The sequence below is a fragment of the Bubalus bubalis genome, chromosome 17 (assembly GCF_019923935.1).
Source record: "Bubalus bubalis isolate 160015118507 breed Murrah chromosome 17, NDDB_SH_1, whole genome shotgun sequence".
Lineage (NCBI taxonomy): Eukaryota > Metazoa > Chordata > Mammalia > Artiodactyla > Bovidae > Bubalus > Bubalus bubalis.
This window is the reverse complement of record NC_059173.1, coordinates 9305570-9446914: the sequence shown is the minus strand read 5'-3', so window position 1 is coordinate 9446914 and position 141345 is coordinate 9305570. Positions and strand designations below refer to the sequence as shown.

The following is a 141345-nucleotide window of genomic DNA, read 5'->3' as shown; positions in this document are numbered from 1 at the left end:
CACCACACTGATCGGTTGAGGAGCTCCCTGTTCAGCTTGAGAAGGTCAGGAGGACAGGACATTTAACCATACCAGGGACGCTTTCCACAAAGAATGCAACATGACCTGTCCCTCCCAGAGTCGTGAATATGGTGGCCCTGCAGGCACGTACGGCCCCCTCTTTGGGGCCTGGGAAGGACTGGGTATCCATTCCCTGGGACATGTAGTCAGTTCACCCTTCACTCACTGGCACTGATGGGAACCATCACTCATCTCCCCTGCACAGCCACATGCCGTGGTGGCCAACCCAGGGCGCTCCTCTGGTTTGGGGGTTTTCCTGAAGTGCACTTATTCGCCTTCTGCACATCTTCCTACCCTCTCTAACACTCACATTTCCTCTTCTTGCTCTTTTTCATCTCCTTTTACTTTCTTGATTCATTCTCTTGAATCCAGGACAGGAGGATTTCTGGAATTAGATTCCTGATGGAATAACCTTTTTCTAAAAAAAAATTGTGTAATCTTGACAGCTGAAAGGCAGAAAACAGCTGTGCATGACCAGAACCATCCAGTGCAGGAGAACCCCCATAGGAGGGGTACCCAGTTTTTCTGATGCCCAGCCCACCTCTATGCTGGCCGCTCAGGATTGCTCAGCACAACTCAATTGCGCAGACTGGGTGTCAGGTGTCAGGATGACGATGGGAAAGCCAGGGAGGGAGGAGGGCTGGAGAGAAATTTTTCTAGACATGGAAGATCTCTGGACCTCAAGTGTCTGGACAAGACCAAGTTCTTTAGGATAAAAATCACAAGAAGGAACGGAGAAGAGCAATGAAGAGGCGTCTACCGGTAGAATATAAACAGAATTAAAAAAGAGGGACATAAGTAGGAAATTAATTACAGGCAGATTGCTGGTCTCCGTAACTCAGTCCTCAGAATCTGTAACACAGGCTTCTGTGTGCACAAGGGCAGTAATGGTGATGGAATGGCCTTGGGGAAAGAAAGCACAGAGTTAGGGTGGGGGTGATTCCTTAAACCCCTGCTGCTGCCTCTAACATTTCCACCCCTGGGAGTGCCCTTAAACCAGGGTTAAACCTGAGGCTTCCCAGGTGGCTCAGAGGTTAAGAATCTGCCTATCAATACAAGAGACTCGGGATTGATCCCTGGTTTGGGAAGATCCTCTGAAGGAGGGCATGGCAACCCACTCCAGTATTCTTGCCTGGAGAATCCCACGGACAGAGGAGCCTTGCTATATAGTCCAGTTCAGTTCAGTTGCTCAGCCATGTCCAATTCTTTGCGACCCCATGGATTGCAGCATGCTATATAGTCCATGAGGTCACAAAAGAGTTGGACACCACTGAGCAACAGAGCACATGATCAGCACATGTAAACCTGAGGACAGGGCATGGAGGCGCTGCCACGAGACCTGAACATGCAGAGGGAGTGTCTGCTAGCGTCTGGAGTACACATGAGGGACTCTCTCCAGGTTCAAGTGTTTGTGAGGGAGTCGTGTCTCACCAGACGGCCTGTCTTGTAAATCAACACCAAAACCCAACCCAGAATGCTAGCACTCAATTCCCAAGAGATGCCAACCAAAGGTTTTGGGGTTTGGCACTGGCAGAATCAGGAAACATCAGGTCTTGGTGGGGGCGCGGGGGAAGACAAGCTTGCAATACCAAAGCGAAAAAACAAGGTTCCCAAAGCAAGAGACAGAGAGCTCTTATTCTTTTATTTAAAAAATTTTCTTTTATTATTTTCTTGGCTGTGCAGCATGGCATGTGGGCTGTTAGTTCTCTGACCAGGGATTGAACCTGTACCCCTCGCACTGGAAGTCAGAGTCTTAACCACTGGACTGTAGGGAAGTCCTAGTGAGCTCTTAAGTCATGAAATCATAAAAAGGACACACATTTCCTTTTTCTCTCCCATTTTACACCCTTCCTCTTCTGTCTCTAAAGCAACAGGTATAGCCCAACTGCTCCCAGGATCCTCTTCCCCTTGAATCCTACCTGAGCGGTTCCCTACCTGGGGAGTCTTCGTCCTCGCTACTTGAGTCATATCTTCGATCAACAATCCAATCTTTAGAGACACAAACATGAGCAACAGACTTAATAGAGTAGCTCACTCCTTTCTTCTACTCCAGCTGGGGCCATCACTCTTTACTCTGAGGTCCCAGAACTTCCTAGGGCTCCCTGGAGCCAGAGCCCTCCACCCAGACATTGATCACAGTTGCAAATCCTCAGATGAGAGAGGGGATCCCTCTTTAATATCTCACTTCCCCATTTCCACCAGATCTTTCTGGCTCTAGCCTCCAAAGGGATAAGCCTTAAATTCCAACTCTTAAGGACACATTCAGACGCGGTCTGTTCACTCGTCCTCTCTCAGATTCTTCCAGAACTGAGAGGGACATGTGGGATCCCCCGGGGCTCCTGCAAAATAAAGGAACTCTGCCCCCAAGCCCCAGAGATGAGGGAGGTTTAATGCTGAGACCTCCTGTAATCCAACGGTTTGAGGAAGAAGGGAAGGAGCAGGAATGAAGCATCCTTGGAGGAAATATCCATTTAGTACTAAAATATCTGATGGAGCAAGGGCTGGGGTTGCTGCATCTTAGGCCCTGCAAGCATCCTACACAGAGAGGCCCCGGAACATAACTGATGCCAAACGCATGGAAGCTGAGCTTCTCCCAGGCAGTAGGGGTGTGGGAGAAAGTGCATAGGCTCTGGATGAAAGAGTCTGGATGGCCTCCCTCAGTTCCACACCCACAGTCTGTGTGGCTCTCCAGAATTCATCCACCTTCCCCAGTCTCTGCTTTCTCTCATGAGAAATTAGGACAGGGATGATTTCTTTTCATTTATCATCTTGTCAAACTGAATATGAAAGGTTGGATGGAGGAGAAAATTACTAACAGAAGTTGTCATTGACCCAATCACAGTGCTTCTTGGAACCTTGTGGACGTTTGCCAGGCTGGTGATGAGATTTTTCCACTGAGCTTACTGAGGTCTACCTGCCATACAATGAACTGCACACATTTTAAGTGTATCGTTTGAGACATTTAAAATGCATTTAATCATATGAAACGGTAGCAGTGGGATCTTTTGCATTTAGAACTTGACACTAGGGATTTCCCTGGTGGTCCAGTGGCTAAGCCTCCAAGCTCCGAGTGTAGGGGTCTGGGGTTTGATCCCTAGTCAGGGAACTAGATCCCATGTGCTGCAACTAAGACCTGGTGCAGTCAAATAAATAAATAAAATATTAAAAAAAAAGAAGTTGACGCTGGCAGTTGTGTTGTTGGAAGTACACACACACAGACACACGTACGGGGTCACCACCTGAAGGCAATCTAAATTTAAAAAATTAAAGAAATTGAACACCCAATGCAGCCAAAAATAAATAAATTTAAAGGCAATGAAACTGCTAGTTGAAAAATAGCCATGGGGGCATCCCTGGTGACTCCGTGATAAAGGATCCACCTGCCCGCCCAGGAGACACGGGTTGGATCCCTGATCCAGGAAGATGCCACCTGCCTCAGAGCAACTGAGCCCTCGAGCCGCAACTGCTGAGCCTGTGCTCTAGAGCCCGGGAGCCGAAACTTACTGAATCCACGTGCCACAACTACTGAAGCCCAAGAGCCCTACAGCCCGTGCTCCACAACGAGAAGCCACCGCCATGAGAAGCCTGCGCACGGCGACCAGAGAGTAGCCCCTGCTCGGTGCAACTAGAGAAAGCCCAGGTGCAGCAATGAAGACCCAGTGAGCCATAAGTAAACAAGCATTTAGAAAGAAAAACGGCCATGGTTCTTTGCCTGGGAAATCAGCTTCTCTCACCCCATTCTCAGCCCCAGTTCCCAGCAGAAATTCAGAATTGGGGAGGCTCGAAGACGGTAGGTGTTGCAAGAGGGCATCAGAGGGCAAACACACTGAAACCATACTCACAAAAAACTAGTCAATCTAATCACACTAGGACCACAACCTTGTCTAATTCAATGAAACTAAGCCATGCCCGTGGGACAACCCAAGATGGGTGGGTCATGGTGGAGAGATTTGACAGAATGTGGTCCACTGGAGAATAGAATGGCAAACCACTTCAGTATTCTTGCCTTGAGAACCCCATGAACAGTATGAAAAGGCAAAATGATAGGATACTGAAAGAGAAACTCCCCAGGTCAGTAGGTGCCCAATATGCTACTGGAGATCAGTGGAGAAATAACTCCAGAAAGAATGAAGGGATGGAGCCAAAGCAAAAACAATACCCAGCTGTGGATGTGACTGGTGATAGAAGCAAGGTCCGATGCTGTAAAGAGCAATATTGCATAGGAACCTGGAATGTCAGGTCCATGAATCAAGGCAAATTGGAAGTGGTCAAACAAGAGATGGCAAGAGTGAATGTCGACATTCTAGGAATCAGCAAACTGAAATGGACTGGAATGGGTGAATTTAACTCAGATGACCATTATATCTACTACTGCGGGCAGGAATCCCTCAGAAGAAATGGAGTGGCCATCATGATCAACAAAAGAGTCTGAAATGCAGTACTTGGATGCAATCTCAAAAACGACAGAATGATCTCTGTTCGTTTCCAAGGCAAACCATTCAATATCACAGTAATCCAAGTCTACGCCCCAACCAGTAACGCTGAAGAAGCTGAAGTTGAACAGGTCTATGAAGACCTACAAGACCTTTTAGAACTAACACCCAAAAAGATGTCCTTTTCATTATAGGGGACTGGAATGCAAAAGTAGGAAGTCAAGAAACACCTGGAGTAACAGGCAAATTTGGCCTTGGAATATGGAATGAAGCAGGGCAAAGATTAATAGAGTTTTGCCAAGAAAATGCACTGGTCATAACAAACACCCTCTTCCAACAACACAAGAGAAGACTCTATACATGGACATCACCAGATGGTCAACACCAAAATCAGATTGATTATATTCTTTGCAGCCAAAGATGGAGAAGCTCTATACAGTCAGCAAAAACAAGACCAGGAGCTGACTGTGGCTCAGACCATGAACTCCTTATTGCCAAATTCAGACTTAAATTGAAGAAAGTAGGGAAAACCACTAGACCATTCAGGTATGACCTAAATCAAATCCCTTATGATTATACAGTGGAAGTGAGAAATAGATTTAAGGGACTAGATCTGATAGATAGAGTGCCTGATGAACTACAGAATGAGGTTCGTGACATTGTACAGAAGACAGGGATCAAGACCATTCCCATGGAAAAGAAATGCAAAAAAGCAAAATGGCTGTCTGGGGAGGCCTTACAAATAGCTGTGAAAAGAAGAGAAGCAAAAAGAAAACGAGAAAAGGAAAGATATAAACATCTGAATGCAGAGTTCCAAAGAATAGCAAGAAGGGATAAGAAAGCCTTCCTCAGCGATCAATGCAAAGAAATAGAGGAAAACAACAGAATGGGAAAGACTAGAGATCTCTTCAAGAAAATCAGAGCTACCAAAGGAACATTTCATGCAAAGATGAGCTCGATAAAGGACAGAAATGGTATGGACCTAACGGAAGCAGAAGATATTAAGAAGAGATGTCAAGAATACACAGAAGAACTGTACAAAAAAGATCTTCATGACCCAGATAATCACGATGGTGTGATCACTGACCTAGAGCCAGACATCCTGGAATGTGAAGTCAAGTGGGCCTTAGAAAGCATTACTATGAACAAAGCTAGTGGAGGTAATGGAATTCCAGTTGAGCTATTCCAAATCCTGAAAGATGATGCTGTGAAAGTGCTGCACTCAACATGCCAGCAAATTTGGAAAACTCAGCAGTGGCCACAGGACTGGAAAAGGTCAGTTTTCATTCCAATCCCAAAGAAAGGCAATGCCAAAGAATGCTCAAACTACCGCACAATTGCACTCATCTCACACGCTAGTAAAGTAATGCTCAAAATTCTCCAAGCCAGGCTTCAGCAATATGTGAACCGTGAACTTCCTGATGTTCAAGCTGGTCTTAGAAAAGGCAGAGGAACCAGAGATCAAATTGCCAACATCCGATGGATCATCGAAAAAGCAAGAGAGTTCCAGAAAAACATCTATTTCTGCTTTATTGACTATGCCAAAGCCTTTGACTGTGTGGATCACAATAAACTGTGGAAAATTCTGAAAGAGATGGGAATACCAGACCACCTGATCTGTCTCTTGAGAAACCTATATGCAGGTCAGGAGGCAACAGTTAGAAGTGGACATGGAACAACAGACTGGTTCCAAATAGGAAAAGGAGTACGTCAAGGCTGTATATTGTCACCCTGTTTATTTAACTTATATGCAGAGTACATCATGAGAAACGCTGGACTGGAAGAAACACAAGCTGGAATCAAGATTGCCGGGAGAAATATCAATAACCTCAGATATGCAGATGACACCACCCTTATGGCAGAAAGTGAAGAGGAACTAAAAAGCCTGTTGATGAAGGTGAAAGTGGAGAGTGAAAAAGTTGGCTTAAAGCTCAACATTCAGAAAACGAAGATCATGGCATCCGGTCCCACCACTTCATGGGAAATAGGTGGGGAAACAGTGGAAACAGCGTCAGACTTTAATTTTCTGGGCTCCAAAATCACTACAGATGGTGACTGCAGCCATGAAATTAAAAGACGCTTACTCCTTGGAAGGAAAGTTATGACCAACCTAGATAGCATATTCAAAAGCAGAGACATTACTTTGCCAACAAAGGTTCGTCTAGTCAAGGCTATGGTTTTTCCAGTGGTCATGTATGGATGTGAGAGTTGGACTGTGAAGAAGGCTGAGCGCTGAAGAATTGATGCTTTTGAACTGTGGTATTGGAGAAGACTCTTGAGAGTCCCTTGGACTGCAAGGAGATCCAACCAGTCCATTGTGAAGGAGATCAGCCCTGGGATTTCTTTGGAAGGAATGATGCTAAAGCTGAAACTCCAGTACTTTGGCCACCTCCTGCGAAGAGTTGACTCATTGGAAAAGACTCTGATGCTGGGAGGGATTGGGGGCAGGAGGAGAAGGGGACGACAGAGGATGAGATGGCTGGATGGCATCACTGACTCGATGGATGTGAGTCTGAGTGAACTCCGGGAGTTGGTGATGGACAGGGAGGCCTGGCATGCTGTAATTCATGGGGTCGCAAAGAGTCGGACACGACTGAGCGACTGATCTGATCTGATCTGATCCAGATGAAAGCCTGCCAACACAGCCCGTCTTTCTCATTATCCACATTCTCCGCACCCCCCGCCCCCGGCCCCCGCCACGAAGCAAATGAGTAATTCCAGGGTACGTACCATTTTCGGTTAATCCTGAGGTCACCTGCCATGACAGAAGAGAAAACAGCTATGGGTATCAGATCATGCTGTGCACTGTCGATGTGGGTCTTTGATCCTATAGGGGACTTTAGAAAAACAGGTGGGAAACTGTCCAGTCAAAGGTCCCAAAAGATAGTGTGGAAGACAACACTGGTGAAAAAGGGACAAGCTTTTCCTGCACCGTGGATCTTTCAAGTCCATACTGGTCCGCCCATCGCAAAATTCTTACTCCACTGAGGAAACATTTCTAATGAGGAAAGGTCCCTGCATGATCTCTAAACCCATGCTGCCTGTGTGAATGGCCTAGGGCACCCTGGTGGCTCAGACAGTAAAGAATCTGCCCACAGTGCAGGAGACCCAGCCTCCATCCCTGAGTTGGGAAGATCCCCTGTAGAAGAGAATGGCCAACCACTCCAGTATTCTTGCCTGGAGAATTCCACGGACAGAGGAGCCTGGTGGGCTAAAGTCCATGGGGTCGCAAAAGAGTCAGACACAACTGACCGACTAACACCTTCCCTTTCTTTTCTGGAATCGTGGGTCATAGGTGAGAGACTCAATGCTCCCTGTTAAGGAAATTGTAAACGCCACCTCTAATGCACACGCTCGGATTTTCCTACGTGAATTCAAATGAATTAGAAACGAAAGAAAGAAACCAAAAAAGCAGCACTCTTATCTCAGACAAAGATGGGTGAACTTGGACTTCCCTGGTGGGAAGTGGTAAAGAATCCACCTGCCAATACAGGGGATGCGGATTTGCTCCCCAATCTGGGAAGATCCCACATGTCCAGGAGCAACTAAGCCCGTGCGCCATAGCTACTGAACCTGTGCGCCCTAGAGCCTGTGTTCTGCAACAAGAGGAGCCACTGCCGTGGAAAGCCTGCACACTGCAGTGAAGGGTAGCCCCTGCTTGCCACAACTAGAGAGAGCCCGTGCGCAGCAACCAAGACCTGGTGCAGCCAAATTTTAAGTTTATTAATGAATTAAAAGATGGTCGCGCTTACCTTGGTGTTAGACGGGCTCTCTTCCTCTGCCCTGTGCATGGGCAGCTCCTCCACCAGGCCCTCGGGGGAGCTGGAAGGACACAGAGCAACTGTCAGGCTTTGGTGACGCTGCTCAGGAATCACTCAGAGAGGTCTGCTCGATGTGGACCGCGGGCGAGAGTCTGTGGCCGCGATCGGTTAACAAGCAAGCACTGAGAATTTGGGGCCACCCTCCCTGGTGGGCGAAGAAAGGCAAAGGAGAGAAACAGGAAAGAAATGAGAAGCAGGGCGTTCAGGCTAACAACAAAGCCAGATCCTGGGTTCTTATCTATCACTATTCTGGGGGATGAAGCTCACATGAGTTATAGAGCTTGTGGTCATAAGACTATTAAATACACTAAAATATCTCCCTGATTTTTTTCCTAAAAAACAAGTCTTAACAATTTTTAAAAATTTTATGTATCTTTTGGCTGCAATGGGTCTTTATTACTGCACAAGGGCTTTCTCTCTAGCTGTGGCAAGCAGGGGTTACTCTCTGATTTTGGTGTGAGGGCTTTTCATTGCAGTGGCTTCTCTTGTTGCAGAGCATAGACTGAGACACACGGGCTCAGCGGTTGCGGCTTGAGGGCTCTAGAGCTCAGGCTCAGTAGTTGTGGAGAACAGGCTTAGTTGCTGCATGGTGTGTGGGACCTTCCCAGATCAGGGATGGAACCCGTGTCCCCTGCATTGACAGGTGGATTCTTTACCACTAAGTCACCAGGGAAGCTCTCTCCCTGATTTTTATATGGTTAGGGCCAGAGGCTGAGGAGCGACCCTAGCACTGGTAGATATCAACCTGCATTGTCTACACAGAGTCTCAGACTCTGTGGACTGACCAGGAGCATGTGGCTTCTGATGGGCATTCGCACTCACATCGATGCCAAAGTTGGCTTTAAATGCACCTATAGCTGCCCTGGCATCCCTGGTGGCTCAGACGGTAAAGAATCTGCCCACAGTGTGGGAGACTCGGGTTCATTCGATCCCTGGGTTGGGAAGATCCCTGGAGAAGGGAATGGCAAAACACTCCAGTATTCTTGCCTGAAGAATTCCATGGACAGAGGAGCCTGGCAGGCTACAGTCTGTGGGGTCGCAAAGAGTCAGACACAACTCAACTTTCACTTTCACAGTTGCTCTGGGTTCTGGGACCACTGAGGCCCCTTCTGATGATGGGCAGTGTCTGTGGTCTCTGTACACTGATGCCCAGACTGTCTTGCCCTAAGACAAATGACCCCATGGTTGAGTGATAAGTGAAAGTCAGCGGTTCAGCTTCTTGGCCACACACTTGGATTCACATGTTGGCTCTTCCACATAGGAGCTCCTGAGCATGGGTCAATCATCTCTGCGCCTCTGCTTCTCTCTCTGAGAAGTGGGGATAGTGGGTCATTGCCTAGGCACAGTGGGGAGGGTTGAACGAGATAATGTACATAAAGTATTCAGGGCTGATGGCACTTTTTGGGAAATGTGACGCTGGCAATTGTGATGTGTAAGTGAGACGTATCTATGGGGGAAACGTATTTTTAAAAAATTTATTTATTTGGCTGCTCTGGGTCTTAGTTGCGGCATGCCAGGGATCAAACCTGGGTTCACTGCATTGGGCGCACGGAGTCTTAGTCACTGGATTACCAGGGAAGTCCTGGGAAACACGTATTTTTAACTGTACATATTGTCCACACATTCACAATCACTTCACACAGATCCTCCCCACACACACACTTCTAAAGCCCCATGTATGCAGACCCACACCCCCTCAACAGAACATAGCTATTCCCAGGGGGTGTAGAGCTAGGCCATAGTTCTTTACTTGGGGATTCGGTCCTTACCCCACGCCCCCAGTCCTCATCCCTAGCAGGAAACTGGAAACAGGGTAACTTTCCAGACCTAAGACCAGCAAGAAAGCCCCACCTCCCTTTTCCTCACTGAGTGAGTAATTCTAAAACACATACCCTTTTCATTGGTTCTTGAGACCACCTGCAGATACAAATAGAAAAGAAGATACTATGAGGGTAAGATCAGGCTTTTTTTTTTTTTAGGAGTTTGAATTTCCTTTCCTCACCTGCACACGTCTTTTGTTCTCTTGGTGAATCTAGAAAACCAAATGGGAAACAGCAGTTGACTCAAGGGCACCCAAAAGCAAAAGAGGCCAAACCTACTCACGCCAAAAGGTACTGACTGGCTTTTCCTAGAGAACGTGTCCCTAAAGTCCGTTTTGGTTGGCAATCCCTGAATCCTTGTCCAAGGAGGAGAAATGCCTGCTGGTGGAAATGCTTGTCCAGTAGGACAGATGCTGCCATTTTTGAAGCCCTCTTTTTATTTTATTTTATTGATATGTATTTGACTGCATCGGGTCTTAGTTGGAGCACTCGGGATCTTTTGTCACAGTGCACTGGACTTTCCAGTTGTGGCACAAAAGGGACTGAACCTGCAGCCCCTGCATTGAAAGGCAGCTTCTTAACCACTGGACCACCAGGGAAGTCCCTTGAATACCCCTTTGTATCAGCTGTCAGTTGGTTAGAGATCTGTGAGGGGCACTCTCCCCATCACGGAAACTGTGTAAACCATCAATAATCCAGATTTTCACTGATGAATGCAATTGAACATGAAATAAATGAACAAAGCAACATATCCATCTCAGACAAAGACAAGGGACCTTACCTTGGCATTAGATAGGGTTTCTTCCTCTGCTCTGTCATGAGGGAGCTCCTCCAAAAGGTCCTCAGGGGAGTCTGGCAGGCGGGGGTGGGGGGACACAGAGTGACTGTCAGTCACTGGTGGTGTTGCTCAGGAATTGCTCGGTGAGGTTTTGTTGCCTTGGGCAAGGAGATAGGCTGCATGGGTGTGGTGGGTAAAACAAGCATGACTCAGCTGCTGCTGGGCCATCTGCCTTGGTGGACAAGGGAAGGCAAAGGAGAGGAGCAGAAAAGAAGTGAGACAGAGCCCTTGGCTTTTCAGCTGAAGGCAACCTATATCATTGTGAAATATTCAATCTACAAATGGTACTAAACTCCATGTTATGATTCAATGACAGAGTCCCATCACTCATCCTGCCCATTTTGAAGTCCAGCTAAATTGCTATATATATTTTTTTAATGTGGACTGATTTTAAAGTCAGTTTGAAGCCTATTGAATTTGTTACAATATTGCTTTTGTTTTACATTTTGTTTTTATTTGGCTGCCAGGCATGCGGGATCTTAGCTCCTAGAGCAGGGATGGAACTCACACCTCCTGGACTGGAAGGCGAAGTCTCAACCTCTGGACTCCCAGACAAGTGCCCGCTGCTCTATTTTTAACATCTGTCAAAACCACCCCGGCTTCCGTGAATTCACATAGGCTGCTACCACATTGATCATCTGTTGTTTAGAATTTTGTAGGTGATTACAAGCACACTTTTATTGGGGGACTGGATTGAATTCGAGACAAAATAATCTATTTTATTCATTCGACTAACATTTCATCATAAATATAATCAATTATAGAGGTTTTGAAAATTCTGATATCCTACTGTTTAACCACGACTGGACTTCCCTGGTGGTCCAGTGGATAAGACTCCATGCTCCCAATGCAGGGGATCCAGGTTCGATCCCTGGTCAGGGAACTAGATCCCACATGCTGCAACTAAGAGCTGGCACAGCCAAATGAAAAATAAAACAACCCTTTCTCAAAAAAACCTGTTCTAAATACTAACATCCATTAATTAAAAAAAAAAATAACCTGACTGCACTGTTTCACGGAGAGGCCTACTTCTGCTAATATTCAGCCATCAGCTAACATTCAAACATTAATATCCAGACATTGTTGACTATTACATGTAAACAAACCTGAGTTGTAAATACACCTTTACTTTTCTGGTCATGGCACAAATAACTTGGTAAATTTAAATTTTCATACATGGAAAAAAAGGAATATGGCTTAATATTTTTAGTTTTCTCTTACACACAGTATACTAAATAAACTTCTATCATTATTCTGCAGTCTATTTAAAGACTGAATTCCCAAAGTACCTTCAATTGACTGGTTTGTAGGGTGCACCCTGGGGTGTGGCAGGATGCCCACTTTTCTGACCCACTGCTGGGGGTGAGGTGTGTATCTTCTTAACTGAGGAGCAAGTTTCCTTTTTGTCTCCATCAGGCCAGATCCTAGGAAGTGCATTCATAACAAAGAGAGCTGTTGGCATCTTGCTGGCAGAAGAGCACAGGAAAGTCAGTGATAACTTATTCACAGTTTAAACCTTTGATCCCCTTATCCGACCAGCTGCCTAGCAGAGCCTCCTGAATCAAAGTTAGGCTTTAAGAAGATCTTACAGTTTGGGGTGCACTTAAAACACTCAAGGGAGAGATTATGTGGGTAAATACCTTTAATTTTTTCTTTTGGCCTCACCATGTGGCATGTGGGATCTTAGTTCCCTGACCAGGGATCGAACCCATGCCCCTGCATTGAAAGCACAGAGTCTTAACCACTGGACCACCATGGAAGTCCACCAGATACGTTTATGTAGATGAGGCAATATAGGAAGGCAGCACAATATAAACTGAGAACATGGGCACTGGTTCAAATCCCTCTAGAAGCAGCATGAACCTAGGAAGATGATGGACTGACCTCTCCCCACAGTTCTCTGCACTGTTCTTAAATAGAACCTATAGTATCGTGGTATGAGGCTTAAAATGGTTAAATACAAGGAAAAATTAAGAATGGGTACTTCAGAAGTCCTCTTTAAGTGCTTGCTCAATAACTGTGCCGAAGAAAAAGCTAGAAACTGGGTAGGCTTGCCTCCAGAAAGAGGACTTGGATGGCTATAGGACAGGGAAGGGTGGATGTTTTCTTTTCATCCTGTACATGGGAAGGGTGCTTTTGCGGCTCGTGGAGAATGTATCTCAATCTTTCCCATGACTCCCTATGTCAGCCCTGTGGATGGCACAGTGCAGCGGCTGCAGCCCACATCGTGTTGTTGTTATTTAGTCGTTGTGTCTGACTCTTGGTGACCCCGTGGGCTGTAGCCCGCCAGTTCTGTCTATGGGATTTCCCAGGCAAGAGTACTGGTGTGGGTTGCTAGTTCACAGCATTGAAATTTAGCGATTCTAAGTGCCTCGTCCAGAGTCACACAATGCATGATGGAACTGAGACAGGAATGTAGTTGGTTCCTTGAAGACAGAGATCCCTGAATCCCTAAGACTTCCCGATGATGCTATTCATGAACCAAGGGCTCCTCTCCCCCTCTTTTTCAAAATATCCTGCCCCAGGCTTTCTGCGAGGAGAGAGTTGATACCCCGGAGGAAGTATTGAGCCAAAAGAATGGCTCAAACCCTGACCCAGCCCCCCACCTCTAGGACTTAATCCCTGACCCCAGACATGACAGATTTCTCCGAAGGAAGCCCCTCTGAAGCACCAGGGGAAGTACAACCATGTGTTCATCCTCCCCCAGCGTCTTCACACTGTCAGCTGTCTCACGCTGAGCTTTCCCGATGACCAGGTGACCACCCCACGTAACCAGCAGTCTGTTTGACCCCTAAGCTGGCTCAGAACTTAGGACATTCCAAACCAACTGTCACATGATGGCTCTGCCAAGATTTAACTTCCCTTCAATGGACCAGCCTTGGATGAGCAAGGAGTTCATACAAATTTAATTGGGAAAGTAGCCATCTAGGCTGGTACCCTGGGAATTTAATTAAGTTTGTGACCCTCAATGTCTTACTGACTTAAACATTTTTTTTAAATTTGTTCATTTATTTTTGGCCGTGCTGGGTCTGCATTGCTGCATGGGCTTTTCTCTAGTTGTGGTGAGGGGCTCCTCCTTGCTGTGGCTTCTCTTGTTGTGGAGCAGGCTCTAGGGCAGGCGGGCTTCAGTAGTTGTGACATGTGGGCTCTAGAGCACAGGCCCCGTATTTGTGGTGAGTGGGCTTAGTTGCTCCAAGGCATGTAGTATACTCCCAGATCAGGGATCGAACCCCTGCCTCCTGCACTGGCAGGTGGATTCTTTGCTATTGAGCCACCAGGGAAGCCTCTCACTGACTACTGATGTGAGCCACTGTCTGAGCGGCCTGGGCTGAGGACGGGCCCTGGCCTGCCCTGGCTCTGATGGCTCACCCTCCCTGTTCATCCTTTCTCACCAGAATCCGGGCCCTGCAGGTTTCTCCTCCATCCCTAGACCCTGTAGAAGCAGAGGACAGACTCCCATCTCCTCCTCTGAGAGGGACCCCTCCATAGCCCCACCCTAGAGGCCTCACCCCAGGACTATCCCTGAGGATGACCCAGGCCCTTCTAACTTCTGTCACCAAATGTTTATTTCACTAACCCCAATGGCTTTGTCCCTTCTCTCCAATCATCAAGTAAGTAAGCGTAAGCATGCATGTTCAGTTGTACCTGACTCTGCAACCCCATGGACTGTAGCCCAACAGGCTCCTCTGTCCATGGGACTCTCCAGGCAAGAATACTGGAGTGGGTTGCCATTTCCTTCTCCAGGGGATCTTCCCGACACATAGATCAAACCAGTGTCTCCTGCGTGTCCTGAATTGGAAGGTGGATTCTTTACCACTGCACCACCACTCCCCAAGGCATCCTCCAAACAGCCAGTGATCCTGATGGAAATCCTGCCATTAAATCCCAATTTCTTTCTAAAAATCTCTGAATATGGGACTCCCCTGGCCATCCACTGGTTAAAACTCTGTGCTCTCAGTTTCAGGGGGCACAGGTTCAATCCATGGTGAGGCCACATTTGGCAGCCAAAAAATGAAAAACAAACAACTCAAACTCTGAATCTAGATTGCCAATGATTAGTATTGGGTTTTGGCATCACTATCCAGAAGAGTTTGGCCTGTGATTGCCCTTTTCCTATAATGTCTATTGTGAAGATGGTATCAAAACTGATAAAAACAGGGTGGGGGTAGTCCCCCTAAATCTGTTCTCTTGAGGAATGTGTTGGAGATTGGCATTATTTGTCTTAAATATTTGTAAGTATTCAGGGGGGAAACACCAGGGCCAGAAGTTTGCTTTGTGAGAAAAATATTCTTGGCATTTGTTTTTCATCTGATGATTGCTTTACATATTATAGAGTACATAGATATTAAGTATACGGCTTGATGACTTCTTGTATACATAAATGTGTATATGAAAAGTGAAAGTGAACGTCTCTCAGTCATGTCTGACTCTTTGTGATCCCATGGTCTATATCGTCCATGGAATTCCCTAGGCTAGAATACTGGAGTGGGTAGCCTATCCCTTCTCCAGTGCATCTTCCTGACCCAGGAATTGAACCAGGGTCTCCTGCATTGCAGGCAGATTTTTTACCAACTGAGCTATCACGGAAGCCCCAATGTGTGTATGGCCAACATCCAAATCAATATACAGAACTTCTGAAAGACGTAGACAGGATGGTTTTCACCATTTTCCAGTCAGTAACCCCCCAATAGGAACCCAGCATTCTGACTATGATCACTGTATTTTAGATTTGATCACCATATTTTAGATTTCTCTGCTTTTGACATCAAATAAATGGAAACACAAGTCTGAACTCCTTTGCGTTTGGCTGACTATTACGTCTGAATAGTATTTGAATTCACTGAGGTTGTTATGAGAAGCAAGAGTTTATTTTGAATTGCTGGCTCAGTATAAAACATGGTACAAATAAGCAAATTAAGTTTACGTCCTCTGAGTCTTGCGTACTATAATCCATGTCGTCTCCCACGGTGGTTACTCAGAATGATTCTGGAATGAATGATTTTGTACAGGCCTCCAGGTGAACATAAGCATGTCTCCTTTATGTATCTAAGGGAGAGAAGTTAGTCCAAAGATAAATAAATAAAAACATATTGTATGAGTCCACTTACATGAAATGCCCAGATTAGGCAAGTCTGTAGACGCAGAACATAGTGTGTTTCGTGGTGTACTGGAGATAGGGGGAGAGGAGATTAGTGTTGTACTGGAGGTAGGGGAAGAGGAGAAGGTTTGTTTCCTGTTGACTGAAAGTAAGTGTTTAGTGACAGGTTCCAAATGGTTTACTAGTTATAGGAGTTAGTTCCTGAGTCTTAACACAAACTTTTAAAGATCACTAATCCCATAGACAGAGGAGCCTGGTGGGCTGCAGTCCATGGGGTTGCTAAGAGTCAGACACGACTGAGCAACTTCACTTCCACTTTTCACTTTCTTGCATTGGAGAAGGAAATGGCAACCCACTCCAGTGTTCTTGCCTGGAGGATCCCAGGGACGGGGGAGCCTGGTGGGCTGCCGTCTCTGGGGTCGCACAGAGTCGGACACGACTGAAGCGACTTAGCAGCAGCATGCAAAAGAGAAGGTTCTTTTATACAGACCACCCCCAACCCACCAGGGACATTCTTCTGTGAAGTAGAATTGTGACTAGAGTCATCAAACAAACAAAAAAAAAGAGGTGATTTTCAAAGTGCTTGAAGTAGATGTACTCAAACTGATGGACAGTAAAATTTGTCAAGTTGATGGTTTTAAAATTAGAATGTCAATGAAGCTAAATTTCACCCTGTCCCAGGACACAGGAGCATAAACATGTTTCTGTTTGAGAAAAATGAAAAATGGAAACTTGATTAACAACAAAAAGGGACAGATGGTACAGAAGACAGCTGCTTCCCGGCAGTAAATGTGGGTGAAAATATACATTTGCAGCTGTACTTTAGATATAACTTTCTTGGAAGCCAGTCTCATCATTATTTGGCACTCCACCTTTTTTTTTAACGTCATTGAGTGGCATGTGGGATCTTAGTTCCCTGGCCAGGGATTGCACCTGGGCCCCCTACATTGGGAGCACAGAGTCTTAACCACTGGATCACCAGGAAAGTCCCTTGACATTCAACTTCTGCTGGGGTTTTTTGAAAATATAATCCCAAGTGCCCAAGTAAGAAAAAAAAAAGGTCTAAAAGAACATGAAGGTCATGTGTGGATTTCCTGTTTCAGGTCAACATGTGCTGAAATGAATTAAGGACAGGAGAGGGCCGAGGTGAGAGTAAAGCTGGCTGGGTCCCACTTCAGCTGAAAGGACAGGTCAACAACTGAAACAGACATGCCCTTTGCTAAAAATAGTTGGATAAGATATTTCTTATTCAACTCAGGTTTTTGAAGGTCTACCACATAGGGATCCTTTGGGGTGAAAATCACAGCCACCTGACTCGACAAATAAACGAAAGGAAAAAATTAAAGAAAGAAGACTTCCTTGCTAGTCCAGTGATTAAAATTGTGTTTCCAAAGCAGGGAGTGTGGGTTCGATCCCTGGTCATGGAAGTAAGATTCCATGGTGCAACCATAAAATAAAAATTTTTTTTTAAAAGAAAGAAATTTATCAGCTTAAGTGACTGCAAAGTCTAGCCTAGTTGTCTGGAGCTAGATGCTAATGTCATCCGACTTCATTTTCATCTCTACAGTCATTGCAGACCTCCTTTCTTCTGTGTTGGTTTTGTCAACTGAAAAAAAAAATATATCCACAACCTAAAAGTTGAGAGTTATGCTTCATTTAGTGGGAATATTTAGGACTTCAAGCCCCGGAGACAGCATCTCAAGTAATCCTGAGAGAACTGCTCTGAGGAGGTGAGGGAAGGAGTCAGGTTATATAGAATTTTTACAACAAAGGGCAGGTAGTCCAAACATAAAGACATTATTATTAATTAAAGAAAACCAGATATCCCAAGTTAAGGAATTCTGTGTTTTTCTATGTATGGAAAGATGGGAGAGTCTGGGATCATGGAAATCATTCCTTTCATTTGCATGTCAGCTATCCTGGGCCAGTATACTGTGTTTCTCACATCCCTGGCTCCCTGGGGGTTTACCATAGGGAATGGCTGCAGCCCAATAGCTGTCAGAGCTCAGGTATTCTTCTCCCTCCCCCAGTGCCCTTAGGGCTCATGAACTCATGCTGGAGGGCTGCAGTCAATCATGACTGTGACACCCTTGTTTACTTATATGCCAGGAAATATTCCATTTCTCAGTATCATCTTCTCAGCAAATAGTAAAAGATTCCAAACTATACCTGAGTCAAGGTGTAGCTCTGCCATTTACTCTGTGCAGCACTGGGCCAAACACTTAACTAAGCTGTTTCCTCATTTATTCAGCCAACATTCCTAGAACATAATATGCTACCCTTCCAGACTCTGGGACAACAGCGAGCAATGACAAATCTCCGCCCCTACAGACCTTACATCCTAGGAGGGTGGCAGGTACTCAAAGCCAATTACAAATTGTCACTTGCCTTCTGTGTTTACATGGGTGAATTCATGAGTCACTGCAGTCAGCGACTTTCAACACACCCTGAAAGGAGTTCAGGGCAGAGATCAGGAATGCGGCACTTTGTGCTCTGGGAAAAACTGGTCTTCAGATAGTTAAATATTTTTTAGGATACTTTATAAGCCCAAATCCTTGAATCTTCTTAAATCTAGAAAAGCACTAACATCATTAATAGAGACACCAGCTCTTTCTGACTAGCAGTAAACCTCTGCCAAAATGTGTGCTTGACCGCACAGATCCCTCTTCATTAAAGACTTATAACCGAGCTGGACCCTGTGGGGCCTTCCCAGGACAGGCCTTGCCCATATCCTCTGCTTTAGCTCCTAAGGCTTTGACTGTGTGGATCACAATAAACTGTGGAAAATTCTGAAAGAGATGGGAATACCAGACCACCTGACCTGCCTCTTGAGAAACCTATATGCAGGTCAGGAAGCAACAGCTAGAACTGGACATGGAACAACAGACTGGTTCCAAATAGGAAAAGGAGTACGTCAAGGCTGTATATTGTCACCCTGCTTATTTAATTTATATGCAGAGTACATCATGAGAAATGCTGGGCTGGAAGAAGCACAAGCTGGAATCAAGATTGCCAGGAGAAATATCAATAACCTCAGATATGCAGATGACACCATCCTTATGGCAGAAAGTGAAGAAGAACTAAAGCACCCTTGATGAAAGTGAAAGAGGAGAGTGAAAAAGTTGGCTTAAAGCTCAACATTCAGAAAACGAAGATCATGGCATCTGGTTCCATCACTTCATGAGAAATAGATGGGGAATCAGTGGAAACAGTGGCTGACTTTATTTTGGGGAGCTCCAAAATCACTGCAGATGGTGATTGCAGCCATGAAATTAAAAGATGCTTACTCCTTAGAAGGAAAGTTACGACCAACTTAGACAGCATATTAAAAAGCAGAGACATTACTTTGTCAACAAAGGTCCATCTAGTCAAGGCTATTGTTTTTCCAGTAGTCATGTATGGATGTGAGAGTTGGACTATAAAGAAAGCTGAGTGCAGAAGAATTGATGCTTTTGAATCGTGGTGCTGGAGAATACTCTTGGGAGTCCCTTGGACTGCAAGGAGATCCAACCAGTTCATCCTAAAGGAAATCAGTCCTGGGTGTTCATTGGAAGGATTGATGTTGAAGCTGAAACTCCAATATTTTGGCCACCTGATGCGAAGAGCTGACTCGTTGGAAAAGGCCCTGATGTTAGGAAAGATTGAAGGCAGGAGGAGAAGGGGATGACAGAGGATGAGATGGTTGAATGGCATCACTGACTCAATGGACATGAGTTTGGGTAAACCCCGGGAGTTGCCCATGGACAGGGAGGCCTGGCGTGCTGCGGTTCATGGGGTCGCAAAGAGTCAGACACGACTGAGCAACTGAAGTGAACTGAAAGTGCTTAGATAATAGCATTTGATGCACACTTCCAGAATTGCACACATTTGTTTTACAGATGTGAAAACCCCCCACCAAATGGGAAATGTTAACTTCTTGATGACTGTGAGCACATAGCCCCAGACCTCCTGGAGACTAAGGACTGATCAAATTAACCCCTGTAACACTACCCTGTTCCCTCACTATCAGCCAGTCAGAGAACTGTGCATGAGCTGATCACATACCCTGCCACCCCCCTGTCCCCTGCTCCACCTCAAGCTGGCTTTTAAAAATGCTTTGCTGAACCCCTTGGGGGTAGTGAGGGGCTTTTTAGGGTATAAGACATGTGTCTCCTTAAATAGCCCTGCAGTGGTTTATAACCACTGCAGGGCTATCTAAATAAATAAACTAAATTAATAAAATAAAATTAATAAATAAATTAATTTATTTAAATTAAATTTAAATAAATAAACTAAATAAACCTTTCTCTGCTCCAAACTCTGAAGTTTTGGTTTGTTTGGCCTCATTGTGCCCTCGGGCACACGATCTTGCACTAACAATCACATTTACACTGACTTTCCCACTACCACTTCAGAGTAGTTCTTCAGAGTTATCTAAGAGGCTGTCTCCTGGGCTATAGTCCTTACTTTGCCCCCAAATAAAACTTAACTCACAACTGTAACATTGTGCACTTTTTTAGTCAAAATAACAAAATGTAGGTTAAATGGATAGGGTAAATGGGAAGGGGTTATGAGGGGATGAGAGAGGTTAAAGAGTAGGGAGTATATATACAGAAGGAGTGGGAAGGTTAGCGTTTTAGAAAACCATGTCCAGGTAAAAACTCCCAGAGAAGGTGGCATTTGTAAAATAGGAATAGTGTCTTTTCTTTTTCAGGCCTATGGTGAAGATTTAATAAGAAAATACAGGGATTCGTAAAACACCTCCCAGAGATCCAAAATGGACCTAAGAAACCTGTATGCAAGGGGGCCCACCTGGAACTCAAAGGAAGGGGGAACGTTGGTCAGGACGGAACTGTGATGGAGGTGTACATTGCCTTGACGGAACGGTGATCCCCTGAAAATTGGGCCGGGTGGAAACGTTGGTCTGGGAGGAACGTGGATCCCCGAGGAACATCACTGAGGGCTGAAATCTGGCGGGGAAGTACAGTTACCCTGGCAACGACGCTCTCCCGGTGCGATAGAAGGTGGTAGGAGGGAGGAGACGGGACGGGGCTTCCGGCGGAAGTGGCTAGCCTTCCACCGACTGTCAGGGGAGATGCTGCGTTCAGTGTGGCAGTGGCTTTGCCTCGGACTGTGCAGCCTCCTGCTGGGACAGGCGGAGGCCCCGACACCCGTGGAGCCGCCCGAGCGGAGCCGGCCGTATGCGGTGCTGCGTGGGCAGAACCTGGGTGAGTGGCTGCTGGCCGGCGGTCGGGTCTGCGCTTTCGCCGCTCGGGGCAGCCGGAGCCTGGCACGCGCGGTGTGGACGGTGTGGACGGTGGGGGCAGTGTAAGGGCAGCGGGTGCTGGTGCAAGCCCTCTCCGAAGGCCTGGGGCTCAGCGGAAGGTTTGGTCCACTGTGGGCTTGATAGGTGCAGGTTGCGTGAATGCCCTGGATAACCCAGGTCACACTCTGGGTCCCCTCCTCCGTGACTATGTGCGCCCGAGCTAGGCAACACGGCGCATAATATACTTCACCCCCTCTGCTTTCCTAACAGGACTAGTAGTCTTAGTCCATAATGATCATTGACATTTGTTGAGCATTTCCTATGTACTGTGTTGTACTAGGCACGTTATATACATGATTTGATTTGAGCCTCACAGAAACTTAACGAGAAAGGTACGGTTTACAGATAAGGAAAGTGAAACTCAAAGAGGTGAGGTTATTTGCCCAAGGTTATACAGCCAGCCAGGTGGACAGACTTTCCTGGCAGTCCAGTAATTAAAACTCTGCTCTTCCACTGCAAAGGGCAGGAGTTTCAAAAATAAATAAGGAAGTGGTGGAGGCCAGTAGGAGAACCTTAGTTTTCTGGGGGCTTGAAACATCCTTCTGGGAGGATGTCATCAAAATGCACACACACATATATACATATAGAAGTACGTAACTTTGGAAGGGGCCCTGGAGCTCAAAGCTTGGCAAACTTTAAATTTTGTGCTGAACTTCATTGGTAGGTCTGTATATTTACAGTGCTGCCACGTGGTACTGTTTCTGGGTTACCTTGACTCTCCATGAGTTCATTGTCATGTATCGACCACTTTGTACCCAAGTACTTTGTACTTGCTCCATGGTTTCCATACATCATCCTGCTTAATACTTTAGAACAGGATTTCTCATCCTGGGTGCTGCTGACATGTTGGACCAGATGATTCTGTTTGAAGGGCAAGGGCAGTGGGGGGCGGGGGTGGACATACTCTTCTGAGCACACACTATCTGAGCACTCTGAGATATTTAGCAGCATCCCTAGCCTTTACCAACTAGATGCCAGGAGGACACCCCACTCCCAGTTCAGAGAATCAAAATGTCTCCTGACACTTGCCTAATGTCCACTGGAGGCAGAATCCCCATGGTTGAGAATCCACTGCTGTTGTGTAGAACAGTACTATTCAAGGAGTGGTGGCAGAGCCCTGTGAAGTCTGCAGACTGTTTGTTATCTGCAAAGAGATGTCTTAGAGCACTTGAGATTATTTAGAAATCTGACAGTGTGACATTGTTGCAACATCCAAGCAACTCAAAACCACTTTGAGTTGGTCTCTAAATGGGAATGCTTTCTAGGTAGTGGGAGCTGCTAGTGAGTCATGCACAGTAGGGCTAGGTAGTGGCACTGGGACAGACAAGTTACAAAAACTAGTCCTTTACCACAGATTGTTTGAGAAACACTCCCCTGGACAGATCTATGCAGTGGGAATTGTTATCTCCATTTTTACAGAAGAGGAAACAGACAGAGATTGTGTAACTTCTGTAAAGTCACGTAGCCTGTAAGTGTAGATAGGAACCCAGACAGTCTAAACCCCAAACCGTGTGCTCTTGATTGCTGTGCTGTGTTGCCTGTCTTGGTGATAATAACGGCTCTCATTTATCATGTGCCTATTATCTGTCCGGCACTGTGTTAAGCGCTTTTCATATAAAATATGAAAAAATTTTTGAGATCTAAAATGCAATTTATTTGAGTAAGACACAATTGACAGTAAAAAAAAAAAATCATGATGTGGAGGTGCTTTTAAATTTTCTAGTATTTTGGTTGGTTGACAAACAAATACACAGAAGTATTCCAAATAAGAGTTGGAACTGCCAGGAATATTGTAGAAAAAACGTTCACATTCAGTGGAAAGCTGGACCAGATGTCCTTTGAGAGCCTTCCAAGGCCAAGATTTTAGAATTTTTTAGAATATGTTGGCCACTTTTAATATTATATTTAAAACAATAGATTCCATGTGACAGTGTTAACTCAAGCTAAAAAACAAACAAACAAAAAAAGAGCAGTATTAGAATAGTTCCAAAACAGTACAAAAACATTTCACTGGAAATTCGCTGTTTAAATGACATTCATCTTTGGCCCTCAGGAAACTCACTCTTGTGAGATGGGCTTCATTTGCCCCATGTTACAGGGTAGAAACGAGGCTTGAAAAGGGGAAGTGACCATAAGGAATGCCCTAAGTAGCCTTTAGGGCTTCCCAGGTGGCTCAGTGGTGAAGAATCCACCTGCTAATGCAAGAGACGTGGGTTCGATCCCTGGGTCAGGAAGATCCCCTTGGGATGGAAATGCCAACCCACCCCAGTATTCTTCCCTGGGAAATGCCATGGAAAGATGAACCTGGCGGGCTACAGTCCATGGCGTCACAGAAGAGTCAGACACGACTTAGCGACTAAACAATGCCACCACCCAGCGGTCTTAAAGTTCTCCCAGGTCCTGGGAAATGAAGAGTGGCAGGTGTATCCAGGCCTCAAAGGTTATCTATCCCAACAGATTATTGTGCACCTGACAACTTGGGGTTTAAGCTCTTCTTTTTTCTTTTTTAAAGAAGACTTACATTCTCCAATTCTAGTCCCCTGCATTCCTGCTGGGAGGTTTGGTTTTGTTTAGAGCCTTTTCAAAAACAGGTTGGGAGGGGTGGGGGACATTGGTTTAAATGGAATAAGACAACTTTAGGTCCAATTATAGACAGAGCTTTAGAAACTCATGGCATTCAGAACTTTGAAAATGAGGGCAGGTGTTTAGGTAATGAGGGCTATTTTGAGATAGGTTTTGTTTAACAGAGACCCTTAAACTTCCCTCTGGCCTCTTGCAGTTTTGACCCACCGTCTTTGTCACCTTCTTCGTCCTCCCTCCCTCCCTCTCCAGTGAAAGGTGATCTCTCTATACAGCCAGTTTTTAAATAATAGCTTGGTTCAGTGAGTGTGTGGCTGGGGTAGATAAGATACCCTAAATTACTCATTTAAATAAAACTTCGGTCAAATCTTGTTGGTTTTTTCAGAGGAACAGTAAGTTATCAGTCTGGAGACCAAGCATGGTTAGGCCCCAGGTAGAACCCAGGTTACTTACCAACACATACACATACATTTACTTATTAAGGTAACTACCTTTTGAGCTCCCCCCAAGGTTTCTGGGATAGACACACAAAGAGGGCTGCACATCACTTCTGGCAGCTTGCTAGTTAGGTTAAATCCCACGTCCTTATATCTAGTCTTGCAGTGGTGCGGGTAACAACAATAGGTTCCATTTCTCACCTAAGCAACTTAGAAAATTTTGATGTGAAATTCACTGTCAGAAACATAATAGATTTATGAAGTTGTTTCATTGCTTCTTTGACCAGAAAGCCCTTGTCAAGATGCCCCAAGAGACTGAAACACGTCATTCTTATTGACTCTCCAATCTTTATGAATGGCTTTAAAAACATAGCTGGGCTCCCTGCTTCTGTTCTTGTACCCCTGTAAATGGGATGGTTCTCCATGCAGCAGCCAGAGGGATCTTTTTTCTAACTAAATCAGATCATGTCCCTCTTTGCCCATAAGTGAAGTGAAAGTCGCTCAGTCGTGTCCGACTCTTTGCAGCCCCACAGACTGTACAGTCCATGGGATTCTCCAGGCCAGAATACTGGAGTGGGTAGCCTATTCCTTCGCCAGGGTATCTTCCTGACCCAGGAATCGAACCGGTGTCTCCTGCATTGCAGGCGGATTCTTTACCAATTGAGCTATCAGGGAAGTCCCATAATCCACTCTTTAAGCTTCCTAGTCTGCACGGCCCTGCGTGAGCTGGCTCCTTGCTTCCTGCCCGGCTGCCTTTCTTCCTTCGCTCCTTCCTCCCAGCCACTTTGGCCTCCTTCCTGTTCCTTGGCTTTCTGGCTTGTTCTGGCCTAAGGGGCTTTCATTTGCAGATCCTCCGCTTGCAGATCTTCACACCTCTTCCATTAAGGCCCCAGCTTGTGTGTTCCCTCCTCACTGGCTTCCTCCACCACCCCTCCCCCATCACCCTCACATTCCCGTTTTCCTCACAGCACATAAAGCTACATTCTCTCCCCACGTGCACGGAGACAGCCCCAGAGAGGTCTGTCGTGGCTGGTTTCCCAACACCCGGCATGGCGCCTGGTACTGAGTGGCATTGGGCACATGGCTGTCAGCGGATGACTTGGAGAACTTGAGCTGCCCTTGGGCGGTAACCTGTTTTCCTTTTGCAGTGTTGATGGGAACCATCTTCAGCCTCCTGCTGGTGACCGTGATCCTCATGGCATTCTGCGTCTACAAGCCCATTCGGCGCCGGTGACAGCCGAGCAAGCAAGTCCTTCCATGAGCATCTGGGAACGGAATAAGTTGTGTTGCATGCGGGTCAGTGGAGAAGCTGGAATCTGAACTTTACTGCTTGGAAATGATCTTTGGTCTGGACAGTTGGTAAATTCTGAACAATTTAGAAAAAACATCTAGCCATTGTCTTATCCTAATGCTGGGAGGCAAGCATTGAGCCACTGAGTCTGCTTCTCAGTGTTTCTTCTTATATCTGGCTGTGCTTGTTAAGAGTAAGACCTGAAGTTCCAGGGTTCAGCGTAAAGATGGAGTGCTCACGAGAAAGAAAACATAACTTTGTGAGTGGTGAAAAAACCACCCTAGATAGGAAAATGTATGTTTGAAACTGTTAAGAGAAGGAAGACTTGACCTGTTGACATTCCCTACTTAAGAATCATTTGGTCACAATGGGATAAGAATGACAGATGTTTTTAATTATTCAGAGGTGGCCTCGATGCCCTGTTTGCAAAGCAGTGTCCACTGTAGGGAACGTAGGCGGTACCCTCCCCCCGCCCCACTCCTCATGCTGCATAGAGCTCTGTGCTCAGATGCCTCCACTGAAGTCGGGGTTGCCAGGTAGGCCTGTGACCATGGACACTCTTGGGCTGGGAGGCTCTGGGGGCGGCCGGAAGTATAGCAGTTGGCCCATCTCAAACACGTTGACTTCCTTGTCCTGCACTTAAGTCTTCCCAGCCCGTGGCCTGGAAGTCAGGGCAGCTTTTCTGGTTCTCAGCAGGCGCTCTTTTCCGCCCTGGGTGGGGAGGGCGCTGGCGTGCAGATGTGCGTATTCACTGTCAAGGCCGAGGGGCACGTAGGTGTGTGTTTATACAATTTAATTTCAGCTTTGAAAATGCTGCTATTCATTTGCACTGTTGGTGAACTGGAACATCCCCCCGTGGAAATGATACTTTCATTCTTAACAGTATTTATTTTAAGGGTGCTAGGCTTATCTGTTACTAAATTAAAATGCTTATCTTGTTTTGTGCTCCATTCTAGCACAGCACTGATTTTTTTTTTTTTTTTTTAAACAACCTGAACTAAATGTGAGATAACTGAAGTGGGATACTGTAACTGACCTAACGATTTTGTGTGTAAGCCTGGACTGAGCCGCTGACATGTCCACTGTTCTGTGCTTCTGAGCAAATGTCCATTAAAACTAAAGTAACATCTTATGTGATGTTTTATCCTAGTCATTATTTCACAAGCATTTAAAATGCAGGTGTGTGTCTGTGTTGGAATCTGATTTAATCTCTTAAGGAGGCACTGTGAAGTAGAGCTCTAAGCTACTCAGAAAACTGAGCCCTAAGTAATCTCTCAAGCTGGGCCAGGGGCCAGAAGACCTGGATTCCTGTTCCGGCTCCAGTTACAAACAGGCTTAACTTCTCTTAAAGCCTCAGTTTTCTTATCTATAAACCAGTGATATACACACTTTATCTTTCTTTATTCTAGTGAGGATCAGGTGATGTGAAAACTAACACAAATGGAAGTGGGATCACCACCACTGGCCTGTGACTGGAGGGTGGAGTGGTGGGGATTCTGAGGGGCAGGGACAGTCACATCACAGGAGCCCACATCCTCGCCTCATCTGGGATGCCATATTTTGTTATCTGCCTAAACACTTATTGCCATTTTTAGCATTTTAAAAGCAAAGAGTAAAAACTTACCAGACCCATAAACCTTGTGCCCTGCCTTTTGCCCCGTAATCACCAGCCAAGTAAACCAATCATGTTTGGTTTTCTAAACAAACTGGCCATAGTCATTCTACATACACATGGAAAACCCAGCCTGCATGTTCATCCCCGTGTTACCATCTGTTCAGTATGCGAGAGAGTAGTAAAGGTGAAAGAAAATATCAATTCTGGAAGCAAGAGAGAAATAAACTGAAAACTTTTATGCCCAAATGCTGTTTTCAAGTGGAATTATTCTCCTGGCCTTCCGCTTCAGGGGTGCAGGGGGCAGGGGTCAAACCCTAGGTTCCCTAAGCTGAACTGTACTCAGGTTACTTGCCACACCCCCCAGCAAACACATCAGACTAATATACACAAAAATGGGTTATTTTAGCAAACACTGACCTTAACATCCTCTGAAGTTGAGAGTAAGAAGTTTGCAGGTTGTTGCTTGAGATTATAGGGGCTTGGAGTCTTTATTAGTGGATTACACATTTTTCCCTTGCAGGATCTCAATCGTAAATCCATACTCATTTCTAGACATGGGTCTCAGTTCAGTTCAGTTGCTCAGTTGTGTCCAACTCTGAGACCCCGTGGACTGCAGCACTCGAGGCCTCCCTGTCCAACACCAACTCCCGGAGCTTACTCAAACTCATGTCTGCCGAGTCGGTGATGCCATCCAACTATCTCATCTTCTGTCATCCCCTTCTCCCACCTTCAATCTTTCCCAGCATCAGGGTCTTTTCCAAGGAGTCAGTTCTTTGCATCAGGTGGCCAAAGTACTGGAATTTCAGCATCAGCATCAGTCCTTCCAATGAATATTCAAGACTGATTTCCTTTAGGATGGACTGGCTGGATCTCCTTGCTGTCCAAGGGACTCTCAAGAGTATTCTCCAGCACCACGATTCAAAAGCATCAATTCCTTGGCACTCAGCTTTCTTTATAGTCCAACTCTCACATCCACACATGACTACTGACTGGAAAAACCATAGCTTTGACTAGATGGACCTTTGTTGCTAAAGTAGTATCACTGCTTTTTAATATGCTATCTAGATTGGTCATAACTTTTCTTCCAAGGAGCAAGCATCTTTTGATTTCATGGCTGCAGTCACCATTTGCAGTGATTTTGGAGCCCAAGAAAAGAAAGTCTGTCACTGTTTCCATTGTTTCCCCATCTATTTGCCATGAAGTGATAGGACCAGATGCCATGATCTTAGTTTTCTGAATGTTGAGTTTTAAGCCAACTTTTTCACTCTTCTCTTTCACTTTCAAGAGGCTCTTTAGTTCCTCTTCACTCTGCCGTAAGTGTGGTGTCATCTGCATATCTGAGGTTATTGAAATTTCTCCTGGCAATCTTGATTCCAGCTTGTGCTTCTTCCAATCCAGCGTTTCTCATGATGTATGCTGCATATAAGTTAAATAAGCAGGGTGACAATGTACAGCCTTGAAGTACTCCTTTACCGATTTGGAACCAGTCTTTTGTTCCATGTCCAGTTCTAACTGTTGCTTCTTGACCTGCATACAGATTTCTCAGGAGGCAGGTAGGATGGTCTGGTATTCCCATCTCTTTAAGAATTTTCCAGAGTTTGTTATGATCCACCGTCAAAGGCTCTGACGTAGTTAATAAAGCAGAAGTAGATGTTTCTCTGGAACTCTCTTGCTTTTTCGATGATCCAACAGATGTTGGCAATTTGATCTCTGGTTCCTTTGCTTTTTCTAAATCCAGTTTGAACATGTGGAAGTTCACGGTTCACATACTGTTGAAGCCTGGTTTGGAGAATTTTGAGCATTACCTTGCTAGCATGTGAGATGAGTGCAGTTGTGTAGTAGTTTGAACATTCTTTGGCATTGCCTTTCTTTGGGATTGGAATGAAAACTGACCTTTTCCAGTCCTGTGGCCACTGCTGAGTTTTCCAAAATTGCTGGCATATTGAGTACAGCACTTTCACAGCATCATTTCAGGATGTGAAATAGCTCAACTGGAATTCCATCACCTCCACTAGCTTTGTTCATAGTGATGCTTCCTAAGGCCCACTTGACCTCGCATTCCAGGGTATCCGGCTCTAGGTGAGTGATCACACCATTGTGGTTATCTGGGTCATGAAGATCTTTTGTGTATAGTTCTTCTGTGTACTCTGGCCACCTCTTAATATCTTCTGCTTCTGTTAGGTCCATACCATTTTTGTCCTTTATTGTGCCCATCTTTGCATAAATTGTTCCCTTGGTATCTCTAATTTTCTTGAAGAGATCTCTAGTATTTCCCTTTCTATTGTTTTCCTCTATTTCTTTGCACTGATCACTGAGGAAAGCTTTCTTTTATCTCCTTGCTATTCTTTGGAACTCTGCTCTCAGATGGGTATATCTTTTTACCCTTTGCCTTTTGCTTCTATTCTTTTCACAGCTATCTGTAAAGCCTCCTCAGACAACCATTTTGCCTTTTTGTATTTTTTTTTTCCTTGAGGATGGTCTTGATCACTGCCTCCCATATAATGTCACAAAGCTCTGTCCATAGTTCTTCAGGCACTCTATCAGATCTAATCCTTTGAATCTATTTGTCACTTCCACTACAGAATCACAAGGATTTGATTTAGGTTATACCTGAATGGTCTAATGGTTTTCCCTACTTTCTTCAATTTAAGTCTGAATTTGGCCATAAGGAGTTCATGATCTGAGCCAGTCAGCTCCTGGTCTTGTTTTTTGCCGACTGTATAGAGCTTCTCCATCTTTGGCTGCAAAGAGTATAATCAATCTGATTTCGGTGTTGACCGTCTGGTGATGTCCATGTGTAGAGTCTTCTCTTGTGTTGTTGGAATCCAGTGTTTACTATGACCAGTGCATTCTCTTGGCAAAACTCTGTTAGCCTTTGCCCTGCTTCATTCTGTACTCCAAGGCCAAATTTGCCTGTACTCCACGTATTTCTTGACTTCCTACTTTTGCATTCCGGTCCCGTATAATGAAAAGGACATCTTTTTTGGGTGTTAGTTCTAGACGGTCTTGTAGGTTTTCATAGAACCATTCAATTTCAGCTTCTTCAGCATTACTGGTTGGGGCATAGACTTGGATTACTGTGCTATTGCATGGTTTGCCTCGGAAACGAACAGAGATCTGGACATGGGTCTAGCTTGGACTTTAAAAACTCCATCAGTCATGGCACCGGCAGACGGCTTCTTTCCCACCAGCGCCACCTGGGGAGGCCAACTCCATCACTTAGGGCACCACAGCCATTTGAAATTGCTATAGTGCAACGTATCTTCTTTGAGGTCATCTGCGTTTGTGAGGAAACCTTAGTCACACACGACTGAGGACTGGGAGGCGTTCTAATGTTCCAATAACACACACAACAGGAGGGGACTACAAAAATGTGGAGAGAGAAAAAAAAGCCTTTAAAGCATTCAGAGTATTGTACGAGCACCCTCTAAGGAAGCTGTCTTTATTTGTATTTTGAGAGTGAACACATATATGGAAAACGCTGTGATGGTGATACAAGGCTCAGTCCCTTTTTAACTGACTTCCTAGGGAGAAAGTCAAAGACGTGGAAAGCAGAACAATGGAATGCGAACACAGAAATTACCTCTGTTCACCTCGGTGAGTAAACACATGGCCTAAATGCAGCCATTCCCAAGACGCGTCTTTGCTGGAGGTAAAGGCTAAGTAAACAAAACGCCAGGCTGTGTGTCTGAGACAGATGTGATGCTGCATATACTGGCCTTGTGTGCAGAGAAGGAATTTTGGTCAGACCATGAAGAGAAAGGCAGATGGTCACATGGAATCAGAAGTCCAGTTCTTTGTGACCGGGCACGTCTCGCTGGCAACAGTTAACTGTACACACGGCCGTTTACTGGAACGGGGGCTTCGGTTTCCCTTCCCATCCCCAAAGCAGTGCAACAGGCAGGTAACGGACGCAGAACAGAGGAGGAGCATGTTGTTAACTGGGGGACTTCAATGCAGCCTGTGGGAATGAATCCATGGGCCGGGCTGGAGTGACGGTGCCCTCGGCCGCATTCCCCAGGGTCCTCTTACGTTGTGCGATGGTTATTTACAGGAGGGTTAGACAAAATAGTTAACTACTAAAGGTATCCCAAAAAGGGCCTGAGAAAATCTGGTTAAAATGTATAACCTTGTATTGCTACAGATGGGAGCAGTCGTTTTTATCTCTTTTAAAAATAATAAAAAGATTCTGTTAAAAAATATATTTATCCAGAAAGATGTTGATTTGAACTCTAAAAAGCAAGGTGGATTCACCATTTTCCCTTTTGAGTACAGAGCCACTGAGTTCTGTCTGTAGCTCCCTTGCTCGTTTCAAGCCCACCCCTTCCTCTCAGTGTGCCCAGGGCACGTGGTGGGGTCTTCCCAGGCCTCTGGGTGGAGACCTCTCACCAGAGAAGGCGTGGAACACACCTCTGCTTTGGTGATCCTTTGGCCAGCCTGCCCACTTCAAGAACAAGCCTTGGGCTGTCCTAGCTGCTCCTTCAGGGTCAGGATTAGCTGCCTTGGGTTTAGCCTGGAGGATCCTGCTCTCAAAGGAACTGCCTTTACAAATTCAAATCAGGCCCCTCCTTGACAAGAAGAGGAGTGAGGTGATTTGAAACTATCAGTAATTTTTAAGGCTAAGGCAACTTCCGTTGTCATCTGTGTATCTTAATTTGATGCAAATAGTTAACCCTAAATCTAAAATAGATCCTGTACTTATCTCCTCTTCAGCTGGGTGGGAGGGTTGGAATAAGGTGGGGGTGGCTTAGGAACAGTGAGGGTGCCCTGGAAACCCTGTACAAAGGTAAAAATTAAAGAGCAGATCGGCACAGGTGATCCATTTCTTTGGTGAACTGTAAAGAAGTGTCTCCTAGGTCCTCATACACCACGCTCTGCAAAGGCTGCTCCTCTCCTCTATAAAAGCACCCGACTCTGCAAGAACTCATCATCACTCCTTGATAAAAATTAATCTACAAACCTGGGGCGAGGGGCAGTGGGAGGAGGGACTGGGTTTGTATCTAAAGCTGGTAAGTAAAAAACGTGACCTGCAAGCCAACAGAGCTAATGGAAAGTGACGATGCTCTCTCCTCCCCTGATGCCTGGAGCGCAGGGGCGGCGGGACCCCAGCCCCTTCACCGGGGAGCGTGGCGGGTGGGCCCGGAGGAGCCCCGGCTCTGCACCTCTGCAGAAAGCAGGGGACAGCTGCCTTCTGCTGCACCCGTGTGAGGTGCAGTCCCGCGCAGGCGCAGTCCCTCGGCCGGGAGCGCAGACGGGGCGGGAGGCAGGCGGGCCTATTTCTCGGTGAGTGACAACTGGAGGACTTGCTGCAGCTCCGCCTCCTCCTCGCGCAGCCGCAGCTCGCGCTCCTCCAGCTCTTTGGCGGAGAGCTCCATGGCCAGCTGCAGGTCGCTGTCAAAGCGGCTGGTCTCACTGGAGGTGCTGGAGCCCAGGCCTTCGGAGCTGCTGAGGAGGCTCTCCTGGATGGCCCTGCGTTAGAAGCACAGAGGGGAAGAAACAGTCACCCCCGCGGGCCAGCAACACCCATGCTTCTTAGCCCGGGACCCAGTGCCCTCCGTGCCAGGCGCTTCTTGTCCACTCAGTATGCATGAGGCCATCAATCTCACCTAACTAGGGATGCAGGTGCTGGGTGCTGGTACACACCTGCCCGAGATTACCCAGCCTCTAAGGGCAGGGCTAAGAATTGAACTCGGATCTATTTTAAAGCAAATCCCAACTTCTTCAACAGGTTCTCATATGTGCCCAGATTATAGGAAGATGCTCCATAAAATGAGTCTTTCCAGGTTAACTCCTCATCAAACGGATAATCTGGCAACTCTCCAGTGGTCCGGTGGTTAGGACTCCAAGGTTTCATTGCCAAGGGCGTAGCTTTGATCCCCAGTGGGGGAAATTGTATAAACTTCCCACTAAGGGCAACTTAACCCTTCTGTGATCATATTACATTCTTCGCAGAAGATCAGAAAACATTTACGGGGTGCCTTTCTGCCCATGACACTGGTAGAGGAACTGGTCAGCAATTCTATCACCAGTTCCTGGAAGCTCAGCCACCGTGAGCTTAGAGCTAATTCAATGAGGAACTGCCACAAAGGAAGCAGGAGAGCCAACATTTTATCAAGTCTCTCCCACCAGGCCTGCTGCTGCGTGTCCTAGGCACCTGTACCAACCTCGGGTTAATCAAGAGTCAGGTCAATCACCTTTCATACTGGGCGTCGTAGGCATGTGCCTGGTTGATCCCTCCATTAGAAGCTGGTCCTGAAAGCTCCTAGGAAAGACAAACGGATGCATGTGAATACCCCTTAGAAGGAATAAAGTGTTGTACTGACAACAAAATGAAAGCAGCAAGAACAAGGTTAACAGTATTTCAAGTCCATTATCATCGGTGCTGGGTGAAAAACTAACAGGGACCGGGATTATTTCTAAAGTAACACCCAAACGTCAGGTAGTACAGGGTCCGCTACCCTGACTGACAGCTCCCAGTTTTCCTTACTTGATATCAAACCAATCTATTAAAAACTACTCAACCTTAGGCAAAGTTTAAATGAACAGAGCAAGACCAGAATACGTAACTCATTATTGGTCATCTTTGGCTACTCCTCTTTTCAAAATGTATGGTCAAGGTTGATGGAGCTGTTGGGGAGAAATAAGCTCACTTAGAATGGGGAAAGGAAAGGCACACTGGATTGACGGTGAGGGTGAGGGGAGGGAAGCCTCTCGGGAACATGCCAGCATTGGGGTCTAGCCCTTGGCCCAGCAGCCTCAGAAAACAAAATGGCTCTAAGAATGGGTCCATGGGAGGGAGGGCTCATGCTACCAAGCTCTGAGACTCCAGAAAAAGCAAGAATGTGAAAAACCTCGGCTGGGAGGACACTGGAGTGTGGGCACCGTTCTCAAAGCTTAGTGGCTCTGTGAAGGCAGGCACTGGGGCTGCTTCACCACAGAACCTCCCAGCACCTGGCACAAAGCAGGCACTGTGCAAACATCTGCTGGATGAATGATGTGAGGAAAGCAGTGGATAGCAGGAGCCTAGGACCACACCAAAGGGCAGAAGCAGACCCCACTCTTGTAGAGCAGGAAGCCACCAAGTCTGGCAGGGAATATCCTATAAATGATGCTGACTGGGGCTACGCATGTGGTCTTATATAAGAAGATTTCATAAAAGACCAGGGACATAAAATATAATCTAGGTAAATACCACAAATATGCCAAACTTGTCATTTAGAACCAAAGACTGGGGCCAAACGGGAGGGTAAAACCTTCCCAGCCCTGCCATTGGTTCTGATACATGTACCTGGCTTCGGCTGGACTCCAGTAAGCTCTGCTGGATGGCAAACTGCATTATCTCGTAATCTTCATCCTGCAGATGCACGTTTCTGCCGTTGTCTTGAATGTGGTAAGACTCAGGGATTTCAAACACAGACTGATCAACCTCGAAGTTTGTGAGAGGGGCAGCTGTAACACAGAAGGTGACAGTCCAGTGCCTGAGTTAGCAGAATAAATTTCCACTTCAACTTTTATAAACATTTTTTAAATTAAAATGATTAATATCAAGATTTGCTGCTAGGTGAGAGAGATTTCGAAGAAGAATAACCTCGACAGGGAAAAGTACCAGAATACTGTTGTTGTTTTTTTCCTTTTTGCCTTGACTTTTTTTTTTTAGTAATATAATGCATAATCACCAAAAAAAACAAAAAAACAAAAAACACAAGACTGCAAAATTAAAAGTGAAGATCTCTCTCCCTACACCCTGTCTGCTATTTCCAAATGCCAGAGGTAACCAGTGTTTACTTGTATGTCCTCTGAGGAATGTGATGTGTGTGTGTAGATATACACACAATCACACCAATGTCTTTATGTTTTCCTTTATTATTATGAAAAATAGTAAACATATAAAAGAGTATATAATACACCTGTAAACTCAAAAGTGATAATAATAAAAACAAAGGCCTGCATATCCTTCAACTAGCCTAAGACACAGAACAGTATTGTACCATAATAAAAAAGAAAACTGAAAAAAATCCAATTAAGTTTCAGTATAAGTGAGTAAACTAGAAAATAAAACTAAGAAACAAATCCATTTACAACAGTATCCAACATCTGAATGGGACTGATGGCAAAGGAGCCTGAGGAAATTAGGGGGAGTTAATGGAAATGTTCTGTATCTTGCCTGTAGTGATGGTCACATGGGTTTGTACACATTTGTCAAAATGCAATGAACTGTCACATTTAAAATGGGAGGATGTGATTACATGTCACACCTCAGTAAAGTTGTTTTTTAAGATAGGCTGTCTTTTTAATTCAAGAGGGGTCATATTCATACATTCCTACAAATTTTTTGTTTTACTTAATCGAAACTAAATCTAAAATTTTCTTTCATTCAGGACAGAAATCAACTTCATAAGATACTCTAATTTCAAACTGAATACTCAGTATAATGATTAAATGTATGAATTTTTTTTTAAACCACAAAATCCAACTTTTTTTTTTACCTGAATCAGGCTGGGTCCCTTCCACATGTGGAGATACAGTTTCTTCAGCAGTGCTGCAGCCATTAACATTTCCAAATGTAATCCGTGCATTTAAGACATGAAACAAGGGAATTTCTAACAAAATAAAAGCTTTTATAAATAAACTTTATCCAGAAGAATAACAGCCACCACTTACTGAGCACTTACGATGCTGGTACCATGCTAAGTACTTTCTATAAGTATGATTTCATTTAATCAAAACAACCCTTTCCCAATATTCATACAGGAAGACTGAGATAAAGAGAGGTTAAGTGACTTCTTCTAGATCACAGGAAGTGATCGAGCCAGGTTTCAAGTGTTATGAATATATAACTATCCAAAAGGTAAATTCTTCACAAGCAATTTTGTATTATATGTGGTACCATGCGCATTAATTCAAGCCCTGCTGCTGCTACTGCTAAGTCACTTCAGTTGTGTCCGACTCTGTGTGACCCCATAGACGGCAGCCCACCAGTTCTGCCGTCCCTGGGATTCTCCAGGCAAGAATACTGGAGTGGGCTGCCATTGCCTTCTCCAATGCATGAAAGTGAAAAGTGAAAGTGAAGTCGCTCAGTCATGTCTGACTCTTAGCGACCCCATGGACTGCAGCCCACCAGGCTCCTCCGTCCATGGGATTTTCCAGGCAAGAGTACTGGAGTGGGTTGCCACTGCCTTCTCCTATTCAAACCCTAAAACATATTACTGTATCAGAGGATCTTAGTGTCAACTGTCTTCTTCAAATAGTAAGTCTAATTTGAAGTTTCACTTCAGTAAGGTTTGATCTTAAAACAAGGCATGTGTCCCCTTTTGTGCCTTTGTCATCTGTCAGCATCATCTTTAAGCAGCACTGATGGCTGGGGAAATTCCTAATTTTGATGTGCAAAATGAACTAAGAACCAGGACACTTCTGTAAATCACACTGAACTCGAGGACAAGTCTGCCCTCTCCCATTAAGTCCCTTGTCGGGTGCTCCTCTGCTTGACTGAATGGTACCTATTTTGATGGGAAATCCGGGCGGGAATTCCAGTTTGATGAAGTCTCTCAGCCGGGCAAAATGAGCGCTGGTGCGGGCCATCAGGTCAATGATGGGGACCACCTGCTCTACCAGGGACAGCGGGAACTCCTCACACATCCACAGAGTTGCTTTAAACCTGCCGGATTGGGTGAGATGAGACCAACTGAGGCCGGCTCCCGGAGACGGGGACACTGCGCAATTCCTCTGCAGTAGCCTAGACAATGCCCAGTTCCCTATGCCCCAGTCTCCCCAGTTATCTCACATCCCCTGCGTCAGAGCTGGGAAGGGATGAGAGCCACAAAGAACTTGCCTCACCCCGAAATCAGGGCAACTGGGGGCAAACGACCTGCGCCACAAGCCTTAATCGATAGCAAGCAGAGAGTATTGGTAGCTGGGGGAAACCATTTCATTTGATCAGTTGAGGCTTGTCGGCAGTTAAAAACAAAAAAGGAATTCTTATATCCAGTCTATATTCTATTTGGAGAAGGGCTAATAATAAGATGGGAAATTTACTGTCGGCTTTCATCAGATAAAGTGATTTTAATTTTTTGGGGGGGTCACTCGGAATGCGGGATCTCAATTCCCCAACCAGGGGAACTTGTGCCCCCTGAAGTAGCAGGGCAAGAAGTCTTATTAACCAAAGGGACTGCCAGGGAAATCCCAGTAATTTGAAATTATTTTTCAAGGGAGGGGCTGGAAGAACCATGACATGGGAAACAGCACAACTTCTCAAACAAATAAGAATCTGTAAGTTGAAAATGACCACTGAGTCCGTCTTACTTTTGCGTCCTAATCGTCAGCTCCTTCGGCCTTCCGATGTCCCTGTCTTTCAGATCGAACTCTTCGTTGAAGTACTCGTCAGGCGTGATGGCTGTGGGGTTGTGGGCCGTGGCACACTCTGTCGTGAGGTCCTGCCGAGCCAGAACTCAGGGGAGTCAGAAATGCCAATGCTGCTGGCAAGTGGAGGTCTATGGCACCCAGCCTCTGAGGTGGCTGTGTTAACCAGCTACAGAGCAGGAAGTTCTGGTCATTAACTTTTTTTTTTTTAATTAAGTTACTGCACAGAACACCTACAAACCTATTACCAAACTACATGGCCAAGCCTAAAGGATTTCTCCATTTCAAATCATTTCTCCAATCTCCTCTGCCTTTTTACCTCCTGATTAGAGAAAGGAAAAAGAAAAGAGATATAGACAGAAATATCTGAAAGCATATCTTCAGACTGAACCCAGGGTTCAGTCCCTGGGTCAGGAAGATCCCCTGGAGAAGGAAATGGCAACCCACTCCAGTATTCTTGCCTGAAAATCCCATGGATGGAGGAGCCTGGTGGGCTACAGTTCATGGGATTTGAAGATTTGAAGATCAGGTTCCAGCTCTGTCCTTCTCTAGCCTGTGACACTGGAAAGGTCACTTCATTTTTCAGACCCTCAGTGACATCCGCAGCAGCAAATTTCACACGGTTATTGTGAGGACTGAGTCAGAAAATGTTTGTTAAGGTGCTCTATTAAAATATAAAGTCCCGAATCCTTTTTTTTTTTTTTTCCGGTCCCATTTTTATAGACAGGTCCCAGTTTAAAACAGATGCAAGAGAAAGCACCTGATTCCTATGCTCACTATCTGCATCTAAAATCTTTTCTTTTCCAAGACTTACTCATCTGATTCTCTTCCAAAAGAACATCTCCGATTCCAGCTGGGGAGTGCTCTTAAGCTTTTTCAAATAAAGTGGCCTGCTCAGGATGCAGGAAATTCCACCAGAAGCACAGAAAAGTCATCTCCTGTTAAACCATGCTGGAAATCATGCTTTGACTTACCCCTTGAGCACCAAACTGGTGTTCCACAGTCCCGAGCAGCGATTCCAGTGGGTTCCTGTCGGCTACAGAGGGGGGAAATTTATTTGACTTTACTTATGATTATAGAAAAAGATTCCTGTTCTACCTTCACATTTCTCCATCATGCATTAGGAAATCCATCCATGAACAGGCCAATAAAATCATCTCTAATAACCATCAGCTAACATTCTTTCTGGGGGCTTCCCAGGTTGCTCAGTGGTAAAGAATCGACCTGCCAATGCAGGAGACCTGGGTTCGATCTCTGGGTCAGAAAGATCCCCTGGAGGAGGAAATGGCAACCTACTCCAGTATTCTTGCCTGGGAAATACCACAGACAGAGGAGCCTGGTGGGGCAATAGTTCATGGGGTTGCAGAGACTCAGATACGATTGAGTGACTGAGTATTTCTATGACACTTTTATTAAGGTCTCTAAGCTCGATGAACAGAGTTTTAAGAATTCAATCAGAATTACTACAAAGAGTTTAGATTTAGGAATGAGCCAGATCTGATTCCAACTGTACCTTGTGGGTCACCTCTTGTGTGACTGAGGCCTTAGCTTCCTCATCTGTCGAACTGGACTGAAGGGAATAGTAGTGGACGAGGGAGTTAACAGTGATTGCATGTTTACCGCGTGCTGCAGGCCCTGGTCTCCAATGTGCAACAACTCATCTCATCCTCGCAATGACTCTTAAGGCAGGTCTGGTAGCTGAGGTGACCATGGCACAGAGTGGGTAGGTAACCTCACAAGGCCCCACTGGCCTCAGCGAGCTGAGATAAGGCGGCCACATGCTGGCCACGTTTTGGTTCAGAGCCCAAGTCCTGTCTGAATCTCCCACCATGATGCTTTGCACTAACTCACTTCAGTGATAAATACTCTTCAATATCTTTATCTACTTTTTCGACTTGACTTCAACAACTGTTCTTCATAAAACATCAGCAAGGCCTTGTGAATGGCTTTAATTACAGCTGATGCCAACTACAGGGAAGTGCCACCAGGAGTGAGTCAGACGAGGGAGAAATTTATAAGGAGGAAATTCGGATGGCATGACCCCATCACATTGACCCCCAAGTTTAACACAGCCGACGAAGGTGTGCTGTAGGCTAGAAATGGGGCGGGGCGGGGGCAGAGAGAAGGGAAGAGATTACCTTTATATCTCTTTTTTTCTTCCTCGGTCAGATGTTCTGTCCGTATTTTGGTGATCACACTGACATTGTTCACCGTGTAAACCTTGAGAGGTGTGTGCAAAAGGAAACAGTGACATGGGGAATCAAAATTCAACAGATAAGCAATAGCAAGAGCAAGAATGCTGAAGCCAAAACAAAATAAAGCCAAAAAAAAAAATCCAGCAAAATAAAAAATGAGAAATGGTTAAACATTCATTAGGACTCTTCAGAGAATATACAACAGCTACCAACTTAGAAGTGTCTCAGTAGTTACTCTGCATCCCTGACATCTTTCATTACCCCTGAGGAGTTGACAGGGACAGGCTGCTCCTGCCTACTTGCCCTTCGTGTTGCCAAACCCTCTCAAAGAGGGGCCTGCAGTGTAGACCTCCCAGCTGAACTTCTCCTAAGGGAACTGAACCTGTGTCGTGTCCCTGGACTGATTTTTGGTAATCTTATACCAGGACTGACCCAGACAGCCATCTGCTGGGGCAGAAGGAAAACGGAAGGAACACAAGGTTCTCCACACCAGTAAGATTAAGAGAAAACCAGCAAGCCACTGCTTAAAAGGTATTCTGTTTATTGACCCCAAATTATTTTAACTGCCAGGGTCAATGCTCTTGTTTTCAAGGTTGACTAAGGAACACTGGGTCTGAAAAGTTAAATGTTATGGTTCACAGAGAATTAACTGAGGATGCCTAACACTGGATTCCCAGTGTTCAAAGATTCAGGGAACACACGCAGCACTTCTAAGTGCATCTCGCTGAGTGTGACGTAAGCCTTCCTTGCGCACTTAAGAGGTCACCAGAGGACCCTGCCGCTCCTGGCAGCGTGGCTGTGAGCCATTAACCCCCGCTGTACTGCAGGCCTAGCGGGAGGCCAAGAGACAGCTTCCCAGTTGACAAAATGCCAGATGACTCGAGCGACTGTCGTCTGCACTCTGACAGCTGTGTTCTAAATTCACTGACGTCATGTGAGTGGGCTGGGCGCCTACTGGTTTACAATGGGGTTGACTAAGAATATTGGGAGACTCCTAAAAGCTATTTTGCCATATATATTTTTTAAACCTACTCAGGTGATTAAAAAAGAAAAAAAAAAATGAACAAGCATGTTAAGTCTAGTCCTTTCTTTTCCTTTTGTTTTTAAAGAAAAAAATTGTCACTCTCACCAGGACAACTGATACTGGGACTCATTTCTCTACAGCAGTTTCTCTTTGGCCTAACTAGAGACCTCCTTGGGATGTGCTAGTTCACCTTCTGCAAGTCAAATAAGATACAAATCCAAGGAAGAGACATGCTAGACAGAACTTATTTCCCAGAGCACCTCCTTAGCACAGATGCATGACAAAGTCTGAACAGACCCCTCATTTGCATAGAAGCTAAAGAGCCATATGAAATCTTATTTTAAGAGTGTCCTTTTACCTTTGCTTCGTAACCATTAACAACTTCTGCTTTATCTGTCCTCCAGCCCCAGAATCCGGATTTAGTTCTGATAAAAAGTGAACACCACAAATTTCCACATGTACAATATGCCATTCAGATTCATCCCTGCAGCCTTTACAGGTTTTCTTCCCCCAGCTTAAGTGAGCGAAGGACACTTGGAAATAAGGGTCCCTCTGTCCACGGAAGGATGTTGCTAATGACAGATGGCTCAAACAGCTCCCCGCACCCCCTCCCGCAGTTATTCATCAATTTGCCTAGTCCCCTTGGCAGAGAAAGCCTCCCCTCTTGGCTTCGTGACAAAAGCTGCCAGCAGAGGCGACAAAGGTGGTGGCACGCATGGGACAGCTGCCTCAGAGGCGTGAGCGCAGATGGCCAGCAGCCAAGGGCTCGCCGCTAGGTGGGGGAGCCTTTCCTAGGTCATCCCGACCACAGGCGCTGACAGGGTCGGCAGCTCCAGCCCCCTGAGCAGCCGTATCTCAGCCTAGGAATTCTTAGATCCGTGAGGCACAGGCCATCCTGCTCCTCGGGAAGGAGAAAGCGGGTGGGGCGGGAACTCATGGCTGTGGGGAGCTGTGTGCAGAAGCCGTGAGCACCAGTAAAAAGGCTTCGGAGGCACGCTCTGTGTCCGGTTTGGTGCAGCAGTGGTGGGAACCATGTCTCAAGTGGCTTTTAGCCTAGCCCTTGAGTCCAGCTCCGTTGGAGCTGCTTTAAAGCAGTCAGCACTTCGGCAGCAGCTGCAGCCTTGGTTAAGTGCCTGAACCCCTCGTTACTCCACTCAGTATACGCCTGGAAAAAAACACATTTAGGAACCGAAAGCAGCCAAGAGGCTGTGGATCGTTTTCAAGGCAGCTCACTCTGGGAAACGCTCCCACGCCCCGGGGAGCCCTGCCCAGATGGCCCCTTTGTCTAGGATATCACATCCCAGCTCCTTGCGACTGCTGCACTTGGGCCTGCCTGCCGCCCCGACCCTGGGGGACGCAGGGCACACACAGGTGGCAGGGAGGGGGTGACCTGCACCCTGTTTTTCCAAACAGTCTGCTTTTCTTCTGATGAGATCTGGTCAAAGAAATTAGTCCAGGCTGGGAAGAAGGAGTTTCAGGTGTGTATTATAGTCCATCACAGAAAGGAGGGGCCAGAGCCTTAGTTTCCCTATTCATTATCCACCATTAGTGCAACATCAGTCAGCAAAAACAAGACCGGGAGCCGACTGTGGCGCAGATCATGACACTCCTTAAGTAAAATTCAGACTTACATTGAAGAAAGTAGGGAAAACCACTAGACCATTCAGGTATGACCTAAATCAAATCGCTTAGAATTATACAGTAGAACTGACAAATAGATTCAAGGGATTAGATCTAATAGACAGAATGCCTGAAGAACTATGGAGGTTCTTGATATTGTACAGGAGGCAATGATCAAGACCATCCCTAAGAAAAAGAAATGCAAGAAGGCAAAATGGTTGTCTGAGGACTTACAAATTGCTGAGAAAAGAAGAGAAGTGAAAGGCAAAGGAGAAAAGGAAAAGATATACCCATCTAAATTCAGAGTTCCAAAGAATAGCAAGGAGAGATAAGAAAGCCTTCCTCAGTGATCAATGCAAAAAAATAGAGGAAAACAGCAGAATGGGAATGACTAGAGATCTCTTCAAGAAAATTAGAGACACCAAGGGAACATTTCATGCAAAGATGGGCACAATAAAGGACAGAAATGGTATGGACCTAACAGAAGCAGAAGGTATTAAGAAGAGGTGGCAAAAATACAAACAACTATACAAAAAAGATCTTCATGACCCAGATAACCACGAAGGTGTGATCACTCACCTAGAGCCAGACATCCTGGAATGTGAAGTCAAGTGGGCCTCATGGAAGCATCATTACAAACAAAGCTAGTGGAGGTGATGGAATTCCAGTTGAGCTATTTCAAATCCTAAAAGATGATGCTGTGAAAGTGCTGCACTCAATATGCCAGCAAATCTGGAAAACTCAGCAGTGGCCACCGGACTGCAAAAGGTCAGTTTTCATCCCAATCCCAAAGAAACACAATGCCAAAGAATGCTCAAACTACTGCACAATTGCACTCATCTCACATGCTAGCAAAGTAATGCTCAAAATTCTCCAAGTGAGGCTCCAAGAGTATGTGAACTGAGAACTTCCAAATGTTCAAGCTGGATTTGGAAAAGGCAAAGGAATCAGAGATCAAATTGCCAACATCCGTTGGATCACAGAAAAAGCAAGCGAGTTCCAGATAAACATCTACTTCTGCTTTATTGACTAAGCCTCTGACAGTGTGGATCATAACAAACTGTGGAACATTCTTAAAGAGATGGGAATAGCTGACCACCTGACCTGCCTCCTGAGAAATCTGTATGCAGGTCAAAACAACAGTTAGAACTGGACATGGAACAACAGACTGGTTCCAAATCGGGAAAGGAGTATGTCAAGGCTGTATACTGTCACCCTGTTTGTTTAACTAAAATGCAGAGTACATCATGCGAAATGGTGGGCTGGATGAAGCACAAGCTGGAATCAAGATTGCAGGGAGAAATATCAATAGCCTCAGATATGCAGATGACACCACCCTTATGGCAGAAAGTGAAGAGGAACTAAAAAGCCTCTTGATGAAAGTAAAAGAGGAGAGTGAAAAAGCTGGTTTAAAACTCAGTATTCAAAAACTAAGATCGTGGCATCTGGTCCCATCATTTCACAGCAAATAGATGGGGAAACAATGGAAACAGTGACACACTTTCTTTTCTTGGGCTCCAAAATCACTGCAGATGGTGACTGCAGCCATGAAATTAACAGACACTTGCTCCTTGGAAGAGAAGTTATGACAAACCTAGACAGCATATTAAAAAGCAGAGACATTACTTTGCCAACAAAGGTCTGTCTAGTCAAAGGTATGGTTTTCCAGTAGTTATGTATGTATGTGAGTTGAACCATAAAGATGAGCTGCTGAAGAATTGATGCTTTTGAACCGTGATGTTGGAGAAGACTCTTGAGAGTCCTTTGGACAGCAAGGAGATCAAACCAGTCAATCCTAAAGGAAATCAATCCTGAATATTCATTGGAAGGACTGAGGCTGAAGCTGAAACTCTAATACTTTGGCCACCTGATGTGAAGAACTGACTCAATGGAAAAGACCTTGATGCTGGGAAAGATTGAAGGCAGGAGGAGAAGGGCACAACAGAGGATGAGATGGTTGGATGGTATCACTGACTCAATGGACATGAGTTTGAGTAAGCTCCGGGAGTTAGTGATGGACAGGGAAGCCCGGCATGCTGCAGTCCATGGGGTCGCAGAGTCGAACATGACTGAGCAACTGAACTGAACTGAGTGCAATGTGACCCACTCAAGGAAAGAGAGGGCTCCTAAAGGGATGACCCTGCAGGCTAGCTGTCTCCAATTCACATTCCAGAAAAACATTTAGGGACCACACCTGACTGATCAATAAACCCAAGGCCCCTTTTCGTCAGTGATCAATGAAAATCCAGATCTTCCTTTGGGGGAACCGATTGATCCTCAGTTCCTGTCTCTCAGTAAGAACTCGATATCCTGGCACAAGAAATCACGGGTTTTTGGCACCCGGTCTTCTGAGGGACCAAAGGATGACCCAGTCTGCTCCACAGCATCCTTTGTGGATGCTGAGAAATCAGAACCACGTTTTTTCCCTGGGAACCACCAGGTTCCTCACTCACCCACCTCTGCCCCATCCGCCATCCCGGATGCTCCATCGCCTTCCCCATGTCCACTCTCTGACAGCTTAGGTCCTGAACTCAACATCTACATCCTGTTTTAAAACCAAGATTCTGGTTTTAACTTCTTGATCAACTGTATGTGCAGAGGCTCTGAAAATGACAGGAGGAAACCCAGCCTCCTCTTCGGCCATTTTCCCTCTGCCTGTCTCCAATGAGACCAGCACCCCAAAGGCCACTGAGCTGGTGCTGGGCTCGGAGGCTGCCTCACGGGTTGGGGGCCAGGGCATGTTCTGTTTGAGGTGGGCAGGGCAGGAACCTTTCAGACGAGAGAAAAATCCAGACTGCAAACAGAGGGTCTATACCCAAAGGCCAAACTTGAACGCAGGAAAAGTACATGTTTGCCAACATCGAGCTCCGAGTGACAGATGAGAAGAAAGAAAGGGAAGAAAAAGACTATCCGAATATATCAGACCCTCATCTGCTAAATTTAATCCGCTGAATGCTTGCTCACACCTCACTTGGGTAAGAAGCGGGCAAGCACACTTTTTCTATTTCTACCAGCAAACCTCACCCTCGTGAGGGGCTCAAGTCCTTGCTCAAAGCACAAGAAACTCACTGAGTACATATTTCATTCTGAGCCCCACCAAAACAGCAGCTGCTTTCCAGAAAATTCTCTTTCAGCAACTCCCCGTCAGTTGCAAAAGGAGGGTTAGCCTGAACTATCTGAAAACCCCGAGGCCACAGGAATACAAAATGCAACTCAGTACAAACGGAAGGCGCGGTCATTGCCCATCTACCTGCTGGGTAACAGCCAGTAACCATCACCTCTCTGTAAACAACACTTCAGACCAAACAATGACCCTGCAACTCTGCTGCTGAACTAGAGGGAACACTGGCTCTTCTCACGACATCTGAGATTTCAGCTCAAGATTCATTCTTTTTCTCCTTTCAGCTGAGGAAACAGAAACCCGGAGATGAAGCTGCTGGCTCAAAGCCGCAGAGGGAGCAGCTCCGCCAGTGGCGCCAGGTTCCTCCAGCCCTCGCTCTCCCGTCTTCCAGCTTTCAGAGCAGAGCCCTGAGCAGGCGGGCCCTCCCGTCCTGCACAGGCAGGTGCTCAAGCCTGGAGATGTCTTCCCAAGACCCTTCCAGGTATGGTCAGTCCCTAAAGCTTGCTGTCCCAGGAAGACAGCGGCTGTCACCTGGTGAGACCGGTGCCCAGAGGCTGACGAAAGGGCACTGACCCTGCCTCGGGGGCATCGCTCCCAAGGCAGCAGATACCTGACGTTTTCTCTTCTGCTACCAAACACACACCCTAATTCCACAGCTTGGTCTAAATTAGGGGGAAGGGGCACTTAAGTCTTACGTCTGACTACACAGAAGACTCCTGGTTTTAGTAATAAATTTTCTACTGGAAAGAAAGATGAAAAAGAACAGTTCATATACTCATTAAGAGAGAAGACAGCCTGAGTCCAGGAGAACGCTGTCTGTGTCGGCTCAGATGATGCGGCTTTGGTCTACAGGGAGCGGGATGTGACATCCTAGGCAAACACTCAGGGTTCATGTAGACTCCCTGGGTTCAGTGTGATCTGTGGAATAAACTCTTAGCCTAACTAATAGCTGTGACAGCCTCTGTCCCCCTCACAAAGCCCTCCCTGCCTCGGAGCCGCCCTTGGGGAAGACACCCATTCTCACCTGGCTTAACTGGGGCAGAGACCTCCCCAGAGGTTGCTCCAGATAAAGTCTGGAATCAAACTGAAACCCTCCAGACTCTTGCTCAAAACTGTTAGGCCTCATGGAGAAGCAGAGGGCGGGCAAGGGGGAGAACCACATTGAACTGTATGCCAAGTGTGAATCTGACTAATAACCAACCACATTCGATACTGGATCGCTTCTGCCTCAGAAACTCAAGCTCCATGGTTTGGGACAAGGGGAGTCTTGTGGACTGCCAAACACAAAGATCAAATTCAGGTAAAATCTGTTAGAAAAGGGCCCATAAAAGAATATGAAGACGTTTCTCCAAGACTTCACCAATGTGTGATAAAAATGCCATATGGTGGAGGATGTCAGCTGTGGTTTCCATTTGGTTGGAGCAGAGATCAACTTTAAAGCCCACTAGTGTTTCTTATGCCATAGTAGAAAAAAAATTCTAATCCACCCATAGTTTCCAATTAACGTATACATGCTATAAAGATGGCAGTAATGGGATTAGACTTGAAAATGCAGAACTTAAATCCATACCTTTCAAAAGCAATGTTTTTAGTATCAAGGCTGGTGTTAATGACAGGGCTTGTGAGCCGCCTCTCAACCTCCCTGCTTTTAGGTTTCATCAGGTCCAGAGTGAGCCGTTCCATTTCCTGGGAAAGGTCAAAGTGTTCAGTGGTGACCACTTTGTCATCATGGTTGACTTCCATCAACTCTGCCCAGTTGTCTGTTAATGGAAACAAGGGCATAACTAAGTACAGCGCAAGGAAGATGTGAAACCAAAGGAGCGTCGTATATTGAACTGCATCATCTTTCACACACACACGAACACATTTCGATGGTGAAAAATCACTCTGAACTTAGCAACAGCAGTGACGACGACAAGGGAAACCACTCACCTTCTCCTTTAAAGATGAAACTCCGCCTCCCTCTTATCCAGCTCATGTTCTCAAAGCCCAGCAGCGTGATATCCACACGCAGTTTGGCACCGCTTTTCCAAATGCGACAGACGTCATTCGGGCATATTCGGGAAACCAAGGGCACTGGAGAAGAGATGTATACTACTGAGAAAAGCCTGAGGGCCCGGCAGAACAGTCAGGCCCCGCAAATCAGGACCCTGACTTTACTGAAAGGACAGGAGAGGCGAGATGCCAACAGTCATACAGAACTGGCTCCCATGCTTATGATACAAGAAGTCATTCTTAAGGAATGAGAGTGGACTTTCAGTTCTAGAGCCATTTATAAAACTGCAGATCTATGTCTTGCCCAGAGAAAACGCTAAATCAGTTTCTCAAGTGTGTTCTCAGCCCCAGATGAACCCCTCTTATTGGCCGCCAGCAGGGCTAGTGTGTGTCCATCCGGCCTCAACCCACTATCCTGTCATTCCCACGAGTCACGAGATCAGATGTCTAAAACATGCTGCTTTATCAAAACCTGGGCTCAGGGTTATTATCTTCATTAAAAAGAACTCAGATGTATAGAAGACTCTCAAGTTCTCTTCCTTCATATTACTTTTTACTTCGTTTAAATGTTTCATGGCAAATATGACTTCGTGCCTGAAAGGGAAGTCTGGAAGTGAAAATTGCTGAGGCTCTGGGAGCTGGAAGCTGTCATTAACTGATCTACAAGACACAGAAGTAGAACATCTAGGAAAATTACTGTCAGTCAATTTGCCTTACATAAGATTTTGGAGCAATGCATCCATTTTGTTAAAAAATGAGCTATTCCAATATTCATCTCATCTTCTTCCTTAGAAAAACAAGTTTAAAAGAATCACATTGAACTACATAAGGAAATGAGTAACTGAATTATGATAAATCTACTTACTAAAGACTTTAGCCCCTTTAAAGTGACATCTTAAAAAAATGAATAATATGGATAAATGTCAGCCACAGGTAACAAAAGGAGGAGACAAAATTGTCTATATATTCTATTGACGAATGCTTGGGAGAAAAAGTCCCATGCGTGTGGGATAAGATTGGAAGGAACACACCTACAACAGTAAGCACTTGTGCTGAAGTAGGACTGTGGGCGACTGTTACTCTCATCTATGCCTTTCCTAGATTTAAAAAATAAATATATAACTTCCATAAAAGAAAAATAAGCCTATATTCAAGCTAAATAAATTTCAAGCTCATAGCCACTCACCCCAGCTGGTGAATTCCCATTTCATCTGCACGTAAAAATCTGGAGCCTGAAAGACAAAGGTTTAAAAGAAATCACTCCTGCTATCAGAAACTAACACAACATTGTAAATGTGACTATACTCCAATAAAAATTAACTTAAAAAATAAAAGAAAATAAATTACCCTTGGTACCATTAGCTAAACACACATAGTAAGGGCTGATAGGGTTGTTCAAAAGGGAGAGGGAGAAAGAACAGAGAAAATAAGAAGAAACATAAATTGCAAACCCATCAGACTAAATGCCTATTTTTATATTCAGGCTGTTATTTTATCTCACTATAAAATACGTCTAGACAGTTAATAAAGTTAACTGCAGGCGACAAGGTTGGAGGGAGATAAAAGTCAAATCCGATTTAAGGGTTCAATTGGGTTCCTAGCAGTGAGGGTCACAGGCTGGTCTAAGCAAGGAGAAGGAGCGTGGACCCCACCTGTTCTACAGGGAGCTTGACTGCAAAAGGCTCTGTATGCTGGGAAGGGTGGGGTGTTTATCAGACCACTGTGAAACCAGGAGGGTGTGAGACATCACTGTCCCCAGGAAATTGAGTTTTCCCTTCAGACTTTTGCCCCTCATTTTCTTCTTAAACATCTAGAATTTGGCTTTTTGAGGTTTCACACCACCACAGCAAGCCTGTTTAGAATCATTTTCTGACCCATCATGAATTCCTATAGAAGGTTCTGGGAGAGCTACTTAAGAAACCCAAAAAGACAAAAGCTAGAAATTCCAGATTCCAAAGATGGGTAAAGTCACTCCAAGGGACAATAGAAAAGAAACATGGACACGCAGTGAGGAGACGCCGTTGAAAGACAGGCTGTTAGGCATGGCCTCTGGTGCCACGGGGCACCAGGTCATTTGTGGGCTGTCTGTAACCTCCAACACAGGGTATAATTCAGGGCAGTTCACGGCTATGGATCGACACAGGTGAAAAAAGTCTTCTACATGGAATTTAAAAATGGGGGGGGGGTGACTCCAGGTAAAATAGGTCATTTTCTGCTTTGTCAAATGGACAGATGTTGTTTTTAGTTCCTCCTACAGTGAGTTAGACAAGAAAACAAATCTATGTGATCTCTGTGCACTCAAACACACATCTATTTTAAAATCAGTGGATACAACAACTTGTATTTCACGGATGGTTTCTGTGCAGTATGTGGAAAATCAATGTCTTAGGCAGGATTTAGCTTAAGTGTTAATATTTTTTTAAGAAGAATGCTCAGATTGTCTCACAGCAAAGTTATTCCTTTTCTCAACAGAGCTGTTAATTTTTCTCAAGAAGTGTGGGAAGCTGATTTATCTAGCAAGTATCTTTGGAAGTACTTGGGGGAGCTCACTTCTGTGCTTCAACTGAGAATAAATGACGTGAAAACTGAACCGCTGGCTGCCTCAGGAATACTGCACATGACTGACCAATAAGACAGCTACTGCAAGTGACAAAGGCTATCTGAAGAATGGTAACTATCATCCCAAACAATCCAAGAGGGACTTCCTTGAAGGTCTAGTGACTAAGACTCCACACTCTCAATGCGGGAGGCTGGGGGTTTGATCCCAGGTCAGGGAACTAGATCCCACATGCCGCAACTAAGAGTTTCCATGCTGTAACTAAAACACGTGCGTGCCAGGTCGAAGACCCCACGTGCTGCAACTAAGACCCGGCGAGGTCGAATAAATAAATATTAAAGCAAACAAAACAAACTTGAGAGCCTAGAAGTAAAATCTTTTAAGAAACTTCTCCAAGTGTTACAGAGCCCATACCCTTTTACTCACAAGACAGATAAACTGCCCCAAAGCTAGTAACTCTAAGTTCAGGCAATGGATTAGAAGTCACAAAATACTAATGGCTAGAAGCGACAGAGGTGTCAAGGAGAGTTGCACACAGACTTCTGAGCCTCAACAGGCCCTGAAAATCCCCAGACAGTAACGAAGTTCATTATAATTTACCCAAGATGACCTGAGCTCAGGATGCTACTATTAAGAAAACAGGCAGCTAGACAAATTAATTGCCTGATGTCCATTTGTCTTTAGTTCTAACTTTTAAATAGCACTTAAAAGAGTCAGTCTAGTGACCTGGAAACATAGTTTGTGAAAGACATCATACATTTAACAGATCGCAAAAGCAAGGAATCATGCTATTTGGTATTCAATACATCGTTTTCACAATCCTTCAAACTGTTTGGGAGGGCGCACAAGGATGTCAAACTCTGCGGCTGCTGTGTCAGCATTCAACTCCACAGATGCGCTGGCAGTTTTTATGGCTACCTCAAGAATTTTCTGGAGCAGCTCCGGAACTCCCTCGAGGGCCATGGACGTGTTGTGGAAGTCCCGATGCTGAAGGACCGTGTACACCATCTCGGGGTCACCGGTGCTCACAGCCTCGTGCAAAACTGGAAGGCAAAAAGATGTAATCTGATCACCCTGTATTCTCATACTTACTCACAAATTCCAAAGCCAGCTTGAAAAGTATCTCTCTGGATCGAAGGCCAACAATTTCTTTAAAGCGAGACAGAGGCTCCAGCCCCATCCAATCTTCATGACCATGACTACTTACTTTAACCCCTACCTGACTGAGCAGAGAAAAGAGTACTCTCAGCCTCTTGAGCAAACCTGCCATTATTCTCTTCCCCCTGTTTCTTACTACTGACTCTGAAATCCTGACGGTGTCTTCAGAGCTGGCTTTCATTGTGTGATCACACAGCTGTGGAGATGGGCAGGCAGGTTGTGTGTATTCTTTTTCAGTCAATCCCAAATTACTCAGACCAGTAGTACGAGAGCTTGCAGAACAAGTGTTGTTGTTTCGTTGCTACGTTGTGTCTGACTCTTCACAATCCCATGGACTGCAGCACTCCAGGCTCCTCTGTCCTTCAGTGTCTTCTGGAGTTTGCTCAAATTCATGTCCATTGAGTCGGTGATGCTATCAACTATCTCATCTTCTGCCATCTCTTCTCTTTCTGCCCTCAATCTTTCCCAGCATCAGAGAGTTTTCCCAAACGAGTTGGCTTTTCGATCAGGCGGCCAAAGTATTGGAGCTTCAGCATCAGTCCTTCCAATGAATATTCAGGGTTGATTTCCTTTAGGACTGACTGGTTTGATCTCCTCAAAGTCCAAGGGAGTCTCAAGAGTCTCAAAACAAGTCAAGTGCCAGGATTTCACTGGAAAAGGATACTATTTTCAGCTGTAATTTTTTTTTTTTGGCCGGTGGGGGGTGGGGTGGTGAGATATGACCTTTATTTAGCTTATCCACCACATTTTTTCTTTTGGTACAGAAAAAATATCTGTGCCAAACCAAATGTTTGTTACTATAATCTCTACATCACAATTAAAATCCAAACAGTTTTTCAAAAACAGTCAACTCAATCAAAACCCACTACTTCAGAATCAATAGCTTCTTTGAAGCCACAGTAACACTTAAACATGGTTAAGACTCGAATGCAGAAATTTGGCTTGTTGGAAAGTTAATTAAGCTTCCAACTTGCTCAAACAGAATTACAAAACAGGCAAAACTGTCTTATTCCCAGAGATATGGTCCACTGGAATCACCAACACTGGATAGCTGTAGGGGTATTTAGAGTCCTGAGATAATAATGAATCCAGGCTTCTTTTAGACAGTCTTCTGTGTCCTCTCTTCCCAGAGATTTGTGGATGTGTGGACTGACATCACCACCAGCAACTGTAGCCTTGATCAGAGAGTCCAATTCTTCATCTCCACGAATAGCAAGTTGCAAGTGACGAGGCATAATACACTTTACCTTCAAGTCTTCTGACGCATTTCCCGCCAACTCAAGTACCTCTGCGGTGAGGTGCTCCAGGATGGCTGTGCTACGCGCAGCGGCAGTCACGCCCACACGTCCATGGCTGGAGGCCCTAGATTTTAGGTAAGGATGAATATGGTCCCCCAGGAACTGCAGACTGGCTCTCTGCAAGTGAGAAAGCGCCTTTGTGTTGCCTTTTCCTGAGTCCTTCCCAGCCTTACTGTCAGCCATGTCAAACAAGCAAGGCAGAGAAAGGACTAGTTAGACACCCAGCGAGAGCCCGCCGCCTACTCCTTCTTCACATGGTGATTCAAGCTGCCTATCATTTCTTTCTGATTGTCCGTCATGATGGATTTGCTGGAGTTACCGCCACGCTCCTCAGGGGAAACCGGGTGCTCGCCTTCGTGTCTGGTGCACTGAGAGCTGCTTTCTGGATGAGGAGTCACCCCCTACCCTGGGCGCCTGACCCAGGACACAACTGGGACCATTGTGCTGCAGACAAGCCAGTGGCCTCCGAGGCTCTCAGCTCCTTCCCCGGCCCCGAGTCCCCAGAGAGACAGAGCTCAAGATAAAGATGACTCTGAAGACAATGAGGACTGAGGCTAACCTTTATTCAGAGAGAGAAACCAAAATGGAAGGCTTTACGTTATTTCGCAAGTACACTTGCCTGTCCAACCCTCACGATTTTCCTTTGTCACATCTGCTTTATGTCGGAGCAGGACTCTGGCAGATTCCAAATGTCCCAAAGAAACAGCAAGATGCAACAAGGTGCGACCTCGAGGATCCAGGGCCTCCACGTTCTGTAAAGTAAACACTGGCATTTATGTAACTGGATATATATAACTGGACACAAAAACGTGGAAAGGAGTTTCAGAGGTTAATAGTAAATATAGAAATTAAAAATAGTATTTGCACACTCAAGACAGCAGTACATGGGAAAAACAAATGCTTATACATGGGCACGAACTGAAATAATGTGACTCTGGGGGCTATAAATAAAGGTGACAGTTACTGAGTTCCTTTTTCTATAAAGTTAAGAGCCTCATAAACAAACACTGGCTACAGGCCTCCGATCATCAAACACAACCCAAAGCACAACAGCACTCAAATTAAGTCTAAATAAGGCTAAGGGCTTGCATGGAAACACAGCCACCCCGTGGTGTGGAACGTAGGGGATTTCTCCAGCACATCTCAGCACTCAAGTCCAGAACAGGAAGTGCAAGGACTTTAATCAAAACTGAAAGTACAGAAGATAATTTGGGTCAGAATAAAAGTACGTTCTCTAGCTGGATTCCCACCAAAACACCACTCTCGTTATTGTGTGTTGAGCTCCAAGTGCCCCGACGTGGCAGCATCCGTGGGTCCCACATACAATGAGCGTGATCCGCCAGGCACGCACGAGGACGCAGATAAACATCCATTTGGCTTCTACTCTTCACTCCTATTCTGGTCCTCCCTCCGGCACCTGCACTGGGGTCCAGGGCTCCATCTGAAGGGGTCAGTGCTGCCTTCCAGAGACAGCTCTGAATGTTCTTCCAAGGATACAAGAAACTTCCGTGGGGCTGTTGGAAAATAAAAACCTTTAAGGGGACCCCCTGGTGGTCCAGTGGTTGGGAATCTGCTTGCCAGTGCACGGGACACGGGTTCAATCCCTAGTCCAGAAGATCCCACGTGCCGCGGAGCAACTAAGCCTGTGAGCCACAACTACTGAACCCATGGACCACGACTCTGAGCCCTTGCTCCCCAATAAGAGAGGCCACAGAAATAAGAAGCCTGCACATCTCAATGAAGAGTAGCCCCCACTACTAGAAAAAAGAGCCTGTGTGCAGCAATGAAGACCCACCACAGCCCCAAATCATGAGACTGCTTGCTTAGAAAATGTGCTTTATGTTGATGTGCGATGCTAGTTGTGGGGCAGCCTCCAGAGAGATCCAGGACAAGCCACTGTCGGCCACAGGAGAGGACGGTAAGCAGGACTGTGGGTAAACAGCCACTATCCAACAGCTACCCGACCTCCCTGTTTTGCTAATTGTATCGCGGCCATTGTGAAGTGAAGACAGACTGGTATTGAAGAAAAATAGAAGTGGCTGAAGACATTCCGCTAAGTGAACACGTGTCCTCCTGGACCAACTCCAGGCCTCGGTGTTCTCTCAGGTGCTGAAAGGCCATCGCGTCTCCTAGAACAGGGCCCACACCACCTCCTGGGATTCCCTGACTTTTCCAACAGGATGGCCTGTTTATCTCACTTGAGAATTCCAAAGGGCGGGATCTGAATCTTGTATTTCTTAGCTTCTGCCACCTTAGTCTCCAATGTGCATTAAATCATTGTGTTTTTTTTTCTTTTAAGTAATGTGACTTGAAACTATTAACTTAGCTGAAGTTTAACAGGAAAGAAAGACTTAGCAAATTCATTCTTATCTTTCACGTCTGTTATAGATGATGCTTTCTTACTCAACAAGTTTTAAGTACTACATGAAAGGTGCTAGGGTTAGCACGCTGCCAGACACAGGAGATGCTTAACAACATTTATCAGGCAAAAGGGGAAACTACTTACTTTAATTCACACCCTAGAACAAAGCCAACATCTGGGACTAAGAAGTAAGGCTCAAGTTTCTGGGTCACTAGATATGATGTATACAATCAAATTCAAATATATTAAGTTAACTTTTTTCTATTTTTGACCACAGGGCAGCGGTGGGGCAACTGTATGTCTGAGTCCCATAGCTGCACACTTTGCATAGATAATTATAACTGTGCAGGGCCTCCTATGCCCCTCCTTCTCATCTGAAAGGAGATAAGGGAGGTAAAATGATATATTATAATGACAGAGTGATTTAAAACAATGGGTGAATAACGATTAGAGTGGAAACTGGTGGGGGGGAAAAAGATAGAAAATCAACAGAGAAATATCAACAAAACCAAAAGTTGGCTCTTGGAAAATATCAACAAAACTGACAAACTTTTGGCTAGAAGGACCAAAAGAAAAAAAAGAGAAGATTCAAGTTACCAAAATCAGGAATGATATAGGGGATATTACTATCAACTCTACAGAAATAAGAAGTATTATAAATGAATACTATGAACAACTGTATGCCAACAAATGAGAACTTAGATGAAAGGCACATATTCCTAGGCAGCCACAAGCTAGCAAAACTCACTTAGGAAAAAAAAACAGAAAAAATTCATAACACGTGAAAACATGTATAACAAGTAAAAAGATAGACTCAGTAATTTAAAAATTTCCCAGGGGAAAAAAACCTCAGACCCAGAAGGGCTTCACTGGTGAATTCTACCAAACGTTCAATAAATTAATTCCAATTCTTCACAAACCCAAAAACAGAAGAAGGAAGAAAACCTCCCAACTCATTTTATGAGCTCAGTATTATGCTAATGACAAACAAGAAAGAGAACCACAGACAATCTCTCTTATGACTGTAGATACAAACATCCTCAACAATATGTTAGCAAAATAAATCCAATAATATATGAAAAGGGTTATTGTACACCATGACCAAGTGAGTTTATCCCACAAATGCAAGGGCGGCTTAACATCCAATAATCAATTAATGTGACACATCATATAGGTAGAAAAAAATAAAAAACATATGACCATCTCAATAAATGCATGCTGTGGTCTAAATGTGAAGTGTTCACCCAAAATTCACATGTTGACATCCTAACCTCCAAAGATGATGGTATTAGGAAGTGGGGCCTTTGGGAAGTACTTAGATCATGAGAGTGGAGCCCTCATGAATGGAATGAGTGTCTTTAGAAAACAGGCTCGAGAGAGCTTGTGAAACCTCTTCCACCAAGTGAGGACACTGTGAGGATTCACTTGCTATGAACCAGGAGGAAAGCCCTCACCAGACACCACACAAACCCGCTGGCACCATGATCGTGGACTGCCAGGTGCCAAGACTATATAGATTTCTATTGTTCATAAACTGTCCACTTCATGATATTTTGTTACTGCAGCCCAAATGGACTAAGATGAGGCAGAAAAAGCATTTCACAAAATCCTAAACCCCTTCATGATTAAAAAAAACCCCAAAACATTCAACAAACTAGGAATGAAGGGAACTTCCTCAAACATCATCCATCTATGAAAAACCCACAGCTAACATCATACTTAATGGTGAAAGAATGGATGCTTTCCCCCAAGATAAGAAATAAGACAGGAATGTTCTCTTCATCATATCTATTAAACATTGTACTAGAGGTTCTAACCAAGACTATAAGGCAAGAAAAAGAAATAAAAGGCATCTGAGGAAAATGTAAAACTATTTCTACTCATAGACAACATGATCTCACATATAGGAAATCCTGGGAAATCCACTTAAAAAATATTAGAACTAATGAGTTCAGCAAGTTGCAGGCTACAACAGCAATGTGGAAAAATCAATTGTATATTTATACACTTGTAACACCTCAAAAGTAAAATAAAAAATTCCATTTATAGTGACATCGAAAATAATAAAACCTTTATAAATAAGTAACAAAAGAAGTATAAACCTTATACTCTGAAAACTATAAAGCACTGTTGAAAGAAATAAAGATCTAAAAAATGGAAAAACATCCCATGTTCATCGTTCAGAAGACTTAATATTTTAACATGTCAAAACTCCCTAAACCGAGCTAGAGTCAATGCAATCTCCATCAAAATTCCAGCTTATTTCTTGCAGAAATGAACCAGGTGATACTAAAATTCTTAAGGAAATTCAAGGGACCCAGAATAGCCAAAATCACCTTGAAAAGATTTGAGAAATCGCACTTCCCAATTTCAAAACTTACTACACAAAGCTACAGCAATTAAGACTGTGATACTGGCAAAAGGGTCGACATATAAATCAGCGGGATACAATTTAGAGTCAAGAAATACACTTATACATTTATGGTCAACTGATTTTCAACAAGGGTGCCAAAATAATTCAATGGGGAAAGAATAATCTTTTCCACAAATGCTGCTTGAACAACTAGATATCAACATGCAAAAAAGAATGAAGTATTATATATACTAAATGCAAACATTAGCTCCAAGTTGATCATAAACCTGCATGTAAGAAATAAAACAATAAAACTCTTAGAAGAAAACATACAATTATATTTGTGTGACCTTGTGCTAAGCAAAATTTTCTAAGATACAACATCAAAAGCATAAGAAACAAAAGAAAATATAGGTAAATTATACTCTATCTAAACTGAAAACTGTTGTACTTCAAATGGTATAAAGAAAGTAAAAAGACAAAGACAGGGAGAAAAAGTTTGTATGTACTTATTAATGGGCTAGTATTTAGAATATGGGAGCTTCCCAGGTGGCCCTAGTGGTAAAGAACTCGTCTGCCAGTGCAGGAGACACAAAAGACGTGCGTTTAATCCCTGGGTCGGGAAGATCCCCTGAAGGAGGGCACGGCAACCTACTCCAGTATTCTTGCCTGGAGAATCCCATGAACAGAGAAGCCTGGCGGGTTACAGTCCATGAGGTTGCAAACAGTCGGACACAACCAAGGCAACTCAGCATGTGCACATCTGGAATATATGAAGAACTCTAACTATCCATGAATAAAAAGACAAATGATCCAGTTTTAAAACGGGCAAGGGATTTAAATAGACATTTCTTCAAAGAAGATATGCCAATGGCCAACAGCACATGGAAGACGCTCAAATAACTAATGACTGTGCTGTGCTGCGCTGACTTGCTCAGTTACGCCAGACTCTTTGCAACCCCATGATCTGTAAGCCGCTCTGTCCATGGGGATTCTCCGGGTAAGAATACTGGAGTAGATTGCATGCCCTCCAACAAGGGATCTTTCCAACCCAGGAATCAAACCCAAGTCTTCCGCATTGCAGGCGGATTCTTGACCATCTGAGCCACCAGGGAAGCCCAAGAATACTGGAGTGGGTAACCTATCCCTCCTCTAGGGGATTTTCCTGACCCAGGAATGGAACCGGGGTCTTCTGCATTGCAGGCAGATTCTTTACCAGCTGAGCTACCAGGGAAGCTTAGGGAAATGCAAATCAAAGCCACAATGAGATAATACTTCACATCCATTAGGATGGCTACAATCAAAAGGACAATAACAAGTGTTGACAAGGATGTGGAAAAACTAGAACCATTATACATTGCTGATGGGAATGTAAAATGGTGCAGTCAAACTGAAAAAACATTTGGCAGTTCCTCAAAAAGTTAAACACAGAATTACTATTAATATAAGACCCAGCAAGTCCTCTTATAGGTGTTTGCCCAAGAAAAATAAAAACATACAGTCACACAAAAACCTATACACAGATAAGCAGAGCAGGATTATTCATAATAGCCCAAATGTCCATCAACTGGCTAAGGAATAAACAAAATATAGCATACACACACATACATACACACACACACACACACACACACACACACACACACGGGAGTACTATTCAGCCATTAAAAGGAATGAAGTATTAACACCTCCCATGACATGGATGAACACTGAAAACATCATGTTAGGTTAAAGAAGCCACACACAAAAGGCCACGTATTGTATGACTCCATTTATAAGGAATGGCCAGAAGAAGCAAATCTATAGAGGTATCAAGCTGCTTAATGTTGCGTGGGGCTGAAGGGTTGGGGGGAAATAGGGAATGACAGCTAATGGGTGTGGGGTTTCTTTCGGGCGTGATGACAATGCTTTGGAATGTGATTGAGGTGACAGCTGCACGACTACACTAAAAACCGAATAACACACGTTAATGCGTGAATTGCATAAGGGAACTGAATCTCAATAAATTTGTTTAAAAATCAACCTATGTATGTGTTTTATGCAACACGTAAGTCTAATCTACGATCTATATGCTCTTTGACGAGTTGCTTAACTCCTCTTGAGCTTCAGTATGCGTGCTTGTAAAATGGGAACAATAAGAACAAACACACAAAAAAAACCCACCTATCTTACAAAAGTCTTACTAGGGTAAGACTCATGGCAAGCTCTTAGAAGAGTCAGCTCTTATGATTATACTCCTACACTACATTGCTTCACATAAGCTGTCGCTTTCTCCCGAAAAGGGATTTGTTCCAATTTCCTTACAGCTAATAGGGGAGCTGCGGGTCCTAAACTAATGACATGAGTTGAGTTAGCAAGAGCTCAGAATTTCACTGGAATTCACTGTCATAGCCAATCATTTAAATTTTTCCTTTAAGTTTCTCCAGTGATGAGCTGCACCAAATTAAAACTGCCCACCCTCTTAATGATCACAGTGTCCTCCCAAAGAAGAAAAGGCGTGAGATTTCTCCATGTCTCCTTATGTGCTAATTTTTAAGCCCACCAACTCTTCTTATCCAAGCCCTCTTTGGTAGCCTACTGTTCTGCAGCTGAGTGCGGGCTGCTGTGTCTGACAGCTGGGTCCACTTCCGGGTCCCTCACTCGCCTCGGGGGACCCACTCTGAGTGTCGCACAGTCAGAACTTCGGAAACTATCACAGGTACCTCCTGGGGGGAAGGCCTCAGGCAAGCGGCTGCTAACTGGCCCTCCCTTTGCTTGAGAGAGTCCTGTGAGTGCTCAGATGGCCCTCGTCCTCTGTGGCCAGCCGGGGCCTGAGCTGGTTCTCCCACCCCAAGTCCGGGGGAGGTATAAATACGTGCCTGGTTGCGAAGGTGCAACTGAGCCCAGGGTCTAAGGAGGAGCACCTGAGAGCAGGCTCCAGGCTCTTTCCCTTGGATCCAAGGCTCTGGCTCAGGGTGGGCCTCCAGCCAACAGGGACTGGCTGGAGTGCCCGGTGGCCTCACCCAGCCTTGCCCTGGGCTGCGATGAGAACCCCCGGGTGCTTCCCGGTCAGGCTCTGAGTACTGCCGCTGCCTAGAACGTCCTCTTTTGCCCAGATTTTGTGCTTTCACTGCTGGCTCCCTAACCGAGGGCTGGCCCTGGAGTCAGGCCTCATCTGCCACCCTCTACCTCACTTGATCCCACAGGGCTTTCCCTCCTCTGCTAAGGTGCACAGACTGTCCTTTGCATCTCTCCCCTTAAATTTTCATTCATTCTCCCAGCATCGGCGGGAAGGCTGAAAGATGTTTAACAGACCTCTCTGGCTAAGTGACAAATGACATAACCAGAACACAAATCATTTCAACTGCACCGACCAACTTTAAGGCCGCACTGAATATTAAAGACAGTAGAGCTGATGGGTTAAGAGGCACTTAATAAAGTGCATCGGCTGAGTAAACGCTGAAAGCTTGAAACAATCTCATCTCTGGCAAAGTTAAATAAGCAGTGAACTTCGGCTAAATGAACAAGACATGGTGGGGCTGACTCACACACATTCAGAAACATGTGCTTATTCTTCTTCATCTGGATAAACTTGATTCTTTCTGTGCTGCTGTTTCTAGAACAAAATAAAAATTCTTACAGCTACCAGTGTGCCCGCTTCATGTCTCACTCGTGGGACGGAAAGAATGAAGAACGGACTGCAGAAAAGTACTGGCAAACAAAGCCTTAAGTGAAACAGCTGGCTTTACTGCTGGGGTGATGGAAATTTTTTGTTTTTAATTATGCAGCCAATACGGGTTCCTTGTAGAAAAACTGGAACATACATAAAAGGAGCTACATTCCCAGGATGTTGATGATATTAACAGCAGCAGCTATGGTAAATGTATTGCTTCCAGGCACCCTGGACCCACACCTTCTGATCTGTTCCCTTCCTCTTTCTCCAGAATCCTGAAATGGAGGCACTTTTACCAAAAGAAGGAAAGCAGAAGGGTAAGAATACAGGATTCTTATGCTGTGAGAGTGACTTTCTCAGGGTTGACATCTTAGTTTGATGACTTGGTAAGCAGGTGACTGAACCTCTCCACCTCTGTTTCCTCATCTGTAAAATGGGAATCACACAAGCACTAACCCCTGGGGACTGATGTGAGAATTAAATCTAAAACTGCACATAAAACATTTTAAGGGACTTCCGTGGCAGCCCAGTGGTTAAGACTTCCAATGCAGGGTGTGCAGGTAGGTTTGATCCCTGGTAGGGGAACTAAGATTCCACATGCAGTGCCGTGTGGCAAAAAAAAAAAAAAAAAAAAAAATATATATATATATATATATATGTATGTAAGTAAGTAAGTATATGCATTTTTTACCTACAGTATAACACAGGGAACTCTGCTCAATGTTAAGTGGCAGCTGGGATGGGAGACAAGTCTGGGGGAGAATGGACACATGTATATGTATGGCTGAGTCCCTTTACTGTCCACCTGAAACTATCACAACATTGTTAATCAGCTATACTCCAATATAAAAGAAAAAGTTAAAACAAACCAAAAACAACAAAAATGTTTCAGCACAGTGCCTGGCAAAATAGTAAGCGTTTAGTGTTAACGCTCCGCATTTTGACAGCTCATGAACTGATTTGTTAAGGGTAAATTAAGCACCCAAGCTCACAACTTAACCAGTATTAGTACTGGCCATTAACCTAACTGCCTCCAAGGCAGGAGAGTAGATAGCTATTTCATAATTAACAGAGGATCTCAATAAGTATCAAAGCAACAAAATATTCCCTGCCTTGTGTTTTAATAGTATCAATAATCAACTTTTTGATCCTGAAGCAGTTGCATAATTCACAGGACCCAGATAAAAATCAACATGCAAGGCCCCTTCTTCAAAAGAAAATAGTAAGACGTTCCAGATGATGACAACAGAGCACTGAACCAAGCATGAGCCACTTCTGAGGACAGGGCCCTGGGCAACTGCCGAGCCTGCATACCCGTGAGGCCAGCCCCATCTCCACCCCTTCAATGGCCAAAGTTTCAGGAATGCAATTGGACTGCGTGGTCATGACAGTCCAACTTCCACAGTCAAGATGTTTTTTCTGAATACACTTCAACTATCTCTCCCCCAGAGAAAACAGAATCTTGTGACATGATCTACAGTTATAACAGATAACAAAGTCAAAAACAAATAATTAGCAAAGATGCGTATTCTTTCTTGACCTCCTTGACACTCAAAGGCACTAAGGATCAATGTATCCCAGGACTACTTTGCTGCAAAATTAGAATTCGCTAATCACCTGTGTCCTTAATGTTTTTCAAGGTAAGAGGCACAGAGAACTTTTGATGAACATTTCTATCACAAGTTGCAGGAAAAAGAAATAATTCAACCATGCCACATTTTAGATTACAAACCAAGACTGTTATTATCAACTGAGTTTTTCTATAAAGAAAGACGGTGCTTTGTTTTAACTCTTTCCCTCACCTCCCATGAACAGAAAGCCTGCTGTTTTCTGAAATTGGTATTGAACATGTGTGTGGTTCAATGACGATGGTGAACCACTCTATCAGATTGGATTTTAGTTTTGTGACTTTCCTTGTACTTTATCTCAATATTTCACAAGAAGCTGTGAGGCTCCGATACTGAGGAAGTACAGAGGCAAAACACAGCAGGCCTAAAAACAAAGACTGTCTGGTCATTTTTAAAGTGTCTAAGGTGAGACTTAAAGCCGAGAACAAAACGATGGCGGGTTCCCTCTGACCTATGTCTAGTAAGAGAAAGGGAATTGAATCATCAGGTATACTGTGATGCCTAACTGTTGAATCATTTACTCTGGGGGCATGATCTAATTAGGAACAAGGACTCTTGCGACAAAAGTTTATTCTGTGTGGACAGAGAATTTAAAAGAAAAAAGGGCAACTTTTGACTTCCACTGGGTGCTCAATAGACTTAAAGATGGCAGAGTACAAGAACACATTTAGGGCTTCCCTGGTGGCTCAGTGGTAAAGGATCCACTTGCCAGTGCAGGAGACATGCGTTCGATCCCTAATCAGGGAATATCCCACATGCCGCAAAGCAACTAAGACTGGGCTCCACAACTACTTAGCTTGTGCTCTTCAGCCCAGGAGCTGCAAAAAGTGAGCCCACTTGAGCCGCAACTGCTGAAGCCCACTTGCCTAGAGCCAGCGCTCTACAAAAAGAGAAGCCACTGCAATGAGTAGGCCCCACTCACAACTAGTGAAAAGCCCGGGCAGCAGTGAAGGTCCAACACAGCCAAAAAGGAAGAACACACTTAGCAGTAACTTCATCAAGTGGGGGGTGTCGGAGCGGGGGTGGGGTGGGGAATGCTGACCTTGCTCAATTTTTGCAAATCAGAAGAAAACCAATGCCCTCTTTCCTCTAGAATTTCTTGACAATTAGCGCATCAAATCTGAGCCATTCAAAAACCAGAACTTTAATACACTAGATAAAATGAAGTCAACCAGAACAATTACACGAGGTGCTTCCCTGGTGGCTCAGACTTAAAGAATCTGCTTGCAATGCAGGAGATTCAGGTTCGATCCCTGGGTCGGGAAGATCCCCTGGAGAAAGGAATGGCCACCTGCTCCAGTGTTCTTGCCTGGAGAATTCCATGGACAGAGGAGTCTGGCGGGCTACAGTCCATGAGGTCGCAAAGAATTGGACACGACTGAGGGACTAAAACACACACATACACATCGTAACTGCTAAGTCTGTCCGTTTGTAACTTGAGGGTACCAATACCTCCCAGAATCATTGTGCTGCTTTGAAGACAGGGTTTCTCAAGAAAGATGTTACTGACATTTTGGGGAAGACAAATCTTAACTGGGGAGGGGGATGTCTTACACGTGTGTGTCTTCTAGGATACTGAGCAGCCTCTGTGGCCTCTACCCATTACATTTCAGTAACACCCACTGCCCGCGTGTAACAAACAAAAATGTCTCTATTAATTACCAGATGTGTGGGATGAGGGAGGAAATCACTTCCAACTGAGAACCACTGCTTATAAAGCTGGGAATAAATAAAAAAGGAATCAAAGCACTTTAGAACAGGAAGTGATTTTAAGGATGCTGTGCACCAGCAGTTCTCAAACTTTGGTGTTTATCAGTCTCCCTGGGGAGCTTTCCTGGGCATCACCCCAGACCTATTGGTAACAGTCAAGAACAGAATTTGCCCACATGGGTATCAACACCCTCATTCCACAAAGAAGAGGACGTGGGCCAAGACAGGGAAAATGCCTTGCCCAAGGTCACAGGGCGAGTCAGAACCTGGGCTCCAAACCCAACCAAGTCCTTCCTGACAAAAAGAATGGGTGGGGTGAGAGGTGTGTGTTGCTCACACATTTTGGAGAAAGGCAAGAATAATTGGTTAAGACGGTGCACGCTGGAGCCAGCTGGCCAGAGTTACAATCTCGATTTGGTGTTTATTAGGTAAGCGACCTTGTGTAAGAGACATAATCTCTGAGCGCCTTAGTTTCCTTCTCTGTAAAATGAAAGGATAGTACTACCTCCTAGGGCTGCTGGAAAGGTTAAGAGGGAGAATGTATATAAAACCTTCGGCCTGGCACACATTAAATACTCAGTACACATCCTGCTGTTATTATTATTGTCCCTCGATTGCTGAGCGGAAGGGGACGGCGGTGCCCCGTCCCCTTCCCCAGAGGGCTGGAGATGCGCTCAGGGAGGCGATACGATCCCCGACTCCCCGGCTCCTCTCGCTGGGGTAAGACCCTCGCCTCGCCCCCTCACCTGGTCCCGCAGCTCCTTCTCCAGCTGCCGGTAGTCGTTGTTCCAGACCAGGAGGTGCAAGGGGAAGTCGCCGCTAGCGTCGCGGGGCGAGGACATGGCGAGGGAGGCCAGAGTCGGGCCCTCACCGCCCCGCTTGCCAAGCCTCAGCCCCCGGTGGGGGTCTCCGGCGCCCGCCCGCCGGCCGGCCGGCGAGCGAAGAGAACCAGGCGAGCGAGCGAGCGAGGGGGCGCGGTACGCGGCCGGCCGGCCTAGCGGGCCGGGGGCAGGGCACGCGCGGGAGGTCGGGGATCGTGGGCCGGGTCGGGGACGGGGGTCGGCCGTGCCCACCCCGCGCCCCGCGGCGCTCCCGCCCGCGCTGACAGCTCGCAAACCGACTTCTGCGGGCCGAACTGCCCCAAACAGGGAAGTGCGGGGAGCGGACCACCGCCCACCGCGGCGGGGGGGTAGGCGAGGCTAGCCACCCGGGCCGGGTTCCGCTCAACCTCACCCACCTCCAATCCCATACCGGGAATCAGAGCATCATACCGAAAACAGAAATAAAACTCTCTTGCTTAGCCTAGGATCTCGACCTGAAAAACTCGATCTAGCCTTTATCATCCCCTTTACTCCTGCCTCAGGTCCTCATATGGTTCGGTCCACAACTGGGCCTCTTCCATCGGCTCTGCGGTCAAAGGGGGGTGACAATAGGCTCCTGGACCAAACCATTCTAGTTCCTGACTCTCTTGCAGCCTTTTTGGACCTGGGCAGATCCTGCCACGATTGGTCAGGAGCCATTTTGGAAGTGGGCAACACCAACCAATTTTCAAGTAGGCATCATAAACTCTTGAAGAAGTGGCGTTAAGTAGTTGCCCCATGAGACGATGGTTCTAGCTCAGAGCTTCTCAACTTACGCACATTTCGAACCACATAAATTTGATTTATTTGTTTTTGCTGTTCTGGTAACTCTAATTCTTTTATTTTTTACTTTGGATTTATTTTTATTTTTTACACAGTTTTTAAAAGTTGCTTTCCATTTACAGTTTTTACCAAATATTGGTTATATTCCTGGTATTGTACAATACATCCTTGAGTTATGTTACACCCAGTGGTTTGTGCCTCCCACTCCCCCACACTTATATTACCCCTCTCTCCACTGGTAAGGACTAGTTTGTTCTCTGTATCTGTGAATCTGCTTCGTTTTTGTTATGTTTATAACTTTGTTGTCATTTTTAGATTCCACATGTAAGTGATATCATACTGTATTTGTCTTTCTCTATCTTATTTCACTTAGTATAACGCCCTCAAAAGTCCATCCTTGTTGCTGCAAATGGCGAATTTTCATTCTTTTTTTTTTTTATAACTGAATAGAATACCATTGGAGAAGGCAATGGCACCCCACTCCAGCCCTCTTGCCTGGAAAATCCCATGGATGGAGGAGCCTGGTGGGCTGCAGTCCATGGGGTTGCTAAGAGTCGGACATGACTGAGCAACTTCACTTTCACTTTTTCACTTTCATGCATTGGAGAAGGAAATGGCAACCCACTCCAGTGTTCTTGCCTGGAGAATCCCAGGGGCAGGAGAGCCTGGTGGGCTGACGTCTATGGGGTCACACAGAGTCGGACACGACTGAAGTGACTTAGAAGTAGCAGAATACCATTGTAGAATGCTACATACTGAGGGAATGTACTGCAACATAATAAAGACCCTATAAGACAAACCCACAGCTAACATCATACTGAAGGGTGAAAAGCTGAAAGCATTTCCTCTAAGATCAGGAGCAAGGATGCCCACTTGCATCACTTTTATTCAACATAGTTTTGGAAGTCCTAGGCACAACAATCAGAAGAAAGAGAAATAAAAGGAATCCAAATTGGAAAGCAAGACAGGAACCACATAAAACTTTTTGTGGGAGGGTGGGATGATTTGGGAGAATGGCATTGAAACATGTATAATATCATATATGAAACGAGTCACCAGTCCAGGTTCGATGCACGATACTGGATGCTTGGGGCTGGTGCACTGGGATGACCCAGAGGGATGGTATGGGGAGGGAGGTGGGAGGAGGGTTCAGGATGGGGAACACATGTATACCTGTGGTGGATTCATTTTGATATATGGCAAAACCAATACAATATTGTAAAGTTAAAAAATAAAATTAAATTAAAAAAAAGGAAGAAATGAAAAAAAAAACAAAACAACAACTTAATGTGGGGATGTTGGGCAGAATCCCCGCCGTTTCTACCCACTAGATGTCAGTAACACTCCTGCCAAAATGTCTCCAAATGTACCCTGGAGGAGAAAAATTCATACCCCCACCCCCCCTACTTTGAGAAGCACTCTTCTGCCTCAACTCCAAACTGGGTTATGATTCAAAGTTACCTAAGTTGCTGGTTTATTCCACATACGTGTGTCCTTTATTTTTTAATTTGGGGTTATGGCCGAAAGGACTAATAGATAATACTTAGACTTGACCACAGTCAGCCAAACTTAAGTTCATTCTTTGGGTTTCACCCTAAGACACTATAGTTCCTTGATTCAATGAAGAACCAAGTCAACTCACGGCTGCTCGCCAGCCTGAGCTTTCTGCACAGCTGTCCACAACTAGACCACATAGCCAGGCAAAGTTATTTGATGCATCCTGAAAGCATACTCTCTGCCTTCTCTGCTTGTGGACATCAGCTTTTCAGACGCCTGCAACAACAGCTGTTCAAGAATCCTGGCCTAATCCTTTCTCCACACATGTTGAGGCCAGAAGATTTGTGAGTCTGTGAACCAAAACAGGATGCGGGAGCATCAGGATGGAACCCAGAGGCTCTAATTGTGGAATGTGTGGGATTTATGTGGTTATGCCCACACCACACATTTATAAAAATGGAGAGATGAACCAAAGACCAGTGCTCCTGAGACCCCTTCCAGGACTTCCTATCCTCTCAGAAGTCTTGGGCAATTTAATCCTCTGCCTCGTCATCTTTCCGTATTTATTGAACATTTATCTTAATTTATTAGTGAAAAAACTCCACAATGGCTGCTCACCAGAGTACCTGGAGGTCAAGACAGTTTCTGGCCCACAATAGCCATGGAATATTTGCCAAATGGGGATCATAGTTGTGCTTACACGTATGTAATACATACAATGTTCATTAGCATTAGGACCACATCTCTGCTCGATTTCAGACTGATTAAATTCATCTCATTGTGCTTATGTAGTCCTGTAAATTAGGTTATCTATTCTCACCCTCAAAGGAAAAAAAAAGTTGTGATTAGGAAATAATAGCAGTATCTAATTCCAGTAAGAGGAGCAACTATTATTGAGTGCTTACTATGGGGCAGGCACACTATATGCTTCTGTAAGTTACTCCATTTGTCCTTAGTAAATATTTCGCTTTTGCATGTCATGTAAGGGTTTTGCTGAATATTCTTTGTCCTCTCCCTCTTTTTTTCCTCTTTACACCCCTTTAAAAATGTAAAAATCATTTTTAGGTAACAAGCTATACAAACGTGAATCATGGGCTTGAGGTAGACAGACTACCTCCACTTTCCAGCTAGGATTAAAAGTGCAGCATAGGGAAACATCTAATATATTCCTACTTATTTTATTGTAGATCTAGTACAGTTGAATGTAACTCCATAAATACAGAAAATTTCGTCTTCTTGGCTCACTGCTCCTTCTCCAGTGCCCAGAACAGTGTGTGGAACATAGTACATGGTCAATAAATGTGCATTCCTGATAATTTCAGTATTATCTATGTGTGCTTAGCCACTCAGTCCTATCTGACTCTGCGACTCCAAAGACTGTAGCCCCGCCAGCCTCCTCTGTCCATGGGGATTCTCCTGGCAATACTGGAGTGGGTTGCCATACCCTCCTCTAATGGATCTTCCCAACCCCAGGGATCAAACCCAGGTCTTCAGCATTGCTGGCGGATTCTTCACCGTCTGAGCCACCAAGGAAGCCCAAGAATACTGGAGTGGGTAGCCTATCCCTTCTCCAGGGGATCTTCCCGACCTAGGAACTGAAACGGGGTCTCCTGCATTGCAGGCGAATTCTTTACCAGCTGAGCTACCAAGTAAGCCCTGGTCAATAAATATTTGTTGAATAAAGAAATGAATAAATAAGTGAACGTGGCCAAAGTTATGCTAAATGACTTGAATGATTGCCTCAAGAAGGCTGTGGCTGCATACTTTTGGTCACTACATTATGCTGCTTCCCTTGATATTAATCAGCACTGGGAGGAAGTGAATCTCTTCCAGAGAGGGAGACCCCCCCCCAAATTAAAGAGGTTTGGAAACAGGAGAGGAGACACCTGCCCTCACTCAAAATGGCGACAAGGAAGCGTGCCCTTTCCGGTCACGTGACCTGCCCGTCGCCGAAGAGCACCTCCCCGCGCGTGCGTGCTGCGCCGCGGCTGTGAGACGCTGAGGGGAGAGGCGGCCGCCGCCAGCACCGCCGCGGGGACCCGTTAGAGCGGAAGAGCAGCCGCCGCCGCCGCCTTCACTGTCCCGGGGCCCCAGGTTCCCGGCAGGTGGGAGGCGGGAGCCATGTCGAAGCGGCTCCGGAGCAGCGAGGTGTGCGCTGACTGCAGCGGGCCGGGTGAGTCGCACCGGCCGGGCCCGCTCCCCTCAGCTCTCCTGGCCAGGACCCCTGCCCCGGGGCCGCCCCCTCGGGCCGGGAGGGTTCGGGCAGTAGAGCTCTGCACCCCATGCCCCGGGTCGCGACGAGTAGGCGCCTGGGCGGCCGTGGGGCGGGACCCGTCCCGGGCCTGTCAGAGCCGGGCGGGTAGGGGGCCGCCGCCCTCCCGTCACTCCCGTCCCTCTCTTCTTGCTCGTCCCCTCTGTCCCAGGCCGGGCGTAGAGGCGGCGGGGTCGTGGCCGCTTTCCCAACAGGAAGGGGCTTGGGCAATCCACGAGGAGGCCAATTAGAGAAATCAACTGCGAGCGTCCTCCCGGCTGCGGCCCCCAGAGGCTGCAGGTGTCATCTCCCCTCCCCACAGCCCCCAGACCCCCGCCCCGGTGTGGGGGGCAGGCCCTGTCCGGAGTAGGCGACGCTCGCCGCTTCCTTCCACTGAGACTCGCCAGAGGACCCCCAAGGATGAGTTTTGCCCCGCTTCTCTAACATCCCGACTGCCACTCCGCCGCGGACAGTCTCCCGGATGACGGGGTCTTGCAAACGCCGACCATCGCTTGAGGAAGCAATGCTTGTCTCAAGTTCTGAGATCTGAACCGGCCGAGTTCAAACTAGATTTTGCCTCTGGGTGACCTTGGGCTGGTGACTTCATTTGGCCGAGTCTTGATTTCCTCATTTTTCGAGTGAGGATGATTGAGAGTACGGTGCTCAGGGGTAGAACAGTTTCAATGAATATGCTTAGGATTGTCTCATCTAAGATGGTTTTTGGGGTTGTTTTTATTTTTCCTGTTTTTTGTATTGTGTACAGAACCTTCACAGCCCCTTAAAGCTATAGTTGAATTTCTAAATTATACATTAATTACTGCTTACAAAACAAACACACCAAATCATTGTCAACTATAATCATTTGGGTATTCAGGCAGGTTAGGCATATGGGAACACTGAAGGGCGGAAACCATCCCTCCCATGTTTAGTATTCAGATTTAGAGTTCAGATCTATCTTAGCGGTTGGAGCCCGGTTGACAGGCCTCTGTGCTGTTTTCAGTGCTTGGATTTATCTCCTTTGAATTTGAAGTAATTCAAAAGGTAAGATGGCTTCTTTGGCACAATAGTGTCCAATAAACAATCTTAACGAAGTCATCGAGCACCACTGTTTTAAACTTCATCTTGTCATATGGAGGTGCAGACCGATTTTAAAAGGACTATGATAACTCAAACCTTAGGTGGTTATTTCACGGACTGTATAATGTAAGTGGGGTTACCACTTTCTTTTGAAGATAGGGAGACCGGGTGGAGGAGTTTAAAGAGGTGTTGTAGAAACTAAGTTAGCTTGTCATACGAACTCCATTGTATTCTCTAAAAATGTTATTTGCTCCACTTCCTTCTTTTCTTGCCTGTTTTCGGTTGAACTTTCTGTGATGTTTGATTCACATGAATCTAGGTTCAAACTTCCTCTTGAAGCGCATGTTCTTTGCTTCTCAGTGGATGGTATACGGGGCACAGGAAAATTGCATCTCGGTTGTCATGCTGAATTCTGTACTAAGTACTGTCTTGCACTTCTGTGGCGTTTTGTGCCTTTGAGAACATTTTTCTCTTCCATTGTATCTTTTTTAGTTGTTGTCTCATATGCCTAATCTACAGAGACTTGAGTCACTTCCTTCCTGTTTTGAATATAATTAGGCTACCTTGAAATGTTCTGAACTTGAGCAGCTAGGAATTTGTGCTGCCTTTTCTGCAAAGCCCTAGTGAGAGAGTAACCTTTATGGTTCAGGATCCCTGTGAGATTCTGATGAATGCTAAGACCTTCTCTCCACAAAATACACGCGCACTTCACCTTTCACACAGAATTTGTTAAGATTTCTTAGTGGGATAATAGACGTTTCTGAAGCCCATTGGTTGTGTTCCTAGAACCCATGTTAAGAAGCCCTAGCATAAAATGTTCACATAAATTGGAAGGGGTTCACTGGATATTACTGTCGTTAACATTCTGATATTCTCTTCATGTGATTCTGATTCATGATGTCAAAATGACTAGTAGAGAGCCTTGGAGTGGAGAGCTTTGCTTAGTGTGTGTTCAATCCTTCCTGTCTTGTCCCTATTTAATTTCTTCCAAGAGGACTGTAAATTCCCTGAACAATAGGTGAAAACCAAGGCTGATCTTCAAAAGAAAGTCTTTCTGTATGTGTGTCATTAGTAGTACCACACTGCAAAAAGCAAAGTTGTTACGTATCTTTGCAGGGATCTTTCATCTTGATGTTTCCAGTCTTTGTTTTTTTAGAGTGCTTTAGTAAGTACTGACATAGTTGTACTTCACTGAAGAATTTTGTTTGAGTTTTTGTTTCATGGCAAACTTGTATTGTTGCTGTTCAGTCCCTAAATCGTGTCCAGCTCTTTGCAATCCCATTGACTGCAGCATGCCAGACTTCCCTGTCCTTCACTGTCTCCCAAAGCTGGCTCAAATGCGTGTCCATTGAGTTGGTGATGCCATCTAACCATCTCGTCCTCTGTCCTCTGTCGCCCTCTTCTCCTCTGGCCCTCAATCTTTCCCAGCATCAGGGTCTTTTCCAATGAGTTGGAATTCCAATGCTTTGCAACATGGCAAAAAAAAAAAAATTTTTTTTTAAAAAATAGGTAAACTAATTACTAAGATTTGATGATAGTTAATCAACTGTTTTGGAGCTTCAGCATTGATCCTCGCTCCTCGCAATGAATATTCAAGGATTGATTTCCCTAACCAGTCAATCCTAAAGGTAATCAACCCTGAATATTCATTGGAAGGACTGATACTAAAGCTGAAGCTCCAAAATGTTTGATTAACTGTGATCAAATCATAGTCAATAGTTTACCTGTTTTTTTTTTAGTTGTTTTTTGCCGTGCTGCATGGCATGCAGGATCTTAGTTTCCTGACCAAGCGTTGAACACGCGCACCCTGCAGTGGAAGTGCGGAGTCTTAACCCCTGGATCGCCAGGGAGGTCCTGATTTACCTTTTTTTTTTTAATGAATCTAGTTCATATCCTATTTTGAGTTCAACTACCTGAAAACTCCATGAGGTTTTTCAATGTAAGATAGTGTTCATGTGGAACATTCAATATTTCGAGTATTAGCAATCAAAGACTTTCTCTGCTGCTGCCAAGTCGCTTCAGTCGTGTCTGACTCTGTGTGACCCCAGAGAGGGCAGCCCACCAGGCTCCCCCGTCCCTGGGATTCTCCAGGCAAGAACACTGGAGTGGGTTGCCATTTCCTTCTCCTAGTGGCCATGAATTGCAGTGAGCTCCTGAAAATACTTGAGTGGTACTTACAAAATAATTGGGAAAAGTTATAACAGCTCACATTACTGAGTACTTACTATATGCAAAGAGCTTCACTTACTCTTTATATCCTCACTGCCCTGAGATGTGTTGTTCTATTTGATCCATGATGAGCACCCTCAAAGAAATAACTTGCCTAAGATCCTTGCGCAAGAAGTGGCAGAGTTGGGGTTCAAACCCTGGACTGCTTGTCTCCAAAGCCAGCCCTCTTAACCACCACACTCTCTGACTCCCAGTTTGTCTTTGATTGAAATCCCATAACTTTTCATTATATGGTTGGAAAGGGTTTGAATAAACTGTTAGAAATGGTAAGGATGGTGTACATGCATTTTAGAGATTTTTGTGGACATTGAAGAATTTTTAAATATAACCCTCAAGCCAAGCAGCTTGAGCGGTACCTATTGTCACCCCTTGTGTGAATCTGATGAAATGTAGAAGGTCCGTCTGTGTTTTGAGTTTCTAAATATTTAGTTTACTTTCCCAGCGTGAGTTATTCTTACTGCTTACTAAGTGTGCGTTTTTCCTTGTTTCAGAGGGTGTCTGATGAGGCTTTGTCGGACTTCACAGGAAAAAAAGTATCATGCGCACGTCAGAAATATTGCTCATTTGTATTTTGCACCTTTTTTTCTGTGAGGCCGATGTTTTTACAGCTTCTGTTCTTTCAGGTCCGTGGTGAGATCGGACTCAACAGTTTATTTAAGATAGCTAACGGATATCCTAGCACATTTCCTAGTGGAGGAGGCCAGGGTTTCCCAGTCTGTTTTCAGAGCCACTGTGGCTGAGCTGTTTTATAAATTGTGTCGCTTGTAGCTTTCTGCTAAGCCCAGAGGCATGTCGATGTGCGGCGGTATTAGGGTAGCTGTCTTTTCACCATTCACTTCACATAATTCTGTGTGGATTGTTCATGGGCAGTTTTGTTGTCCTGCCATTTGTGGGGATGGAGTCAGAATGATTCAGGTGAACCCGCTCAATTTGCTTCTCTTACATTTAATGAAGGAGCACACATCCGAGATAGTAGATCTTACTAGGGCTGCAGATTGTGGCCCTGGACCAGAAAGCAGGTAAGTGCTCACTCAGGGCTTCAATCCATGTTTTCCATCTCTATTAACATTGTACCCCTAGCCAAGATAGGTGGTATCATCAGACAGGCTCCCCAGCTAGCATACCAACACAACAGAAATGTCTTGTTTTTCTGAAACACCAAACCTTGGTCATCTTTTGCTACCTGGCAGAATAGCAACCACCTGGTATCCTTGCCACTGATCTCACTCTTCTTTCCAGATCCTTCCTGGGCATCCGTAAATAGGGGAACGTTTATATGCGATGAGTGCTGCAGTGTCCATCGGAGTCTGGGACGCCATATCTCTCAAGTGAGGCATCTTAAACACACACCATGGCCTCCGACATTGCTTCAGGTAAAGAATAAGAATTCTCCTCAAGAAGTTTAAGTTTTTAGGAGTTACTGTTTTAGCAACTGAAATTACACTTCTTAAACCTTACAAAAATGTTTGAATCCTAATTGAGTAGAGGTGCCATGCTTATCAGTGCTATATATAAGTATTGAATTCGTTATTTAAGATTATTTTTCTCCTAGTGAAAATCTGGAAAAGCTCGACTATAGGTAGACAGATAGTCATTAAAATTTCTTCCTAATGTTTTACTGCCGACTTTCTAGACTATTGCCAGAAATTGTTTTTAAACAGTCTGTCTTTTCCGCTTACCACGATGAATGTTCCTGAAAGCAACTGCCTTAGAACCTTTTCATGAAGTTTCCTGCTTTGATAGGAGTCCTCTGAAGTTTCTGACACATCTGATTTAAGTTCTCTTAAAGTTCTTGTAACTTGTTAGAGACAATCAAGTTCTGTTTTGATTGAACGCCTAACACCCTGCCAAGTATTCAGTGGGCTCTTAGTTTTATTTGGGGGTCCATTAGCATGTCAGCGGGTACTTCTATTTTGGGGTGCACATTCTCTGAGTTCTGTTGGAACTCAGACTTTGGCATGTGTTTTGCCTTCATTTGTCTTGAGTACATATTTGACTAAATCTGTGACAGCTGCACAGCCTGTCCCGAAAGGGTGAGTTTAGACCTCTGATCTGACAGTATCTGCAGTGTTGTAAAAATCAGACGAGGCCTTGTCAGGAGGCATGCTCTGAAATGAAAATGGTTTATTATGATTAATAACTTCTGCTCAGAAGTTTCTAACAGCTCATTCCCATGTCAAAATGGGTGTTTGCTGCTGTCAGATTATACAGAGTACAGATATTGTGTCATACCCTATATTATATTATAGGATATGAATAAAGCCCAGAGATGAGTAGTGTGAAATGCAGACTTGACCCTGGAACAGCGGTTCCCACAGTGACACATGGACCACTAGTGGCGCTCGAGGTGATGCGCTCAGCCGTTCCGTCGGGCCCACCTCTGTACAGACCCGCCAGGCTCCTCTGTCCATAGGTTTTTTTCTCGGCAAAAATACTGGAGTGGGTTGCCATTTCCTTTTTCAGGGGATTTTCCTGAACCCACATCTCCTGTGTTGGCAGGTAGATTCTTTACCACTGATCAAAGGTAGTTGTAGGTTATACTCAAATATTTATTTCAGTGGTTGCATAAAACTATAACTAGGGCATCAAATTATAATTGCTAGTGAAAGTTTTAGAAGGTAAGTGAATTTAAAGAAAAAGATTAAGAATCTTGAAAAATAGTATTTGGATGCTCAGGCTTGGGCAGCGCTGTCCTAAAGTGTCAGAGTGCTCTTTCTTCATCATGTATTAGAAAACGTCATCAAACCCATTGAAGTATTTAGCTGTCCTCCTGGTCAAACCTGAATCCTGCATGTAGGTTCTTCTTTCTCATTCTAAAACAGAAAATAATGAAGTGTGTGATCTCCTAGTCATGCTAGTGTTTGTCGTGGAATCAGTTCAGTCATTGATTTCCATGGCATGTTTGTAGAAAGAAATTAAAATGTGATTTTATACTGCTTGGTTTTAGATGGTTGAAACCTTGTATAATAATGGTGCTAATTCTATATGGGAGCATTCGTTACTGGACCCCACCTCTATTATGAGTGGAAGACGCAAAGCTAATCCACAGGATAAAGTACAGTGAGTGGAATGTTTATAAATACTCTTATTTCTTCTTAACCCCTGGGGCCCACTGAAAGGAGCGCAACTGTCTTGGACCAGCCTCCACAGGGGCAGCACAGGAGGTGGTCACCTAGTTGTGCGTTGAACTCTTTGCCGTTAGGAATGCAGAACGAAGCCAGGCATGGGACCATCTCTTCCGCATGGCTACCCAGCACAAGTCTGGTTTCTCCAGCTTAAGACTAAGGCTTGGTGGCTGTCGATGTCAGTGGGTTTGCGCTTAGGTGCTCAACCAACAGGCAGTCAGACCAGACATCTGGATTCTTAAAAGATGGGACAAAAAGCTGCTTCCTCCCAAGGTTGCTAGGTCACTTCAGAAAATTACACAGAGAAGAAAGATACTATAAAAAGCAGGTATTCCGCAGCCCTGGCCATTATAATGACTAATGTATGTTTTCAGACTTCAGGTCTTAACACACTGCCAAAGCTTACTTCAGTATTGTTCCTTTTATTCTTGAGTGGGGGATGTGGGTCACTTCCTCTTCTCTTTACAGTCTGAAGAATGGGAAATGTTGTATCTGAACTGCAAGTGAACTGTTTTCTTTTTTTTGTTCTCAAACCAGTCCTAATAAAGCAGAATTCATCAGAGCCAAGTATCAGATGTTAGCGTTCGTCCACCGCTTGCCCTGCCGGGATGACGACAGTGTGACCGCCAAAGATCTCAGTAAGGTGGGCCACACCTTTCAGAGTCCTGAAATCACCAGATGAAGCAGCACATTGTCCTGATTGGGGAAAAAAAGACACTTAGAAAAGAAAGCTCCTTTCTGTATATGAAATACTTAGTAACAGCTTTTTTTGCATTGGTTTCTTCTCTCATCTTAATTCAAATGGCAACCATTCATATTAGTGGAGGTATACTAGTGGGACAAAGGAAAAAATAAGTATCCAGGAAACTATTTGTGTTTTCTAGGTCTGGTTCTAGAGTCGTATTTCTGTAAGTTTTTATTTGCGGAGCTTTGAAATAGGAGCCATGTCAGAGTTTGTTTCTAGGAGGGACTACAAGGTCTGTGGGACTTGTGCAGGTTTCTGGGTTGCATGCGGAGTGAGATCTTCAGGAAGTAGGGTGTCACTCAGAGCCGTAGTCCATGGGATGGTTTATTAAACTCACAAGATGAGTTGATGGCTTTCTTTATGTGGGCCTTTGCATGTATTTGAGAGATGCCACAAAAACACGTATCTTAATTTTCAAAGTGCTGCTTTTGGCAGATGCTCATCCAGAGCACAGGCACTCACAGTTCAGAATTTTAAACTTTGCCTGAAGGTGGATGTGAATGTTACTCCCATTCATTGTGTTTTTAAACCACAATTTTTAAAAATAGAATTAATTAGGAAAACAAGATCTGGATGCAGATGTTAGAGTAGCTTTCTTCAATCCTGTGGTAAGGATGCTTGCATTTTGGACAATTCTAGGGTTGAAGGAAGAGTTGAAGGAAGGCAGATTATCCTCTGAATGTATAAGGGCTTTACCTCAGTGCTATAGAATTTGATATGCCACAGGCCTTTTTCCACCCCGAAAGGCTTCATTAAATCATTGTGCACAAGGCCAAGACTAGTGTTGTGGAGAGGGTGTGGTATAAGGCGGAATTCTGTGATTTACACAGTCTAAGATCTGAAGCTCTAAAGCCCTAGGTTCAATATTAACACCTAATAATAACAGCAATAATAATAGCAGCTATTTTCTTTGGGCATTTCCTGTGTACCAGGCTCTGTGCTCTGTTGTATCATCGATCTCTTATAGTTGCCCGTGAATAGGTGGCATTTTTATCACCATTTTAGAGATAAGGAAACAGGTTCAGATTGCTTTAAACACTTTCTCAAGTTCATACAGCTTAAGGGGTATATGGTTTGAAATTCAGGTCTGTCAGACTTCAGAGCCATGCTTAACCCCTCCTCACACTCCCTCTCACTCAGAGACTGGTTGCGCCACTTGGACAGATCATGCCTTTGGGCGCATCAGCCTTCCCAGCCCTAGTTCCCTTATCAGTAGGCCTGACTCTGCCTTAGAGCCCAGGGGTAGCTGTTACCAGCACGGGAGAGACGGCTTCATTCACCTTGCTGAGCGAGATAAAGATGATGTAGTGCTGCGATAATGTAGATTGCAGTGGTCTGCCAGCTGCTTTGCTCCCTCATTCTTTACACTTTTAACAAACATTCTTTTCTTGTTTATGTATTTTTCAGCAACTCCATTCAAGTGTGAGAACAGGGAATCTTGAAACCTGTTTGAGGCTGTTATCTTTAGGAGCACAAGCCAACTTTTTTCACCCTGTAAGAAAGCCCAAATTGGTTCAGATATCAAGTTGAAACTAAATGGGTTGCATTTGCTTAGCCTTCGGGTTATTTAATTCGTTTATTTTTGTGTACTTTGTATTAATGATTCTTAGGAGAAAGGAAACACCCCCCTCCATGTGGCCTCCAAAGCAGGGCAGATTCTACAGGCGGAATTGTTGGCAGTATACGGAGCAGACCCAGGCACCCAGGACTCCAGTGGGAAAACTCCTGTCGACTATGCCAGGTGAGAGACTCGACTCTGTTACCTTTCTCTGTTTGGGATTATTTATCTTGTGTATGATTCATTGTTAAAAGTGGCTAAATTGTGCATGGGTAGCATTTAGCTCCTTCAAAGATATGAATTCTGTTATTTTGCAGATGAAGATATTTCAAGTGCGTATGATCTTAGAGCCAGTCAAAGTCGGGGAAGGTAGAACCATTAACCACTGTGCTTTAGCTTCCAATCTTTCATTTTTTTTTTATCCTTTGTAACATAGTGGTATTTGAGCCATAGTTGGAATCCACATCAAGTATAAAGAGTTGCAGAACCCACGCCTCAGTTTTTTTTGAATACTCTTAGTCATGGCTTGAACTTAGAAACAAATCTGTATGGATGTGCGTGTGTGCTCAGTCGTGTCTGACTCTTTGCAACTCGGCGGACTGCAGCCCACCAGACTCCTCTCTCCATGGAATTTTCCAGGCAAGAATCCTGGAGTAGATTGCCATTTCCTTATCCAGGGGATCTTCCTGACCCAGGAATTGAACCTACGTTTCCTGCATTGGCAGGCAGATTCTTTACCACTGGCGCTGCCTGGGAAGCCCCTGTATGGATAGATATGTGGTTCAACAAGTATAGTAAAATGTTAATTGCAGAATTTAGGTAGTGGACATCTCGGGGCTCCCTATAAAATTCTTTAAATTTTTCTTCGTTTGAAAATTTTGGCTGTGAAGTAGTGGAAAATAAAAAAGTAAATCCGTAGATTAGTCTTTAATATCATTTAAATGACAGAAGATGGATCATCTTTCCTTCTTTTTCCAAATTAACTTGATTAACTGCAAAGAACGATGCTCTGCACAGGGTAAAATGACAGTTGACAACTTGAAAATGACAAGTGAAATGACAAAACTCTGCCCCCCTAGACGTTACTCTCTCATGGAGGAGAGGATTCATAAATGCATGTAAGAGTTAAATGAGGCAAGATAATGTAGAACTCATTACCATAGTGGATACATACATAGTATTTCTTCACTGTAGCCCAGATCATTAAGTAATGTCTTTAGTTGGTCTTTGAAGAATGGATTGGATTTGGGTGTGTGAAGAGGAGCTAAGGTATTTCAGAGGAGAAGAAGGATGTGGGTCAAGTTCTGAAGGGAGGGGTGGACCGGGCACATACGGCACAGCAGGGGTCCTGACTGGATAGAGCAGTGTGTCTGGGAATAAGAGCTCAGGTGTCGAAGAGCGCAGTGTTTCATCAGGTCTAACACACCATCGTTTATATGTGTGCATGCTAAGTCACTTCAGTCATGTCTGACTCTGCGACGCCATGGACTGTAGGCTGCCAGGCTCCTCTGTCCATGGTATTCACCAGGCAAGAATACTGGAGTGGGTTGCCATGCCCTTCTCCAGGGGATCTTCCCGAACCAGGGATGGAACCCGCATCTCTTATGTCTCCTGCATTGGTAGGTGGGTTCTTAACCCTTGGACCACCAGGGGAGACCCCTGTCTCACAAATTAATCAGAGAAAGGGGGTAGTTGAGATTTTGAAAGCAGTTTTATAAGAGTGGAAATCAGAGTCGACCTTGACAGTTTACCTCACACAAAAAGGTTGATTATTCTGAAAAGTCACGTTTGATTAACTCCTCAGGTATCTCAGGGGATGTCTCTGTACTTTTCTCTTCTAGCACCCGTGGCCAGTGAGTAGTATAAACAGCACTTTGTTTTCTCTTGTAGGCAAGGAGGGCACCACGAGCTGGCAGAGCGCCTTGTAGAAATACAGTATGAGCTGACTGACAGACTAGCCTTCTATCTCTGCGGCAGGAAACCAGGTGAGTGAAAGGAGAGCAGCCTCTCCACAGCTGCAGCCAGGCAGTCCCTGGAAGAGCAAGTCGGGACACTGCTGATTATGGTCTGTGCTCTAACGTATCCTTGAGAAAACCGCAAATAAGGATTTCTGTGTGAAATGATGACTATGGCATTTTTTGCTATATGTGAAATACATAACATCGGTCACAGCTTGACATTTTAGTTTTTCAAATGATTGCTGTACAGTATGGCCGTTTCAGGAATCAGAGGGCATCATTGAACCCAGCCTGAATGCGGCACCACAGTTCTTGTGGTTAATGAGAGTCAGCATGGAAGAGCAAAGCCTTAACCTCTATAGTTGTTTGCAGAATTCTGCTAGCTAAGGAATGGGGAAAAGGGAAAAAGTGAACTTTACCATTAACCTGCTTTGTTCATGAGGTAGAACTGGGGTCAGCAAACCTTGGTCTGCAGGCCAAATAAGCCTATTACGTTGATTTTTAAAAATAAAGTTTTATTGTAAGATAGCCATGCCCACTCATTTTTGTATTGTCTGTGACCGCTTTCACACTACAGCTGCAGAACTGAGTAGGTTGAGTAATTACAACAGAGACCATATGGCCACAAAGCCTAAAATATTTACAGTCTGGTCCTTTGCAGAAAAATTTTGCCAACCCCTGATATAGCATATCCACATACGTGTATAATCACATAACCAGTGGTTCTCCACCCTGGTTGTACAAAAGAGTTAAGAGCCCCTGGTGTGATTCCAGTTCCCAGTGAGATGGAGTAAGCACACTTCACCCTGTCTCTCCTTCTGAACACAATAAAAACCCTGGACCAAAAATGCATGGAGAGCTATCTAAGGACTCCAGCAGGCAGGTTAGGGAACTCACAGTGACATCAAGCTGGTGATGAGTGTCCCCTTGATTTTACTTCTGATACGGCCTCCAGGACAGCCCCAAACCTGGAACTGCACAGCAGGTGCAAAGAAGCCTTCTCTGTGTGGTCTGAGGAGCAGGAAATGGGGCTGACAGGACTGAGAATCGGGGAGTTCCCACAGGACTTTTCTCTTCCTTTCCCCACTAGTAATCCTGTGGCTTCAGTAATAGCAAGCACAGGTGCCTAAATCTCTGACCAAGAGCCTGAGGGGAAGGAACCCTGACGGCTTTTGTTTTATCTTTAGTCTCTCACCACTTGGCCCAGGAGGCCGAACCTGCCTGGTCAGGTGCCTGCTAAAACAAAATATTAACATTCACCACAGAATTCAAGGAAGACTCATAAGAGTCTCCACAACATACTATGTAAAATATCTGGGATACCATCCATAATTACTTGAGATGTAAAGAAACAGGAAAATCCCAAAGACTTGCATGGGAAAAGGTAGTTATTAACAGATGCCAACCCTCAGTGACTCCGAGGTTAGAATTATCAGATAAAGATTTTAAAGCAGATAGTAATATCATGCTTTAAGAAGTAAGTATGAACATTATTGAAGCAAATTGAATAAAGTCTCAGCAGAGAAACAGAAGATATAGAAAAGGACAGAATGTTAGAACTAAAAAATATAATAACTAAAATTTTAAAACCCACTGGATGGGTTTAGTTAGGATGGAGATGACAAAGAAAAAAGTCAGCGAATTGAAAATAGATCACTAGAAATAATCCAGTTTGAGCAACGGAGAGAAAGAAGAGTGGGAGGAAAAGGAGGCTTAGCAGAGCTTTAGGGACCTACGGGACAAAACCAGAACATTAGTATCATCAGACTCTTAGAAAGAGAGAAGAAAGAATGTGGTGCAGAAAAAATATTTGAAGAAATATTGGGTAAAAACTCTAAATTTGGCAAAAGACATAAAATCACAATTTGAAAAGCTCAGAGAACTCCAAACAGGATGAACTCCAGTCATCACTCAGACACATCAAAATCAAACTGCTAAAATATGAAGAAAGAAAATGCCTTGAAAGCAGCCAAGGAAAAAAAATGATACTATATAAAAGAACAATTATGTGTATGACTGTGGATTTCTCATCAGAAACCATAGAGATGAAAAGGAAGTAGAACAATATTTTTTAAATGCTGAAAGGAAAGAACTCTATTTCCATGAAAATAACCTTCAGGAATGAAAAAAAAAAAAGACATTTTAAGATGGAAAAAAAAAAAAAGAGAGAATTAGTTGCTCTAACAGAAATACTAAAGGAAGTTCTTTGGGTGGAAGGGAATTGATAAACCAAAGCGAATCTTGGAACTTCAGGAACGAAAGAACAACAACAGAAATGATAAGTATTGGATAAATACAATAGCCTGTTTTCTTCTTAAGTTTTTTAAAAGTATGTATGACAGTTTAAAGCAAAAGTTATAGTATTGTATGGTGTGGTTTTCAGCATGTGTCAGTAATATATTTGACAGTTACAACATGAAAGGGGAGAGGGTAAAAGAAATATGAAGGTAAGTTTTTGCACTTTTCTTAAAATGGTAAAATATTATTTCTAGTAGATTGTAACAAGTTTTGCATATTATAATCCCTGGCATTGAAAAAAGACTATACAATCATATATGGTCAGAAACTCTAGAGAAAAATTAAAATGGAATGTTAAAAAATTATCCAAATAATCAAAAGATGTTTTGATTCAAAATATTCAAAAAAAGAGAGCAAAGAGGAGAGAGAGGAGCAAAAACTGTGTAGTGAGAGGAGCAAAACATAAATTCAGAAAATAATGGTATTCCTTTACAGATCTTATTAGTATTTATACAAATGAGACTCTGGCTTGGTTTGTGTTTCAGATCACAAAAATGGGCAGCACTTTATAATACCTCAAATGGCAGACAGGTAAGGCCATTGAAATACCAATCAATTACATCTGTCATGAGTATTTTCCTTGGTTGTTTAGTGTATAAGTGTTTTATATTTTGTGTTTAACAAAGCCCATACATTTTTCTCTTTTATGGCTATGCACTTTGGAAATAAGACGGCTGTAAGTAAACCACCATATAAAATTTTAAGTTTGAAAGAGCGCAAGTAACAAATTTGCTAATAAGAAAAGCGGAGTCTGTGATACTGTGGTAGTCCTAGCCAGCTGTGACAGTATATTGTGTCTCTAGAATTATCACAGGATATTTCTGTGTTATTAGAGAATATATCCTCTGTCTATAATAGGGATCAACAAATTTTGTGGTTGTTGTTGTTAAGGGCTAGATAGTAAGTACTTCAGGCTTTTTGGGCCACACACCCTCTGCCACAGCTACTCTGCCAGTTGTAAATGAAAGCATCCGTGGACCCTGTAAATGAAAGGCGTGTCTGTTCCAGTGAAATTTTATTTCTGGATACTAAAATTGGAATTTCATATAATTTCCACATACTACCAAGTATCATCTGTTGTGGTTTTTTCCCCCAACCACCTAAAAATGTAAATTCCATACTTAGCTCAAACAAAAAGGGGGATTATAATCTGTTGACCTCTGGTCTATAAGGTCAGATGAGATCATGGCTGTAGAAATGCACTTTAAACCCTTATATAGCTAATAACCTTTGCACAGATCCTGTCAAGAGTTCGTGAAAAGATTAATTGCTATTCCATATGTAATCCTGCCATTCTGGTTTCTAACATTCTGCTCCTTTAATATTTTTCTTCTATTGTGCTGTTAAAAAAAATACTTTAAAAATTATGATTTCTCACATACACACCCTGGGGACTAGCATGGCATAGTTTTTGCCTTTTGGTTAGTAGGTGGTTATTTTTCTCTTTACCATGAGAAATGTTTGCATGATTGTGGTATTTCTAGGAGATAGTCTTACCAAGTTCTGTTCAGTTTCCTCGCTGACTATTGGGCTAAAGAATTTTGACCTCTGACCTTGTCCATGAGCTGTAATGAATATCTTGATCCCTTGGCTACCTTAGCCTTTTACAGAGCTCATGAAAATGGTTTTATTTGTTTGCTTATCAGTGTTGTACATTTTCTTAGCAGCCTGGATTTGTCTGAATTGGCAAAAGCTGCTAAGAAGAAACTTCAGTCTGTGAGTATCTCTATTTCCTAGTGAACTCCCCTATGGAAAACCATGTGTCCTGCTAATACCTGTTCTCAGCCTGTTACCTAGTACATCAGATTACTTTGTTTCATGCTCTCAGACATTAAATCAGAAGCAAACCATCAAGTCTGCAGTAAAGAAGAATGGAAGTACTAAGTTTAGTACATCCAGTTCACTGGCTCTGCTTCAAATACTGCCATCTTTCTCTGTTATTTTAAAAGTGAGGACTGTGCCTTTCACTTTTAGAAAGTTGTTTCTCCCTGTAAGAGTTCCCTAGTTTCTCTCAATGTAAACTAGTAAGTGGGGCACTCCTTGGGATGACTTCCTATGGCCTCGTAGGATGCTAGAGACTGATAAAAAGCTCACTGCCATTTGGGATCCAGCCCCCACTCACTGTCAGGCATGTTCTACACCATTCATCAGAGCTTTGTAAAATGTAGGCTTTTAATAGCCAGTTCTGCCCCGGCTGTGTGCTCCGAGTTTACCCAGTTCTTCAGGTCACAAGCTCACATTAGTCTGCGTGTTTCTTTCCAGCCTGTCCATTTCAGCTTAAATCAGGTCCCTGAGAAATCTGCTCCTCTGGGAACACAATCTCTGTGTAAAGTCCCCACAAATGAAGCCTCACCTGGTGCTTCCCCAGCCATTCTAAGCACCTGATTCACCCACCTTAGCTGTTCTCTGTACTCTTAAGATCAGAACCAGGATCCTTCTTGTCATACCCTTTAAGGGCATCATTCCGCTCTCACTCTCAGTTCTGGCCCCTCTTCCCATCTGGTTCCCACTGTGTGTGGGTGTGGGAGTGTGCATTTAACTATTTCTTTAAGGGTTAGCACCCTCTCAGGCCACCTTCAGGTCTTCTTTCTGGAACCCTCTTTTCCCAGCTGTCCTCCCTTTTATCATTCAAGTGGCTGAAGTCTGACCACCTTTGCAATGTAGGTAGGAGTATTCTTAGAGCTCAGCTCTGAATACGCAGCTCTCCTAATTCATGTCTTACTCTTCACCCCCCTTTTTATAGAAGACTCTTTACTAGAACTTCATATAGTACTAAGTACTACATAATACATAAAATGAATTTCTCATTACTAGCATTTACCTGTAATATGCAATAAATGTATTTTATTCAATTTGTTTGGTGTCTCTGTGTTCTGTATCTGCAGTTCTGTGTGTATGTGTTTTTACTGCCTTTCTTAAACTAAGGAGGTCCTGTAGTTAAGATGATAAGCTTTGGAGTCAGCACTGAATATTCTGTGTTTCCTTTAATTACTTAAAGTATGTAAGCCAATTTTTATTTTAAATAATAAAAACATTAAAGAGAAAACCCCAGCTCCCTTGACTATGCTGTTTTGTATTTGCTTGGCTGAAAGTTGGGGTTAGGTCTGTAATATCTCTAGATGTTAGAGATACTAGATAAATATCTGGGACAAAGTCGAGTGTAGCTCTTCAGACCCTGGGCTCTGGGTCAGACTGTTCAGGTACAGATCTCAGCTCAGATGAGCTCCGCACCGCTCCGTGCCTCGGTGTCCCCTCCTTTCTAGAAAGTAAGATGATGGTCCAGCAGAGCTGCAAGTCAGAGCTGCTCGGTGAGGGTCAGCTCCCCACACCCTGTGGTCTCCTCCTCATATCAGTGCCAGTTTAGTGTTTATCTTACAGTATCTCCCTAATGAACAGCTGGGAGAAATATAAGACGACTAATGTATTCCTTGAATTCATAAATTTTAACATTTTGAGAGAAACTTGCATCTCCAGTCCCTTACTTCTTGGCTCTGTGACTTGAGGCACACTAACTTCTGTGCCTGGGTATCCTTCTCTGTAAAGTGGTATAACTGTAGTTCCTGTCTTCGGAGAGCTGTAGTATTTACTGTCATGATGATATTAGCAAGGCACCTCCAGTACAAGCCTTCAGCAGTATTGCTGTTGTAGTGATTGTTAGTAATAATAACATTAGCTTGTTAGCCCCTTGGAGGAAGCACACTGGGTATTTATGATGCAAGTTCAGCTTCCCAATCCTTCATCACCTTATCCAGCAAAAGTCTCTCAGAGCTGACTTTTAATTATAAATGTAGTGTAACCACGCTAGAGAAAATCTGGAAAATAGAGAAAGGGAATCATCTTCATTTACTATATTCTTTTTTTTTTTCATTTACTATATTCTTAATAAGTTCAGGCTCAGTATTTTGGTATATTTTTCTTATTCTGGTTTCAGATGCCTGTCTTTTTTAACTGAAGCATAATTACAGAATTGTTTATTCTGCCTGTGTCACCTAACAATGTACTGTAACCATTTTAACAAGTCCCAATGAGGTGTGCACTGCTGCTGCTGCTAAGTCACTTCAGTCGTGTCCGACTCTGTGCGACCCCATAGACAGTGGCCCACCAGGCTCCCCCGTCCCTGGGATTCTCCAGGCAAGAACACTGGACTGGGTTGCCATTTCCTTCTCCAATGCATGAAAGTGAAAAGTGAAAGTGAAGTCGCTCAGTCGTGTCCGACTCTTAGCGACCCCATGGACTGCAGCCCACCAGGCTCCTCCATCCATGGGATTTTCCAGGCAAGAGTACTGGAGTGGGGTGCCATTGCCTTCTCCGGAGGTGTGCACAGCCAGGTTTAAATTCTGCAGGAAGTACCTTCTGGTCAGTGAATGAATGGATATTTAGAGTCCCATCTCAGTGCTGGGGCCTGTATGGGGATGAAGGGAATAGTAGAGAATGGAACAAATTCAGCATCTGCCCTCACAGAGCAGGGCAGCAGTCACCCCGGAAGTAACATCCACTGGGCAGCAGGGTTTCATGAGGGAGGAAGTGCAAGGAGAGCTGGGGCCAGCCTGGCGGGGGCTTAGTCTCCATTGGTTTGAGGAAGACCTGGCTGCTGCCAAGCGGGCGCCCCAGGCTATGGGGACTGTTTTGCTGGGACACTACACGGTGTACTGATTAGACAGGCTGTCCTTGGTAGGGGACGCTCAGGTAGTTCTTTGGGGGTTTGGAGAACCCCTGCCTACTGAGGATGGAGAAGGAAATGGCAACCCACTCCAGTGTTCTTGCCTGGAGAATCCCAGGGACGGGGGAGCCTGGTGGGCTGCCGTCCATGGGGTCGCACAGAGTCGGACACTGAAGCGACTTAGCAGCAGCAGCAACCTACTGAGGAAGACAGCAGAGACTTAACCCAGAGGTCTGGGTGGTATTTTCCTGCAGGGCACGTTTTATCCTCTTGAGATGGCATGTTTTGACTTCTTTATCCTACCAAGGGTTTAAGATCCCTTACAATGGGGGTGGGGAGCACTGGCAAACATTTTCCAGAAAGAGCAGAAGAGACTTTAAGGTGATGTCATGCGACGAGTGGAGAATGGACTCTTGTCTTTGAGATTTGCACTTTAGCTGCCTTGTGCATCTCTTATCTGCATGTCTGGAGGGAGGCTGCAGCAGGTGGCAAGTGTTTTTAGAGGATCTGTACCATTTTGGAAATGCTATTGTCTGTTTAACGGTGGGTATTTGCTAAGTAAGGATAAGACGTTGGAGGTAGAAGGGTGAATAAGTCACAGTCCTCACTCATTCTCCTAGTGTTAATCCTTGTCCCTTGTGTCCCTGATATGTTTTTGCTTTCAGCTAAGTAATCATTTGTTTGAAGAACTTGCCATGGATGTGTACGATGAAGTTGACAGGCGAGAGACTGATGCAGGTGACTTAACATGTGGCTCTGTTTACTAAGCTCTGTTACCATAGGCAGCAGCAAGCTGCCAGCCTCAGTGTTTCTCCTTGCCCAACTCCTGCTGTCCTGATAACACGTGTGTCGACTTTGACTCTTGTGTATGTTGGCTTCGGAGTGTGCTACCCCAAGTCTCCCTAGTAACGTGGGAGCCGCGGCTCTCAGAGGAGCAGCAGCGCCCGTGGTGATGAGATTCTATCTCTGGCTCTTTCCTCTGGCTAGTCTGGCTTGCCACGCAGAACCACAGCACCCTGGTGACCGAGACAACCGTCGTCCCCTTCCTTCCAGTCAATCCCGAGTACTCATCGACACGGAACCAGGCAAGTGGCCGAGTCCAAAAACACACTAGTGGTGATCTTTGAGGAATGACCGATATTGTGGTATTTTATTTTCCCAGGACAGGTATTTAAAATGTTTTTGACTGATTAAAATGGTAATATCCTTTATGTACCAACACACACATCACAAATTGATAAGAAAAGCAACAGAAGTTAATGAGTGAGAAAGAACATAAGACAGTTCACAGAAGAATTACAAATGGCTTTCAAACACCTTTTAAAGAAATATTTCACCTCATTAGTAATCAAAGAAAGCAACCTGAAGTCATTAATGAGTGTTTCATCCATCAAATTAATAAAGTATATGATAAAGGAGACTCCACACTGGTAAGGATGTGGCATTCTTATGCTACAGATAAGAGTTTAAATTGCTACAGACTGCAGAAAGGCAGTTTGTTAACTGGTTACAGAGGTCTCAAAATTAACTGCATCCTTTCACCCAGGATATCAAATAACTTTGATCCAAATACCTTATTTGGGAATATGTCCTAATAAAATAAAAGTACAAAGCTTTATGCATACTTCCATTGAAGCATTGTATGTAATGATAAAGCACAGAAACCAAGCCTAAGCATCCATCAAAAGGAGAGAAGTTGAATACATTATGAAGTTCTTTTCATTTTTTTTTGATTAATGTTTATATATAGTGATGGAGTCCCAGCATCTAAACTGTCTTGAAATTTAAAAATCTATCCCTTCAAGTTGATTTTTAACTAGTAGGCCTATTTCAAAACAGAATTGATAAAGTATTAAGTAGAACCATTTCATTTCAGTTCACAAAAAGAAATATGCCTTGTGAGAAATGTTACATCGTTCTATTATGTAAATGGTTTTAAACTATACACAGAAACAAAGTTTGATTCAGTTATGGCTGTGATTGATGGTACTTTGAGCATGCTGGAAGGCCTTTGCTGAACTCTAACAATAGTCTGACTAATTTTATGTGAACATGTGTGTATTTTTATATCTGGGAACATTTCCAATAATTTTCTCACCCTCAGGGCAGACAGAAACTAGCTCGGTTTAACGCCCATGAGTTTGCCACTCTGGTTATCGACATTCTCAGTGACGCCAAGAGGAGACAGCAAGGCAGCCCTCTCTCTAGTTCAAAAGGTAACTGTTTCAGACCTCTAAATGTTTGCTTCTTTGGCCTTCTGAACTTCACACACGTGTTAAAGTTATAAAAATAATTAAAGCAGTCATCGATACCACAGCGTAAAGCCCTGTTAAGTTTTATTGGTACTATGTTGTGATGACAAGTTTCTCTCTCTCAGTCCTGGTTGAATATCTCAACATTATTAACTGTGATTCACATTTATCTTATATATGAGTTTTTACCCCTCAGTCACCTGCCTTCCTTATAAAGTTGCATTCTGAAATTAATTCAGGTATGACTTAGATCTTGTTAAAGGATATCTGCACTGAGAATTTTTGGTGTTTAAAGTTGTGAAGAGAGCACCTAGCACATATTTCCAAGGTGCCCTTCAAGTCTTGTTCAGTAGCTCAGGGTCCTGTCTCGGTGCTTGAGAACACACTTCCTCCCCAGCCCTGATACTGTATTTTTGTTGTTTTGTACATTTTGTTGTTTTCATTTTAAAATTAAAAAAATTTGAACCGGAAAAATACATTCAATAAGAATTCAGTTTTTCAGTCAACATCTTATCCCCAAAGATAGTATCATTAACTGACAGCAGTTTGTCCTTCTTGATTTTACTGACTCAACCAGACATAAACAAGTTCTAAGAAACTCGATTAAATTTTGGTGAAGGTGCAGTGATAAGGGTCCACTCATAAATTTGAAGCCTTAAAATGTACAACTTCCTTTGACTTGGTGGGTCCATCTCTAGGTGTTAATTGAGGAGAATTAGAGATATTATATGCATGATACATATTACACTGGAAACAACAGAGCAATGGTTAGTTTCATATTTGAATAGGGCACACTTTTTTCAGGGACTATGTAATGATGTAATATAAAATAATTAATTTTTTGAAGAAGGTTTAGTATCATCCCAATTTTGTAAGGAAAACATTTATGTACATGCATATGTACAAATGAATATAAAGATGCCATTTATCCCCATTACTCCCGGATCTCATATTTGCCAGTTCACCTATTCATTAAAATTTATTACCTTGAGAATTCCCTGGCATCCCAGTGGTTAGAACGCTGGGCTTTAACTGCCAAGGGTGCAGGTTCAATCCTTGGTTGGGGAACTAAGATTCTGCAAGTTGCATAGGGCAGCAAAAAGATAAATAAATTAAAAATTATTACCTTAAAATCTTATACCACTTTGATGGTAATTTGTGGATCTGTACAGTGTGGTAAAAAATTTGAGTCACCCAAAACACATGTTCCCATGTGAGACTGAGCAAGGCCACACTCTTCCTTTTATTTCAGCTCTTACTCTGTAAGCAAGTAGCCTTTTTAATACTTATTTAGTGCTACAGTTTTCACATTTTTTGATAATTTCACTGTTTAAAGTAGTCCCCACGTACAGTGCTGAAGAGCTGTATAGCATTCCTGAGCACACAAAGGCAGTGACATGCCTTACAGAAAATACATGTGTTAGATTAGCTTTGTTCAGGCCTGAGTTACAGGGCTGTTAACCATGAGTTCAATGTTGATGGATCAATGATATATATTCAAGATGTCTTTAAATAGAAACGCATGTGAAACAAGGTTATGTATTTATCAGTGGACAAAAATGTGACCAAACATTTGCAGGAACCTAACTGTATTTCCACTCAGAACAGTGGTTCAGTATTTGCTGATTTGTTCTTCACACCAACTTTATAGACCATGACTGCTACAAATAGTAAAATCTGTATGTATTTGTATATGCTTGGGAAAAAGACTGGCAGAAAATAGAACGACATGTATCAATAGCTATGAATGACTACTCTTATCATTCAGTTCAGTTCAGTCGCTCAGTCATGTCCGACTCTTTGCAACCCCATGAATCGCAGCACGCCAGGCCTCCCTGTCCATCACCATCTCCTGGAGTTCACTCAAACTCACGTCCATTGAGTTGGTGATGCCATCCAGCCATCTCATCCTCTGTCGTCCCCTTTTCCTCCTGCCCCCAATCCCTCCCAGTATCAGAGTCTTTTACAATGAGTCAACTCTTCGCATGAGGTGGCCAAAATTCTGGAGTTTCACCTTTAGCATCATTCCTTCCAAAGAACACCCGGGGCTGATCTCCTTTTGAATGGACTGATTAGATCTCCTTGCAGTCCAAGGGACTCTCAAGAGTCTTCTCCAATACCACAGTTCAAAAGCCTCAATTCTTCAGCGCTCAGCTTTCTTCACAGTCCAACTCTCTCATCCATACATGACCACTGGAAAAACCATAGCCTTGACTAGACGGACCTTTGTTAGCAAAGTAATGTCTTTGCTTTTCAATATGCTGTCTAGGTTGGTCATAACTTTCCTTCTATATTGAGTCCTTACTACTTGTGTAATCTGATGGTATGTATATTTTACATATTCATTTTGAAAACTAAAATTCCCTTTGAGTAAACATAGTTTATCACCCAGATATTATCCTTCAAAATGTTCATAAACAGTATTGGAAATTCGAGGTTTGCTTGAGTTGCCTGAAAGAGAGCTGAGAGACTTGGATAATTTGTGAAGTCTTTCATTCATAATATGTCAGAGCCGATAGAACCATCGCTATTTCCCAGTAATTATATGCTCTTGGTCTGCATGGGTGTGTCCAGTGGGTCATTTTCTTTCTCTCTCTTTCTCACTGGCGTTCAGTTAAGGAAAGGCCAACATGCCTATTCAATGATCTCCTAGTTTTTAGGCTTACTTTAGCAGTTTTCTTTCTGTTTTGACTTGACATTATCTTGTAAAAAAGTTACAATTGTAACTGAATTGCAGTTAATCGTACCTTAGTTACAGCTTTATTTTCATGATTTCGAGCTATACTGTTTCCTTGAATGATTACAAATTTGGGAACCTGCCACCTTACATGTGGAGAAGGCACTGGCAACCCACTCCAGTACTCTTGCCTGGAAACTCCCATGGACGGAGGAGCCTGGTAGGCTGCAATCCATGGGGTCGCAAAGAGTCGGACGCTACTGAGCGACTTCCCTTTCACTTTTCACTTTCATGCATTGGAGAAGGAAATGGCAACCCACTCCGGTGTTCTTGCCTGGAGAATCCCAGGGATGGGGATTGGTGGGCTGCTGTCTTTGAGGTCGCACAGAGTCAGACACGAGTGATGTGACTTAGCGGCGGCAGCAGCAGCCACCTTACATGAGCAGCTCTTTCCTAGCCATCTAATTCGTGCCCATTTTGGCAGGCATCTCAGATGGTTGCTTTACTCTCTCTCTATAGTTTTCCGTAGACTCTGTCCAGTTGATAACGTGCTCTGTTATCCCTTTTTGGGGTGAATAGAACCTTGATATTTCTGTCATTTTTCTTCCAGTGTTTTAAATGGCTCATTTTTCTTTTAGGAAAAAAGAAGTTCTTTTCAAGCCTGAGGTAAAGTTATTTGCTTCTGTTGACAGACAATGTGGAACTGATACTGAAAACAATTAGTAACCAGCACAGTGTTGAGAGTCAGGACAATGACCAGCCAGACTACGACAGTGTGGCGTCAGATGAAGACACGGATCCGGAAGCCACTGCAAGCAAGGCCCACAGGCAAAAGGTAAGGTGGTGCATTGCACACAGAAAGTGAGCTTATGTTCTTTTTCAGATCTTTCCTCCTAAAAATTTGCCTGATTGGTAAAGCATTTGAGGGCTAGGCCTGGGAAAAGTGCTCTGGAGGTAAAGTTGGGTTTTCTACTAGTTTGGCCCAAGCAAAGGTCAACAAGGTAAATAGTTTTAAAATAGGGGGTCCCTCGCCCCTGAGTCAGTTGCTGACTCACAGCCTGGCTGCAGTATTGACTTTATAAAACCTGTGAGGAGGGACGGGTGGGTTTTATTCTTTCAACAAATGTTTACTTTTGTTGGGTAGTTACCCAAACTTCTGTGGATAATACTCTCCTAAATGATGCCTGGTCTCTTTCCTCTGTGAGGCTGTCCTCACCAAAAGGAGAGGGAACTGCGGTTTGAGGGTCATAAGTGCAGACAGGAGCAGAGGGGCGGGGGCAGGCGGTTCACAGACACAGCCTGTCACTGACGGGGAGTGTCAGGGGAGGCTGGAAGGCCCAGGACGTGGGCACGTGGAGAGGCGGGGAGGGGTCAGACTGAGCGGAGGTGAGACGGGCACCTGGGGGACGTCTGGTCACGTGGAGAGGCGGCCTGAAAGGAGAGGGAATCTGAGCTGTGGCAGAGGACAGGGGTCACACCGTGCAGGAGTGTGACCCCAGACTGAAGAGCCGAGACCTCGGCTGGCAGCGCAGAGCCCAGGAAGCTTTTAGGCAGGGCAGGAAGACCATGTCCACCTTGTTGGATCCTCTGTTTGGGGAGGACCGTTCTGGTGGGTCAGGAGCAGAGGAAAGGAACCCAGGCAGGGAGGTGCCAACAAGGTCCAAACAAGAGCTGACACAGGCTCACCTCAGGGCCTCTTCAGCTGGGAGGGTCTGGATGGAAAAAAAAAGTCACTGTAACAGAGGGTGAGCCCAAGGCCAGGGCAGCAGGGGCCTGGCTGGCCCGCCTACCGCTGAATATCCCAGACCTGGCCCACAGGGGCTCAGCAAACACTTGAGAATGGACAAACAGGAAGACAGGAAAGGCAGGGCTTGGTGACAAGTTAGACATTGGAAGTGGGAAGGTAGATTTACCCGAGTTGTGTCCGGAGTTTTCCAGCTTACACAGCTGTGAGGGTCAATGGTGCCACCGGCAGATGCAGGGAACATGGAGGGGACGGCAAGAGTCAGCCTTCTCCCCAGAAGTGCTGGGTTCAGTCGAATGAAGGCGGGTCATGACTGGACCCTGCACAACAGGGTCCCTGCACTGGCCGGCCTCCCCCTCCTCTGGGCCTTGCACACCCACGCCCTCTAGCTGAGTCCTACCGCAGGCTGGAACGCTGTCCTCCAGATGGCCACCAGACTAGTGACCTCCCCTCCTGCAGGCTGTTGCTCATTTCCCCCCACCCAGCTGTCTAGTTAAAATGCACCCACCCCCACCCGTCTTTCAGCTCCCCAGCCCCTCACTCCTCCTCCATAGCACTTATCACATTCCCCTATACTATGTAGTTATTATTTTTTTTTCCCTCTCTCACTCAGTTGGGATGTAAACACCATGGAAGCAGGAAACTTTTTCTATTTTCTTTTCTTATGTAACCTAAGCCCCTAGAACACTGCCTGGTGCTTAGTAAAAATCTGTCAGAATGAGGGAAATAATGAATCAAAAAAGAAAAATAAACGAACAAGAGAAAGGCAGATGAGACAGGTGTACAGAGTCAATGTTAGAGTAGATTTGTGGCCCCACTGTCTGATTGCCAGAAAATACTGACTTGAAAATTTTTCATCTATTGTAGGAGCCCTACCTTTCTGTTTTATTTTTGTATTCCTCTCAGAAGCCTTGATTTGGTTTGATTAACTTTGCGATCCAGCTGGCACAGTCAGAATTTGAAATTCTTGAGCTGTTAGTCTTGAATGTTATCATCGTCTCAGATTGTGAACGTTTTCCCCAATTTATTTTTAGAGCCTAGATTCAGATTTATCAGATGGACCAGTCACTGTGCAGGAATTTTTGGAGGTCAAAAACGCTCTAGTGGCTTCTGAGGCCAAGATACAACAGCTAATGAAGGTGAATAACAACTTGAGTGACGAGCTGAGAATTATGCAGAAAAAGGTAACATGTCAATAAATGCCAGGATGGTTGCTCTTTAACCCCATAGTATATAAGGAAGAATCCCAGGCATGATGCTTGTGATCAGAGGGAAGAAAAACAGACCTGAAAATCTTTGGGCCAAGCTGTCTCTTTGGAAGCAGTATGTATTATGGATATTTTCAATGAAGTAGCTTTGATTAGATATAAATCCAGTTTAAGTTTCCCAGGTAGGAGAACATCATAACCTATTAAGTAAGTGTTCATATCAGTTGTAGAGACCCTTGGAAGGATCCTGTGTTTCCTGGGAAGCTAGACACAGCTCCATGGATGTGATTCTTACTGTTTATTGCTTATTCTAATCACACCATGAGACAGAGCAGACAAAAGCCCGGAACAGGGTGTGTGTTCACCAGCATTTCAGAGCCCACCCCATGCCACACACGGGCTGCTGTCCCTGTTCACTCTTGTTTATTGTTACCCACCCCCGGCCTGGCAGCCTAGTCGCACAGTCCCACTGCACTGTTCGCCAGTTCCTACCACTAATTTATGATGTCCTCGGAGTCACAGAATAGATACTCAGTATAAGAAAGCCTTTCATGTGTACAAGTGAGAACTGTATGCTGGTGAGAGACAATCCCATTTGCTTGTTTGCCACCTTTTGAGAGAGTCAGAAATACATGAATATATTGATCTCTAAAAAGCGTGTGGCTAACGGAGCAAAGAATATGTTTAAGAGAGGATTATGTATGTCATTCTTTATAAGAATGCTAAGAAGAGGAAGTAGAAAAATTCTAAATTCTGCCCTAGACTTTGTCGGCACTGTTCCCACCATTCAGTGCTCTACAAAACGAGATACACACACGCTTCCCTTAACCAGAAACAAAACAAAGTATGTATCTGCATCTTCCTATTGTCACTTGAAGAGTAATGCTTCAGAATCGTTACCACCACCGGAGGACACGGCGCACCTTGTTTGTGGCTAGGCCCTTTTCAGCGGTGCTTCCTGAGGGAAGGCTGAAGAACTAAGGGGCCCTTGTGCCTCTGCTCGTCAGGAAAGGGCACAGCAGTGCATCCTCACCTGGGGCTTGGTCCAGGACTCTCTTTGAGTCTAGATCATTTTTTGGAGACATTTTGACATAGATGGCTTCAATACCTGTAATAGAAGGGGATAAGAATACCTGAAGATCAATCAGATTTTAATCAGACATTTGTTCTCTGCCACCCTGGCCCTGTCGAAGGCTGGTGTGCAGCCATGAACAAGACAGACCAAGTGCCCTTTTGCCATAATGTACAGGGCTTGCACTTCTCTCTTCTCTGAAATTTCTTTTGTTTAGTGAGTTATAGTTTGTCTCATTAGTTGAACTAAAACATGGATTTAGGGTGACTTTTTCTGAAACAAGCTGACTTTGCCACTGCAAATCAGTCTGCTAAGCATTACCATTTTTATTCTGTTATGCTCCTTTTAGTATTTGTAGAAATCACCAGAGATAACTTCGAATCTCTGAAAGCAAATGTCTCGAGCTTCTTTAAGAAATGTTGAGTGGAATTATTTGTCATCATTCGTGGATTATCTCCTTGATTCTTAGAAAATGCTCTTGATTTCTGAAACTGTTATCTGTAACTTTTCATTTCCTGTTGTACTCCTTCCAAACAGAAAAAGTATAGCCTGGTTCTTATTAAGATAAGCATCATTCAGGTTTATCCAAGGACATCTCGCTAAATTCAGAGTACTAAAACTTTTTAAAGTTGAGACCAGCTGAGATCTCGCACATTCAGGTGAGATCCAGACTGGATGTTCTAGAGTGAAAAGTGTGAAGATAAAGTTTCAGATTTCAAGACCTTGTCTAAAATCCTCTAGGAGGTTTCCACATAGATAAGCACATGACCAGATCCCCCCGTCCTTCACTGAGGGCCGTGTGTCAGTTATATTCCTCACTTTTTGGCCCTCGACCATTTATTTCACTTGAGAACATGGGTTCCCTAGTAAGGAGTTTTGACAGGCACGTTATGCCTGTCTGTCTCCTGGAATGTAGGACTTTTCAGTAGATGCTTATTACTTTGCAGCCATCCTTGGAAAGGGAGTTGCAGATACAAGTTATGGCCTGAAGCATAGGTGTAGAAGCATCCTCTCATTTCTCAGGGGTCATGCTTCGAGAAAATAGAAAACAAGGGTATTTCTGTGGCAAAGACAGTAAGTCAGACTTTCACAGGCATTTTGGCACTACTGATATAAAGTATATGGAACTCGTTTATTCAGTGAAGAAACGTTGATTTTATTTCAAAGTCAGGTAAAGTTTTTTAATATAGTAGTCAACAAAGTCGCATGATTTGTGTCTGATCTTTCACATTTAACAGTTGCTTGGAAAAGATGCTAACTAATGAAGAGGAGCAGCCACTATTGGTGTATTTGTCACAGAGCGGTGCTTTCTAAAATAGAAATTGAAAGTAACTCCTAACACTGAATGGGTTGGCTATTGGAAAAAAGTAATGATCTTCTGGTGCAGACACAGTTGCTTGTGGACTTAAGCCTTGGCCCCGGTGGGGAATTTGGTCAGATTTTTGCTCTCTCTCAAGGAGTAGACAGCTGAACTCATACCACACCCAGCTTATAAAATGCCCTGGAGGATGGAGGAGCACCAGAGGGGAAGGACGTTGTACAGCCTGGACTCAGTTACTTGTGTCTAACATGCCAGATGGCTAAAGAGGAACCCAATTCCTTGCCGATCCCTGTAACTCTAATTCATCCAGCACCATGAAGCAGCCTGCATGTGAGCAATGGGAAGAGCATTCAGGGCCTCCAGGTGCCAGCCTCTAACTAAAACGGGGTGGTGCCAGGCAGCTTAGCGTGTTTAAAGCTGACACCACCACGGTCACAGTTCTGGGCGACAGAGCCAAAGGAGAGCGAGGCCAGGTCTTCCGGCCCTGGCTGGAAGATGACTGATCACCAGAGGGCGGCGCGCGCCAGTGCAGCGTTCAGACGAAGGTGTTGATAGCTCAGTAGGCCTCCGGTTCTCTTCGTGATATGTTTATAGAGCAAACTTACCATGATCTGGTTCCCTCTCTTTAAGGAAAAAAAAAATAGTTGTTTGGAATTTCAAAGAATATATTATATAATAAAAACTTGTTGATCTTAATTTTTCCTGTTGGCTTCTTGGGCAGCAATAGCTCATCTGATTTTTTTTTTTTTTTTTCCGTAAACTGGATTTCACTGTCTTTCTTGCTTTGCAAAGCAACTCTAAGTTATCTTTGTGCTGCTTCCATGGTGTCTGCTGACATTTTTGGCATTTCTAAATTGCTCAGGGCTCATCTGAAAAGCAGGTTACCTAAGTGATGTCGTAATGATCTCAAGCTCTTGCTTGAAACAGCCTTAGAAACAGCCTGCCTGCAGACATTTTCCAGGGCCACCATGACCAGTCTTTAAGCCTTGAGATATTTTGCTTTTAAAAAGTCCAAACTGCAACTTTTCCACAGTCAGAAATGATTTCATTTGCTTAAGTGATTAAGTGAGTTGATTGCATTTCACTCATTCTAGAAGAAAGAGTTTGTGTTTGTGGTTGCCTTTGACTTTCAGCTCAGCAAGCTGTTACTGTTGTTATTGTTAAAGCTGGTAGTCGTATGCTTTTACTTGGTGTTTGCTTTTTCTGCTTGCTATAGAAAAACACAGTCCCACTGCCAAACATGTCTTTCAGCTTCAAACACTCCAGAGTGAAAATTCGAACCTCAGGAAACAGGCCACAACCAATATATATCAGGTGCAAACTGGTTCTGAGTACACAGACACTTCCAACCACTCTTCCTTAAAGCGACGTCCATCTGCCCGGGGCAGTAGGCCCATGTCCATGTACGAGACGGGATCGGGTCAGAAACCCTATCTCCCAATGGGAGAAGTGAACCACCCCGAAGAGAGCAGGACGAGACTCCAGCCTTTCCCAGCGCACGTAAGTAACACCACCAGCGCTTCCGCTCTTTACTCTCTGTCCAGCCTGACCCCTGCCTTCCCTCTTCTCAGCTTGCAGATCCCCAATCTCCGCTTTGCCAAACTGGGCTACGAGAACCGTCCTTGTGTTTGCTGTATTAACATGTTGACAGGTGCTTGTGGTGTTCCCACAAGCACTCAGGGCCCGTGGCCGAAGGTGTCCCAGCAGCTCTGGGGATTCTGGCTCTTGCTCAGCCCCCTCTCCCCCTTTTTCTGCCTCATATCCATAGTATATTTCCTGGGCGGCCACTGTTGGAACTTTTTTGGTTATGAACTTCCTTCCCCATATCCAAAACCAAAAATTTATAAAGGTTACCACTGGAAGAAAGTACCATCTTCTTCCAGGTAGGCGGGCACATGCCTGCTTATGCACCAGAGCCCTTGGAATTCAGAGTGCCTTCTCCACTCTTCCGAGTGGAGCGGGTGGCATCTGTGGCCTGGGGGTGCAGGCCTGGTCGGAGGCCTGTGGGCCTCGGCAGCCCTGTACCTGTGGTCAGTGTGCCGGCTTAGCTGCTGCCTCCTCCTCCTCCCTTGTGGGGAGAAAGTGTTGCTTTTTCATTTCATGAGAACGAGATGTAAAAACTCCTATATCGACTTGACCTGCTTTATGTTCCAAAGATGGTATTCTGTAACAGGCTGCTAACACTCTTGCTTTTCCCATGGAATAAGTATTGTGTTGTGAGGTTTTCAAATTATATATCTTTTGGATTAATTTATTTTAAAAACCTATGTTTTGACAAAATGTTGTCTGCATTTTGAATCTACGTGATTTTATTTTTTCAGAGAGTAATACTTATCTTTTTGAATGTCAGTTGCTCTTCAGTCCACTTTTATAGGAATTTCCAAAAAAGTTCTCAGAGTCAATAGTAAAGAATATGGCCTGGGAAATTATACCCTATTCAATTTTGTCAAGGTTTAGTGTGATAAAATTACAGTGTTGTTATATTGTAATTGGGAATCTGCTGCTTCAGCTTTTAAAGTGGTTTGGGCTAAACATTCTAAAACAATTGATTCAACACATTTGGTGTAATGGGAATGCCATTGAACTAAGTTAAGAATCTTATTTTTGTATAACTGAGAACAAAATTTAGGAAAAGCCACTTTGTTCATTTTCACAGTGCACTTTTTGATTTTAAAAACATTTAAAATGTAAAAATGTCTTATTATTTTAAAAGTTCTATATCTGTACTGTATCTGATATACATAAACCAACTTTAAATCATTTGTATAGATTTTCATTTCATATCATCTGTCCTGATTAAAAAACAAATACTTGTTTAAGACTATTAAAAAAAAAAAGAAACCATTGGCACAATTGACAGATTATGCTAGGTACTGTCTTTTACCTCATGGAAAAGTAGCCTTACAGATCCAAGTAATTTCCGAGAGGCATTTATTTCACTGAGGGATTAAACATCTCTGGGGATCTGTCGTTGGCTAGCGTGGGCGTTGCAGCACTGATCCCATGTAGTGAGTTGCTCCTTAGGAGTCTTTTAACTGGGAACCCAGGTGAAGCCAGGGTGGGTGGCGGGGTTTCATGCTTGTTTTGTGTTTTCCCGAGTGTGTCTCTTTTTCCCCTTCCAGATTGGGAGGAGTGCGTTTGTGACCTCCTCTTCGTCTCTGCCTTCCTTCCCCTCAACACTGTCCTGGTCGAGGGACGAGAGCACCCGAAGGGTTAAGTACACTGAATGGTCTGCTCTCTGGAGGAGGGGCCTTGCTCCTGGGCGCTTGGTGCTTCTCCTGGCCCTCCCTCCTCCACTAACCACCTTCTGTCCTGCATGAGGCCTCGCACGCACACCCGCACTCATGTCTGTGGGAGAGGGCCTCCCTCTAGCTCACTCCACATCGCTCAGTCTCACATGACATTTAACACAGTCCACAGTTCGCCCTGTAACGTTGATTCTGAATGTTCTGTCTTTTTAAACTATCAGAAAATTAGCTGGCTGCTGGTTAAACATAATATGGCAAATCTGTCCAATTTTGTTGAGAGTGTTATTAGGACTAACAGAAACGCTGAGACACCGTGTTTCTTTTTTTTTTTTTTTTCCAACGTCTTGACGTGTTATGTCAGCACCTGACTTGACAGACCCAGGTTTTGCAGTCCCTGCATTCCACATCCGGATTGGAGGTGTAGGTAGCTGTTAGTACAAAGCTGTTCACTCTTAGTTGGTCAAGTCCAACTTGCCAGTGTATAATTTACATTCCCAGTAACAGCACGTGATTCAGGTAAGCTCCCTTTAGAGTAGCCAGGCAGCAAGTATTTATTAAGCACCTCATCCACACCCTTCCTTTCAGAAAGTCAATTAAAGAGTCCTAGGAAGTTAGGTGACACCCCTGCTCCCAAAGGCCCTGTCAGTTTAAAAAATGCCTTGATGCATGAAGAGTACATGACAGCAAGCTGGGAAAGTCATGGAAGAGCACAGGGTTTGAAAACCTGTGTTCAGGTCCTGGCTCTCGCGCCTTTTACTGGAAGGATGGTGTCCCTAAAGTGAGAGAAGGGAGGGAGGCTGTGGATGAGGGACCACCTTTACAGACCAGGGGGGATTTGCACAGGCCTTTGTCTATTCCCTCCGCGTTTGGCTGGAATTATGGAGAGTCTTCTTTCCCACTGAGGAGGGATTTCCCAGTGCCTAGTAGCTCATTGTGGCCCTTCAGGGGCTCTTTTCTGCACGTTTGAGGTAATCTATTGAAAAGAAACCTCTTGACGTGTGTATGCTGCTATCTTCTGAGCAGTTCTGAGGTTGAACTGCACTGTTTTTACTAGAGTATTTCACTTAAGGACTTTCCTGGTGGCTGAGTGGTAAAGACTCTACCTGCAATGTAGGAGACCCAGGTTCCATCCCGGGGCAGCTAAATAGAAATGATATTTTTCTTGAAATGTTGCTAAGAGTCAGATAAACCTTTTTGTCCACTGTGAAAGTTTTTTTTTTTTTTTTTTTAATTTTTGGTAGTTTTGAGAATTATTGCCAGGACTGCTTGCTGAGACAGTGATTTATACACGTCATTTACACTGGTGATCCCAGTTGCTCCTGACAGCTGCATCATGGGTTTAGGTTTTTATTGGCACATCTGTATTCAGAGAAAGCTACCACTCTCTTAAATAAACTGAACCAGCACCAACTATAAGGTAACTTTTCTATTAACAGCTTTAAGAGAGCAGCACTTTTAACTAATAGACCTGAGTTCTGCATGTTGACAGTAATTTCCTTAAAATTAACACTGATTAATTTGAAAGCCCGAAATATGCTTTTGTTGACAACAATGAAGGATTTAATGTAAGTAACTGATTTCCTGGGTGGTTATTGCTGTACATTGTTATCTGTATTCAAGAAGCATTTCCTGAGTACTTTAATCAGATAGATGAGTCATTACTCTTGTAACATGCTTCAGTGAAACTTGGTACTTTTGATCATGGGTGATACATTTGATTTGTAATTGTCAAATTTACATCAAGGAAGGCAAAAAGATCCATTGTAAATAGATGGGATTTTTCTGGGTTTAATTCTGTTTTCTAGCTTTTTCACTGGAACTACTCTGGACAAATTTCTCAGAATACTTATTTAAATGCAAGTGTTTCACATTCTATTTTATGCTCTATATATGTGTACACACACGGAAGCACACACTCATCTTTGTGTGTATGTATATATAAAAACTAAAGGAAAAGAAATTTAAAGATTATTCAAACATGCACTGTGAAAGGTAAGAGGAGTTTGTTTGTTTTTTGGTTTTGTTTTGTCTTGTTTTTTTGAAATATCTCTGGAAGAGCCTGGTTTCACTGTTCCCTTCCTGGGATGTAGTGCCTGCTTTGGTCTTCCATCCAGACAGCCAGTAGCCACTAACTCACTGATTGGCTCATGAAGAGGCAGCAAGTGAAGCAGCGCTGCTTGCTGGTAGGAGATTGAAACAGCGGGATCTTGAATGCTGTAGTTTTTACAGAACTTAGCTCTGCAGACTGTGCAGCTGCCAGCCAACACTTTCAATCACTTGCCAGATGAACTCAAGTGGTTAAAGCACAGACTCTGTAGAAGCCCATCGCAAGTGTGTTGCGTTAAGTGGCTGGAACCAAATAGAGCATCTGAGGGAGATGCAAAAGACCTCAGCGCACACACAGAAAGAGCGTTCTACCTGGGAGAGATCAGAGAGAGGCTAGCAGGCAACACGTATTCTGGTAGAGAAGGAAATAAACCATTTCTGGACCCACTGTTTATCAGTTACTAAAAATTTTTTCTTAATTAAAAAAACTTTTTTTGGCCTTACCCATAGCTTGTGAGGTCATAATTCCCCAACCAGGGAACAAACCCAGGCCCTGGGCAGTGAAAGCAGCAAGTCCTAATAGTATTCTGCTTCTAGAGAAGCAGAATAGGGGCTGCCTGCCTGCCCACATAGGCCTTCAGAAGGCCAAGCAGCATGATCAGTAAGGAGCAAATAATTAAACTTTAGGGAGGCTTTCTTAACTGACTTACTCTAAGGGAACCATTCTTATGAGTGAAGCTACAGGGACTCCATGTGTTTAAAACAGGGCTCTGAATTTACACATGAAGAAATTCTGAATTTGCAGCTATCTTTTACTACAACTGCAATAAAATTCCTTAGTCACATGTTTTGATTCACTTGGATTAAATTCAGGGTATAGAACTAGAAATAGCTCATGTTTGTCTTTTGCAATTGGTAATCAACCTAGGTTTTAAATCGGCTTCCACTGATTTCTATTCAAATGAAGAAATTCTTAAGCACTGTGGATAAATACTGAGAGGAAATCCTCTGTATTAAATACTCCAGAACTAACACAGTTCCCTTCAAAGGCATGTGGTCCCCTCTAAATGTAGTACTCCCCCACCCCACCTGGAGGCCCTGTAATTAGTGGTGCTGCCGTTTGCTCAAAACAGTTCAAGGGTTCCTGCATCCCTTTTATTTTACACTGTATCTTTATGTTTTAAGGGATAGATGTTTGGGGAGACTGATGAAAATGTTTGGAAACCAGTTGTCACACCGGCTTGATCCATTTTGGCCCACAAACAACGTGTGGCAATGAATGAGTGATTTCTGGCTTCCTCTTGTGGCTCACAGAAGCCATCTCTAAGGGTGGTTCTTGGAGAGCCAGATTGAGAGCAGTGGTGGACCTCAGAACCCCAAGCTGGGGCATCGCAGGCAGCAGGAGACAGAGGCTCCAGGTTTTGGTCCAGGTTTTCTGCTGACTTTTTGGCCTTGGGGGTGATCCCCGGCTCTTTTGGTCCTTCCTTTTCCCATCTGGTATTAGACCAGCTAATCTGCAAGCAGCTCCCAGCACTGACAATCCAATCTATGATATGGCATGTTTGCTTCTTCAATGGGTCTCTTTATATTATGGTTAAACTCCATACTTCTTAGAGAGCTAAACGTGAGTGTTGCCTTGCGTGTCTCTGTTAATTTGTATCAGGGATCTGGGTGCAGAGCAGCTAGGGAGTGAAGATGAAGATGGGGTAGAGTAGGAAAGAAAGCATTTCTGGATCCACTGTTCATCAGTTACTAAACATTTTTTTTTAATTAAAACTTTTTTTTTTTGGCCTTGAACATAGCTTGTGGGGTCATAATTCCCCAACCAGGGATCAAACCCAGGCCCTGGGCAGTGAAAACACCAAGTCCTAACCACTGAACCACCAGGGAATTCCCTGTTACTAAATTTTTAATAGAGCATTGGCCCCTGTCCCAGATGCAGTCTAGGGCATGAAGGCCATGTGGCCTGACAGGTAAGGATTCCTGGGAGGGCACCCAGGAAGTATCTGGTGCTCTCAGCTAACGGGATCACCTTTCCTCTTGTAGGCATCCCGGCTGGAGAAGCAGAACAGCACACCTGAGAGTGACTACGACAACACTCCCAACGACAGGGACCTGGATGACATGGGGTACTTGTGCAGGAGGGCTCGGGGCTGGGCTCTTTAACCAGACACCTAACAGCTTGGTCACGCCCTCTACCACCTCCACCTGCTTCTCTGTCCTCAGACCCTTAAGGTCCTCAGATACTGAGACATAAGTTCACAGTTCACACCTTTTCTCATCTCACCTGATTGCCCCAGGGGCCCTTTTTCCTTTTACCAGCAGGTTAGACTCCTCTCTGAGTCTCTGTATTATGCTTAAAGTCAGTCCTTCACTTCAAGTCAACGTTAGGTTATACCCTGCATCTCTGTCCCAAGAATTGCCTTGACTCAAATGACTTGATAACCACACACGCTCCCCATTCTGTTTGCTCCCTCCCTTTCCCCATCATTAGCCTTCCTGTGGGGGCCATCCCATTCAGCCTCGTGGTAGAATGAAGCCACCTCCCCGTGAGCAGTGGCTGCTGCTGATCAACGAGCCTTACCCCGAGTCTCCTGCCAGACAGGATAAAGGAAACCACAGTAGCAGCCCGCTCGTGCCTCCAGCAGATGCACACGCCGCGGCTCCTAGAAGCAGAGAGGCCGCCCGTCAGCACCTGTCACTTTTAACCACTTCTTTAACGCTCACAGGTCAAGCAGGAAAGGAAGGCAGAGGAGCTCGGTGTGGCAGAGTGACAGCTCAGGCCCAGACACGGCAGAGCCCCATGCGGCCCCCAGCCCCATCCTCCCCAGCACCGAAGACGTCATCCGGAAGACAGAGCAGATCACCAAAAACATACAGGAGCTCCTAAGGGCAGCCCAAGAAAATAAACATGACAGGTAAGGGGGCTTGAGAATCCCGCCTGGCGCTCTGGGAGAGATGCTGCTGCTCTGGTTACAGACGGGACTGGGTTTTAACATGCTGACATCAGAAGGTCGGAAATTTCAGGTTTACTTAAGACACTTAAAAACAAATATGTAAATTTGGGGGTTTTTTGTTTGTTTGTTTTCTACGGTACTTTTTTTCCTTTTTAAAAAATTTATTTTTAATTTAAGGATAATTGCTTTACAATATCAGTTTCCTTTCTGCCACACATCAACATGAATTAGCCTTAGATGTATATGTCTCCTCCTTCTTGAACCTTCCTCCCACCTCCCACTCTTTACCACCCCTCTAGGGGGTCACAGAGCCCCCGTTTGAGTTCCCTGAGTCCTACAGCAAATTTCCACTGGCTATCTGTTTTACATATGGTAGTGTATATGCTTCCATGCTACTCTCTCCATTCATCTCACCTGTTTTATATGGTATTTTTAATCTTTCATCTTCTCACGAAATGCTCCAAATAAAACTGCATCTAGAGATAGAATTACAGCATCTTTGGGGTGGTGACATTCCTAGTTCTCGAGGTGAAAGAAGCTGCCTCAAAACTGGCAACAGATTCTCCCGGCCGCTCTGCCTAGCTGGGGAGGAGTGTGTGCCATAGATTTCCTGAAATGAACCTAATTTCTTACCCGACTCCCTCACGTGTGCATGTGCACGTCTAGGAAGCAAGTGGTTTACAAATAAAAGTGGGTCTAATCATCACCCAAATCATTCTCTGCTCCTCAAAGAAAAACCTGCTCAGTCTGGGCAGAACAGCATCCCTCAGAGTTCTTTGCAGCTGCAGAGAAGGGCCCGGCCCCTGTTATCACCCGCCCCTCTCCTCTCGGGTGGGTTATTAGCAGTTGAGAGTTGACCCTAGTTTCAGGTGGCGGCTGGTCTGCTCTAGACACGTTTAACATCATCCCACTGAATTTGTGAAAGCAGCAGAATTTGATCAAAATCCAGGAAAACCTCATTTTTTTCAGTAGGTCAGCAAAATTGGGCCTTCCCAGGTCGCCCAGTGGTAAAGAATCCAGATGTGAGTTCGATCCCTGGGTCGGGAAGATCCCCTGGAGGAGGAAATGGCAGCCCACTCCAGTGTTCTTGCCTGGCGAATCCCATGGACGGAGGAGCCTGGCGGGCTTACAGTCCATAGGGTCGCAAGAGAGTCAGAGGCAACTCAGCGACTAACCGACAGCAAAGTTTAGTGCTTTCGTGAAGAAGTTCTCTTCATGCCTTTGCACAAACAGAAGTTGTTCGAGGAGCACAGCACTGCCCTCCTTTTTCCTCCGTGCTCCCTTCCACAGAAAGATGGGCCGGTGTCTCTTGCAGTCTCCGTGTCCCTGGCAGTGTCACGTTCACCTCCCCATTTTCCACCCTTTTCGTTTTGCTGTACAGCTCAGACTTCTCCCAGTGGCGTCATTTCCCCCTCACCAGGAGGGGAGCGGGCAGTGTTTATTACCGGAGCGGAATTAGTCTTCATGGGTGGATGGCTGGAGGAGCCTCAGAGAAAAAGAGGAACCTACACGATTTCTCAGCCTCCTTCCATGACAATCATATAACTGTTCATCTCTCCTTCCCTGGGACATCCTGTTCATCACATGCCCCTCCTGCCTCACACGCTATAGATGTGCAGTACCTCTGCTCAGCACCGCGGCCTGGACAGCAGGCCCCTTTATTCCCTCATTACATGAAGCAAAACATTTCCCACCTTCCCACGTATGGTCTGTTAGGGTCGCTCGATAACATGGTAAACCCCTCCCCTGGCGCTCTCCCACTGCCGAGCAACACGCTTCACTTCCCATCTCACCCAGCTCGGAAGTGCCCCGCTCGTATTGCAAATGACCAAAAAAACATGCTGACGTTATGTTTCTTTCTTTGATGGTTGTCAAGAATATAAATATGTGTCCTGGGGCTGTTTTCTGGCTTCAAAGATCGCAATATGGTGCTTGGTACAATCTGGGAAGTTTTGTTTTTTTTTTAAATGTACAAATCCATTCAGTGTATGTTGTGATCTCAGTGTTCTGTGGCTCCACCAGGCTGTTATGTACATCGCCTGCATTCATACCTGGAGGCTGGTTTTATATAATGGAATCAACTTTGAAGGGTGGGGGCCCCGGCTTTATCCCCAAGTGCCTTGTGTTGGTGTGGGATCCACAGCAGGCTGGCTGTGGCCTCAGCCCCTTTATTACGGGAGTGTTCTCTGTCTCTGAATTATTTTTGCTGTCTTTGAATAACCTTTTCAATATTCTTGCAGTTATATTCCGTGCTCAGAGAGGATACATGTAGCTGTTACAGAAATGGCAGCGTTATTCCCCAAAGTAAGTCACTCCCTGCTAACTTGGTTTGGATCCTTTTCAATGAGCTCCAAGAAATTTCTGATGACCTTTACATTATATTCATCTTTTTTGGTAGCACAGAGAGTTTTAAATATGCAAACAGCCATATAGAGCTATCAGTTTGGGTTTAATAATACAAGAATGTATGAGCCAAATGCTGCAAGGCAAAGCATTAATAGAAAAAAAATTTTATCTGGAATATTTCACCTGTGTAAATAATTTTTCAAATACTGCTTCAGAATAGCAGTAGTAAATGCATACTGCTAAATATACTGCGTGCACTCTGAACTTTGAGTCAGAGCCCCCAGAATCCCCTACATTGCGGGTTGCCAAACTTGTGGTCTTTCATACATCCCCAGTAAAAACATGCAGGAGAAAACTGCGGAATAGTTTGAGTTGTCTTCCAAGGAATGCTTGTCCCTGTTCTCGGAGGTGTCCGCCCTGCAGTCCATGGCGAACGCCTGTTTTTCTGTTTAGAAACCCAAGTCCGACATGGTGAGGACCTCCCTCCGCCTACTGACGTCCAGTGCCTACCGACTGCAGTCAGAATGCAAGAAGACCCTCCCGGGGGACCCGGGCCCACCCACGGACATCCAGCTGGTCACGCAGCAGGTCATCCAGTGTGCCTACGACATCGCCAAGGCCGCCAAGCAGCTGGTCACCATCACCACCAAAGAGAACAACAACTGAACGGCAGGGCTGGCCCTTCTGTTTTCTAGGCTTTTCCAAGTCCGGTTTCCACTTTAGACATGGAACTCTTGCGATTTTTGCAGACAAAAACATTTAATGAAAGTTTAAAACTTTTTAAAAAGAAAACTCAGTATTATTTTTGCATGTTTTCTAACAAATTTTCAACTATTAATTTAACCCACTTGCCTTATTTTGTGCCTGTCTGCCAGTTTACCTTCTGACGTTCTGTTGTGCTGTCCGTGACCGTCAAGTTAACGATCATAGACACCCGAAAGCAGAGCTTCGTTGTTTAAAGTTTGTTAGACCTTCTCCATCCCTTCAGACTCCTTGCCTGTGGCTAAAACTATAAGTGAGGTTCTTAGTGAAACATTCTCTGGAGAGTTGTCTGATCCCTGTCAAGCATTGTGCAATAAGCAAGTTTTCCAGGCCCTACTGCAGAACCTCTTTAAGTTTGGGGTATCTCCAAGCAGGCGTGTAGAGAAAGGACTTTGCCGCTTTCTGAAACTAGCGTAGCAGTCTCTCTCGGGAGGGAACAATGAAGTGCTCCGTTTACCCGTCCTGCCACACTCGGTGTTCTCTCAGCTAATTTTTCTGTCTTGTCTTCTGTCCGTTTCTGTTTTACTGTCACCCCGAAGTCTCCATAGCGATAAGCACTCGCCCTCCATGTCCTGTGTGCCTTGGCCACGTTGTCACGCACAGGCTGAGGACCCCCAGTTCCACGAGCCATATCTAATTTCGTCCCACCCCATTCAGATAGCACTGCCGCAAACTGTGACGAGAGAAATGGTCTACTCTCCTCACTCCTTTAGCCGCTTAAAGCATTCTCACACGACCAGCCCCGCACGTCTCACCACCTTTAAGGACTTCAGGTAAGGTAAGATGCGTACAGTCACTGGGATTCGCTTCTCCTCTGGCGCCTCCTCGCTGGTACTTCAGCATCAGACATCACATTTCAGGAATTCCCTGCGGAGCGCTCTAGGTGACCGTGCGCTATCCCAAGGCTACAAAAGCCTGCAGGTGTAAGGTCTGGGATGCCCTGAGGTTGCCTTCTAAGAAAAGCTGGGTCGTTCTGGAAGCTAAAAGTGTATTCCTTCCTGCTCGTGGCCACTGTTTTGTGTGGGCGTGGCTCAGACCCTGACCTCAACCAGCGGGGCCAGGCAGTAGTGACAATGAATGAAGCGAGCCAGGTGCCAGGGAGGGACAGCGAGGAGCCCACGGCATGTCAGTGGGGACAGCAGCTGCCCAGCTCCACTCAGGCTGCCGTGTAAATAAAACGGGCCTGGAGTTGCCGAAGCTTTTGACTTGTCAGAAGACATCAGATGTTTCTGTGCCATCTCTCCATCTGTAATCATCGGTGACTTGTCTAAACGTGTTCACAGCATGCGTGTGGGCATGCTGCGGCCTGGAGGCTGCTGGCTCCCAGCTCTGCTGTGGATCACGAGGCCTGGCTTCCCTGGCCTCCCCAGGTTTAGCCTCTGAGCCTTATCACCTTTTGCGGGGCTGCCGCACCCTGTGTTAAAGTTGCTGTCGGTCCTTGTTTCACCATCTCTTCTGTCCCGTAGCGCTTGTTCACACACATGGAAAAGTCAAAATCATCACAGTTGCCCCAAAACATGCTCAGTAAGCCTGTATTTTCACAGAACTGTTTGAATCACAAACACCTTTGTAGCCTGACTGAATGCTGTCAGAAGGAGTACGGTGATGGTGTTTGGTTACTAAGTCACTGTGCTGGGTGCTTTCGCCGGCTTTTGCTCTGCTGAGTAGCGCGGAGAAAGGGTCCACGTCTCCAAGATTTGTCTGCACAAACCTAAGTGCCACGCTCTTGTCAGATGCTGAGGGGCGTCTTCTCGAAGGAGGTCTTCTACCTCCACTTCAGGCACCGTCTGAGAACCATCTCTGCACGCTGCACGGACGGGCTGTCCCTCCTCTTCCTGGCGAGCACCTGCTCTTCTTTCCGGCTGACACGGGCTCCTCGGGCAAGGCCCGGTGCAGCCTCGGGTCGGTGCCCTTGGCCGCCTCTGTTGGGAGGACAGCCTTCTGGATGATGAGTTGCTGCAGTGGGTGAAGCAGCGTCTTCACGGGCACACTCAGGACCTGGAGTGGGGGATGTCATTTCATGCCCCTGGAGTAAAAGTCAAGGAACATGGGGGCCAGCAAAGCATGCCCAGCCGTGAGCACACCGCAGGAGTTCGCCCTGCTGACCCACAGTGCCAGCACTTGGGAAGGGACGCTCCCAGGTGGAGTGACACCCAGCGACAGGAGGGCTGAGGGGGACCCTTCTCCTCCAGCCTGCTGCGTGTTTCCTCGAGGCCAGGGTCAGAGACCCATGGGGCCTGTGGACGTTCTCACCTCGTCTCAGCAGCCGTTCACCACCTTTTGCACATGGGTTCTTGGGCCTTACACTGACGTCTGAGCTCTGTTATGTCATCCTCTTCCCCTTGATTCTCAAATCCCCGCCCCCTCAGATGCCCTAAGGAGCTGGGAGGACGCAGGTAGGAAAGCGACGGGGAGGCAGCTCCACCTGAGCATCTCCCGCTGAAGTCCTCCTCTGCCTCGGAACACAAATAGTTCTTATTTGCCAAAGAACAACGACTCGGACCCAAAGACTAAACACAGCATTTCACGGATGGGAACTGGAAACACACAACTCAGGAGCTGTCCTCTGACTCCCCCAGCGATTTCAGCTGCAGAACCCGAGCGAGCCCAGCTTGGGTCTGTCCCCCGCAGCCGCCCTGAGCTCCCCACGCAGAGGGTCTTCCTTCTTTCCTTGTCCTGGTTGAAGGTCACCTTGATTTTCCAAAAGAAAATGCTGCATAGGAAAAATGAAATGCCTTTTATCCCAGTGTCTTCTATCCATGTCACCCATGATTCTGTACTTATTTTTCCTGTTCGTTGTACATTCGTATCCCTGTAATTATTGTTCAACCCTGTAAGCATTGTAAAATCGTTTTGGAATTTGTGCCTGCTAGTTATGCAATAAACAGGCTATGTAAGTGTCCTTGGGGTACTGTGTCTGCCATCAATTAGCTGATGTTTCCAGATACTCGGTCAACGTTCTGAGGAAGTTGTCCCCATGGAAACCCACCTTCTGTGGGAGGCAGTACTGCAGGTGCCTCCACCCTGGGAGCTCTGTCGATGGCCTTGTCCTCTGTGCTCAGCAGACAGCTTTCTTACAAGAGGTCCTGCATCATGGGGTCACTTCCAGGTATCTGATAGTGAGGCCTTTACTCCTCACATTAAGTTTTTAAAATTCAGCGAAAGCCAGCCAAGCATGGGTGCCATCACCTCTCCTGAGTGAGTAACCGGGGCGCATTCTTTTGCCAAGAAATTGTGTCTTACCCTTGAGCCCTAGGTGCCAGGACCCCCGCAGCGTCTATGAAATAACCAACTGAAAGGACTGTCCACTGGCTCCCAAGCACCATGGGCAGTGCTTTGCCAGCCATGGGGCTACACAGAGGCCACTGGCCTCACCACAGGGACAGGTCGGGCGCCATCTGAGGGTGACGCGCCGAGAGGCTGTCCAGGAGCTGGCCCTGTGGCCAGAGCCATCAAGATGGCACAGACTCCACAGCTTTCTGGGGTCACGAGGCAGCTCACCACAGAGCAGCTCCCTGGTGGAGGGGGCGCTGCGGACAAGGGGAGGTCTAGGGAAGCTGGGCTTCATCCTCCCGCCCCGGCTCCCAGGCCCTTACTCACAAGCAGTTTCCCTGACCACACTCCCCAGAATTCTCAGCCCATCTCCCACCCCAGCAGCTGCTCCCCGAAACTCCTCTCCCCTCCTCACACCTTCCTTTCTTGGGCCTCGTCCTCCCCCTTCTGTCTGTCCCCTCTCAGGCTTCTCCCTTCCTCCCCAGTCCCTGTAGCATTGCCTGTGTCCTGCTGCCCGCCAGCTCTCCACCTCTGCCTTTCAGAACCCCAGGTAATTAATTCCCTCCCACTCGGCCTAGCCTCCTCTCACCTTTATCCTGTAAGGACCAACTGGAAGGATCGTCTCTCTCCCAGGCCCTGCTTTCCTCAGGAGCCCACAATGCATTACAGACAGGATAAGTTTTGAAATCTAACTTGGTCTTACAATTTGCACACACACCCCCCCCCCCCCACCGCTATGGCCTAAGAGTAGCTGTTAGCCCCCTCTTGCCCCCCACCTTGCTATCTGCTTCCCTCTCCTAGCCCTCCCCTCCCAGGACCTCATTCAATATTTCCCTACCCTACCCAGCCCCCTTCCTTTCTGAGGGGCCGAATTACCTACATAATTACCTATATATAGGCGCTTATTGTGGGCAGTCCCTGGCTAAGTGCAATTTCCTACAGTCACAACTGAAACGACCTCCCGTTTTGCAGACAAGGAAACAGAGCCCAGTTGGTGGTGGCGGTGATGCAGGTCAGAGCACAGGGCCTGTGTTCAGCCACAGGGTTCTCACTGTCCAGAGGAGCCTCCAGGATGTGGGCTGCAGGAACATAGTGGACGGCAGACATTCTGGAAGCAGGAGAGGGTGAGGGATGGCTGCACCCTGGATAGAGGTGAGGTGGGAGGGAGATGGGGGGGGCAGGCCTGGAGGCAATCCTCTTGTCTGGGAGCATCAGGGCGGGAAGGCAGGGATGCTGGTCTCTGCCCACCGTGGGTGCTGGGGGCTTTAAAGGAATGTTGAACACCTGGGTGGCCGAGCTTGTGTTTCGTTTCCAATTCCTTGTTTTTTTGCCATAAGTATTTCTCTTCTGTCGGTTTCAAATTGAGACACGTGGAAACTGCTGTTCAAGTCAGATTCTGATCTCTTGAGTGAAGGACACTGCCCAACTCAGCTGTCTCAATGTTCAGGGCAGTGTTCTCTACACAGTGTGTACAGAAACGGAGGACTGGGTATTTAGGGGCAAAAAAATGAACAAAAGGGAACTGCAGCTAATAACCAAAATAAAGTGAGGGAGAGAAAGAAACCACTACCGCACTGCAAGGAGAGCATCACAGCATAAGACTTTAACGTCATCATCACGGAAAGCTGAGAGAGAGGTCTTCCAGCTGTCTAGCTAGAGATGATCCTAAATGCATGCAACTGAAATTATGTGTCAGGATGTTCACAGAAACCCAGTTTTTAAAAGAAAAAAACTGGAAGCCAAATGAGAATGAATAAATAATACCATTTACATTAGCACTGCAAAATGAAATACTTAAGGTATAAAGTCTTAATAAAAAAATTTTTTTAATTACATGCTTATATCCTTTGAGGTAAGTTTTTTCCTACCTTTTAGCACTTTTGAGTAATCGTAACATTAAGTCATAAAGTAAATAACCCTCTAAAATGAAAACACGATGGTGTCAGACTCTCTAAAATAAAATTCCACGTGGCTTCATGGCCAAATTTCATCATGGTCAGCAAGCACTGCTAATGCTAATGTGTTTGAAGGCATTATGATTATGCTCTGTATTTTATGAAGACTGAAAACTACCTAAAAACCCAGATTGTAAAAAAAAAAATAAATTCATTATGGGACTTCCCTGGTGGCCCAGTGGTTAAGAATTGTCTGGCAGTGCAGGGGACACAGGTCCAATCCCTGGTCTGGGAAGATCACACATGGGGGACAGCTGAGACCAGGGGCCACAGCCACTGAGCCTGCGCTCTCTTAGAGCCTGTGAGCTGCAGCTAGAGAGTAGACCCTGCTTGCCACACTTAGAAGAAACCTGGATGCAGCAATGAAGACCCAGTGACGCCAAAAACGGATTTTTAAAAACGTGAATATTAATATACCCATAAGGAAATACGGATGCACTGAATATATTTATTGCACAAATGGTTCCTTCAGCCCCATGAGTTACAGCTGGCTCTGTGCCTGCCAGGGGCATCTGCTCACCCGTGCACTTGTTTGATTCCTGTCCCTGTTGTTGTTCAGCTTTGTAACTTCCCCAGGCCTAGCAGCACATCCTCCCTGGAGAGGATATATGTGCTGAATGAGCAAAAAGAGTGAAAATCATTCACATACAGAACATGTGAGTAGTGGCTTCAACACCATCTGTTCTAAACAACTTGAACCTTGCAGGAGAATCTGCTGTAGAATGATTTACAAATCATTAATTTTACAGTAAGTAGGAAAAGTTGCTTAAAATAATAAAACCAATATACACAATCAATAATTACGAGCTAAGAGTACGTGCTACACCAGAAATAGTTAAGACAGTGGATGCTCTAAATCTGGAAACAAAGACTGAAGCCTAGTTCAGAGAGGAAACATTTAAATATATCAGGGTAGAGAACTAGTGTAACAGAGACTGCGGAGTCCCAACCACTGGACTGCCAGGGAATCCCGTATAATGAATTTTAATGCTAATAAGACTGCTGCCAGGCTTCACAAACAAAAAACTCAAGGAAATAAAAAATACTCAGTAAATACATGAGTGCCTATTTACCAGGCATTCTGTCCATTTTGAATTCTATCCCGGAGCTCGGACAATGTATGACTGCTAGTGATTCCCTGCAGTTTTACTTAGAAGAGGTTCCAGTGAAAATGAGAACAGAGACAATACCACTGACACAAGAAAGTGAAAACATCCAAACCTGTTAGAGATGTGGATTAAATCAGTAAAACTTATTCTATACAACCCGCTTTGCAGCGGTTATTAAAAGCAACAGTGACAAAATCTTGGAAGCAGTGCCATCAAACCAGAACTTTATTTCACAATGAATGAACATCTGAGAGGAGGAATGGAAATATGAACATGCATAATGAAAGCAGTGCTCAGGGGATCACAGTCAAAAGAAATTTAAGACAAGAAAATGAAAGCCAGACTAAGGATGTAGTTCTCAGCTCAATTTGTTTTTATGGCACAATAGAAATGAAAGGCAGTGCCGCCCTGAGACTCGGGATTTTTTAATAAACTCTGGTTTTTAATAACCTGGAACAGAGCCCTGTAATTAGTTGTAATTTACTGAGATATGGAATCTTGAGCACAATATAATGAAAACTGAAACCTCAGAGGAAAAATATGAAAAAAAAATACAAGTCAAAAAAATATGATTATTGCTGCAAGGAACTTATAACTATTTATAGAGATTAATCTAGGACTATGTCACAGTGATAGAACAGTGAGAAGTGACGTTTTTGGCTGATCTGCAGTTGAGTCTGATCTAGTTTCTTCAGGTTCAGTGCCCCTTCCTCTGGGGACATAAACCTCAAAAGCTGCACATGGCTGAGCCCTATCCAAGACACTAGAGGCCCAAGGTGTCCTGCCAAAACGTTACCCAGCCAGGTGGCCTTTTGAGGCTCAGTTACATACAGGTTGGGGTCACTCATCACCCCCAACAATGCTCTATGCAAATTCTACCAAAATGCTTCTAAAACAAGGAAAGACTCATTTCTCACCACCTTTTCAGAAGGCATCCATGGACGCCACCAGACTGTCTCAGGGTTCATAGTTCTTTTCTTCCAGAAAACAAGACATAATCATTTTGGGACCACTAAATTAATAAACCCTGAAAATAATAAACTAGACCAAGACCCACAAGTTTGTTTTCAATAGAACAAATTTAAATGGCAATTTTAAAAACTGAAAGACTTGTCTCCTATCTGTAATTAAGAGTCCTCACTGGAAGTTGACAATTAGGGGTGTGACAACAGGAAACCCGTAGCCCATCATGGAAGACACCTTGTAAGTCCTAGCACCGATTTAGAATCTAACATTATTTATCAGCATATCACAAGACTGGGAGAGCACTGTCAACGTGTGACTATGAGGTCCCTTTCTGAGATAAAAAAGGCAGAAAAGGGCCTCCTGTATAGCCATCACAGCTTAAAGCCCAGCCAGACCTCACTCCATTTAATCGTGGACCTGAACATTCATGGAACTATTTTACAGTGACCCGAACACTGGAACAGAGCCTGTACAACGGTCTGGCAGCAGCATACCAGAGACCTCACCATCCTCACTCTCTGTACCAATGAAATCAGTTCCAAGCGATTCTGGGATGTCCATAAGGCTGAGAAGAAAGAGAAAACACAAGACTGATTAAGTCAGCAGTTGCTGGAGCATTAGAAATTAATCTCAAGAAACAGCTAAAAGCACCGTTTTATAAATGGCTGTTTTCATTTACAGCTAAAAAGTCTTTGACCCTAAGCCATAAATGAGGCACTCTGATTTTTTTTTAAGTACCAGCCCTAAATAACACTTCACGTGGCCCTGTGAGTCCCTGATCTGAGACACGCACTGATCCATGGTGGAGGAAGTTTAGAAAATGCTGTTCCCTGCACTCAAGAGCCCCGGCTGGCTAGGACACTGACATTCTGCAGGAGGTGTGGGACCTGCTCTGCTCCATCAGCTTCCCAGAGTCTCTGACCAGAAGAGCCGGCCTCTGTCTGGCAGCATGTTAGTGCCAGGGTGGCCAGGGTGGCCCTGGTCAAGGAGGGACAGTGGCGACATGCCTGCTGAGCCCTTGGTCACTTCCCTGGTGCTTTACTCATCAGCTCCTCCAAAGCATGGCTTTCGCTTCCCTGTGCTCCCCCGAGGTCCTGCACCAGGGGTCACTCAAGTACTTGGGGAGACAAAGAAAGAAGGAAGGAGAGGACCAGACGACAGGGAGGGGGTGACCATAGTGCTGAGGGCAGGAGAGGAAGGGACCCAGGTCCCGGTCACCCCGCTCAGCTGGGCACTGCTGTCCGGACAGCTAGGACCCAGCCCCACTGCACCTTCCCCCCTCACCAGCCGCCCCAAACCTCCTCCCGGATTTCTCTTTGTCCCAGACAGGGTCGCCAGGCACCAGCAGACCAGTCGGGACCTCAGTGATCAGGCTACAGCGGCAGGAGCCAGAGCAAAGTTGCTGCAAGGTCTATTTGAGGCCCAACAGAGGATCGAACAGACCCTGTGTCCAGGCTCCCTACCGGTCAGGAAAGGAAAGGAAACACACGAGAAGAGGAGCAAGGAAGAGTCCAAGGTGCTGGGAAGTGGCCCTGTGCCCGGGGCTATGAACGGGGGACCAGGAGGGCAGGGCCGACTGAGCGGCTGCCTACCTTGGGCCGGTAGCCCTGCTTGGCCATCATCGTCGCCTCCTGCTGCAGCAGGGCGGCCGTGAGCTGCTCTTCCCGCCTCGCCTCCTCTTCCTCCTCCTTCTCCTGCTGGTCTGCCTCCCACGCCTGCAGCTGCTGCTCTGCCACCTGGGCACCAAGAGGAAAGTCACCCTGGATGGGCCACGGGCAGGACCCTGCCTCCTATCTCGAGGGACAGCCTGGGGTCCCCTCACTGGAGCATCAGTGCTGAGCACCAGTGCCCTCGTGGGAAGGACACTCATGGACCCGGAGAGGTTATGTGTGTGGTCGTATGTACCTTGTGAAACACTTTGGATGTGGCCACGTGTTTGCAAGATTCTTTTGTGTTAACTATTAGGTACTGAATTGAATAAAAGAGACTTGGGGCCAGAGAGCCAAGTGCTTGCAGAGGCAACCAGGAAAGAGGTGAGGGGCAGGAATAGTAAGCATAGCTTTCCTAGGAGATGGAGGACCCAGAGCGGGGCTGGACCTACAACCAGAAGGGTCAAGGTTCCAGTGGGAAACAAAAATGGATGCTCTGAGCTCCTGACTGGGGGCTTCCTAGACAAAGTCCAGGCCAGGCTGTGGAAGTAAGTCAAGGGCCCCTGAGCCCCGTGCCTTGATGGCACAGCAACCCCAACAGGGCCTGCTGCCCTTGCGCTTATCCCAGGGCTCAGCCCCACCTGCGCTTCTAGCTCCTGTTTCCTGGCCGATTTCAGTTCCTCACTCTCCTCTTTCTCACGACGAGCTAACTCTCTTGCCTCCTCAAGATCTTGAATAAGTTGCTCTCTGTGTCTCAGGGATTCCTCCTGCGCCCGTCGGTTTTGTTCAATCTTTTCCTGGATCTGTTGTTGTCTTCCTGTCAGAACCTATCCTCAGCAGAAAGGAAGAGGGGAGGTTTTAGTTAGACTTTAACAGATGCCTCAAAAGTGATCCACCAACCGTGGACCACTCTGCCGCTGCAGCTACACAGCCACCAGCCTAATCCTCGGCCTCAGGCCCAGATGCACCGGGCAAGCCTACTACAGGGTCAGCCCAGACAATTGGCTATATTTCCCACACGTCCCCATCACACACAAGGTGCATGTGGACTGTGCGTGTGGAGACAGCCAAGCACCAGAGAGACAGGAGCAGGCAGGGCTGGAGCTCCGTCCCCACAGACACATAGCCACAAGGCGACTCTCACTCCTTATCAGCAAGTGCCAGAAAAAACAAGAACCACGAGCCACGCAGGCAGCCAGAGGTAGAGTCAGGGTCATCCCGCCAACCTTGTGGCTGTGAATTCACTGCTCAGAGCAACAGAAATCTGCTGTGCTTGATTCTGGAGGATTCGTCCAGAACACGGTCCAGTCTTGGGAACCACCTGCCATTCTGGACAGTCAGGCTCTCTGGACAGGACAAGTGGCCACAACAAGGAGGGATGTTTTAAATGGGAGGGAAAAAAGTCAAAACATGCTGGAGAATATCTGGTATTCCTAAAAGAGCACCAGCTGGGACCCACGTTCCCACAGGTTCTAAAATGTAGCATGCTGGCATGCACAGAATACAAGATCCATTTTAAACTACTGTAAGATGACTTTCAATACATGGAGAATAAAGGCTTTCTCCCCCAAAAGATTTCCTTTGAATTGGGGTGTGTCTTATAACAGACTACTTTTAAATGACAAATGAAACAGTCATGTTCTTTAGTCCGCTTCTGGTGTTGCACCCCAAGAAAAAATTCCTAAATATGAAAAAGGTTTCTGCACCAGGTGTTCATCGCAGTGTTTCTTAAAAGGCTCCAATTAGAAAAAAATGGACCCACAAAAGGAACAGAAAAACAAACTATAGTCTACCCACGTGATATATGTCATCAAAATGATATTTACAAAGATATATATTAAAATGACAAATCAAATAGCTTGGTATAATAAGTAATATGTAGGAAAAATGGTATGCATAGAAACAGAAGCATAGAAGGAAATAAATAGTGGCTGTGGAGATGACAGGGGTCTAGGTGACTTTTTGGTTTTACTTTTCTGTACTGAAGTTTTTTTCTAGTAAACATATTACTTTTATGATGACATAAAAGACAACAAAATAACCTGAGGGGACTCTGTTCCCTGAGCATTTGGCAGGGTCAACACATGGTCACCAACCCCAGACACCTGCCCGGCCGAGCTGCACCCCTCCCGGGATTACCTCGCTCATCAGCCGGTCTCGAGCACTCCTCTCGCGGGCCCACTCTGCCTCTCTCTTTTCCCACACTTCCTTGGCCTCTTCCCTAGGGAGACACAGAGCGGATGACAGCGGGCTCCTTACCACCGCCAGTGGCAGAAGAGAACCAAAGAACAATCAAGGCTCCAGGGAGCCAGGTATCGCATACTTTCTGCGGGGTCAACCTCCAGGTAAACTTTCAGTGGATTTCAGGTAAGGATAACTTCACAGAAAATACTACTGTCATAAGTACTTTTTAAATTCTCTTTTTTAACACTCCCTCTCCTTACAAAAAGCACTGGTGATGACATGCACCCGGGACATTTAAACACAGAAGTGAATGAAACCATTGGGAATGGAGAGGAGGAGGGGCACACCAGTGCCTGAGCTCTGCTGCCATGTTCCTGCGGTCACTCTAGCTCACCCTGTGGTCCAGGCAGGTGAGTGGCCTTGACTGTCTGTGGCCCACTAGCCTGGACGTCAGGTTTAAACAGGAGGAGGACCATAATGCACTTAGCACTGTATCTGGCACACAGTAAGTGCTCAATAAGTGTTAACTGTTATTCCATTACTTCACTCTACCAGATGAAGTTTTAGGATCAAGACTCATTTATATAGGCCTAAGATGCATTCAATGTCTCCATAATTTATAACAATTTCCTTTCAAATTTCTAAGATTTCAGATGAACAGATCCTTACTTTAAACCCCAGGGGTTTCCACTTTACATAACCCGAGGGAAACACCCACAAGCTAGGTCCATTAGCAGAGGTGTGTGCCTCACGAACGATGGACAGAGGAACAAGGACGGGCGTTTCAACAGCAGCAGATGACCCTCATGGTAACCTGCTGACCTGCGGGGACCGCGGCACGAGGGAACCTGAGGATGCCACCCCTCACCTCAGCAGCATCTGCAGCTCCGCCTCCCGCGCCCTCTCCAGCTCCAGCTGCTCCTCAATGACCCGCTTCATCCAGGCCACGTCGGCCAGGGCCTGCTCCCGCCGGGCCTGGTGCACACGCTGGTTCTCGTCCTCCTCCTCTAACAGCGCCTGCAGGATGCGCTTGTCCGCCTCCTTAGAGGACAGACGAGGAAGCGCAGTTACCACAAGTAACAGCCTCCCTCCCTGATCGCAGGTCTTCTCGGAAGTGATTGCTCGGGGCCACTTTAGAGGCCACAAACGCCCAGGAGCTTTTCTCTGCCCACCATCGGGAGAGACCCTCTGCGCCACACGCACATCCTTGCCCTCGGACACACCTGGCAGCCCAGCTTTCTAGAACACAACTTCAAGCAGTTCCACTGCAGAGGACATAAGCTACAGAAATGCTCAAAATGCTTCCTGCAGCTGTTCCGTGAGAGGACAGCCAGCCAGGATGAGCAATCTCTCCTGTCCCATCTCAGCAAGGGAGCCCGTCTAAATACTTCCCAGAAACACTGAACAGCTAGCCAGAAAGGGCAAGCTCAGTTTAAGAACACTGGTCTTGAGGTCTGAGGTGTACTGTTAGGTACTGTGTTGAGCAATGCCACATCAAGTACATTCAAAAACGAAACCAAGAAGCCCCAAACCCACCACTTCCCTGAATGTGTACGGCTCACCCCTGAACAACATGGGTTTGAACTGGGTGAGTCCACTAACCACAGTTTTTTGTCAATAAGGATAGTACTTGTATTTTTATCTTATAGATCTTTAATATTTTAATTTAATCTTGGAATATAGTTGATTTACCATATTGTGTTAGTTTCATGTATACAGCCAGGTGATTCAGTTATAATGGAATATATCCATTCCTTTTTAAAATCTTTTCCCATATAGGTAATTACAGAGTACTCAGCGGAGTTCCCTTTACAGATCTTTATACTAAGTGGGGGAGAAGTGTCTGACTAGAGATTACAGTATGCAGACTCAAAAGAACTGGGGTTTGAGTCCTGATTCTATCCAAACTGTCTTAGCTTCCTGCCCTTCAGTGAGTCATTTATCAGTTCCTATCAGTTCCTTTGTTTTTGAGGCAGAAATAACAGTACACAGGTTTTCACTTCCATGGGGGTCAGTGCCCCGAACCCCATGTGGTTGAGGGGTCAAATGTATATCCAGAAAGATGTATATCCAGACACCTCTGGGAAGGGGCAGGGATTGCGAGGGCTACTGGTCAAGAGGGGATGACCCTTGGTGTTTTCTCATGAGAACGCACCCGTTACTAAGCAACAAAAAACATGTTTTTCAAAAGAAAGTACAAGCAACACCAGACTGTCACTTCAGACTTACCAGTTCCTCTTGGATCTGCTGTGTGCGTCTATTGAGCTTCACATTATACTGATGTCTCAGGAAGCGTCTAGAAATGAGAAGATATGGGTTGCCTTTAGCGCTTATGATCATAAAGAATTCTGCAGAGGTTAGACTGTTACTTTCTATAGATTGTATCCCTTCTGCTTTCAGGGTTACCAGGGCAAGCCTGAGAAAGTGAGAGGCTCGCTGGCCTGGGATGGGCAGGCGAGGGGTGGGGGCCTTCCCACACGTACCCCAGTTCCGCCTTCTGCCGCAAGGCTGCCATCTGCCTCCTCTCCTCCTCCAGCCTCTCCAGCTCCCAGCGCTGCTTCAACAGATTCTCCTGCTCCTTCTTCAGTTTGGTGGCCTGTGGTTACCGGACAGCAAACCCGGTTAGGCTCGTCATCCCTCATCTCCCTTTCTAACAGACACGATGCAACAAGGACGGCCTGGCCACCTGGTACCCGGGATCCCCTCCCACTTCCAAGGCACTAAGCCCTTTGGCCCAGCTCACTCAGTCATCCCAGCTGGGTCTTTCCCAACCCCGCCGACAAAAATGAAACCCTGCCCCACAAGACCCTGCACTGCCCACGCTTACTGCAACTTAACCTCTGTCTCCCCAACCTGACACAGCCCCTAGCTGTATTCCCAGCAGCCAGTCTAGTGCTCAGGCACAAAGGACCCAGTTCTCGAATCACTGAGGCCTGGGGGAGGGGGGCTGCTCCCCTCAGAGTTGCTGGGCACAGGATTCTTAGAACAGCCTCCTGGACCAAAGATCCTCATGGTTTGTCCCGAGACCCCAAAACTACTAGCCAGGGAGAACTGTGGGCTGGCTCATCAGACTAAGTCAAGTTTACCAAGCACACACTGAACTCCAGGTTCTCAGAGGCCCTCAGACAGCAGGCCTCTACCCACATCTGCGGGGACAAGTGTGATCCCCTGAGGGTTAGCATTCAAGAATCCGGCACACAGCGTGAGTGTGGAAGAACAACTGGTGAGACCGCACGTCAGGAGAAACCAGCATGGCTCCCCTTCTTAGAACCACCTCCCGGATGCCATCTCCGTATGGAACAGCTTCTAAAACGCCTGTTTCCTCACAATGAGCGGCTGCGAGTGAGGAGGCCCTGGTGGCCGGGGCACGCCCTCACCTCCATCTCCTTCGCCTTCAGCTCCTCCATCTGCTGGCGCAGCACCTCCGCCTGCAGCTTACTCTCCAGCTGCCTCCTCTCCTCTTCCACTTTCATCCGTTCCAGCGCTTCCCGGCGGGCCGTTTCATACTCATTTTCAAATCGTTTTTCCTTTTCTTCTTCAGCGGCTTCTTGCTGCATGGAGCCAAATGAACGTGGGGGTCAGTGTCTGTAACACGGAGCCAGCGAAGACCTCACCACTGGTCATCAGGCCGCAGGGCCCGTTCTTCACTCCGACACGTCTACACCTGAGCAGGCTGTGCACTTATCGGCCGTGAGGCCTGGGCTCAGCTCTCACGGTGGGAACCATGGGTGTGCTGCTGGTCTGAGAGACGAGGCTGGGAGCACAGTGCCCGGCACGGAGGAGGGGCTCAGGGACACCGGGTTCCTTCCCTTTCACAAGTCAACAAAGCACTTTCCAAAATGAACCCAGAGGCAAAGCGATGGGGCCACGAAGTGTGGACTTGCATCACCAGAGGTGCTACTGTCAACCCAGGCTGAGTTTATGATGTAAATTATATCCAAAGAGGGTACTGGCAACACAACAACCTTTAAGGATGCATACTGCATCTACCATGGCCTAGCCCTGGACACCTGGTCTTATTCTGCCCCGAGAGTGATCACGTGGGATTCTTTTCTGTGCAAGAGCAACAAAGATTCCGTTTTAACAGGTGTTAAGTAAACCGAGCAAAGGTCTGTTCCTGGCCTGGAGTCACTGAGATGGAAAAGAAACAAATTCAAAGACTTGGAGAGAGTCTCCCAACACATACCACACCTGTTTTTTTTCCTCTTTCTGTGTTTCCCAAGCATTTATCACATGCCTCTTGTGAAGGTCCGATTCGATCTGAGGATGAGAAGGTAGAAAATATAAACTTCCTCAGTGGTTCACAGGATGAATGTTCACTGCTGAGCACTGTACTGTGGCCTGGAATGTGACCAGGTGTCTTACAAGGAAGTGCATGGTGACCCCAACATACATAGTCTAAATGCAAGTCAGTAAGAAAACCAAAGGACCAGGCAATTCTAAGCCATCTCAAGAACTGGAACAAAGTATCAAAAACTTTTCTCCCAGTCCCCTTGGAGCTGAGCTGACACTGAACTGGAAATCCAATCTCAAAGGCTACAGTGGTGGGTCTAAACCCTGTCAGGCCCCAGGGCAGCAAGACCTGGGTGAGGAGCAGACTCAACTTGTTGCCTGGCTCCCCAAACCTCCCTCTGCAAAGGAGCAGCTGTGAAAACACACACCACCTTTATCGATGGATGCAACAAATTTGGGATTATTAATAAGAGTTCTGGGTTTAAAGAACCTTTTGGATCAGAAAATGAATCGTAACAATGTCCAAAGGCTTTTGTTTGGAAAATTGTTTATACAAGTTTTAAATTTTTCTCAACTTACAAACATAAACATTCACAACTAACTTGAATGTTCTGAATAAACAACTGAATACCTGACTTTGGAGGATCCACTGAAATCTACAAGTGGCCGAGGAGAGGTTTAGTGGTAACCACATGGCATACCAGAGCAGCCAGATACTCTACTATGACTGGCAACTTCTAAATATAGTTACATGCATATAAATTACCACCACTAAATAAGTTGCTCAGACAGTAAAGAATCTGCCTGCCAATGCAGGACACCCAGGTATGATCCTTGGATCAGGAAGACCCTCCTGGAGAAGGGAATGGCAACCCACTTCAGTATTCTTTCTGGGAAATCCCACAGAGAGAGGAACCTGATGGGCTACAGTCCACGGGGTCGCAAAGAGTCGGACACGACTTAGAGACTAAATACAAATGTATACACAAATTGTAAACTGAACTAAATTAATGATTTCTGTCACAGGATTCTCTCCCTGTAGCCCAGTCTCTGCTGAATGATGTCACCCCAGCCACAGTGCACCCTTCTCTCCTTGCCCCAAAGTCTTGTGGATCTGTCCCCTTTCTCCTGCCACTCCAGTTCTGACCATCATTCACCTGGGCTGCAGCCGCAACCCCTCAATTGACATCACCCCTTCCCACCCCCTCGACACTGCTGCTGCTCCCCAAAATGTAGCCAGGGCCCCATGCACCTCTGCTGAGAATCTCGCAGGAGCTCCCAGGTGACTCCAGGGGAAGGCCACCCAAGGCTGTCCAGGTGGCCCCATCTGCCTACCCAGCCTCCACTGTTGGGATTCCCCCTTCCTATCAGATGTCCCAACCTCTTGCAGCCTCTCGTAGATGTTAAATAACCAAATGAACCAGATCTTCTGTGTGGAGCCTCTTTCCAAAGCAGCTGGAGTGATCTCTTTTTCATCCCAGCACAAGATGCAAATTTAAAAACAAGGCGAGCAACGTGATTTCATCTACTTAGGCAAACCAATGGGAGGATCTCTTTGGTTTTCACCTCTCGAAGTTTGGGGTTGTTCTTTTTCCAGTGTTCATACAAAAGTCGTTCAGCAATCTGCCAAGAAAACACAAAGAAGGGAGACTGACGTTGCTTTTCCAATCCATCCACGTTTCAGGTAACCCACAGTGAAGTCAGCTGAGCCTAAGAGCTCTTCCACTGGCAGCCAGCACGGCTCCTGCCCTTCAGACCTCCCTCGGGCCTCAGGAGGTGTCTGGCTCTCAACAGACACAATCAGGTGCTGACAAATGACTCATTTTTTTGGCTATGCCAATCTTAGTTCGCGATCAGGGATTGAACCTGGGCACTCAGCAGTGAGTGTGGAGTCCTAACCACTGGACCACCAGGGAGTTCCCACAAGTGACTCTTATAATGGTGATAAAAGGGGGCCAAAATCTGATGCTACAGATGGGTCCTAGATGCTAAAGATCTACTTCAAAATATACAGCAGGCTTAAAAACAGAGCTTGGAGACCACCACTACACACGACTACTTTGGAAGTTAAGTTAAAATACACCAGTCCCAGCCTTTCGTGGGACCAGAGAACTAGAATAAAGAAAAAGGACTCAGATATAATGATTTAAGGGGCCCAAGAGACTAAAGATGACTCCCGGAAAATACACACGAAGAACGACTTAGAGTCAGCACTTTTCCCAGCTGGCTCTGCAGTGAACTGCCACCTCATAGCCCCTGAGGGGGACGCCTCATGGCCTCACTGGCAGGCTGGGGACTCGGGCTTCGCAGCCTCCTAAAGAGCTATGCAAAGTTACCAGCTTCCTTTGCTCCTCTCGGGCTGCCTTCAGGTTCCCGTGCTGCTCCCGGATTCTCCCTTCCCTCAAGTTCATGCTCAGCCTCAGCTCCTCCAGTTGCCTGGCCAGCAAGTCCTGCTCCTCCACCAGAAGCTGCCTGAGTCTCTGCCGTCGGGCCTCCAGACGTTTCCTGCCCTCCTCCTTCATCTTCTCCCGCTGGTAGGCATGCATGCTGGGCGAGAGGGGCCACCATCAGCCAGGAGTGCTTCCAGCTGCACGGGGGCTGCATGGCTGGCTGTGTGGGTGACAGAGGCTAAGGCACACAGAACGTGGTGACCTGGGAAGGTGTCCTCTGGCCAAAGTGAGCAGACCAGGTAATAGAACCACTATACACAACAGAATCTTGTTCTTGCAAGAAAATGTATGAGAGGCATATATATGCACATGCTAATATTATCTGAGTAGTTACCATGTACTACATAACCTGGATGGTTTTTATAGTAGTCATGACATAAATCCTATAAAGTAGGTTCTGTTTGAGCCCCACTTCACTGATGAGGAAACTGAGGCTCATTCATACAGCAAGTGACACAGTCAGAATTGCTATCTAGGTCTGTCCGACTCCAAAGCCCATAGTCAGAATTGCTATCTAGCTCTGTCTGACTCCAAAGCCTATGCTTTTAACTTCCGTCTTTTTGTATGTATCTTTCTCTATAAAAATGGGTGTATGCTTGTATCTATATTTACACACAAACACAGATGAAGAAGTGTACAGGAGGCTATGGACCAGACAGTTCACAGTGGTTCTCTCCTGGGGAAATGGGGCTACCAGGGGACTTCCGGATTCTACATACATGTCTCATCATCTTATCTTTTTCAGTCAAATGTGTTACTTCACTGATGACCTTTTTTCCGTTTCCAGTTGGAAAGACATCACCATGCGAGTATCCATGGAAATCATCACATTTCCATGAGAGTATCCATGCCGGCCAGCCACCCTCCCCCAGGTCCTTGAGTCAGTCACATCTCCCGGCAGCAGGCGGCCCTCCAGCCCTAAGGGAAGGTGCTCACCGCACAGTTACCTCCGCTGGTAGGAGGCCCTGGAGCTCCACTCTGCCTGTTTGGAGCTGCAGATGTCGGACACCTGGAAGTAGCGGCTGTTCTGGTCCCACTGCTGCCGAAGATGTGCCTCCTGCTCCCGGCGGCGCTGTCGGGCGGCCTGCTGATCTGGGAGCCGCCGGCTGCACCAGGAGGAGGGCAGCGTGGGGAGTGCCATCTGAGGAGAACATGTTCTTAGCGGCGCTAAGAACAGGAGCCTCCTGCAGCCCCTCATCCCTTTGAGGCCCGGTCCTCACCCCTGGGCTGCACACTGGAATCGCCTGGTAGAGCCTGGGCCCTAAGGCAGACCAATTAAGTAAAAAAAAAATCTCAGTGCAGGCTCCCAGGCATCAGCATTTTAAAAATGACTTGCTACCAGGACCGCAAATCATCTAGCTGAAGAAGCCTGGACTGCACCCAGCTGTGAGCCTGACATCATTAAGGGCAGTGCAGAGACAGGGAGCCAGTCCTGACGACACTGGACTAGACACTGGACTAGCACACGGGGGGTTTCTGTGCTCTGCCTAGGGTAACAGAGAGGATAACTGAAGGCATATGGATGTGGGCCAAGTCCTTGACTTATATGACCTTTTTCATTGTTACTATCGCCCTGTTTTTTTTGGCAGCTGAGGAAACTTAAGTTCAAAGAGGTAAAATGACTTGCTGAAGATCACAAAGCAAGGAAGCAGAGAAAATTTAAACAAGAGCTGGGAGTCTAATTCATGTTAGGCTGGGATGAGGCCCAAGCTCTGTAGACGGCAAGACAGTACCTGTTGGGACCAACATGCCCTGGCTGTGAGGTGAAATCAAAGTCGCTTGCTGAAATGAAACTCGTGTCCCACTCTTTGCAACCCCATGGACTGTAGCCCACCAGGCTCCTCTGTCCATGGTATTCTCCAGGCAAGGATACTGGAGTGGGTTGCTATCTCCAGGTGTCACACCTGGTAATGTTCTGGATGAGCATGGAGGGAGATCCCTCCTCTTACAGATGGGGAAACTACTACCCAGAGGGAAGAATCAATTTGCATGGGTCAAGGGCGCGATGTGGGGACACGGCCGGAGACTCGAAAGCAGAACCAGTCTCTCCGGACACCTCCCCTCAACCACTCCCGGTCCAAAAGCTGCCCCAGGTGCAGGGTCTACACAGTGCCTGGCTGTGACGGTGCTCAAGGAGCTTCTGGCAAATAAACAAACTCAGAGTCCTCCGAACCGGGAGGAAAATCATCTGCGTCTATGAGTCAAGCTTAGCCTGAGGCTGCCAAGTCAAGATCTGTCTTTAGACTGTGGCAGGCCTGACAAACATTTTCCTTTGCCCCTATAGGCCGCCTGCGGATAAATCTTTGCATGAGGATTGAGGAAAGTGAAGATTCCGGCCCCAGATGAACCATCAACAAGCTGGGAGGCTCTCTGAACAAGTCGCATCCCTCTCTCAGCCACATACAACAAAAGCGGTTATAGAAGAAAGGGTCGGACCCAGGCCGCGCGGGGAGCCGAGTGAGGACTGGAAGCCGAAGCCCCGGGCGCCCGCGATTGCGTCCGGAACGGCGGGCGCGCTTCCCGCCGCGCGGAGCCAACTGCGGCAGAGCTCTGAGGGTTCCGACCCCGACGCCGGCCCCCGACCGAGCCTAAACCCCCAACTCACGTTTCTCTGCGCGCCGGAGTCTCCCAAGACTGCCCCGGCCCAAGGTCCCGCAAGCCCCAACCTAATCCCTGCCGGCCCACGGCGACCCTCTCGGACAGCGCAGCACTTACGCCGGCCGTTTCCCCGCTCGTTGCCGAGGCAACGGGCCGGCGATGGAGCGCCGCGAGGGCCAAGCCTCCTGCAGCGCCTTTACTCGGCGTGCAGAGAGAGAAAAGATGTCTGTGTTTTTCTCTGGTGCCCCCTCGTGGTGGGCGGGAGCTCAATCGCGGACATCGCTCGTCTAAGGAAAAGAATCCATTCACTACACCAAATTCAGGATGGTGGCTACCTGAGGGAGGCAGGTGAGCGTCGGGGAAAATCAGAAGGATATAATAGGGAAGAGAATTATAAGCCAGTCGCCCTCAAACCTGGCTTCCCAAGAGAATCATCTGGAGAGCTCTGAAAAATCCAGATGTCCAAGCCGGACTCCAGACAAACCCCATTGAGCACTCTGAGGGAATCAGTGGCTGTCTAAGCCCCCAGGTGTGTTCAACGTGCCGCCAGCTCGAAGAACCGCTGGTGTAAGTAGGTTCGAGCTATTGGCAGCTTTCTATTGTCTTAGGATGGTGGTGGGTTCAAGGGTGTTCCTTCTGTTAGTATGTTTTGTAACTCACATGCTACGTGTATCATTTTATGTACTAACTATTCTCTTAAAAAATAAAATTAAAAGATTGGAAATTCCCCGGCAGTCCAGTGGTTAAGACTCCCCGCTGTCACTGCCGAGAGCCTGGGTTCAATCCCTGGTTGGGGAACTAAGATCCCACAAGCTCTGCAGTGTGACAAAAATAAATGAAGAACAAAAGTATTAACTCTTTTATTCATGCTCTTTTCATTTTCCCATTTTTGTCTTCATTTATTCTTCCCTTCACCCTTTCCTCCTTTTTTTTTTTATTTTTTATTTTATTTATTTGGCTGCCTGGGGTCTTAGTCGCCGGCACTCCCATTTTCTAGTTGTAGCTTGTAGGCTTAGTTGCTCTGCCACATGTGGGAACCTAGTTCCCCAACCAGGGATCAAACTTGGGTCCTCTGCATTGCAAGATGGACTCTTAACCACCAGACCACCAGGGAAGCCCACCCCCCACTTCCTTCTTTTATTCACTTCTCTGTTTTTCCTGGATGCAGTATAATGTCTGGTTGAACAGAGTGACCTCTGTTGCAGCGTCCACCACAACAGTCGTGTGGTCTTGGACAGGTCACTTCATCACTCTGAGCCTCCGTGTCCTCATCCGTGAAATAAGAATGTTCAAGTAATTGAAAAAGGAGCCTATTATACTGGGAAGGCTGTTGACACCTCCGTAGCCTATGCAAGTCACCCTAAACCTAGGCCAGAGCCGCCCACACAGCAAAAGAGCCTAATTAATAAATAGTTGTTGATGGGCCTCTTTGAGTGTGATAGGAACTTCAGAAATGCGTGAATTGTGCTGTGGGAGACGAGCCTTCAGGTCCTGGTGTTGCACCTCTTGGCAAGGGCCTTCCACTCTCTGGGCCTTAGTTGCCTCGTCTGTATAATGGCCTTAAAGGACCAAACAAGCTCAACTACTGGGACCAAGGGCCTAGGGCTTGACTGACCTTGTCCTGGAAGCCTGAGGCCCCAGGCCACAGCCTCTGGCCTTTCTTCTGGGACAGAAACCGCAGCTTGTAGGTTGTGGAATTTGCCCGAGGAACCACAGCTTGTAGGTGGTAAGCCCAGCCTTGAACCCAGCTCTGTCTGATTCCAGGGCCTGGACTTGCTCTGCAGCTCCACAAGGTTAGGGATCATTACCTTCCCTGCTATGGTTCTAGCGCCCAGCACAGCGTAGTTATTTAACAAATATTCATCGAGAATGAATGAGTAGATTTCCCCCAACTTTGAGCCCCTAATTTTTCTCCAAGAGAAAAAGGGAAAGATGGTGTTGAAAGAAAGCAAAAAGAAAAACAAAAAGGAACTAACATTGCTTGAATACCTACCACGTGCCAAATGCTTTCAGATGTATTTTCTTGTGTAAGCTTCCCTCCAGCAGGTGAGGTTCCTGCCCTCATTCTGCAGATAAGGAAACTGAGAGGTCAAGCAAATCTCTTGCCGGCACCATGAGAGCCAGGATTTACATCCAACTTCCAGAGCTTGTGAACCTCTTTTCAGTCTGCTTTTCCAGAACTGTGTGGTTTACAGATATAACTCTTAAAAGAGGCCAGTAGATGTGGACCAGTTTAGCCATATAAAGTGCTCAGGAATATTAAATATTTTGTGACAGGTTGATGACTATGGCCCACAGAGGGGTAGCCCTGGCAGGTAGCCATCGAGATGGACGCTGCATGCACAGGCCCTGGGCCAGCGCACTGTTTCTTGGTGCTGTTCTTGGGCTTGTTTGGAGGTATTCTGGCAAGAGATGAGAAAACAGGAATGGGAGTGGAATGGTAACACTGGAGCGGCTTCCCTATTAGCTGAACGGGGACCGTGCTGGAGGCCATGCAATGCCCTTACATAAACAGCAGGTGGCGCTGCCGAGGCACATTTATCTAGGCTGGGTTTTCACAGCGTTTCATCAACCACCCTGGGTTCTCTCTTCATACCTAAGCTGGCCTCCCCGACCTCCCTGAAGACAAGGATGTCTTGTAGATAGGGAAGCTCAAAGACTCTGGGGCTACAAGGCTGCCTCTCGGAAGTCCAGTTTTGTGTTTTAATAACAATAACAACAGGAATAATAATAGAGGTAGGTATTATCCATGAGAAAAAGGTGTAAAAGGACTTTTTCATCTGAAACAGTGGTTGTCACTAGGGGCCAGGATTAGGGGTGATTTTAATTTTTCTCTCTGGGTTTTTAATTTTACATTGGTCACTGTTATTTGTGTAATTTTATTAAAAATAAAGCATTGGGCAACTTGCCTGGCAGTCTGGTGGTGAAGACTTCGCCTTCCAGAGCAGAGGATACTAGTTTGATCCCTGGTAGGGAAGCTAAGATTTCACATGCCTCTCAGCCAAAAATCCAGAACCGAAACAATAGAAGCAATATTGTAACACATTCAATAAAGACTTTAAAAATGGTCCACCTCAGAAAAAAAAATCTTAAAAAATCAAAACTTTGGTTGATCATAACATATTGCACTTCCCCCATGCTTTACACTTACGAGGCGCTTTCCATGCATGAGTCATCCAACCCTGACAGTTCTGAATTGCTAGGAGAGCTTTCTGATAAATCCTGATGCTTGGTCCCCGAGACAGAGATTCTGATTGCATTGGTCAGGACCGGGGCCTGGACATCTGATTTTTTTTAAACAAAGTTTCCAAAGCAAGTACAGAGAGTTTCCTTATATTTCACACCAATTTCCCCTATAATTATTAATAACATCTTATGAACATTTCATACACCCAAAGGACAGACATATGACATGGGTTTGGGGGTAAAATACACATAAAAGAGACAAAAATGACCACTTTAACCATTTTTAAGTGTCCAGTGACATTAAGTATATTCACAATGTACAACCATCTCAAAGTAGGATTTTTAAATTTACTTTGAATTTCTTTTTTTGATTTTTTTTTTCTGTTTCAACTATTTAATGTAAAAAATCAGGTCATGGGAATACAAATCATTATTATCATTATCACTCTGCAGCTCAGACATCACACTGTGGGTATGTTTCCATAGCCGGGGTGTTACTGGCAAGAGAAAGCGCGAGAAAACAAAATAACTATTCAAACACTCCTTTCCCCGGGCAGGTTGGCAGTCAGCTGCATCCCACGTGCACAGAGAGAATTCTGAAAGAAGGCCACTCGCTGGCAGTGAGGCAGGCGCCTGGATTCGCGTGGTTGCTTGGACTCTGCTGTTTCATCACTCAGGCTGGTTCCCTTCCCACGGCGGAATTTCTAAAGACAGGCGTCACCACGCGCACACAGAGCCCTTTCTGGAAAACAGGTGATGTGTGCATCTCTCGCTTTTAGAATCAAAGTGTAATTCTTGGACCATGCGAACCACTGGGGAAGGGATGTCAGGGGTTCTCCCCCTGCCCCCTTGGGGGAGGTGAAGCCCAAGAAGACTTGTCTCCTGACAAGTCCCCCTGCTGGATCTGACGTCACCACAGCTGGAGAACCACCTGGCCCTGCGAGGCGGGGCTCACCCATCCAAATCCCTTCCTCTCTAGGGGAACCGAGGCCCAGAGATGGGGCGGTCGTACCCAGATGAGATCAGTGGCAGAGCCAGTGTCTCTAGTGAGAGCTGCTGGTGGCGTTAGTGCATGGAGGCAGCAAAGAAGAGGAGACTCGGTTGGCACCTGCTTAACACTTAGTGTCTCTAGGAATTATGGGTTATCACAACTCCATTTTTCAGATGGGGAAACATACGGCATGGCTGGCCATATGATGTGTGCTATGTCCCCAACCCAAAGCTTACACTGGTTCCATCCTGCTGGGCCATCATCAGATCTGGGCGCAGTCCACAGAGACGGGGCATGGAGCCAGCCCTGTGTTTCCCATGCCTTTCCCAGACAGGGGCACCCCCTAGCCATCCCCGGATGGCAGAGAGCCTCCCACTCCTAACTACAAGGCGCTGGGCAGCTCCCTTTTCTGCTTGACCTTAAGGGCTCGCTTGGGCCATCTCCCTCCACGTGAAGCCACACCGTGAGTCTGGGCCCTGGCCGACTTTGCCCGGCATGCTAGCCATCTCTTTTTTTGAGTCTCACGGTATTACTTCTGCTGTGCTGTTCCCCCTGCCTAGAAGGCTCTTTCCTTTCTGACTCTTTCTCATCCTTTAGGTCTTGGTGTAAACACCCCTTCCTCTGAGAGGCAGTCCCCCACAACCCCTCTAACCCGGTCAGGTCACCTAGCCTCAGAACACACTGGTTTTTCCTCCGTTACTGTTCATTGCAGTGCTCGATGCTGCTGCTGCTGCTAAGTCGCTTCAGCCGTGTCTGACTCTGTGCGACCCCAGAGACAGCAGCCCACCAGGCTCCCCCATCCCTGGGATTCTCCAGGCAAGAACACTGGAGTGGGTTGCCATTTCCTCCTCCAATGCATGAAAGTGAAAAGTGAAAGTGAAGTCGCTCAGTCATGTCTGACTCTCAGCGACCCCATGGACTGCAGCCTTCCAGGCTCCTCCATCCATGGGATTTTCCAGGCAAGAGTACTGGAGTTGGGGTGCCATTGCCTTCTCCATAAATGATTTTAAAGAGTAACATCCTGCCCACAGTGGACTGCAAACTTCATGAGAGCCAGAGACCTGGCTCTCTGGATTCTGGTGTGTGTCCCAGCCTCTGCTGTGTTGCTTGGTATACAGTGGGTACTTAATAAATACCTTGAGAGTGGGTGCATGAAACTGTGGCCCATGGGGTGCTACATCCTCATAGTCAGGAGTGCGGGGACATGGACTGGAGGGTCACACCCCTGCCAGAGAGGTTTGCCACACAACCTGGGCAGTGTGCAGGACCGGTTTCTAAAAAGTTAGCGCGATCTATGTTGAGCAAGCACCTGGGATGTTCCCAGATTCTTCTGATGAGTTTCAGGAGCCTTCTTCCTGTCTGCTGAGCTGCACCTCCACTCCACCCTTTTTGGCACGGTGAAGAACTCACATGACTGGCCTGGGTCCTGCAGCCAAGCCAGCTACCTGGGGCAGCAAGAGCGAGGGGCACACCCCCGGAGCCACTCGTGGAACCAGAAGGCAGAAGGAGCTTTTTTTTTTAATGGCTTCAGCTTAGTTCATTTATTTTATTGTTTAAAGTTTTATTGGAGTGTTGTTGATTTACAGTGTCATGTTAGTTTCAAGTGCACAGCAGAGCGCGCCAGTTATATGTATACATATACTCACTCTTCTTTTAGATTCTATTCCCACATAGGCCATTACAGAGTATGGAAGAGAGTTCCCTGTGCTATACAGTAGGTTCTTTGTTTTTTTTATTTGGCAGCATCAGGTCTTAGTCACATCTTCGTTGCCTCATGTGGGACCTTTCATTGCCGCACATGGACTCTAAGTTGTGGCTCATGGGCTCTGTAGTTGTGGCGTGTGGGCTTAGTTGTTCCAAGGCACGTGGGATCTTAGTTCCCTGACCAGGGATTGAACTCACATCCCCTGCATTGCAAGGCAGATTCTCGACCATGAGACCACCAGGGAAGTCTCAATAGGTTCTTAATAGTTATCTGTTTTCTGTGTGTAGGAGTGTGCACATGTCAATCCCAGCCTTCTGACTTGTCCCTCTCCCCCTAGAAAGGGCTTTTGAAATACTTGTTCCAGACCCATCTGCTCTGTGGGGAAACTGAGACACACAGAGGGAAATAGAGTCTAGAAACCTGTCAACAACAGAGCCAGGACCGGATCCAGGAGACCCCCGAGAGGTGGACCTGGCTGCTTTCACTCTGCTCCCACCCAGAAGTACTGAGAGCTGGGCAGGGCATTTCTAGAATCATCAACAGTCTCACCTGCAGCACCCCCAAGTGACTTAGGCCAAGCACCAGCCTATGTCCCAGGTGGTTCCTTAAATCCTTAGGTGCCATCTCCTTGAATCTTCTCACTATGTTGAAGGAGGGGCTCTTAGGATACCCATGTTACAGATGTGGAAACTGAGACTCAGAGAGGTTCTTTGCCCAGGGTCACACAGCTAAAGTGGCAGAGCTACCAGCAGCAATGGTAGTTTGTTGTGACACTGTCTTAGCTCAGTGACCTGACTGGGTTCCCTTACCGCATTTTTTCCCCAAGGCTGCCCCATGGGTAGAAAATGAAGCAGAATTTCTCCCTTTACTCTGTGCTGTTTAAATGCCCAAAATACTATTTTCATGCAGCAACTGAAACAAAAAATGTTCAAATATTTAGCTGTCGTCTGTGGCACTGTTTTCCTGGGATGGCAGCAAGCGGGCCTGCTGGCGAGCGTTGCCTGCGCGTTAATTAGGGAGAAGCGGCAGACGGGCTCCGCAAAACTGCAAGGCGGGTTGGCATGACGGCTCTTCACACCCAGAGGAGTTGGCTCAACAAAGCCAATTTGGCACGTTTAATCCTGCTGAAAACCTGGCAGTTGAGGAAGTGACATCACTGGAATCAATTACCCCCAGAATTGCCAGTCCTGGGTAGAAATAACTCAAGAAATCGATTCGTAATAACCACACCATTCATCGAGGGCTGCCTGCCTGCCAGGGCACCCCCACCCCTCCTCCCCTGCTGCCAGGTTTCCATTAATCTGTTAAACCCCACATCAGCCCTGAGAGGCCATTACCATGATTACTATCCTCATTTTACAGGTGGGATAAACTGAAGCTTAGAGAGGGGAAGTGTGGCCAGCTGAGGAACGGCCCTCAGAAAGATCAGGTGCTATCCCCGGAGCCTGTCAGTGTGACCTGATTTGGAAAAGGGGTCTTTGCGGATGTGATTAAGGGTTGAGATGGAGAAATCATCTTGGATTATCTGATGGGCCCTAAATGCCATCATAAGTGCCCTCCTTATAAGAAAGAAACAGGGGACTTCCCTAGGGGTCCAGTGGCTAGGACTCGTGTTTCCACTGCAGTGGGGCACAGGCGATCCCTGGTCTGGGAAGATCCCACAAACCGTATGGTGAGGCCAAAAAAAAAAGAAAAGAAAAAAGAGACTGAGAGAGACTTCACATACACAGAGGAGAAGACCATGTGAAGACAGAGGCAGAGGCCAGAGTTATGCAGCCACAAGTCAGGGACATCTGGAGCCATCAGAAACCAGAAGAGACAAGGGACAAATTCTCCTCTAGGGCCCTCCCAGCATGTGCAGCACTGCTGAGACCTTGACTTTGGCCCCAAGATACACATTTCGGACTTCTGGCCTCCAGACTGTGGCAGAATAAATTTCCGTTGTTTGAAACTGGCAAGTTTGTGGTCATTTGTTACAGCAGCCACTGGAAACTTATACAGAAGTATGGCCCATGGCCATACAGCTATGAAGTGGCTCAAAACATAGTAAGTGCTCAATAAACGTTGGTGCGGTTGTTTGGTCACTACGTCGCGTCCGACTCTTTTGCGACCTCATGGACTGTAAACTGCCAGGCTCCTCTTTCCGGGATTTCCCAGTCAAGAACATTGGGGTGGGTTACCACTCCCTTCTCCAGGGGATCTTCCTGACCCGAGGATCAAAGCCACGTCTCCTGCATTGACAAGCAGATTCTTCACTGCTGAGCCACCAGGGAAGCCCTCAATAAATGTCATCTGTTACTATTATTATGACCATATTATGACCAAATCAGCCTTGGGAAGCTGATTTCCAGGGTGAAATGTCCAAAAGAACATGACCTTGGTCTTCTTTATCCATCCCAACAAACACTGTTGAGATGGGACCGTCTGAGTCACCCAGATTTGACAATTCGATTTGGAAAGAAGCTATTAACACAGGTGGAGTCGGTTCAGGAAAACGATGAAACTTGGTAGGATGAACACCTCACTCCCACTGAGTCAATGCCTAGCACTAGAATTAACTCCACTGGCCAAGCTGGTCCTGCAAATCAATTTGAGAGCAGGTTCGTAGCTGATGTAGCAAGTGTGATGGCCCAACAATTCAAAAAGATGAGGTGGCTCCTCTGTGTCTGGAAGTATCTCCCACACAAAACCTTATTTATTGTTGACTCCATCCTCTGTCCTCTTTGTTTCACAGTAATACCCAATACATTGTACTGAATGTGAGACGTTTGCCCCACTACAGTAAGCTACAGTGGGGGTTGATGGTCCATAGCCGATGGCCCCAGCTGCTAACCTTCATGTGGCTCCTCCCCGCGCTCCCCATGCCCTCTTCTCCCTCCCCTTCCCGCCCATGCCCTTCCCTTCCATCATGCTAAGTTGTGTCAGACTCATTGTGACCCCATGGACTGTAGCCGCCAGGCTCCTCTGTCCATGGCAGGTGGATTCCTTACCACTGAACCCCCTGGGAAGCCCCCTCCTCCCACTTCCATTATATTCGATAACAGTTTGATCCAGGAACTTCCCTGCTGGATCCGTGGTTAAGAATCCATTTTGTAATGCAGGGGAGATGGGTTTGATCCCTGGTCTGGGAACTAAGATCCCACAAGTGGGGCAACTAAGCCCATGCATGTGCCATAATAAAGAATCCAGGGTAGCCTAAACAAGGGGGTCCCAGCAACATCAATGTGAGCTGTAGGGGGAGGGGGATAAGATACATGCTGGTCCACAGAGGGGTGTCATAGCCCAGTGGGATAAGAAGAGTGTCCATACGGTGTGAGGGTGGCCCCATCATAGGGGCCAGAGCTTGTGTGAGTGAGGAGGGCATCCTAATGGAAAAGCAGCTTGGCATGGGGGGTCAGGTGGCCTCCCAGGTGGCACTAGTGGTAAGGAACCCAGCTGTCAATGCAGGAGATGTAAATTTGATTTGATCCCTGGGCCAGGAAGATCTCCCTGAGGAGGGCATGGCAACCCACTCCAGTATTCTTGCCTGGAAAACCTCGTAGACAGAGGAGTCTGGCAGGCTACGGTCCATAGAGTCACAAAGAATTGGACATGACTAAAGCTACTTAGCACGCACGCATGGGGTGTCAGAGATTGAGTAGGGTGTAGAGGGTATCCTTGTTGAGTAGAGGGCAGCATCAACAATAAGAAATCATGATATGTGGGGTGGGGGTTGGTCAATTAAGTGAACACACTGAAAATACTAGGTTTCTCACTGTCGGAGAGGAGGTTACCAACATGGAAAGACTAGCATTAACCCTGTGGAGTTAGGTTGGACTTGGATCTATTAGGGTAAACTCATGCTTTTCAACATCAATAGAAGACCATGGAAACAAATATAGGTGTGTGTGTGTGTGTGTGTGTGTGTGTGTGTACATCCCTGGTGGTCCAATGGTTAAGAATCCACCTTGCAATGCAGGGAACTTGGGTTCGACCCTTGATCGGGAAACTAAGATCCTACATGCTGCAGGGAGTCTTAGCCCACACACCCCAACTAGTGAGAAACCCAAACACTGCAACACAGATATCACATGCTGCAATTAAGACTCAAAGCAGTCAAAAAGTACAAGAAGAGCCTGGAATATCTTGTGCCAGAAAGTAAGGAAATGTTTAAAGAATGATAGGGAGACAGAAGCCAGCTGAAAAGGACCATCACGGGCTGAGTCTGGGATACATTGGGTGCCCAAATAAATAATAACAGCAATGAATTGTAACCCATGGAATCAGAAGTCTGTACTGATGAAAATAAATAAATGGAAAGTCTGATGAGAGATGGGATAGTAGTCTCAAAGTACCTCTCCATGAACTATGTATTATTTTCAAAGAGGAAAGAGGAGATTCAGAGGCTCTCTGAGAGTGGTGGGGACTGTGGAGAGCTGGGGATTCCATCCCACAGCAGGCACTAAAAATTTTGTTGTATGGATGGGTAGGCATCAAGACATCACATTCACTCAGAACAACGACCCTTCTCACCACATTGAACCCATATTCCATGGCAAGACGGTTTTTCTAGACTTGAATTTTTGATATCAGCCACAGTCTCCGGTGGTTTGGCTGAGATGGAGCAAGTTGAGAAATCGGGGTGTCATCTGAGGCTGGCGGTCCCCATGTAGGCTGTGATCTCTCTGTTGAATTCATGGCAGGGCTGTGTCTGAAATATGGGTGGGGGTTCTGGGTCCAAGTGCTGGGCGGGCTGGTGAGAGAGGCTTCAAGGAGATGGTATCTAGGATGCCTGAGCGGGGTGAGGTTGGGTGGGGTGGGAACAAGCCAAGTTTGACGGCTTGGGCTTCTATTCGTGGGTGAGCTGACTTGATGGAACATGTCAGGGTTTGGGTCATGAGTAAGACATGATGATAGTATTTTTTCCCCCAGATCCTTTCATTTCCTGACTATACATGGGTTTGGAACAGCCTCTTCTCTCATTTTCCCCTTGCAAAATTACATTGAAAAATATTGAATAAAGTTTGGCAATGATTTTTACTGACACCGGTGAGTTCTCATTGCCCTTAGCTTAAAATCTAAACTTTATACCACACTCTACCTAACCTAACAAGCCCCTGCTCTCCTCCCTGAGCTCAGTTCCTATCATCATTTCTCTGCCTCATCCTCTCACTCACTCCACTCCCATTCCCTCCCCTGGTTGCTTGCACACACCAAGCTCTTTGTCACCTTAAGGCTTTTTCATGTGTCCCAGCCACTCTGGCTGTCTCCTACTTCTTCTTCAGGTCCTGGATCAAATGTCGCCACTTCATAGGTACTTACTGCCCCTCACTCCCTACATCCTATCACAAGCACATCCTCAGTCATCCCTGTCACTCCGCCTTATTTTATTTTCTTCATTACACTTAGCATATGAATTTGTCTTATTTACTTATGTATTGTATTGTAATATAATGTATTATCTTGTCTCCTCAACTAGAATGTGAGCCCCACAGGAGCCAGGATTTTGCTGTACTGTTCATCACTTTATCCTCAGTGCCTAGCACAGTGCATGGTGCATGGTGCATGATGGGAGCATAGTGAATTGCTTATTCTGAGAATGAATGAGAAGCTCTCAACAGCTATGTGCTAGATTTTAGGATACATGCATCAAGGTGGGTTGTGACTGAGATGAATTGTGCTCCAGGTTGTGGCAAGCATGTGCCTTGGTCTATTGGGGGTGAAGTCAGGTTTGAGGAAACATGCACCAGTCAGGTGGTGATTGAGTTGGATTGTACACTGGGCTGAGTCCATCAGGTAATATCAGACTGTACAGGTCAGACTGGACCCCAGATTTCAGCTGACAAGAGTCCTGGTTAGGCATGGCTGAGTTAACTTGTGATTGGCCGGTGTCCAACAGGCAGAAGATCACTAAAGAATCAAGGATCCCCACTGTTGTAGCCAAAGAGAACTTTGATCACAGCAGTGTCCAAAAAGTCTCTTGGGACTGTTAAAGATTAGTCCCTGTTTGTGGGGTAGCAAATGTCCTGAAGGATGCTGGCAGGATTGGGCTGTAACCTGGGCTGG

General features: G+C 45.7%; 6 protein-coding genes, 1 long non-coding RNA gene and 1 other non-coding gene across 22 annotated transcripts; 4 read left to right on the top strand and 4 right to left on the bottom strand.

Moving 5' to 3' along the window:
* Window positions 1-11782: 11782 nt before the first annotated feature.
* Window positions 11783-11855, top strand: TRNAW-CCA. The gene has a single exon. It is a non-coding gene; the product is annotated as a tRNA-Trp (tRNA).
* A 9134-nt stretch (window positions 11856-20989) lies between these two features.
* Window positions 20990-26815, top strand: C17H12orf76 (chromosome 17 C12orf76 homolog). The gene is made up of 2 exons (XM_045163057.1): window positions 20990-21277; window positions 25541-26815. The coding sequence occupies exons 1-2, from the start codon at window positions 21145-21147 to the stop codon at window positions 25624-25626; spliced, it is 219 nt and encodes a 72-aa protein (XP_045018992.1). The 5' UTR covers window positions 20990-21144; the 3' UTR covers window positions 25627-26815.
* On the bottom strand, window positions 23245-27965 carry LOC123329913. Its single transcript, XR_006545500.1, has 2 exons — window positions 27716-27965; window positions 23245-23318 (listed from the first exon to the last, which is right to left on the bottom strand). It is a non-coding gene; the product is annotated as an uncharacterized LOC123329913 (long non-coding RNA).
* A 2743-nt stretch (window positions 27966-30708) lies between these two features.
* Window positions 30709-65471, bottom strand: ANKRD13A (ankyrin repeat domain 13A). 2 transcript variants are annotated; one of them, XM_006052938.4, is made up of 15 exons: window positions 65074-65469; window positions 53242-53374; window positions 51085-51209; window positions 48796-48841; window positions 47547-47690; window positions 47185-47374; window positions 41232-41298; window positions 39793-39874; window positions 38629-38690; window positions 37598-37728; window positions 36796-36953; window positions 35785-35898; window positions 34587-34747; window positions 33493-33560; window positions 30709-32767 (listed from the first exon to the last, which is right to left on the bottom strand). In XM_006052938.4, the coding sequence occupies exons 1-15, from the start codon at window positions 65167-65169 to the stop codon at window positions 32572-32574; spliced, it is 1773 nt and encodes a 590-aa protein (XP_006053000.3). In that variant the 5' UTR covers window positions 65170-65469; the 3' UTR covers window positions 30709-32571. The 2 variants fall into 2 exon arrangements, with proteins under 2 accessions (XP_006053000.3, XP_044785988.2); XM_044930053.2 differs by lacking the exons at window positions 51085-51209; window positions 53242-53374 and having other exon boundaries at window positions 65074-65471.
* LOC102415872 (histone H2A.Z-like) lies at window positions 52163-53232 on the bottom strand. Its single transcript, XM_044930054.2, has one exon. The coding sequence runs from the start codon at window positions 52803-52805 to the stop codon at window positions 52359-52361; it is 447 nt and encodes a 148-aa protein (XP_044785989.2). The 5' UTR covers window positions 52806-53232; the 3' UTR covers window positions 52163-52358.
* A 3961-nt stretch (window positions 65472-69432) lies between the features above and the next one.
* GIT2 (GIT ArfGAP 2) lies at window positions 69433-111903 on the top strand. 12 transcript variants are annotated; one of them, XM_006052928.4, is made up of 20 exons: window positions 69434-69640; window positions 74264-74397; window positions 75972-76084; window positions 76687-76792; window positions 78302-78388; window positions 78505-78635; window positions 80343-80437; window positions 83194-83239; window positions 84376-84424; window positions 88034-88106; window positions 88356-88453; window positions 89473-89584; window positions 92990-93132; window positions 95076-95225; window positions 98894-99142; window positions 100765-100854; window positions 104983-105065; window positions 105666-105854; window positions 108134-108197; window positions 108693-111903. In XM_006052928.4, exons 1-20 carry the CDS (start codon window positions 69589-69591, stop codon window positions 108903-108905), a joined length of 2277 nt encoding a protein of 758 aa, XP_006052990.1. In that variant the 5' UTR covers window positions 69434-69588; the 3' UTR covers window positions 108906-111903. The 12 variants fall into 12 exon arrangements, with proteins under 12 accessions (XP_025123266.1, XP_006052990.1, XP_025123265.1 ...); XM_025267480.3 differs by having other exon boundaries at window positions 84373-84424; window positions 95076-95180; XM_006052927.4 differs by having other exon boundaries at window positions 69435-69640; window positions 84373-84424.
* A 3632-nt stretch (window positions 111904-115535) lies between these two features.
* LOC102412772 (trichoplein keratin filament binding) lies at window positions 115536-129617 on the bottom strand. 3 transcript variants are annotated; one of them, XM_006052925.3, is made up of 14 exons: window positions 129426-129564; window positions 128041-128081; window positions 127768-127961; window positions 126707-126917; window positions 125937-125993; window positions 124329-124397; window positions 123515-123688; window positions 122621-122733; window positions 122367-122433; window positions 121006-121178; window positions 120093-120174; window positions 118595-118780; window positions 117897-118040; window positions 115536-116869 (listed from the first exon to the last, which is right to left on the bottom strand). In XM_006052925.3, exons 3-14 carry the CDS (start codon window positions 127959-127961, stop codon window positions 116837-116839), a joined length of 1503 nt encoding a protein of 500 aa, XP_006052987.1. In that variant the 5' UTR covers window positions 128041-128081; window positions 129426-129564; the 3' UTR covers window positions 115536-116836. The 3 variants fall into 3 exon arrangements, with proteins under 3 accessions (XP_006052987.1, XP_044785987.1, XP_006052986.1); XM_044930052.1 differs by lacking the exon at window positions 128041-128081 and having other exon boundaries at window positions 129536-129617; XM_006052924.3 differs by lacking the exon at window positions 128041-128081 and having other exon boundaries at window positions 129426-129558.
* On the top strand, window positions 129163-137472 carry LOC123329958. Its single transcript, XM_044930379.1, has 3 exons — window positions 129163-129766; window positions 133162-133357; window positions 136663-137472. The coding sequence occupies exons 1-3, from the start codon at window positions 129163-129165 to the stop codon at window positions 136760-136762; spliced, it is 900 nt and encodes a 299-aa protein (XP_044786314.1). The 3' UTR covers window positions 136763-137472.
* The last annotated feature ends 3873 nt before the right edge of the window (window positions 137473-141345 follow it).

Excerpts from the sequence above, each read along its gene's own strand:
- C17H12orf76 (XM_045163057.1), top strand. The coding sequence starts at position 21,145 with ATGCTGCGTTCAGTGTGGCAGTGGCTTTGCCTCGGACTGTGCAGCCTC. Across the intron at positions 21,278-25,540 it reads GCTGCGTGGGCAGAACCTGG|TGTTGATGGGAACCATCTTC; the intron begins GTGAGTGGCTGC and ends TTCCTTTTGCAG.
- GIT2 (XM_006052927.4), top strand. The coding sequence starts at position 69,589 with ATGTCGAAGCGGCTCCGGAGCAGCGAGGTGTGCGCTGACTGCAGCGGG. Across the intron at positions 76,085-76,686 it reads AATCCACAGGATAAAGTACA|TCCTAATAAAGCAGAATTCA; the intron begins GTGAGTGGAATG and ends TTCTCAAACCAG. Across the intron at positions 80,438-83,193 it reads TCTCTGCGGCAGGAAACCAG|ATCACAAAAATGGGCAGCAC; the intron begins GTGAGTGAAAGG and ends TTTGTGTTTCAG.
- LOC123329958 (XM_044930379.1), top strand. The coding sequence starts at position 129,163 with ATGAACCATCAACAAGCTGGGAGGCTCTCTGAACAAGTCGCATCCCTC. Across the intron at positions 129,767-133,161 it reads TGGCTACCTGAGGGAGGCAG|GTTGGCAGTCAGCTGCATCC; the intron begins GTGAGCGTCGGG and ends TTCCCCGGGCAG. Across the intron at positions 133,358-136,662 it reads GAGCCCTTTCTGGAAAACAG|GTGGGATAAACTGAAGCTTA; the intron begins GTGATGTGTGCA and ends CTCATTTTACAG.
- ANKRD13A (XM_006052938.4), bottom strand. The coding sequence starts at position 65,169 with ATGTCCTCGCCCCGCGACGCTAGCGGCGACTTCCCCTTGCACCTCCTG. Across the intron at positions 48,842-51,084 it reads TGCTCCAGAAAATTCTTGAG|GCTCCAGATTTTTACGTGCA; the intron begins GTAGCCATAAAA and ends TTTGTCTTTCAG. Across the intron at positions 32,768-33,492 it reads TACGACGCCCAGTATGAAAG|GGCCATCCAGGAGAGCCTCC; the intron begins GTGATTGACCTG and ends CTTCTAACGCAG.
- LOC102415872 (XM_044930054.2), bottom strand. The coding sequence starts at position 52,805 with ATGGCTGACAGTAAGGCTGGGAAGGACTCAGGAAAAGGCAACACAAAG.
- LOC102412772 (XM_044930052.1), bottom strand. The coding sequence starts at position 127,961 with ATGGCACTCCCCACGCTGCCCTCCTCCTGGTGCAGCCGGCGGCTCCCA. Across the intron at positions 122,734-123,514 it reads TGAAGGCGAAGGAGATGGAG|GCCACCAAACTGAAGAAGGA; the intron begins GTGAGGGCGTGC and ends CGGTAACCACAG. Across the intron at positions 121,179-122,366 it reads AGCAGATCCAAGAGGAACTG|GAGGCGGACAAGCGCATCCT; the intron begins GTAAGTCTGAAG and ends CTGTCCTCTAAG.